The 121,896-nt window shown below is 35.4% G+C and overlaps 1 protein-coding gene across 1 annotated transcript; it reads left to right on the top strand.

Moving 5' to 3' along the window:
• Positions 1 to 11,308: 11,308 nt before the first annotated feature.
• LOC136041299 (barH-like 2 homeobox protein) lies at positions 11,309 to 79,159 on the top strand. The gene is made up of 4 exons (XM_065725950.1): positions 11,309 to 11,821; positions 35,246 to 35,431; positions 62,966 to 63,206; positions 78,541 to 79,159. Exons 1-4 carry the CDS (start codon positions 11,722 to 11,724, stop codon positions 78,761 to 78,763), a joined length of 750 nt encoding a protein of 249 aa, XP_065582022.1. The 5' UTR covers positions 11,309 to 11,721; the 3' UTR covers positions 78,764 to 79,159.
• Positions 79,160 to 121,896: the final 42,737 nt, after the last annotated feature.

Genomic DNA, 121,896 nt, shown 5'->3' with positions numbered 1-121,896 from the left:
TACTTTTTAAAACAGTAAAAACTTTAGCGTAATGAGCAGGGTGTTGAAGAGGGTACAGCCCCTCTCATTTACGGAGTAATTTCTGTCCGTTTTATGTTTTAATGTCGCTCCTTACTTTCAGTTAAAAAAACTTGTTTTTTTTTTAATTTCTGACCGTTATTGAATCAATGCATGTTTTGATTTCGGCTCTCCGCAGAGGAATAATTAAAACGAAATTTGCGTTTTTTTTTGGCTAAATGGCTTTCCCATAGTTTTGATCGAATGATTTTGAGAAAAAAGGAGGGGGAGGAGACCCAGTTGCCCTCCAATTTCTTGGGTACTTAAAAAGGCAACTAGAACTTTCAGTTTTTTACGAACGTTTTCAATAGTAAAAGCTATACGTAACTTACATATTTATTTTTTATTGTTTTTTTTAAATAACGCTAGAAAATGCTGCGCCCCTTTCATGGAAATCTTCTTCCCCCGTGTCAAATTCCTCCATGGAAAGTTTCTCCCGCATAACCCCCTCTTCTTAACCCCTCCTCCCAACCAAAAAATCACCCTGGAAACGTCTGTACATTTCCCAATAACCATTACTACATGCAAACACTGGTCAAAGTTTGTAACTTGCAGCCCCTCTCATGGGGATTATGGGGGAGTAAGTCGTACCCAAAGACATAGTTATAAGGTTTTTCGACTGTGCTGAATAAAACGGCTATCTCAGAATTTTGATCCGACCACTTTGTGACAAAAATGAGCGTGGGAGGGGGCCTATGTGCCCTCCAATTTTTTTGTCACTTAAAAAGGGCACTAAAACTTTTTATTTCCGTTTGAATGAGCCCTCTCGCAAAATTATAGGACCACTGATACGGTCATCCCTGGGAAAAAAAATAAATAAACACGCATCCGTGATTTATCTTCTGGCAAAAAAAAAACAAAAAAATTCACATTTTTGTAGGTAGGAGCTTAGAACTTGTATAGTTGGGTTCTCTGATATGCTAAATCTGATGGTGTGATTTTCGATAAGATTCTATGACTTTTAGGGGGTGTTTTCCCCTATTTTCTAAAATAGTGCAAACTTTCTCAGGCTCGTAACTTTTGAAGGGTAAGACTAAACTTGAAGAAACTTATATTTTTAAAATCAGCATTCAAATGTTATTTTTTGATGTAAATCAAAAATCCGTTTTTTAGAGAGCTGGTTACTATTGAGCCGGGTCGCTCCTTACTACAGTTCGTTACCACAAACTGTTTGATGCCTCAATTTCTCTAATTTTTCCGAATTAACACCCCCTACAACTCCCCCAGAGAGAGTGGATTCAGTCTGGTTAGGTCAATCACGTATCTAGGACTTGTGCTTATTCTCCCACCAAGTTTCATCCTGATCTCTCCACTCTAAGCGTTATCCAAGATTTCCACCCCCCAGCCTTCCCCAATGACACTGGATCCGGTCTGAATTTAGAATAAGAGGTCTGAATTACGCGATCCTTCTAAATATGAAATTTTATTAACATCCGATCTCTCCTTCGTAAGTTAAGAATACCTTATTTTTTCCAATTTTTCAAAATTAACCATCTCCCCAACTCCCCCAAGAGAGCAAGTCCGTTCTAGTTATGTCAATTATGTATCTAGGACATGTTCTTATTTTTCTCACCAAGTTTCATCCCGATCCCTCCCCTCTAAGCATTTTCCAAGATTTTGGGTTCCCCCCTCCAGCTCCCCCAATGTCATCGGATTTGGTTGGGATTTGAAATAAGAGCTCTGAGACACGATATACCTCTAAATATCAAATTTCACTATGACCCTATCACATGTTCATAGGTTAAAAATACCACAATTTTTCTCCAACTCCCCCAACGAGAAAAGATTCAGTCTGAATGTGTCAATCACGTATCTAGGGCGTGTGCTTATTCTTCCCACGTATTTTTCCCATCAAGTTTCATCCCGATCCCTACACTCTAAGCGTCTTCCAAGATTTTTGGTTCTCCCTCCAACTCCCCCCATTGTCACCAGATCCGGTCGGAACTTAAAACTAAAGCTCTGAGACAGAATATCATTATAAATATCAGATTTCATTAAGATCCGATCGCCCGTTCGTAAGTTAAAAATACGTCATTTTTTTCTAGTTTTTCCAAATTAACCGTCCAAAATTTCCTGAGTTACTCCACTTGTCATTTATTTTAGTGGGCTAAAAATAAATTATTAATAATCCTATATAGGAAACTAACTGTCCCTTGGCTTGAATTTATTTTAAACTAATAATAATGAATTCTGTCGTCCCTTTATGTAAAAAAATACACAGGAAAAGCCTACGGCTTTTTATTATTGGTATAGTAAAAGAAGATGCTCAAGAAGTCAGGAAGTTAATTTACATTCAAAAGATCATTTTATTATCTGAGCTTTTTGTCATTATGTGCTGTTGTTTGTTCTTCACTAGGTTTTCAGCTATATCCGATGAAACAAGCATAGGCCCCATTTATAATGAACAGTATCGGTCCTTTTTATAATTAAGTCTTTTTCAATATTGTCTCAAAATATATATTTTTTCATAGTGTACATTTGTGGCTCAGTCAGCAGAAGATAGGTCTAGTGATCCTAAGGTTTTGAGTTCGAACCTCACGCAGGGCAACTTTTTCTCTTAATTATGAATGGATGATGCTGGTTTCTAGGAAAGTAAGTTTTTAATTACAAACTTTTAGTCTCCTTAGTAACATTCAGCTTTTGTAGGCTTTGCTGTACGCCCTTTACTTAATTTTTTATGTAACTCAGTCAGTAGAAGGTAGGTCTAGTGATCCTAAGATGTCGAGTTCGAACCTCACCCAGGGCAAATTCTTCTGTTGATTATAAATAGATGTTGCTGGTTTCTAGGAAAGTAAGTTTTTAATTACAAACTATTAGTCTCGTAGTAACATCAGCTATTGTAGGCTTTGCTATACGTCCTTTAATTTATTTTTACGTAACTTATATTTCATGAGTGTCTGATGGTACAATTGAAAGCTTACCCACTTCAATTCCAAAAACACATTCGAAATCGAATAAAACCAGGCTTCAATTCCATGGCAGGTAGAACTTTTAATGCATTAAATTTAAAGTATATCTTATAGAGGAGGTTCAGGTCCTCTGAGCTTGAGTTCACTCTTTACTAAATAGCAGTTTTTTTCAATAGAAAACAGCAGTTTTTTAAATAAAAGCTTTTAAATTTAATTAAATTTCGTTTTTTAGTTAAGAATGCCACTAGAACGTTTAATCTCCGTTCTAATGAACCGTCTCGCAATATTTTAGGACCACTGGGTTGATACGATCACCCCTGGAAAAAAAACAAAAAACACGCAAATGGGATCTTTCTTCTGCCAAAAAAATCACATTTCTAAAGATAGGAGCTTGAAACCTCAACAGTGAGTTTCTCTGATACGCTGAGTTAGATAGTGTGCTTTGCATTTTGATGAGTGCCACTTGCCAGCAATGAAAAATCATAATATTGAAATTGTAATATAACATTGCTATCTAGTTATGACGAAAGTAAAACAGTTCAAAATAGGGATGCAACCTTTTTATTGACAGTGAACGGATATAAAATTTAACTGGATAATTCGGACACATATACAGTGTTCATCATCAGCAGTAAAAGTTCGAAGTTATATATATCTAGTTATGAAATGACAAGTTTCCGTTGTTCAAATAAAAACAATGGTTACTTGTTTGCTTATAAATTTATTTTTAGAGTAAAAGCTTAAAAAAACCCTTAGGTATGATAATATGCACCAGAAGGGTATTATTAGGATGACACAATGTGCCAATCTGACCCTCAATTGCTAGGAGTCATCACAAGAAACACTAATGGGGATTTTTTCATCAAGTTTAAACGAATATACGAATATTTTTGCATAAACATGCCCGCAATATGTCATATATTTGATAGGGCTTACTAGAGGGTGGGTCAGCCATTGAGTGTCATAGGCTGGGAATTGAGAAAAAATAATAGCAAGAAAAATGAATATGAAAAAATAAAGAATTAACTCACATTTTTGTGCCCCCATTTTCCTATATTTTGAGCAAACTTAGATCATTCTATAAGAAATATCTCAAATACTAAGATCTAAATGCTATCATCCAAAATGCTAAGATCATATCACTAAGAAGTGAAGAATCTTCTTGTATGGGTTTATGATAGCCTTCTAAAGCATGACTTAGCAAGCAGATATACTCCAAATATAATCAAACTCTAGTAACCGATTTTCTGCTCTGCATGTCAGTTATTGCAATCATATAGGAACACGCAATACGTTTAACCATTCTAGTATGCGGAATATGGGAGTTCTTCGCGTATAGAATTGGTTATTTCGTAGAGTCTATAACCTGAATCACAATATTAAAAACAGATTCCTTGTCCAGCTGTCTAGGGCGCATTCCATTGAATGGAAATGGTCCTTTCAAATTGCAATGGGGACAAATATCATTTGAATATAAAGGTTACCTGAGAAAATGAAATCCCGAAGAAAAACGGTTTTGAAAAAAGAAACCCCAATGAAAATGACCCGTTAATTCGAAAAAAATTAGAAAAATTGAAGTATTTTTAACTTACGAACGGTTGATCAGATCTTAATGAAATTTGATGTTTGGAAGGTTATCGTGCCTCAGAGCTGTTATTTTAAATCCCGACCGGATCTGTTGACATTGGGGGGGGGGATTTGAGAGGGGGAAACCTAAAATCCTGGAAAACACTTAGAGTGGAGGGATCGGGATGAAACTTGGTGGGAAAAATAACTAAATTTCCTAGATACATGATTGATATAACCGGAACGGATCCGCTCTCTTTGGGGTAGTTGGGGGGAGGGGGTAATTCTGAAAAATTAGAAAAAAATGATGTATTTTTAACTTACGAACGGGTGATCGGATCTTAAAGAAATTTGATATTTAGAAGCATATCGTGACTCTTTTCCTTTTTTTAGTTTTCTTTCTTTTTTAATTTTTTATTAGTTTTTAGTTTTTATTGTTTTTAGTTTTTTTTGTAGTTTTTACCTTTTTAGTATTTTTTTTAGTTTTTTTTTTAGTTTTTTTTTAGTTTTTAGTTTTTTACCTTTTTTTAGTTTTTTTTTTAGTTTTTTTAGTTTTTTTAGTTTTTTTGTAGTTTTTATGCTAAAGCCAAGGTTCGAACCTAGAACCTCTCAGACCTAGAACCTGGAACATAACGCGTTACCAACTCAGCTACTTCGGGCTTGAATACATTCGTTTTTGAATTTGTATATGATGAAATAATTTTTTGTTTTTAGTTTTTCTTTCTTTTTTAGTTTTTTTGGAACCTGGAACCTCTCGGAACTACAACCTGAAACATAACGCTCTACCAAATCAGCTACATCGGCTTGAATACTTTGGTTTTTGAATTGGTATATGATGAAATAATTCAGACGTCATATGCGGACTTATAATGACGTCACTCGACAGACAGACAGACAGACAGCGCTTCGCGCCACCCCAACACCTAGTTGGTGGGGGCGCTTCGAGAAAAAGACTAAAAAAGCTAAAAAAGGTAAAAACCAAAAAAAAAATTAAAAAGAAAAAAACGAAAAACTTATTTCATCATATACCAATTCAAAAACGAATGTATATACAGACCGGGACACCGGGAGGCAAATGACGACCGGGACACCGGGACAAAGGGAATAAAAATGACGACCAGGACACTCAGAGAGAAATTACAGACTGGAACATTTTTTTTGGCTAAATCTCGTAGTTTTGATTCAATGATTTTGAGAAAAAAGGAGCGGGGAGTAGGCCTAGTTGCCCTCCGATTTTTTGGTTACTTGAAAAGGCAACTAGAACTTCCAATTTTTTACTAATGTTTTTATTAGTAAAAGATATACGTAACTTATAAATTAGCTTACGTAACGATTTTTTGTATTCTCATGTTTTTTTTACATATATGAGGGAGTTCAGCCCCTCGTCAGTACCTCACTCTTTACACTAAAACTTAAATTTTATCACAATTCATTATGAATGACCCCTGAATCACAAAAGCCGTAGAATAAATAGTTGAAATTACTAAAAATACTTTAGCGTAAGGAACGAGGTATTAGGAGGAGGTGAGCCCCTCATATGCGTAATAATTTCTGTTCGTTTTAAGTTTTAATGCTGCTCCTTACTTCGAAAAACTTTTTCATAGACATAGTTATAAGGTTTTCCGACTACGGTGAATAGAATGGTTATCTCAGAATTTTGATCCGTTGACTTTGGGAAAATAATTAGCGTGGGAGGGGGCCTAGGTGCCCTCCAATTTTTTGGTCACTTAAAAAGGGCACTAGAAATTTTCATTTCCATTAGAATGAGCCCATCGCAACATTCTAGGACCACTGGGTCGATACGATCACCCCTGGGAAAAACAAAAACAAATAAACACGCATCCGTGATCTTCCTTCTGGCAAAAATTACAAAATCCACATTTTAGTAGATAGGAGCTTTAAACTTCTACAATAGGATTCTCTGATACCCTGTATCTGATGGTGTTATTTTCGTTAAGATTCTATGACTTTTAGAGGGTGTTCCCCCCTATTTTTTAAAATAAGGCAAATTTTCTCAGGCTCGTAACTTTTGATGGGTTGGACTAAACTTAATAAAACTTATATATTTAAAATCAATATTAAAATGCGATTCTTTTGATGTAGCTATTGGTATCAAAATTTTATTTTTTAGAGTGTTGGTTACTAATGAGCCGGGTCGCTCCTTACTACAGTTCGTTACCACGAACTGTTTGATACTATTTGTCTCTCCCTAAATATTGCCAGGTTAAGTTACTGATATCCAGTTTTCAAGGGGTTCTCTCAGTAGACCCAATGATCGGTATGTCAGTTCAGAATATTTTATTTACTCCATCAGTGAGGTCTGATTTTAATCCATTGATTGCTTGTTATATCGTTTAAAATACCCTAACTGAGTCGGCGCAAGATCGTCACTCATTTGGTATTTTCAAAAGAAATTTTGAGAAATTTTTTAGTGTTTTGGCAAATAAACATTAAGACAAATTAATCTGATACCAAATCAATTAAATTGTAACTCTTGCCATGGATTCTAACTTCATTCTTTTTGTCATCAATTTGCACATGTTCATTTTCAGCGAGATATGTCATGAGTCTTTTACTTTGCTCACAATACGAATGAGTCTACAACACTTGATGTAGTTTAAGATAATGCTCCTTGTTGTTTTGGCGTTTTCAGAGTTACAGGATTTTCAGATATTGGAGATTGATCAATGACACTTACTTTGATCCTCACTGTGTCTTTGCATACAGTACTCCTTTGGACCAGCAAACACAGCATGGGATATCAAAAAGTATGCTAAGGGATGCCTTCACACTTTGTAAAGTAAAATTTTGATATTAATGTTTATAGAAACTGCGTGGAAAAAAACTTATTTCCAAGAGTGAAGGTCAGGGTGACTCGCAATTTTGACCATATTGGACAAAGTTTATGTATGCGCGGACAGTGTGAAGGTATTATTACCACACGGTCATTACCTAACTTCATATCGAGACGTTTGTGTAGATTACAGACGACGTCTTTTTATGGAGAAAGCTCAATAGCTGGTGGAAGGAGGGTCCGATCAGTCTCCAGCTCAGCAATGTGTGTTTTTAACCGTTTTTATGAGTAGTGTTTTTTAGTGTTTTTTACATGCTTTTTATTTATTTACATATTTTTTTGTGCCAAGCGGAATCATTGTTTTAAAAGAGTTCTTAATATTATAACTGTCGTCACCTCTAAGCCGCCGTGGTTGGCACCTACCAGTCGTCAATCTGGCCACTGCGTCCTCTGGAAGGATCTGGCCCTCCGGTGGGACCCTTTTTAAGTGTTTTTAATGTCCCTGTAAGTATATTCAAGTACTTATTTCATTTTGCTGATTAGTGATTTTCTTCTTTGGATTAATAAGAGACGAACTTCAAAGAATCAAGCAGCTAACTAAGTCCGATATACGCAATGTAATGATCATATTTTAATATAACCTTTACGTAATCCATTTAGTATAGGCTAGAATTCGTTTTTATAATAACCACAGTAAACCCCTTTTAAGACAAAAACAGGAAGGGGAGGGGGGGTGTATAGACACACAAAACTTACCACAAAATATTTTTTCTTTTCATCATATCTCGCTATTTTTGTTATGTTATGGTATCTGGAACAATCTTCTTGGGGATATTATATTTGCAAATCCCTCTGTTGACTATCCTAAAAACACTACTGTTTTTCTCATTGATTTTTACTAGATAGTTTGAAATTACAAACAGGAAAAAGGGTATGGCTTTTTCTTAATTAAAAAATAATAAAATAATAAAATCGACTGAGCTAAAAAAATAAAGGAAACTGTTACTAAAGAATGCCAATTTGGGTGAGTGCTCCCAAGCCCCAGAAGGGCAAGGGCCCCAAGACAGAGCTATATAATCTTACCCGTTCGGTCCGAATAATAACTAAGAAGAATAAAATGTAATTAAAAAATCATTATCGGTACAAAAAACGTAATAACAAAATAGAAATTCTTATTTTTTAAAAGAAAAATGAAATAAAATGGGCAGGATTAAATCACACGTATTAAAACTAGAACTGTGTGTTAAACTAACAGTCACGCAGTATCCTGCTGTGAGACGCCCCAGTTTGCCCTTTGTGTCACCCTATATAGTGTTCTTAACTGCCTAATACCCCATACGAGTACTTAGATAGGAAAAATGACAAAATTGGGCCAGGATAGCACTGTCACTTCCCGGCTAAAGGACATTAAGACAGAGATTCGCACCGCCGGTTCGGACCTTAACGGTCAAGTGCTACATTCTTTACGTTATCCATTTTTTGGATATATTATCTGAAAATCACTCTTGAACCAAAACCCTAGTTCAAGAACTCTAACAAATATTGACTTCGAATTGAACAAAATTAAGAAAATGATTATATTAAATAAAACTAGAGTCAAAACTAAAACATGTTTTTGAAGCTAAGCAAAGAGTCATATTAAACTTTAGACGAGAAGAAATGAATTTCTATATTAATACAAAATAAAAAAGACCAGAAATTAGTGGCCAAAAACAATGAAGCCCAAAACAAATTTAAGTTAAATAAATAATCCCTTCAAACAAAAGGTAGTAAGAATTGGTAGAGACAAATAATTGAACCCTAAGACTAGTAAAATTTGCAATGAGCGCTGAGGTCAAATTTATATCTAACAAAAATTACTACAAGCGAGAGTTCGACTCCTCCTCACTCCCTAAAACTAAACCATTTAAAGTCATGTGCATGTAAAATTTAAACCTTCTAAAATCACCGTGTCATTGGGACGTTCCTGAAAGCAAGATATATCTTCAGCTTTATTTTCAGGATTATATCATTGAAAAATATAAAATACTGTTTAAAAAAAATGTTGAATCTTGATGTGCAGATATTTCTTTGAACCAATATTATTTATATATTAAAAATTCAGTTCGTTCTAATTAGTTTTTCCAGTTTTCTTGATTATTTTAGCGATTTTAATTCTCAATTTCTGTTGATGTTAAACCCCACTATTAAAAACATGTTACTATTATTATTTTTATTTAATTATTTAGTATCCATGCTTACTATATAATAGTATAATACATGGAGGAACACGTTGGAAAACACACAAAAATACAAATACAGATCAAAAACATTTACCAAGTGACACATAGGAAATAAAAATGATAAACAAATTTAATATCAAAAGGAGAAAAAGAAACAAAAAAAACATAAAAAGATGGAGAAAGAGAAAAGAAAAAAAAACAAAATACACGCAACTGAAAGAATCTAGAATATAGCGGTGATGCAGAGAAATAGGGACGCTAGCTATGTTTGAGAGTTTTCTGTGCAGTAACTCAAGTTTTACTGTCATATCAGGAAATTTTCAGGAAAAAGCAAGAGCTTTTCTAATAAGAATCGAGTTTTTTGTCAAAGGTGGATAAAGAAACTATTTACAAAATCACTAATCTAGATTCATTTCATTTTTTTATTCTTAAAGAAGGAGAAATAATTTTTTATAAAAGTGAATGGCGCGACAGACTTTAGAAGTTTTCGGGTTAGGCAGAGGGGTAGGTAGCCAAACTTCTGTTTTTTGTCATTTTTATCAGTATGGATTTTGATTTAAGCATTAATTTGATTTTTACGCCTTTTTGGGTTTAACTTTTCATCTATATCAGTACCTGTTACATATAAATTTAAAAAGATTACCTATTTGGTTTTGGTGTTTTTATTTTTCCCAAACTATTTCATTTTTTCCAGACACATAGATTTACCTCATCTTTTGTATCTAATCTGTCGAGTTATCATCCAATTCACTTTAACTGTAAAATCGGATTCTAGCCCTTTAGTTGCCCTTTAGTTATGATGTTCCTGTGCTTCTACTCGGCGGAAAATTTGCTTCTATTTTTCTGATGTGGTGATGTGTATTTTTTATAATGTGGTGATGTGGTAAAAATTTGTTTTTTGATGTGATGGTGTGGTGATGTGCAGTTTTTCTGATTTGGTGATGTGGGTAAAAAAAATTTCTGATGTGGTAAAAATTTGTTTTTATGTGGTGATGTGTATTTTTTCTGATGTGGTTATGTGGTAAAAATTTGTTTTCCGATGTGGGTATGTGGTGATGTGTATTTTTTCTGATGTGGCGAAAATATACGGAATTTATTGGAATTTTAACGTGGAATACAATTCCTGACTTGAACCGAGAATAGAGACACCGACATACTCCCGCCTTTTACCCAAGCCAATTTAATCAAACACTTGGAAAACTATAGGTTCTACCACTCCCTTAGTTTTATGACTATCTACCTTGGTTCTACTGCCCCAGCAATGATGCATGGATGGATAATAGATAGACATATCTATTAATAAATGAACTAACCTCCTTTTTATACAATCCTAATAAGGGGGAATTAATGCCAGGTTTGCTTCTCACTCAATTGGACTATCTGTCTTGGCTTTTTCTACAATTAGCCATTACTTGATTCCCACAACTATTCCATTTTAATTCAAACCCGTTTAGCTCCTTCAAATAATTGATAAGAAATTCGGTTTGTGCATAGATTTTTTTTTTTAATATTGAGAAGTTTATCTTTGTTTTCCTTATAATTTGTTTCGTCAATTGAGGCCAGCCTAGATTTTGAGCAATTATAATAAATTCTCATGAATCGCTAAATTCCTTTATAACTGTATGTTTCACCCTTTCTCACTTTAATTTACTGTTTATGACTTAGGCTTTAAACAGTATGTGTATCTTTGTCCTCTTTTATAGGCCTTGCAGACTTTGAGGAGACTCATGCCTTGTATCCATTGAATTTTGTTTGTCTATTTAGAAAATGTCTTATTTATGCAGTTCCTATTACGGGTACAGATTCAAATTTAGACGTAACATACTACTATGATAAGCCATCAATCCGTTTTGGATTTGTTTTCCATGGAAATTATGCCATGTAATTTAGCAATCACGATTGTCTCCTTTCAGTCAAATTGATTGTTTAAACCAAACCACATTTTCCCGTTCCTATTTCTCCTTTACGAGCAGGTATATATTTTTTCAAACTACATTAGTTATAAATGAAAATTTTAAATGGGAAACGCTATTTGGTTATCTGTTTCTAAATTTGACATGCTCGCTATATCATAGCGACCAATAGAGATTTCACTTCTCAAATGGGCGGTTCCTAGGTATATTCTAACTATTATCCCTGTTTATCTTTTCAGACTGAACTGATAGATGAAAATATGGAAGAACAAAGAAACAAATCATTCATGATCAAGGATATCCTTTCCGATATTCTGGACACACAAGGAACAAGAAACGGAGCTAAAGACCAAGACCAAGGTAAAATTCTTGATTTTACCGTCTCTACGCACACATGTGGATGAAGGTGGGGGGGGGGATTAACCGAAAGAGAATAAGTGATGTAGGCTAACGAGAAGATTGATCAATTGTAAAGCCTCACTTACCTTGGCAATATTATTATTAAAGCGGTTGGGTGTCGTAAAATGGTTGAAAATAGAATAGCCAATGCCCAGGGCATTTCTTCGCTTTGTAAAAAAGCTTGGAAGAATAGGAGTATAAACGTGCTACTCTAGACTAGGATATTGGAAGGTACAATGATGACAGTGGACAAGTATGTTTCTGAAGTGTGGACACTCCCAAAAACGGAGGAGAACCTACTGGATGTTTCAAGAGATATTGACAACGGATTTTTTGGTTACTCGACTGATTGATCGTGTCCCAAGCAGTTAGCAGTATGAAAAATCTCGTTCAATCCCGACTTATGGGGCTGTAACAATAGAAATTCTGAAATGACTACGACACGTTCAGCCGATGAAGGATAACAACTTGTTAAAGATCGTTCTTGTGGCAAACCATGTAGGGCCAAACAAAAAGCAAATGGCTCCCTAAAGTGAGAGGATTTATGTCTTAAGAAATGAGTTAAAGTGAGTTGGTCGCTTGGGGTGGAGGTAGCTTGATGTCTTAAGGAAAGAGTTAAAGAAAATTGGAACTTCTTGAGAGGAAGTAAAAAGGGAGGCTTTGTCTGAATAGGAATGATGGAGCGTGCGTAGTTGTGTAGGTTCCGAGCAGCTTGGTGCCGCAGTGAGTTGTTGTTTGTAGTAGTAACAGTATATCTCTCCTGACAATCTTCTCAATCTTTTTCTCTTAACTCTACATTTTAAAACAGTAAAAACTTTAGCGTAAAGAGCGGGGCGTTGAGAACGAAAAGCCCCTTTCATATACGGAGTAATTTCTGTTCGTTTTAAGTTTTAATGTCGCTCCTTACTTTCATTTAAAAAACTTGTTTTTTTTATTTAATTTCTGAACGTTTTTGAATCAATGCATGTTTTGATTTTGGCTCTCCGCAGAGGAATAATTAAAACAAAATTTGTATATTTATTTTTTTTTTGGCTAAATGGCTTTCTCATAATTTTGATCGAATGATTTTGAGAAAAAAAGAGCGGGAGAGGAAGCCTAGTTGCCCTCCGAGTTTCGGTTAATTAAAAAGGCAACTAGAACTTTTATTTTTTTACGAATCTTTTTATAAGTAAAAGATATACGTAACTTATAAATTAGCTTACGTAAAGAACTTTTGTATTCTCATGTTTTTATTACATATATGAGGGGGTTCGCCCCCTCGTCAGTACCTCGCTCTTTACACTAAAGCTTAAATTTTGTCCCAATTCAGTAAGAATGACCCCTGAAGCACAAAAGCCGCAGAATAAATAGTTGAAATTACTAAAAATACTTTAGCGTAAAGAGCGAGGTATTAGAAGGAGGTGAGCCCCTCATATGGGTAATAATTTCTGTTCGTTTTAAGTTTTAATGCTGCTACTTACTTCCAGCTGAAAAAAAACTTTTTCATATTTATTTTTTCATTGTTTTTTTTTAAGTAATGCTAGTAAATCCTGCGCTCCCTTCATGGAAATTTTCTTCCCCCATGACAAATTCCTCGATGGAAAGATCCCCCAGCATATCCCCCTCTTCTCAACCCCTGCCTCCAACCAAAAAATCCTCCTGAAAACGCCTGTACACTTCCCAATAACCATTACTATATATAAGCACTGGTCGAAGTTTTGAACTTGTAACCCCTCCCACGGGGACTGTGGGGGAGTAAGTCGTCCCCAAAGACATAGTTATAAGGTTTTTTGACTACGCTGAATAAAATGGCTATCTCAGAATTTTGATTCGTTGACTTTGGTAAAATAATTAGCGTGGGAGGGGGCCTAGGTGCCCTCCAATTTTTTTGGTCACTTAAAAAGGGCACTAGAACTTTTCATTTCCGTTAGAGTGATCCCTCTCGCAACATTCTAGGACAACTGGGTCGATACGATCACCCCTGGGAAAAAAAACAAACAAACAAACAAATAAACACGCATCCGTGATCTGCCTTCTGGCAAAAAATATAAAATTCCACATTTTGTAGATAGGAGCTTGAAACTTCTACAGTAGGGTTCTCTGATACGCTGAATCTGATGGTGTGATTTTCCTTAAGGTTCTATGACGTTTAGGGGGTGTTTCCCCCTATTTTCTAAAATAACGCAAATTTTCTTAGGCTCGTAACTTTTGATGGGTAAGACTAAACTTGATGAAACTTATATATTTAAAATCAGCATTAAAATTCGATTCTTTTAATGTAAATATTGGTACCAAAATTCCACTTTTTAGAGTTTCGGTTACTATTGAGCCGGGTCGCTCCTTACTACAGTTCGTTACCACGAACTGTTTGAAAATATGATTCTTTGTATACAATTTTTGTCACTGAACTTTCTAAAATCCGTGAGTTAATCTGAGTAAAGAAACTACTTCGAAATATCGATATTGATACATAGAATATCAAAAGTAAAAATATCGATCAATCAAATTATAGCCCAACAATATTTATACTGGCTCAAGCTAAAATAACCAAGGTAGTTTCAAACAGTTCTTGGTAATGAACTGTAAGTAAGGAGGGACGCGGCTCAATAGTAAATGAAACTCTAAAACACGGAGTTTTGATACCCATAGATACATCAAATATAAAAAAAAAAAATTATACCGAAGAAATATCTCAGATGAGTGTAGCTTGTTTGTCTTTTTGTTATCCTCAGAGGTGATCGCAATGAACCATTGGTGCTAGATTATGAATGGTCCTAGAATATAGAATGGTCCTAGAATGGTTTTTTAGCTCTTTACTATAGTTCCGTGCTGTTTATACTTCAAATTTTGAGTTGACAAAAATGACGCAAATTGATTCAACTTCTTTTGCATTCATCATATTTTGTTATTATAATATTCAATTTAAAGAAGGTCTTTTTTAACCGAAAGTAAGGAGCAACATCAAAACTTAAAATAAACAAAAAATACCTTTATGAGGGTATTACCCCCTCCTCAATACCTAGCTCTTTACACTAAAGTTTTTTTTCTTTACTTTAAAAAAAGCTTTTTATTCTAATCAAACAGCCGTTGTATTTCGGGAGTCATTCTTAAAGATGTGTAACAAAATTCAAACTTTAGAGTGAGAGTAAAGTATTGAGGAGCTGGCCACCCCCTATTCTACGTAATAATTTTTGTTCATTTTAAGTTTTAATGTTGCTTTTTTACTTTCAGTGGATTTTTTCTTACATTTAATTCATATAAAAGTAAGGGAAGCAGCAAGCGACAGAGAACGTTACGACGAGTCCATCTCTTGTGTCTTATCGATATTCCTATTGACTTAATAATTTGGTTATGTTCCTCACTCAATCAGATTGGACAATAAATCCCCCCCCCCTGTATGTCACGCTGTTTTGAATATACTTTGATTGAGCGAGATGAAGATTGTCCCTGTTGTCGTGCCTTAAAAATTTCAACCAATTCTGACTTCAAAGTGATTGTTTTTTCTTTTATTTCCTTTTCAATTATACGTTTATTCTTCATTTATCTATTTCCTTTTTTCATGCGCCCTGGGGCAAATATATCTAAATCATTTTAAAAACCCGTGCTAGTAATTTATATTAAGCAGGGAACCTAAAACTGTTTACCACTGGTAATGTATGATTGGTGACATTGCCAGTTCACCATTTTTTTTTCTGTGTGTTATTTTATTTTTATTCTTCTCATTTTTTTCCTTTGCACTCTTTTTCTACGGTTTAGGCTGTATAGTTATGCAGAGGGGGATCTTCTCTGTTTTGTTCAATTTTTTGTTGAATAAATAGTTCCAAACTCTGAACTATGTGACTGTCAGTAAACACTTAAAATTATTACAGTGTATTTCGGATCAAGAGTTATTTTTAGATACTTTGAAAGTAATTTTAACTTCGCTTGACTAATAGCCACGTATACAAAGGTGGAGCTAGAACATCCTAGGAGAGGGGCAATTTGACAAGGGCACCTATAATTGCCCTAATTGACAATTTTACTTTAAAGAGAAAAAAAGCAAATAAGGGCACCAGAAAATTATTGAAAGGGGACACAGTCTCCCCGGCTCCCTGGATCCGCCCCTGCATGTTAATACCCATCTTTAGGTTTTTCTGTAGCTATGCTATCTTATGTAATTATCGTGTATTTATTGCTTCTTACATTTCAGAAAATAGTACGGGTTGTCTAATTATCTAAACCTCGTTAGGAACTTCCTTATCACTCCACAAGCTTTGAGCAGCATCATCCTTCATGATGTATTTCTTCTTAAGTACAAATGTAGCTTAAGTTCTGTTCTCAACTAAGTAATTATAATGACAAATTCTTGGACTACTTTAAAAAAATCTATCTGTTCAGGCAAATATTCCTATTCACTTCCGATTAAAATCCGCCCAGTGCTAACCCTAGTGCCCAGTTATAGGCTTAGGCTACATGTTAACCTCGATTTCCACCAAAAGCTTGCTGATTGATTGTCGAAGGTTGGCTCCTAAGGCTAAATAATACTAATTATAAATTAAACTAATTAACCTAAACGTATAGGCCCTGGCTATATGTTGAAATTACAGGGAGGAGACTAGGGTACGCTTAAAGTGGTGCTGACTCTGGAAATTACGCAATATTAGTTTTCAGAGTCTCTTGGAAATAATTAGGCCAAAACAATTCTTTGTTCTCCCCCCTTTTATATGACACGCAACATACTTAATTTGAAACCTATAACAATAATGAAACATAATGCCATATAAACTCTGGTGTTTATGTTCTATTATAAATTAGACTGTATAACTGATATAGCTAATGTGTGTTGAAAAATCACTTTATCTTTGCCGCCCATTTTTACTCCTACTTAACTGATTTCCCCTTCACTATTCATAACAGCGTGATTTGGTGGATATCAAATACTTCCAATTAGTGGTTGCAAACTGAAGCAATCATTGAGTCAAAAGAGGGAGACGCTTATAAACGGAACGAAAATGAGAGGGAAGACTATTCACCTTTTTGAATAATAAATAGATTGAAAAGTCCTAAAGATAACAAGAGATTGCGCCGTCTCAATAGCTATAATCTGTTGTTAGCACGTCGAAACAGAATTATTCAGTAAAAAAACTGGCCATAATTCACAAAAAAATATTCATTTGACGAGGAATCTAAAAATGAAAAATATTAAATGGCCTTTGCAAGTTGTTGGTTCAGTAGGAATATTGACGGACTTACAGTCTTTCATATTTCTAAACACAATAAAATCAAATGAAATAGCCTAATCATAAATATTGCAGAGGATGGGAGCTGACCCCGTAAAATTTTCCCCGCGGAAAATTCCCTTCGACAAATTCCCTACCCCCCGCAAAATTTCCCGTAGAAAACTCCTATCGTGGAAAATTACCCCAGGAAGATTCCCCAGATGGAAAGCTCCCCCTTCCCAGACACCTATTACCCGTACTAGATATATATATATATATGTTTCGAAAGTCTGATCGGTGTTGAGGGCAGAGGTATCTAAAAAGGGCAAGGGAGCCTAAGATCTAGTAACTTTGACTCCGGGAATAAAATTCCCCCTGAGCCCTTAGGGCAAGGATTATAAATTATATAATTTTACTCTTTATTAATTACTCTTACCCCCATCTCCTTACATAAACACCTACAGTCCCTGATTAATAGGACATCACTATATTATGAAGCAAATCAATTCAGATAAATAAAGCATTAAAATAAACACCAGAAACCTTATTGTGCAGTAGGATTGAAGGTTTTATCCTGTAGCACCCTTGTGGACATTGCATACATTTTTCAATGAAAAGGTTCTACTAGACAATTTGATCTCAGCTGAATTTTCCTAGGACAATTCCCCCGTAACATTCTCTTCATATGTGAAATTGTGCATTCAAAGAGAAAGAAAGACTCATAAAAAAAGATTATGTAGATGAATTAAGAGAAATCGTCTCCAGAAAATTTTCTCCCGACTGAAAATTATCCTTAAGGAAATCTCCCTCCCCCCTACGAAAACTCTCCCTCGAAAAATTTTTGTATGTTTCCCAATAACCAACACTATGTCTAAACAATGAACAATTTGTAAAACTTACATCCCTTTATCTCGGGGCTGTGGGGGGTCATATCGTCCCAAGAGGCATATTTATTGGGCTTTTCAATTATGATGAACTAGATGGCTATCTCAAAATCTCATTCGGATGTCTCCGAATGAAAAGCGGGCTAGTTACCCTCCACCCTGTTTGGTCACTTAAAAAGACGTTAAAACTTGTAATTTTTGTTGAAATGAGCCCTCTCCCGAGTTTATTTCATTTCTACCTCTCTCCTAAGTTTTATTTCATTTGTATACTTAGATTTCTGAGGACTCTTGGACTCTTGGATATAGAACCAAAGGTTCTCTAGGTTTGAGGAAATTTTACGGTCTTGGGCAAATTTCCTGTTGTTTTATGTGTTGCTGTTTTTATCCATGGTCATTGTTTGGCGAAAACGCAATTCCAAATACATGTAGATTAGAGCTTCAAACCTATACAGTATTGTTTTCTGATTGTTTTGAAACCAGCCGAACAATATAACACAAGCTTGTCTTTTCATTAGGATCACTTGCCTTTTTGAGGGTTCTTACCCCCTTTTTAAAATCAGGCAATGTTTTTTAGGCTCGTAACGTTCGATGTTTGACGTAAAATTTAATGAAGTCTATATAGTTGGAATAAAAAAAGGTATAAAAAAAAACCTTGTTTGAGAGTGTCGGTTACTACTGGTCCGAGTTTCTCCTTGCGAAGAGTTCAATATCAAGAACTGATTGATTCTACAGATTATATTTGACGTGGTAATAACAACAAGAAAATTTCTTTTGTCAGTGGTATCTGTCTCAGAAAGGTTGACTATGAGCCGACTCAAAAGCAAGTTCATCAACCTCTTTGCAGCCCAAGTTTACGCTTGTGATTCGTCAAGGTAGGATGAGGAGTCTTAAGATTTTTGCTTTCAGCTTCAAAGCCTTGTTTACACAATTTCAAATAAAAACTTTGTCATAGTCCTTAACAACTTCAATACTATCTTGGGAAATGACAACAACGGAAACGAAGATATCAGAGGAAAGTCCTTGGTGGTCCTTTGATGGAAGGACTGCCATCATGATTGATACGTCTTTTAATCTCATCCTAAAGAATCTCATCTCGTGAGAATCCGTACTCTAATTCAATGTTCTGTATAACCCCTGGTTCTTACTGCTGCGTCAACCCCGACCCGATTTTATTCTGGCGGAACAGACGTACGACGGAATCGGATGGAAGTTCACAAAGAAACGTAGACTTTTGCGTCGCTGCGACAAACTCTAGATCTATTCAAATCAGGTTCTCAAACTGAAGCAATGAGAGTGTTTAGCCAAATGAGAGTGTTAGCAGAAGGATGGGCCATCAGTCCCTGGAATTATCACCTATCAAATAAGTGGTCATCCAGAAAAACTTGTGGATTCCACTGGTTCTACAGAAGCAATGAGAGCATTAAGCCAACTTCAGAAAAAGGCTATTGTAGTTTATCTGTGCACAGCCCATGTGATTTGTCGTATGAATTGAAATTATTCAACGCATCTGATATTGCAGCAAAACGCGGATGGTTTTGCGTCGTTTGTCCCATGATTTGTTTCATTTGTTGCATGTCGCAGGATTTTGCGCAAAACCGCAGCAGCGGGAACCAGGATAGCTTGTAAGGTTTCTGGTCACACCACTTACAGCGTAGCATCCGTCTGACCTTCAGTTAGTGAAACCAAAGAATTTGTAATGCGCCCACGAGGGATCTGTACTAAACAGAACCAAGGTGTGAGATTTGTTCTATGGAACATAAATGGTAATTTCTTGAACAAAATATCAGTATTGGAACGTACGCTGATGAATAATGATTTAATGTGTATTCAGGAACATTTCCTTTCATGTCCTAGTCTTAGTTTATTGGATGTGAATAGAGACTTTCATACCTTTTCTGTTCCTGCAAAGCGTGTTCATTCCCGAAGTCGTACGTCTAGAAGCCTGGCAACTTTAGTTTCAACGAGTGTTCAATCAAGCTTGTTTAGTTCTTTTCTAGTAGTGAGGGTATGGTCTTGGGTAGTGATAAATGTGTACACTTTTCTAGCAGTGAGGGTATGGTCTTGCGTAGTGACAAACGTGTATTTGCCCAGTACCTGTAAAAATGTTGAATCGGAACGATTAGTTGCACAAGCTTATGAGAAACTGCATGTGTGTATTACAGAAGTTCAAAAACATCCATTGTGTTATTGTTGGGGACTTTAATGATAATATTAGTTTTTCTGAATAAGAAGTATCACTTCGTCCTTCTATTCTCTGTGGTATTTTTTTATTTTTTTTTTCTTTGATAAGCTTATTGTGCAGCCAAAAACTGAAAATTTCACATACATTCACACATCTTCTCATACATCAAATCTAGACCATGTGGTTACTTCGGTTGATATCCCAATTTCCGTAACTACTGTAATATCTAATTTTTTTCTAATTCTAAATCTAATTCTAAACCAAAATTCTAATTTTCGAAATGTATTTATAATGGATAAATAGTCGCTCATTTTTTGACTGAAAAGATAATATTTATTTTATTTTCAAACTTAAATACTCAATTCAATGGTCAATTATTAATAAATAGAACGTACCATCGAAATAAAATACAACTATTGATTGAAATAGCTCTGTTGGGAGAGTATATGACTGAAGATCTATAGATCCCTGGCTTCTTTAAGGTTTTCAGAAGCTCATTCGTCAGCAAAGTCCATATTCATCATGAGAACTGCTATAAATATCTTTTGAGGAAGCCGGTAAGTCTTGTTTATGTTGGGAAGGTATTAATAATAGAATACTAGTTGCTCCTTTTATGACTAAAAAATGCAGGGTATCAGTCATAATAGTATATGCCACCCCTGTAAAACCGACTGACGGAGATAGTAGCAACTCCAATGAATTTTACTTACTGCTACAAGAACAAATAGACAGTTACATGTATTTTTCATATTTTTAAAAATATGATATTTTCATTGATATTTTAATGCCCCAGTCGGTAAAAATAGGGATAGACGGTATCCAAGCCTAGGTAAATTTGATGTGGGGAAAGAAAACAATAATGGCTACAGACTAATACAATTTTGTATATACAACAATCTAGTTACATCTAACACAGTATTTGGTCGTAAAATGTTCCGAAAGTTAACATTGTGTTCACATGATGGTAAAACAGCTAACCTTACTGATGAAGATTACCGTCTAGTAGTGTCCAGGGTTAATTTAAAGCTAAAAAGTGGAAATTCCTTCCGGGAATGTTGGTAGACTTCAGGATAAAAATTTGGGAATTTGATTTCCAGGAACAGTTGGAGACCAGCCTGGAAAGTTTAAAATTTGACAGTGTAGAATATGGATAGAATAGTACTAGAAAAATAGCTTGTGAAGTCGTTGATGCTCTTTTAGGTTATGTAGTTAGGAATATTACTGAAAATTACCTAGGTATGATATAGAGGAGGAGGGCCTTGCACAAGAATTATTTAACTTACAGATCATATGAAAGTAAGAGAAATGTAATGAAATTGGAGAAAGTATTAAAATTTGATTTAAGGTGGTGTGAAGTGGAGGCCAAATAGAATTACCAAAGATCTGAAAGATGCTTCCAGACGATGTAACAGTAGATTATTGTACTGGTATGTAATTAAATTGAGAGATAATAGTTAATCTAGAATTGTCCCATTTAAAGATAGAAATGAGGCTAAAATTAGTGATAAGGAAAGATTTTAAGAGTGAGGGGCAAAATATTTTGAAAGTGTCGTTAATCGTCATATAGGCACACGAAAAATATAGAAAAGAATGAAAAAGTTTGCGACACTGGATGCGAAGGAAGAAGTATTTTCATGAGGAAAAATTAATGATAATGCTAAAAGATTTTTAAGTAGTGAGGCCATGGCTGTGGCTAGTGTGGTAAGTTAGTGTCTTAAATATGGTGGTTAGGAAGCAAGAGATAAGTTACAGAAGATTATGAGTATAAATTTCTGAAAAGGGGGAGTACATAGATAAATTAGGAAAACTCTTTAAATCTATTTATATGAAAGGTGATAAGAGTGAGTGTATTAATTCGTTAGTTAGGAATATTAGTGAAAATGCCTTAATTTGGATATAGAGAAAGAGGGCCTTGTACAAGTATTATTTGACTTACATATCGAGTGAAAGAACGGGCAATGTAAAGAAAGTAGAGAAAGTATTAAAATTTTGTTTAAGTGGGTATAAAGTGGAGCCAGATAGAATTGCCGAACATCTGGAAGATGCATCCAGACGGCATAATAGTTGAATACTGTGCTCGTATGTTATTAAATTGAGAGAGTAGTCAATCGGACTTGTCCCATATAAAGGTATGAAGTAGGCCACAATTAGTGATAAGGAAAGAGTTAAAGAGAGAGGGCCAAAACATTTAGAAAATTTGCTTATTTGTCATAGCTATATACAGAAAAAAATGAAAAAGCTTGTGAAGGAAGAACTATCTTCATGAGGAAAAATTGATGACAATACTAAAAGGATTTTAAAAAGAATGATGTCATAGCTGTGGATAGTGTGGTATGTGAGTGTCTTATGTTGGTTAGGATATTAGAGATAAGTTACTGAAAAGTATCCCCCACCCCCGTAGAAAGTTACTCTTGCAAACATTCCCCATAGAGAATTCCTCCGGTGGAAAATTCCCCCTCCTGATGAGAAATCCTACCTGTGGAGTGTTCCCAACCCAACCAAGAAAACCCCCCAACAAAAAATATCTGTATACTAGCAGTTGGGGTGGCACTTCGCGCCACCCCCAGGCCCCCTCCGCGCACGTAAGTCGTTACGTGCCATATTAGTTACGCGCCATTGTAGTTGTGTCCCTGTGTCCCACCTGCGAATATATATATATATATATATATATATATATATATATATATATATATATATATATATATATATATATATATATATATATATATATATATATATATATATATATATATATATATATATATATATATATATATATATATATATATATATATATATATATATATATATATATATATATATATATATATATATATATATATATATATATATATATATATATATATATATATATATATATATATATATATATATATATATATATATATATATATATATATATATATATATATATATATATATATATATATATATATATATATATATATATATATATATATATATATATATATATATATATATATATATATATATATATATATATATATATATATATATATATATATATATATATATATATATATATATATATATATATATATATATATATATATATATATATATATATGTATATATATATATATATATGTATATATATATATATATATATATATATATATATATACATATATATATATATATATATATATATATATATATATATATATATATATATATATATATATATATGTATATATATATATATATATATATATAATATATATATATATATATATATATATATATATATATATATATATATATATGTGTATATATATATATATATATATATATATATATATATATATATATATATATATATATATATATATATATAATATATATATATATATATATATATATATATATATATATATATATATATATATATATATATATATATATATATATATATATATATATATATATATATATATATATATATATATATATATATATATATATATATATATATATATATATATATATATTTAACTACGTAAAACTTGCGAATATATAACTTTCTTGGCTGTCCCATTGTCTGTGCATATAAATAGATTGTCAGGTTTACCGACTCTTGAACATGCAACATATAATTGTCCATGGGAAAAACAATCTGTATTCAGATCTATACCTCATTATTCTAATGATTGCCCTTGAGCTTTGTTGATGGTGATTGCTAATCGAACATTCCCTGTGTCCCCGTCGTCATTTATATATCCCCCTGTGCCCCCGGCGTCTCCATTGTTGTTGTTTCCCTGTGTCCCGGTCGTCATTTGTGTCTCGGTGTCCCATTCTGTAATTTCTCTTTGAGTGTCGTGGTCGTCATTTATATTCCCCGTGTCCCGGTGTCCCGGTCGTCATTTTTGTCCCGGTCGTCATTTGTGTTCCGGTGTCCCGGTCTGTAATTTCTCTTTGAGTATCCTGGTCGTCATTTATATTCCCGGTGTCCCGGTCGTCATTTGTGTCCCGATGTCCCGGTCTTTAATTTCGTCAGTCGACACACATGACGTCAGTCGACACACAAACATGACGTCAGTCGACAGACCCACAGACAAACAACTTATTTTTATATATATAGATGTTCCGGTGTCCCGGTCGTCATTTGTGTCCCGATGTCCCGGTCTGTAATTTCGTCAGTCGACACACTTGACGTCAGTCGACACACAAACATGAAGTCACTCGACACACACACACATAGACATCTTATTTTTATATATATAGATTTCCCAATAGCAAATACTATACGTAACCTATAGGCAAATTTCACAACTTACAACCCTTCCCCAAGGGGCTCTGAGGACTCATGTTATCTCTAAAGGCATAGCTATCGAACTTTTCAAGTATGCTGAATAAAATGGATGTGTCAAAATTTTGAATGAACGAATTTATGGGAAAAGGGTCTTAAAAGTGGGGCTAGTGACCCTTCAATCTTTTTGGTCACTCAACAAGAGCACTAGGGCTTTGAATTTTATGCCAGAATAAACCCTCTTTCAATATTCTAGAATCTTCTGTTCGATACGATCATTCCTGGGGAAAAAAAACAAAAAAAAATAAAACACACATCCGTAATCTTTCTACCGACAAAAATGCAAAATTCTATATTTTTGGATATAAGAGCTTGAAACTTCTACACTGAGGTTCCCTATTCTACAGTGGAGTTTTCTAAGCTTCTACAGTACGTTCATTTTGATGTTGTGATTTTCATTAAGATTCCTTGACTTTTTGTTGGTGTTTCCCTTCTTTTGTGGAAACCAAGCAGATTTTCTTAGGCTCGTAGCTTTTGACGGGCTACAGTAACTTAATGAATCTAATGAGTAACTTAATGAAATTCTTATGATATGTCTATTGACATTGTTTATTGAATTTTGTTTACTTTATCCAAATCGCTCCTTACTTTCAGTTCGTTACCACGAACTGTTTGACTATCAATTCATCATTACTGTAAGCCTACTTAACATCAACTGTTTATACTTCTTAGAGAGTACAAAATTCTGGTTTAAAACTCACCAAAAACGCGACTGCAAAATTTGCTCTTTACTTTGAAATTGAAACTGAGATAAATCAAACTCTAGTTACAACTTGATATTTTGAACATAGAGCATAGAGAGGTCCCTCTAATCCTTTGGATGCACTTCATTCGATTGTAATTGTTCTTGGCTTCTTACTAAAGTTTAACAAGATCATTGATCTTGTGCTATATATTGTAGGTTTCGAAACAAAATATTTTGAACGCAAATAATTAGTATGCTAAAATTATCTTGTTTTTCCAAAAAGACGACCAGAAAAAGTAATTCCACTGTTTTAAGTTGTAGATACACTCAGTACCAAGTAACTGTCTTGGGGGGTTGGGAGAAACTAGATACCGTCTAAGCACACTTCAGGCTAAAACCAGTTTTCCCCAAAAACTTCTTAGGTAAGTTACTAAATATAAAACAAAGTTTATTATACTCTCAACAGTTAGTTCATGCATGTTAAGTGATTTAAATTCTTGATCAAAAAATAAATACTAACAAAAAAAACTCAGTTAATTTCAGGCATGAAGATGTGAGTTATGCCCTTTATTTTTTTTCTTTTTTGTGCATCGAATTTCATGTTAATCATATTATTGTGTGTGTTTTCGATATTGTAAAAGTCATGGTTTCACTATAAATAAAAATAATACTCATAAGTTAATGTCCACAGACACATAAACAGATTTAACTGAAAAACATTTCTTAATCTACAGCTTAGACAAAAACTAGGAGGAGTAAATTATTTTGGCTCGTCTTTCTGTGTTCTATTTAAAGGATTAAAAAAAATTAGTAAGTTTTCTAAGAACACTCTCTTCATCTTATAGTAATTTTTCAGTTATTAGAGCTTCATTATTTTAGCACGAGCGGACGAATCCTGAAGAGCCCTCGTTTGACCATTGAAGCGTTAAACGAGTGTTTTTACGACGACTAGAAATTCTTTTTCTGCTTGCATTATTGTTCCCTATTCCCGTTAATAGAACCTCTATTATTTTTAAGAACGCTCTGGGGAAAACTTCAAACTAAGAGAATGGAAGTCAATATGAAAATGAAGTGGGATTCATTGCAATTTTGAGTTTTTTTTTTATTGACAAAAATGGTTATACTCAAAATGAGCGAACAATTTCCATCAATCGGCGACTGATCAAGCCATAAACCTACAAATTGATGTATTTGTTTTTTTCCCACGACCGCTTCATATCGCAATAGTGATTTTAGGATCTTTGAAGGAGTTTTTTCGATTGGAAACTAAAATTAATATTGCCATTTTTAAAATTCAAAAGTAATCAGTGGGCAAATAAGTCCCATAGCCCACTTTTACCGCCCTCTCTTCAGAGATATATGATTAAAACTTTGTGGTAGCCGTTTTCTTCAAAATGATCCAAGAGTAAAATAAATTTGCTTCTGATTATTGTATAACCCCTAGAGCCCCTGGGATAAGGACTGTGAGTTATGCAAGTCACCCATTGTTTCCATATAGGATTTGCTGCTAAAAAAGTTTGATCCTGAATCTCCAGAAAGGCTTAGATCATTAATTTTAACCTGTCAAGAATTGTCGGGGGGATACTGAACAAAATAAATACGCCCTATGTGTATGTTGATTCTCAAAAGAGCGCACCAGCAGTACTACAGGAACGACAGAGGGTATTCAGTTGAAACTTTCAGAGCATGTTGAAAATATTGAGTTAAATCAGAAGATGCTCTGTGCACCAAGGTCGTAAAAAAAATATCTGGAATATCTCAGGAATGACTATGGATATTAAGTTAAAATTTTCATGGGATGTGGAATGGGATAATCAATTATTATTTGTCAATATTCAAGGTTGTAAGATGATGGAGGTCAGAATAGCTGACGCTCTGTAGAAGCCTAAGGATTATTGAGGTTTTCAGATCATTTGATTAAAAGAAAAATTTTCCATAGCCATCCATCCTATGTTTGGTAATTTAAGTGTTATTCAAATTTTTGTAAAATTTTGTTCCAAATATGAATAACGAGCCAAAATCTTCAGTTTCAAGGAGAAACGACAAAAAAGCTTTATAAATATTCCTTTCCAAGCAAATGAAAAGAATGTATAAATTAAAAACAAACAGAAAGCAACTTAGAAAAAATCTCCCCCCAGAAAAAAATTCAAAGAAAAGTAAAGAGCTACATTAAACCAAGCAAATACAAAGATAAAGTCAATTAATAATTCAAGCCTGACGCGAGCATAACTCACTATCAGCAAATAAACGAAACTCAAAACGGACACAAATTACAACAAATAATCAAATCAAATTTAAATCAAACAGTAAATCAAACATTTCGTGGTAACAAGCCATGAGTAGGCTAAGGAGTGACCCGGCTCAATAGTAACCAAAACTCTAAAAAAAATTTTAATACCAATAGATATATCAAAATACTAGCTTATTATGCTGATTTCAAGTATATAAGTTTAGTTAAGTCTAGTTCTACCCATTAAAGGATACGAGGTCTCGAAAAATTTGATTGATTTTGGAAAAAAAGGAGGAAACACTCCCTAAAAGTCGAAGAGTTTTAATGAAAGTTACACCATCAAATTCAGTGCATTAAACAACCCTTCTGTAGAAGTTTCAAGCTCCTATCTACAAAAATGCAGAATTTTGCTTCTTTTTTGCCAAAAGAAAGATCACGGATACGTGTTATTTTTTTTTCCCCAGGGGGATCGTATCTACGTCTTAGAGAGGAGTGGTCCTAGAGCAGAGTGAGAGAGCCAATTCAAACTTAAATTAAAATTTATAGTGCCCTTTTTAAGTAACCATAAAGATCGGAGGGCAACTAGGCCCCCTCCCAAACCTCTTTTTTCCCAAAATCGTCCTGTCAATATTTTGAGATACCCATTTGGTTCAGCATAGTTGAAAGGACCCATAACTATGCATTTGAATATGATATTACCCCCCCCCCCATAGCCACAGTGAAAAGGTCTTTAAGTTACAAAATTTACCAATTTCCCGCATTGTATTTGTTATTGGGAAGTATGTATACATTTTCGGATGCGGGCACAAAGTTTCTCCTATTTTTTTCCGAGGGGGAATTTTCCATGGGGAGGGAAGTTTCCAGGGGATTCATTTGTCAGGGAAAATTACACACTGAGGGAATCTCCTTTTACATGTCTTGCTTTCTCTTTTCCGTTTCAATTTTACTTAGTAGTCCAGGGTAAATTTTCACAAATATTAAGTTGTCTAGAGTATATTTCCAAGAGGAGGGGATTTTTCCGTGTATTTTCAACTGAAAAGTTTTTCAACCTAAAGAAAACAGCAAAATTAAAACTAGAAACCAACAAAACTCCTGAAAGACAAGTTTCAGTTCATTAGAACAATAAGAAGCTTTTATAAAAGGACTAAAAAACTTTAACGTAAAGAGCAAAATTAAAAATCAAAACGAACAGAAATTTTTACGTATATAAAAGGGATCGCCCCCTCCTCAACACCTTGCTCTTTACCCTAAAGTTGAATTTTATCCCAATTCTTTAAGAACGACTCCTGAAACACAAGGGTTATTTAGAGCAATAAGAAGCTTTTTTACAAGGACTAAAAATCTTTAGCGTAAAGAGCAAGGTGTTGAAGAGGGGGCAATCCCCGTTTTATACGTATTAATTTCTGTTTGTTTTAAGTTTTAATGATGCTCCTTACTTTCAGTTGAAATAGCTTCTCTTTTTTTCAATTTTTTTTTATTTACCATAAAACAGGGGCTTGGCTAACACCCTTCCCGCCATCTTAAGACCAGAATATCAGCTTCGCTTTCTTGGAAACAAAATACATTTTAAACGCTTTCTGTTTGAAACGTTAACAAATTCAAAATTGGTGAGACTTACAATAATGAATATCAATACATGTTAAACTATCAATACACATTCATTTGCTGTTTTATTATTCAGTGATCTTGCTTATGATTTCGATTTTATTTATTTTTCTTTATATTATGATGAATATTGACACATAATTAAATTGAATATTGAATATTGAATATTGAAATAAAATTGTTATCGATAAAGCAAAAATGAAATTCGTGTTCGTCTTACGCTTGAATTATTATTTGACTTTATTTCTCTTTAACTTTGGCTTAGCTTCGAACTTTAGTTTTTTGAACAATGATTTTTTATTAATCTTCAAAAAAGTGAAATAATATCTTAATCATCAAAATTTTCAAAGGTTGGAAAGTCTTAGTCGGACATTTAAAATCCCCGTCTTGAATGTTCCCCCACATAGCTCTTTTGTTAAATTAAAATAAGCCCACGCTAGAGAAAGAAATAGACTAAAAACAAAAATTTAATTTTAAATTTGAATTAAGAAGAAATTTTTTTGTGTTTGTCTTAAGATTCAGTTTATAACGAAACTTTGTAGTTATTAAAGCAAGGTGGAAACTCTTTAAAAGTGGTGATGGGTTTAAATTAAAACTGTGTCATTGCACCCAATGGGTAGCTGAAGCTTCCAAAAAGAAAGAAAATAGCGGTTTAGGTTTTATTTCAAAAAGTGTGTAATATGCATCCTATATTCAATATATAGGATACTAATATAATATATTCAGATAATATGCATAATATGCAGTGCATTTATTTCAAAGTGTGCATCATAAGTTGTATGAAATCATGCAACTGAAGATGCAACTAAATAACATCTGAAGATGTTAGTTTAAATCGGAGATTTCCAAACTGTATTGATCAAGAAAACTCTTTTACAAAACGAATTGATGCCCCAAACCCCAACAGCCAAATTGCTAAAAATCTGCATTACGTTGGTATTTTAACTTATTGATACAAAATACTTACCAATTTAAAACTTTTAAATTATTTAATTGAATAAACTTTACCTTATTTTTTTACGAAAATTTAACAAAATGAATAAAGCCTGACTTATGTACAAATCAAGTGTAACTTAAAATTATTAATGAAAATTATGAAGGAACACTTAAGAAGGCCATTATTTATCAAAAAGGAAACAATATAATCGCAAAGCAACGATAAAAACAAGAATACCAGTGCAATGGATGACCATCTACCATCTTAGCAAAAACTTGATAATATTGGTCAGTGGCATCATTAAATTCCCAAGTTAGTTTATTTTCAAATGATTTTGTCAAAAGCGTTTGCAATCATATTGAAACTATTTTGATGATGTATAATGATTAAAAGCGATTTGGTATTTTTCAGTCGTGTTTTACAAAGTAGTAGTATGTGCTTCAATGTTATGTTGAAACCAGAACTTCAGATAATCTTCGTTCAAATTCTTTTTAATTGTTTCCTCTATGTTGATCAACTGTTCTTGCATTATCACATTGGTTTCTTCCATGACTGTAATATTGTGCGGATGTATTATCCATTAGTAAGTTTTATAAATTTAAGAGATCCTCAAACCTTTTGGTAAATTCTATGTTAAATATGCCCACTTTATAAGCATAGGATACAATAACATCGTCTTGAAGTGTTTCCAGTAATTTTGAGAAATTAAGTCGAGAATACTGCTGAATATATGATCTGTGAAACCAATTTCATAGTCACTAAGACAAATAATGGTTGACAGAATACATTGGGCTTATACAATTTTCGCTATATGTTTGCACAATTGGTAGGTGGGGGTAAGATTAGGTTAGGTTAAGTTAGGGCTAGGTCACTTTAAACCCCTCCTTTTTAATGTGTAAATATATAGCCCAAATTATATAATTATGTAAATAAATATTATACTTTCATCATGTTTTGGTATATTTTATTGTGATTAAACTAACTTCACTTCTTAAGTATGTTTGGTATAAAACATGAGTGCCAATAGTTCTTCTCAGCTTAAATTCTTTTATAAAGGATAAGTTTTCCCAAAAAGACGGATACTCTCAGCTTTGTTTTAATTAATATTGTTTAATTGGTTTAAAATTAACATAGTCGCCCGGCAACGCCAGATCAATATTGATAAATGTGCCAAAGATATCAATCAAGTAATAAATATATGTTTTATAATTGTTTAGATTCCTTCTATGAATTATTTACGTAATTTCTTTTCTCGTTACACGGTTTCACCTTTCTGCTCATTTTCTAATTGTTTTATTGTTTTTTTTTTCTCTTCTATTTTTGTTCTTTTTTGTTAGTAACACACCCTCGCAAGCAACGCTTTTGGTGTACTACCGATTGATTTTGTCTGTGTTATTTCTTTTGGTTAATAAGTTAATACTACTACTACTACTACTACTACTTCATATTGTGAAAACTCCAACAAAGATTGAAAAGCTGAAAATTTCACTAAGTCAAACCTTCTTGATTGCCAACAAACTCCGGTGTGCAAACACAAAGTCTATTATATTGTGGTTTTCCTTACACAGCCGAGCAAATTAGGGAGCTAAGACCACAATGAGAACCAACCATAAATATTGCAAAATCAGTCACAGTAAAAACAATGTTATTCGTAAAAAGTTTTGTTAGAAAAAGACTGATAAAAACATTTCAAAAAGTAGATTCTCCTTTGGTGTCATTCCCTAAACATTTAACAAAAAGTAGTTCTTCGCCCATATATTTCGCCCAGCTTTAATATAATGAATATCAACAAGCACATGAAAGATATTTACAATTGAACTGATTACCTTGCATGATATTTTCTACATTTATCGACTTGTTGAATTTATTTTATTTTAAACTAGCTGTTGGGGTGGCACTTCGCGCCACCCCAACACCTAGTTGGTGGGGGCGCTTCAGCCCCCCCCCCCAAGACCCCCCCCCCCCCGCGCGCGTAAGTCGTTACGCGCCATATTAGTTACGCGCCATTGTAGTTGTGTCCCTGTGTCTCACCTGTGAATATAGATAGATATATATATATATATATATATATGTTTTTAACTACGTAAAACTTGCGAATATACAACATTCTTCGCTGTCCCATTGTCTGTGCATATAAATAGATTGTCAGGTTTACTGACTCTTGATGGGAAAAACAATCCATATTCAGATATATACCTCATTATTCTAATGATTGCCCTTGAGCTTTGTTGATGGTGATTGTTAATCGAACATTCCCTGTGCCCCGTCGTCATTTATATATCCCCCTGTCCTCCCCGGCGTCCCCGTTGTAGTTGTGTCCCTGTGTCCCGGTCGTCATTTATATTCCCTGTGTCCCGGTCCTCATTTGTGTCCCGGTGTCCCAGTCTGTAATTTCTCTTTGAGTGTCCCGGTCGTCATTTATATTCCCTGTGTCCCGGTCGTCATTTGTGTCCCGGTGTCCCAGTCTGTAATTTCTCTTTGAGTGTCGCGGTCGTCATTTATATTCCCTGTGTCTCGGTGTCCCGGTCGTCATTTGTGTCCCGGTGTCCCGGTCTGTAATTTCATCAGTTGACAAACAACTTCATGACGACATACAGCTTAATCCTTATAATGACGTCAGTCGACAAACATGACGTCAGTTGACACAAAAACATGACGTCAGTCAACAGAGACACAAACAAACAACTTAAATATATATATATATATATATATATATATATATATATATAGATACGACAACTATTCTTCGTGCGAAAATGATAAGTTAGCACATGTAAAACATTTTGTACAGTACCTTAGAAATTCCTCCTAAGAACTTGAGTTAGTTAGTAAATTTTGAAATTTAGACATAGTCGGCTCTCAAAATAAATTCTCGCTAGTGTTGACCCCTAGAATGCTGATTTTGACTCCAAGAGGTCAGGTTCACCTACATTGCAAATTCCTGGCGTACATCCTGGACTGTGTTTTTTTTTTGGAGAAATATGTTTATCATTTCAGTTAGCGCTGTCTTCTTTTTTACACCAATAGCAGCACATCCAAGAATAACCTTTGGCTTTTTGTAACCGTGATTAAACAAAAAAAAATAAAAAATCTGGAAGCCATTTTCGTGGAAAAATGTTGGGATTTTGTTTTCCACGGTTTTTGCAGGACAATTTTTTTTTTTTTTTTTTAACTCAAACACCTATAAGAACTATTCCTAGACTAGAGACTGCCTCAAATGAAAATCTTAACTCAATCATGAGAGTGACAGTGCATTTCTTTTTTAGACTCCTAGTCAATTTCTTTGTTTATTTTTAGACATATGTTGACAACAGACTGCATTGCATTGGCCACATTTCAGCCAAATAACAATTCTTTTCCATTTGCGCTCCCAATTCCCCCTTTTTCTGCCATACTTTCCGAGTTCCGTATTTTGTGAAGTTAAGCTGTGCGAAAATATACCATTCGCTTTCCTATTCAATTTCCTTTTTAGTTATAACACTCAACAACATTATAGTCCCTATTTAGAGCCCTTGAAAAAGGCCCTCCTTAGCAAGGAACTTGTCAGTAAGATTGTCTTAAAAGCCACTGTTTAAAATAAGAGAGATATATTGTGCGTAGGCTAGGGGTACTGAATCTTAGTACTATGGCCAGGATCGGCCTGATATTAGGACTCAGATGGTGCCTGGTAGCATAAGTAAAACGAAACTAGTAAAACATGTAACTGGTGTAATTCCACTGATAATCGCGTTATTTAATTTATTTTTCGAACTTTCCAAAATACCGATTTTGCGTTTCCATTTTCCGTTTAAAAGCCCTAAGCAAAAACATAAAAATTTCACGACCTTGAAAACCATGAAAAATCATATTCTAGTATGTCAGGGTTACCCTCCTTAAGATTTTTTCTTGGGCCCGTGCTATGCTTAAGTATTGTGAAAAATGATTAAATAAAATTGTACCGTCAAAGGAGTAACAAACAAAAATTTTACATTAATTAGTGTCTTTTAGAAAATAAAACCTTCCAATTGAACCCTTGTAAAATCTATTTACAATGATTTTTATATCTATATATATAAAAATAAGTTGTCTGTGTGTCGAATGACGTCATGTTTGTGTGTCGACTGACGTCGTGTGTGTCGACTGACGAAATTACAGACCGGGACACCGGGACATAGGGAATATAAATGACGACCAGGACACTCAAAGAGAAAGCGACCGGGACACAAGGAATGTTCGATCAGCAATCACCATCAACAAAGCACCGGGACACAAATGACGACCGGGACACAGGGAATATAAATGACGACCAGGACACTCAAACAGAAATTACAGACCGGGACACCGGAACACAAATGAAGACCGGAACAAAAATGACGACCGGGACACCGGGACACAGGGAATATAAATGACGACCGCGACACTCAAAGAGAAACCGGGACATAGGGAATATAAATGACGACCGGGACACTCAAAGAGAAAGCGACCGGGACACAAATGACGACCGGGACACAGGGAATATAAATGACGACCAGGACACTCAAAAAGAAATTACAGACCGGGAAACCGGAAGACAAATGACGACCGGGACAAAAATTACGACCGGGACACCGGGACACAGGGAATATAAACGACGACCGCGACACTCAAAGAGAAATTACAGACTGGGACACCGGGACACAAATGACGACCGGGACACAGGGAAACGACAACAACGGGGACGCCGGGGGGCACAGGGAGATATATAAAAGACGACGGGGACACAGGGAATGTTCGATTAGCAATCACCATCAACAAAGCTCAAGGGCAATCATTAGAATAATGAGGTATAGATCTGAATACAGATTGTTTTTCCCATGGACAATTATATGTTGCATGTTCAAGAGTCGGTAAACCTGACAATCTATTTATATGCACAGACAATGGGAAAGCCAAGAATGTTGTATATTCGCAAGTTTTACGTATTTAAAAATATATATATATATATATCTATATTCACAGGTGGGACACAGGGACACAACTACAATGGCACGTAATTAATATGGAGCGTAACGACTTACGCACGCGGGGGTTCTGGGGGGGGGTTGCGATATATATATATATATATATATATATATATATTGATTAAGCCTAGAAGAGATAATCTTTATTGAACATGGTTTTGGTAAATTGTGTTATCCATTTTGGAACTTATTGGTTTAATTTAATTTTAAATTAAGAGCATAATTTGCTCATAACTGTTTTAAATGGAGGGTGGGATATCTCAAGGAGCATCACAAGCTTAAGAAGTAGCAGATTCTTCTGTAATTCAAAATGAATTGGAGTTTCAATATTATCTTACCTAATCGCTTATTTAAGGAACCTACAATCAAGGCGACTTCCAGTGTTTAGTAGCGGCTCAATTGCTACACGAAGTACCTCTGAAGCTTGAGAGAGGAAGATTCCAGAGTGGGAGGGAAGAAATAAAAACTCAGCAAAATGACAGGATAGAACAACAAATTAACAATGCTGTACATTTTCGTATTTCTTGTGGTAGTCCAGAAGGTATCAATTCAAATATTAGTTTCATTAGCTATTAGCAAGAATTTTCTAATATTGAATTCGTGGTATGTATTTACACATCAGTATTATACACCTGATCACTTGTACCATGGTCTTGATAAATGTTGCTTATGAGAAAAAAGTTCTAAGGTCAAACATGAAAAAATAACGTATAGATTGGTTTCAGTTAAGACTTTTACTGATTATAACATTTAATTTTTTTCGTTTGTTTTCTTGTTTTTACAGTAATAATTTTCTCCTTTTGTACCTATAATTTTGACGGTTATTTTTTTTATTATATTTGATATACTGTTCTCGCCAATGACAGATTTATTAACGTCTAGGTTACAACCTTCTTCTTTGTGTCACTTTTTTTATCTAGATGAATGTTTTTTTTTTCTTTCCTTTTTTGATCATGTAACCAAAAACGGTTTACATACGGTAAGGCCGTCACTGAATGAAAACACTTAAATATACAAGAAAATTATTTATCTAGGCCTCAAACTATAAAAGAACTGTGGGAATGGATAGCTCTGATGCTTTGTACCAAAATATCAGAGACTATCGATGCCACATTAAAATTATTCGCTTTGTCAACCAAATAATAAACAATTGTGTTTTCCCAGACGAAAAGATAAAAATAATAACCAGTTGGTCTCTCAAGCTTGATTTTCGTTTGAAACCGAGGAAGTAATGTCATTTATACAATTTAGGAAAAGAGGGCTGAGCAACCCCAAATCCTCAAAATATTGACTATTACAATTGAAAGTTTCTTACAAAGACCGTGGAAGAAAAGTCAGAGCTCAGCAATAAAGCGGCCAAAGTTTGCTTAGTTTAAATTAAGTTTTTTTATGCATGTTTAAAAACCTTGGTTACCATTGAAAAACCTAAAACTAAAGCTATTTACTAAAGTAAAAATTATTGAATTAATAAAATTGTCAAAAATAGGAGACTAAGATATGAAAAAAAATAAAAAAGATAGACCTGGTACTCATTGGAAGGGTGGGCCTCCTGGTTGTTACCTTGATTATTTTGGCTGAAATACTATATGGGCTATTGCGTTGAAGACCCATATCACTGAAATACCTTGCTTTTTTGTCAGTAAGTCTTTATATCTTTACGGGATTTAAGGCCTGCTTACACTCCAATGAAAAGATAAATTAGACCCTAGCCAGAGAAAATGTAACACAACAGATTAATTTAACCGTCGTAGTAACGAACGCAATCTTACGACGTGGTAAAAAGCGACGCGGATTAATAGTAGCCAAAACTCTAAAAAAGGAATTTCGGTATCAATAGATGTATAAAAATAATCGGCTTATTATATTGATTCCAAATCTATAAGATTCATCAAGCTTAAGCTTACCCGTAAAAGGCTAAGAGCCTGAGAAAATCTGCCTGATTTACAAAAAAAGGGGGAAACACTCCCTAATAGTAAAAAAAAACTCAATGAAAATTTACACCATCACATTCCAAGTATCACAGAAAGCCATTATAGAGGTTTCAAACTCCTATCTGCAAAAACGTGGATTTTTTTCAGAAGTAAGACTACGGAAGTGTGGTTGTTCGCTTTTTCCCTAGAGGTGATCGCAAATAACCAATGATCCTAGAGCATTAGGAGAGGGCTCATTTGAACAGAAATTAAAAGTTCCAGTAGCTTTTAGTAACTAAAAAGTTTGAGGGAAAATAACCCTCCTTCCACGCCAGATTTGTCCCCAAAATCATCCAACCCTAATTTTGATATAGCCCTTTTATTCAACATTGTTGAAAAGTCCCAAAACCATGCTTTTGAAGGTGAAGTGACCCCCCCCCAGCCCCTGGGGATAGGTCTTTAAGTTACAAAATTTGCCCATTATTTAATAATGGTATATCTTATTAGAAAGTATATAGACATTTTTTCGTTGGATGGGGATTTTGTGCTCGGAAGGGGGGGGGGTTGGTCTGTGAGGACTGTTTCTCGTGTGGATGGATAATTCTGGGAATGAATTTTATAGGGGAATTCCAAACTGGGGCATTTGTGTAAAGTTCTCTGCGAAATTATTTTTATTTGTCTTACTTTCCCTTTGTCTTCTCACTTTTGCGCGTGGAAAGTGTTCCGATAGAAATTTTCGATGTGTTTAGAATTTCGGGATATAATTTTCACGGAAGGGGGGATTTCCTGAATGATTGGGGGAAAATGTTAGAACCTAAATTCATTTTCAAGTGAAAGTGTGCTAAGGGGAATTTTTCAGGTTCAATCTTCTTCAAGGAATTTTACTGAGGGGGGTGGGGAATCCAGCGACGATGGAATTGTCCGTAAAGAATTTTACGGGGGATGTATTTTACCTGGAATAAACTTTCTACGAAGGAATTTTCAAAGAGAAGATTTTTTCCTAGAAGGTGAGAAAGATTTACTGGCAGTATTTGGAAACGATCAAAAATTCAATTCAATTAAAAGCAATCAGCAACATTAAAGCTCAGAACGAATATAAATTATTCCATCTACAATGAGAGAGAGAGAGAAAGAGAGAGAGAGAGAGATAGGTTTATTTAAACAACATCGTAGCTAACAGCTAATTCGCGTTGCTTCACTATGCTAAATAACAAACTAACAAAAAAAAAACACAAGAAAATATCACTCGGCTTGCGTGGCGGTTCGTGCGTAGAAGTAGCTCTACTGTGAACAGTGCTGACATCTAAGAAAAGGGACGGTAGCAGCATCTGGTGGCTTCATCAGAAGATTAAGTCACCAAGTTCGAAAAAGTAGATGGCGCCACCGTATACAGGGGTGAAGAAAGGTCAAATAAAGTATCTTTCCTGTACTTAATTTGCATATTGATGGCACAGAAAACTGTCAGGATAGTCACTGCTTTAACTGGTGACACCATTGACGAACCAGCACACATATATTGGGCACTATTGAGCTAAACTTGGTAGATAGGCTCTGCAGCTGTGCTAGCGCAACAGCGCCATCCACCAAAAAAAAAGAAAAAAAGGAGAGGCTGTCCTCTCCTTGATACCTTGCTCTTTACGGTAAAGTTTGACTGTTTGTCCCAATTTTCTAAGAGTCACTCCTGAAACAGAAGGATCGTTTAATTATTATGGGTTTTTTGTTATTTTTCTAAGTGCTTAGAAGTGTAGAGTGCTAAGAAAAATTAGGAAAAATAAAAAGAAGAATAAATTCTAAGAAGCTAAAAAAACAATATCCAATGTCATTGAATAGCCTACGAGAATGCGAACCTTTGAGCTGATTCTGGCATAGTATTGCACACAATTTGATTTCTCACAACAGGATTAGAGTTTGACCTTACAGAAGGAACAGAGGGAATTTGAACAGGAGTTTTTGTATTACGAAGATTATGATTATATTAGTTAAAAGTAAATTAAAAATTACCAAGGATCTGGATGATAGAGCCACAGAGCATAATTGTAAAATATTGAATTTCCATGATGAGAAATTCAGAAGAAATATTCATTCTGGACTTGTCCCATATAAACAGGGCACCAATGTGTGGGAAGGAAATTGTTAAAGAGAAATGGTTAGAATGTTTTGAAAATTCTCTAAGCCGTTATAAAGCTAGAGGAAGCGATAGAGAAGTAAGTTTGTGAGATTGTGGAAGTCAAGGAAGATGTGTTTTGTGAAGAGGTGTTAGAGAAACTACTAAAAGACTTGAAAAAGAATAGAACCTCAAATGCATATATAGTGGTGAATGAGAGTTTTTGAAATATGATGGTTACGAAACTAAAGCTTATTTTCTGAAGATTGTGAGTAGTACCCCATCAATCTATTTAAGCGTCCATTACACCCATTACTTAAAGTGACCAGTTCTCCCACCATTCCTACGACTATTTGCAGTTGCTAGTTCCTCGTAACTATCTAAGAACTTCTACGAGATTTAACATTTTCCTGGAAACAAAAAATTCTCGGTGAAACACTTCAATCGATATAAGCTGGCCTATAATGTTATCTCAATTTCCAGTAGATAAGGGAAATTCTTGTCTCGTTAGCCAAGTATGCTGTACAATAATTGAAGCGAGTTTTGAGTGATATGATGTCTACTAAACGAAGTTTTAAAATGGACTCTAATACAAAACTGGTAGAGATCTTTTTTTGTACTATAATAGCATCGAGCCGATTATCGATTATTGATAATTGACTATGACAACAACTGACCAGGCATCTTTATTGTAATGTAATGGCCGAAGGACAATCAATTTTTCATTACCGGGCTGACACATGAATTTGGGGCCCCAAACTCCCATCCGGGACATAATACCTCCCACCTAGGCCCTGAGTCCCCCTCCAGGAACCCAATGCCCCCCACCCCCAACTTTATGCCCCTAACCATTTTTTCTGTGTCTTAAAATCAGATTAAAATTCTTAGAAATATATTCTAGAAAGATCAATGTATTGTTTCTGTGACGCTGGCCAACTGATGTTAAGCTTCACAATATCATAACAAGACAATTGTACAATCGATTTTCTTAATTGGAGTTGTATTTTTGGCAAATACTACCAGTGAGTTGTTTTCAGGCACCTTTTTAAGTATCATTCCAAGAATAAGCAAACCGTTTTCCAAAAATTTCGAGAATTTCAAGAATGATACGTTGTTTGGCATTGCGTAGTCATTCATTTTGTCACTGAAACAATGCGATTTGGCCCATATCATGACCTCGGAGGATTTTTCGATATGTTTCCTAGAATTTCAAGAATGATACAGTATCTGCTATTGCGTAATCATTCGGGTTCTCGATGAAACAAAACAATGAATACAAGAGGGCCCATATCCTGATTTCTAAAAACTCAATGGCATATTCCCAAGAATTTAAGAATAATGCGTTATCTGGTTTTGTGTAGTTATTCAGGTTGTCAGTGAAACAATACAATACATCATGTGATAGCCTTTACATCTGGTTTTGCAGACATAGATACTGTGGCAGCCCAATTTCAGAATGATTCGTTTTCCGATATTACGTAATCGTTCTGGTTTTCCACAATTTCATGGCATTTTATGATAATTTCAAGAATGATGGGTTATCTAGTATTGCATAGTAATCATTCATGTTGAAACAGTGAAACAAGTGTCAGTGAAAAAATACTTTGATCCTGTAACACCCCTCATATCTACTCTTTTGGGGTCACAACTGAGTCAACAACATTTTTTAGCTTCTAAGCGGTTTTCCATTGATTTTATGAAATATACGTTTTTTTGAGGGGGGCTTGGAATCATTTATTATTTTTACTTAGAATTCTCGGGAACTTTGCTGGAATCCCCAAAATATTAATTTAGGAAGTCAGAATTTCTTTTTATGTTTCCGAGAATTTAAAGAATGATGCGTATTCTGGCATAGCGTAACTATTCATGTTTTCAGTGAAAAAACAACAACAATGTAGTCTCCAAAGTCCCCAAAAAATTCTGAGCCCAAAAAAATAATTTGAAGTACCGAAAAACAATAAATTTCGTAAGATCAGTGGCAAACTGTTTAGAATGTAAAAAGGTTGTTGATTCAATTGTTTTCTCAGAAGACCAGATGTGAAGGCTGTCACAGGATGTATTGTTTTGTGTCGCTGACAAAATAAATGATTCCGTAATGCCAGACAATGTATCATCCTGGAGATTCTCGGAAACTTGCCAAGAAATTTTCAGAAACCAGAATGTATACTCTTAGAATGATGTCAAAAAGGTGTTAGCAACTTCAATAGTACATCAGAGTATGGGCTGCAACAGTATCTGTGTCTCAAAGACCAAATGCGAGAGCTTTCACAGGATGTATTCTATTGTTTCACTGACAACCGGAATAACTGTGCAATGCCGGATAAAGCATCATTTTTGAAATTCTCAGAATACATCAAGACATTCTCAGCATCCCAAAAAATTTCAAGTCCAAAAACTATTTGTTCGGAAATAATTTGAAGTCCCAAGAAAATTTTACGTCCCAAAATATTTTCCAAAAATTTACACCCCAAAAATTGTGTTGAAAAAAAGTTAAAAAATTTCGAAGTTCAAATAGAAGAAAAAGCGCATTGAGGACTGAAAAAATTGGGAGCAGGGAGCTTTGGGGCCCTGGACAGGGACTTGGTGCTCTGGAAACGGACTCTGGGTCCAGATAGGGGCATTGGGTCTTGGACGGGAGTGTGGGGACCCAAAATCATGCGCAAGTGCGTAATGGTAAACCAATCTGCTCAGGGCCATTACACTATCAAAATGATATCTGGCCGAATGTAGCCATAATCAATTATCAATAACCAATAATCAATATACGGTTCGATACCTTTATAGTACAAAAATTATCTCTATCACTTGTATGTTACAATCCATAACAAAGCTTCGTTTATTAGATATTTGTGTCTGCAAACACACTTCAATTGTCGTATAAAATACTTGGGAAACGAAAAAAGAATTGTTCTTATCAACCTGGAATTACGATAATACCATGGCTGTGTTTGTAGCCATTGAAGAGTTTCAACAAAAGAACTTGGTATGCATCCATAAATGTTGTTATCTCAAAAGACCAGATTTCAAGGCTGTCTCAGAACATATTGAGTTGTTCCACAACAACACGAATTATTATTCTTGAAATTCTCGGATATATGCCAAGAAATTCTCAGAAATCGTGATGTGGGCCCACTTGTATTCATTGTATTGTTTCACCGACAACATGAATGATCATGTAATATCAGATATCGCATTATTCTTAAAATTCTCGAAGTTCTCGGAAATCGGTTTGCTTATTCTTTGAATGTTGCTAAAAAAAAACAAGTGCCCAGAAACATCTCACTGGGAGCAATTACCAAAAATTCAAATCCCATTAGAAAATCGACTGCGTAATTGACTTGTTATCATATTGTGACGCTTAATATCAGTTGGCTTGCGTCCCAGAAACAAAACATTGATGTTCCTAGAATGTATTTCTAAGAACTTTAATGTGATTTTAAGGCATGGAAGAAAAGTGCTTAGGAGCATAAGTCTGGGGGACAGTGGGGCCATGGAAGGGGACTGGGACCTTGTTGGGGGGCATTAGGTCCTGGATCAAAATGTGGGGACGCAAACTCATGTACAACCCCGGTAATGGAAAACTAGTTTTCAGGGTCATTACATTACAATAACGATACCTTGTTGGCTCTAATCATAATCAATTATCAATAAGCAATAATCGATTCGATACCATTATAGTACAATAAAAATGTCTACCTTCTGTATATTGGAATCCATATCAAAACTTAATTTATTAGACATCATGTCAATTCAAACTCACTTCAATTATTGCACAAAATATCTGGCAAACGAAATAAAAATTTCTCTTATTAACTGGAAATTAAGATAACACTGTGGGCCTGCTTGTTTTAATTGAAGAGTTTCACCGAGAATACATTTTTTCCGTAAAAATGTTAAATCTTGTAGAACTTTTTAGCTGGATACGAGAGACTAGCAGCTCCAAATAGTTGCAGGAATTGTGTGAGTGATGACCACTTAAAGCAATGGGGTTACTGGCAGCGTAAAGTAATGAAAGTATTGTTGTGAATATAATTTTTGAAATAAAAAGTAGTAAACAGCGATTCTATGAGAACTTTAATTACAAGAAAGCGGATTAGAGTTAGTGTTGTATATATAGAGGCACTAGTTTGGTTTGCCTTGACTCTCAGATTTGCAGTTACGAAGTTTCCGAAAATCAAAACGTTTTTAGTTACAAATCTCATTGAATAGGAACAGGCGTTTAATTCTGCCGACAAAAGAGCTTTAGTGAAGGTCTTTTTCTTGTATAGTGTACCAGTAAAAAGCATTAAAGTAACTAGTGCTAGAGGACGAGAGCTATATGTCTGTGCTTGAGATGTGAAACAAGGTTAGCAAGTAGTTTGAGATTGTATCAAAACATTAGTACACGCTATGTAGTATGGATCGGTTTTATGGACTTTGTTCTCAGGAAAACGACAAAAACTTTTGGACACCATAGAAACCAATGGGTAACACTCTCCTAGGCTCGATTATACAGAGACTTTGAGAGTCTTGGATGAAAATCGTAGCAAGTAAGTGAAATTTTCGGAATTTATGAGAGTTAAAAGGGTTGAAAAATAATTTTGGAAAGTAATGTTAAGAAGTCCAATTTATTTGGAATAGGGATTAATGAAGGTAATGTTGAGTACGAGAAGATCTATCAAGTTCATGGTTCCACTTACCAAGATAGTATTATAAATGAAGATTGAATGGTTCCCAACTGATACCTTCCTCCCTGGAAATTCCCTTAAAAAATGGCAGTTCAAAACATTCCTCTATGGGCAGTTTAACACAAAATATTTCGAAGTCTTCACGTAAAATTCTCCCCCCGAAAAATCCTCCCTACCGTGGACAGTTTTCACAAAAAAAAATCCCCCCAAGTGTTTTATTTTTAGTTACTATTTAAAGGAATAGTAAGAAAAAAAAGAATAAAGAAAAGAAAGAAAATTGAAATGTTCTACCTAAATTCCCAAATAATGATAGAATAAATGCTGCAGAATATATAATACTATTAATTTTTATATTTTGGTTTCATTAAATTCGTCTTTTTTTGTGTTTTTGGTGTGGGGGTTAATTTCTCATAGTGTGGTAAGGTAACAAAATTTTGCAAAGTTATTTGAAATGATGAGCCCCTGTTCTATTCAAATCTGTTTGTTTCTGACTTGGAGTTCAACTCCACGCTACTCAAATTAAAAAAAAATCCCTTAAAGTTACTTCAGGTGGTAATTCTTCAAGGTACATCTAGTAAACGTATTGTCGATAACAAAGGGCGAATAGGGACCATATACTACGAATGTCTGTGCCAGAACAAGCCATTGGAAGCAACTACTCGCCCTTTTTAGTACCAGCCAGTATCTTAGTGCACTTCCAACAAAGGGTGTCCCTCCAACAGTTATCCCTAATTTTATATTCCTGGGTTATTTTCTTTTCCCTTTATCTAACCCTGATATTATACTCGTATTTCATCCCCCTTTTCAAAACATGAAATAATAATTAGAAGAAATAGTAATACAAAAATAAAATCTATTTTACCTACATTTTGAAATATAAGTAGATTATTCCAGAAAAAATTTCTTTGTCCGTCCTTCTTTTCATTATTCTTAGTGTCAATTACTTTTGTCATGATTTAGCTGTCAATTTTACATGTGAGGGAAATTTTCTGGGATGGTAATTGTCAGCAACTTAAATTTTTAGGAAGGAATTTTTCACGAGGGAAAATTATGGAGGTAACTATCACTGAAGAGAGAGAAATATTCACAGGACCTTTTTGATAACTTTTCAAGTGGTGGAGGGAGGTGGAATTAGCCGAGAATTGTCATACATTTTAATTTTCTCTATGTAGTGCAAACATTTATCTCAAATTTATTTATAATAATAAATAGATTATTATTATAAACGTAATAATAAAGCGTTGGCTTAAGTCAGTAGTGATGCTTCCATGGATTCTGGTAGACAGATAGAGGTTCTGATGATGTAACTAAGGAGGATTTCTGCTCTGCTTTGTCCAGATGCCTTGCAACAGTACTCCCCCCCCCATGATATAACTGTTCTCCTTGGCGACTTTAATGTGACAGTGCGCGATGATATGGGTTTATGGCGTGACACAGTTGGTCCTGTATCCCCCGACCCACTTAACGACAGTGGGCTCCGCTTACTTGAACTGTGCCAATCTCACGACCTTTACATTGCAAACACCTACTTCCAACGCAAAACTATTCATAAGTACACGTGGTATAGTAATGACGTTCGTACAAAGAAGATGATTGACTACGTCATTATTTCCAAACGTTGGAGATCATTGGTGAAGATTTGCAGAACTTACAGATCAGAAAAGGTTGGAAACTCAGACCATAGGCTTGTGTGCGCCGATCTTCGGCTTCGCCTCCATGCACAACGATCGAAAAGAAAACCCGTCGCTGCAGATATTGGGAAACTAAAGGAACCAGATACTCGCCAGAAGTACAGTATTGAGATATCGAATAGCTTCGAGGCCCTTGGCTCATTTGATAGCAGCGAAGATCTCTGGAAGCATTTTAAATTGCAGACCAGTGAAGCAGCACAACTAGTGTTTGGCAAGAGGAGTTATCCAAAGAAATCGTGGCTAACTAATGAAACACTGCAAGTCATAGAGCAAAAACGGAAGGCAAGACTTCTTGGGGATATGACCACATATCGGAGGATCAATGGAGTTCGGAACAGACTCATTTACCGGGATAGAAACCAGTTTGTTGCAAGGAAAGCCGATGAAATTGAGCTAGCTGCAAAAAAGAAAGACATGGGCACCCTATTCGAGCATCTCCGAAACCTCACTGAAAATAAAACTCCCACCTTGGGTCCTGTCCTGTCCAGGGATGGTGCACTTCTCTCTGACGAAGGTTCTTGTCTTGAGCGGTGGAAGGACCATTTCTGTTCGCTCCTCAACAATACTAGTCCGGCTGCGCCTCCTAATGATAGTCCCAGCCAACCATGCAGTCAAAGACCTGGAACAGATGTTCCTCCAGATGAGTCTTTCAGCCCCTCAGAAATTCGACATGCAGTAAAAAGACTCAAGAATAATAAAGCTGCCGGTATCTGTGGCTTAAACTCAGAGCTGCTAATATATGGAGGTCCTGCAATACTCCTGTTTCTACACACCCTGTTCTCTACAATCTGGCAAACAGAGATAATTCCCGAGGATTGGCGGAAGGGTGTCATCATCCCCTTATGAAAGAAAAGGCTCGAGAAGTGACTGCTCCAACCGCCGGGGTATAACCCTACTGTCAGTCCCTGGCAAACTGTTTTCAATGGTTCTGCTGGATCGATGTCGGAACATCGTTCGAAAAATCTGGCGACCGGAGCCAGCTGGTTTTATGTCGGATCATTCAACCATCGAACAGATTTTCACGATTCAACAAATAGTAGATAAGACCACAGAGTTCCGACAGAAAGCATTTATTGCCTTGGTTGACTCCCATGCTGCATTTGACTCAGTCGATCGAAAAGCTCTTTGGCGGATTCTAGAGTTGACTGGCCTACCTGAGAAATATTGCAGACTTCTCAAGGCGCTGCACCAGGGGACGGAGAGCTGTGTACAAGTAAATGGTTGGCGCAGCCCGTTCTTTCAAATCACGACAGGGGTGTGCCAAGATGTGCAGTGGTCCCAGAGCAATTCAATTTTATCTTAGATTACGTTATGACAAAAACCACTTGACGTCTCAGCTATGGGCTCAAATTCAGAGATCATACCATCACAGATGTCGATTTGGCCAATGACTTGGCCATTCTGGCGGACTCCGTGGAGCAGCTGCTGGAAGCACTCCGAATTCTGCAAGAAGAGGCTGCCAAAGAAGGACTGCATATAAACTGGAACAAAACTAAAATTATGGCCATAGACCCGTCTTCTCCTGCTGTTAACTCTCCAATTAGCCTGGACAGCACCACTAGCATCGAGGTTGTTAAAGACTTCGCCTACCTGGGCTCCGTAATTTCTTCAAATGGCTCACTTCTCCCCGAGCTGCAGGCAAGATTATCTAAAGCGTCTTCTGTCATGGGTAGACGGAATCGTCACCTCTGGCGAAAACCAAATATCAGTCGCACAACAAAACTGCGGATCTTCAACGCTCTAGTTGGCTCTGTGATGCTTTACTTGAGCTGAGACATAGAAAGCATCAGCTGCTACCCTCAAGAAAATACATGTATTTCATGCAAAAAGCCTGAGGAGGATTGAGGGCCTACGATGGTCCGTCTTCGTCAGCAATGAAAAGCTTCTGCAGCTCACAAAGCAGTCTTGGTTTTCGACTCAAGCAGCAGAGCGAACCTTACGATGGTTTGGGCATCTGCTTCGAATGCCGCCACATCTACCCGCAAAGATGATCTATGACTTCGACCCTATCAAAGTTGGTTGGAAGCGACCTCACGGCTGACCGAAGAAGCGTTGGTCCGACAGCCTGTCTGAATTCTTTGCGATGGCAAACATCAGACAGGGCGAAGAGCAAATACTCGCCTTTGACTGAAGTTGGTGGAGGAGGCAGACGTCACTTTCTACGCCGAACAGTGCCCGGCAGGAGACTTGAGTCAAGTAAGTCAAGTCAAGTCGTTTGCTTTGAAGGGTTTTAAGAGCCAATGGGCCTTACATCAATGTTCTTCTTATTCAGCATAATAAAATACTCTTTTCACAATCTAAAATCATAAGTTGGATTTACCCAACTGCAGACGGGTTGCTTTAGTGAAAAACCTCTGATAATAAACAAAACCTCACCTCCGTAAGTTTTAAGACTCTTTATAACATTAGAGTACCTTTAACGCTAGGAGGGGGACAAGTTACTGCCATTTATGTAGTAATTTCCGATCTTAAATTTACAGCTCGTAGTGTGGGATCTATGGTTGTGAAAGGTCACTCTATGGGTCTTTGTATGATGTGCATTGTGATCATTAGCCCTGTAGTTGGTAGTAGGGTCTCAATCAATCTGAAGGGTCACTCTGGGGGTCAATACATGGAATAATTTCAATTCATTAAGCCTTTATTTGGCAGTATAGTACTAATAGTTCTGAACTCTCGCTCTTAATTATAAGCAAGTCCAACCCTTCAGATATTTTCAGACAAATATTCTATTCTTGCCCAGCCTAAAGTAATTTTTTTCTCAGGATGAAATCAAGAGCTTTTCAATGAGCTAATAGGCTCTCATCATTTCCTAGGGTCACATACCTCCATTACCACCTACACTATATATTGAGGAAATAGATACGGTTATCCTGTCGCTGCCATCATAATTTTGCAACAGGCTATGTTGCAAAAATATGTTGGTGATTATAGTAGAGGGTGAGCCTTATTAGCGTAATTTGCCCCAACTTTGATAAGATACTCTGTAGTGAGGGAGCCCAGCCTCGATTTACAATGCTCAGACAATCTGCTAGAACAAGTGCCATCTAGCTATGTCGAGAGGGTACTAGAAGAAGCAGTGCTACCCGCCACTTACAGAGATAATGATATGTTGGAACCAAGACAAAGTGATGCCAGCTCAACACCTTGTTTTACCAGAGGTGTTTTAGCAAACTAGGCTTTGCCCAATATTTTTATCTTTAGACCTGTATTTGGAAACCCATTCAACATTCTTACAAGTGGTAGTATCCATACAGATCTAGCAGATTTAGCACACTACTATGTCAAAAAAATTTTTGCACTTCCTGAACAACAGATTCAGGAGGCGGGTGAGCGGGATAGCATTAACGTATCCTTCATTCACAAAATGTTTTATTAAATGAAAATATTTAGATGTATATGTAGCAAAATTAAAATTATGGCTTCTTTACAAACCTGCCGCAGAGCCTGATGCAATTGGATCTTTCTACCCTATCCCCCATATTATTCAGGTTTTAAGTCATGGCATGAAAAAAACTTCACGCTACTATTGTCCAATGTGTCTATCAAGATTCGATACAGAGTTAAAATTGAAACTTCACTTGAGGCACAGCTAGCGTTATGAATACCAGTCTGTGGAGACGATTTTGGACCTCAATGCCATCTTGCAGTTCAAAATTTCCAGAATTTGCTGTAGGCGATTCATCAAACTCGAATTGGGTTAAAAAAAAGTGAAGCCATTTCAGTGTCTCATGCCCAAACACAAAGAGACTCTAGTAATACCTTGCACTTGGTAGAAGTATTTGAGACATTGAGTGGGTAAGATTGTGTAAACTACAATCGTTCCACTTATTGAAGCAGCCAATTGGTTTATTTCACGGCTGCATTACATAAATTATCCATATCACCTAAGGACGGGTTGGGAATTAAAAATAAAGACATGTCTTGTGTTTGTAAGCGGAAAACGGATAATCAGGAAATGTAAGTCCTAAACCATGACCACTTAAACAGTCCTGTTTTCTTGGGGGGGAGTAACTTTTTTGGACTTGTACAAAAATCATGTAATTTAAACGATAAACAGCAAGACTTTCTACCAGTTCAAATGCAGAATTAGAACTGATATTTGAAACTTATATTATCACCGTTGGCACGTTTTCAGAAACGTTAAGTTGTCGATGGCACATGGGTAAATGAGTCTACTTCATAGAACATCATACCCAAATTTTCTGAGAAGCTGCAGCTTTTAGAATTGAAAAGGAAAATGATTGACACTAATAGTATGTACTGGAATACAATCCGTTATTAAGATTTCTATTTTTTCCCCAAATATAGGCCAGCGGTCTCAAGGTCAAAAGGATTCATAGAGTTCTCCAGTTTTGACACAAGCCATATATGAAGAGGTTTATTGAAACATTTGTTAGTAAACCATCTGAGGCAAAACTAAGGTCAAAAAGAAATCTTTCAGCTTATTTTAAATTCAGCCTTCAGTAATATGTGCGAGAGTGTTCATAATAGGAGACTGTGCCAGAATAATTGCAGATCCAGATTTCACATTGTTCATGATCATATGCTTAAATATAGTTTGAAATCAGGCTTTGTCCAGTCTTGATTCAGGATTTGTTGTGTGAACACATTATTTCTGGATAATAACCTCTCAGTAAAGTAAGGCTTCTATCTGGATGATTTTCCCTAGAGACACTTATAATCTGATTGTTTATGTAACTGCTATTGACGTTAAATCTCCCGGGATTTTGTGACTTAATAAGTACAGAGTTGTGAAGAAAAAGATTCAATTAGCAGTATCTATTAGTGAAAGTTCTAATTGTAACAACCGGCTTGGATACGGACTTAGATAAGATAAGACTAAATTTTTGCCTGTGATAATTGTGTGTGATTTTATGCATTCGAGAAAGGATTATTCAAACGGACATTGTGTAATCGCTCTGGAATAATGGTGAGCGAAAAACTGGTTTATTTGCCAGTTTTGAACTTTTTGCAGTTTAGCCGAGATAATGGTGTTGATGATGATCTTATTATTTGGCACGCCTTGGAATTCTTTGATGCAGCTGCTGTTTCGGCTGCAAAGTCTTTTTGGAACAAAAAGCTGGACAAAACTTTTTGTCCTGTTTTGAACTTTCTACAGAGATAAATTATTAACAAGGCAGATATGGATGCTTTTGTGAAATTAGCAGAGTAATTTTTCGGAAAAGATGCGTTTAAAGAGACTATTAAAATCTGTCGTGATATTTTCAAAGCTGATATTCTTGAGAGGCGTCGGGGCTCACATCCGAGCGCGGCTTCTATGACCGACTTTTACGAATTCCTATCCGACCGTATCTCGAAAGATAATCCTGTCCCACGATTTGCAATCATGGGCCCGTCAGATGTTCAGTTTTCCCGAGCAAACCAAGTACTATTGTGGCATCAAGATTAAATCACTGTGTTCCAATGTTAAATTTCCTTGGAGAAAAACCAGAGTCTGTTAGCTCGGACAAGGATGAACAAAAACGTTTGTGGTGATTCATTCCTAAGCCAGAAAATGCTACAGTTCCTGTTATTTTTAGTAACTTACCTGCTAGTATGCAATCTTCTAACCCTGCTAAGCATTGTGAGTTTATTTCAAATTTAGGGTGCCTTGACAAAATCGACCATGTTGAGCAGCGGAGAGATAAATTTCTGGTATTTATGAAAGATAAAGATTCTGCCTCATCTGTGGCAAGTGCCCTACCACTCGGTTCACGCATCAGTGCTAAGGTCGTAAAGAAGGAATATCTAGGAATTATACGAATTGACAAGGGCTTTCACGAATCAAATATTACAGGACTAGTAAACTCTGTTACACATGCAAAGCGCTTTTGAGGCAGTTCAGTTGTGCAATTATCCTTTAAGTGTCAAACAGACCTCAATATTGCTCTAAAGCATGGCATCAAAATTGATTATTCGCTTTTCCGGGTGTCAACTTCACTGAATCGACCCAAGCAGTGCTTTACATGCCAAGGATTTGATCACTTTGCACGAGAATGTAAGAATGAACCTAAATGCAGTAAATGTGCCGGGTCCCATGCTAATAGCCACGATAATGCATGTTCAGCCTCCACCTTGAAATATGCAAATTATGATGAAAATCACAGAAGCAATAGTTTCTCCTGCACCGTATTGAAGAGTCGTATGCCTGTCCCTGCGTCGAGCACTCTAGCTTGTGTATGATAACTCCCCTCCCTCTCCAGGTATGGACCACTGCACTGAACCTGATTGTGTAAACCTGTATTTTCAAAACATAAATGGAGCAAGAGATAAGTTAATAATTTTAGCCGAAATATTCAAGTCATTCAATGTAGTGTGTGTAGTTGAGCATCAGTTAAGTGGCGTTAATAGTAGTTAGTTGGAAATTTCTTGTGACCACGAATTCTTCATCTGTTCTGCAAAAATCACAGGTGGTCGTCCCTCTGGCGGCATTACGATTGGAATAAAAAAGATCCTGAAGGGTATTTTACTTGAAACCAATGATACTTTTGTTGCAGTTGATCTAGGCCGTGCTGTTATTCCTGCAGTTTATTTGCCTACTAATTATAGAAACGAACAATCTAACGAACGTTTGGCTCAATCATGTGCAAGAGTCTCAAAAATTTCTCATAAAATACGAGCGTCTGGGGAAGCCATTTTACTCTCTGGTGATTTTAACACTGACCTCACTATTCCTAGTTTACCGTGGTCCCCGATATTATTATCATCAATTTCGAAAGATCTATCAGTGGCAGCGAATAGCAAAAATTTCACTTATGTTCATAACTCAGGTAGCGTGGCAAATTTGGACTTCATAGTTTCAGATCTTGAATGTCTAAAGAATTCTCTTATTTAAAGTATCTGAGGAAATTTTGATCAGTGATCATTCTCATCTTGAAGCGTCTGTTGTTTTAAATGTGTTTTGCCATAGGTGTTGTAGTAAATAGCGATTTCAAAAGTAGCTTTGGAATAAAATAGACGTAAACTTATATCAGTGCGTATTAGATGATATTCTTAGTAGAATTAGAATTCCTTTTCACCCCCTGTCACAGTCTCAAAAATTTCATTCGTTGGAATTGGATATTCATTATTCTGAAATAGTTCATGCAAAGAAAGTTGCAGCTTTCGTTGCAGTTCTTGGTATTAGAGGCATAAATATACACAAAAAGGGATTGTCTGTAACTCCAGGGTTGCATAAAGCAAAACAGAAACATCGGCTATGATATTGTATTTGGGATCAATGTGATCGACCGAGAAATGTCCCCCTTTTCCGGATTGTTAAATCAACAAAAAAATATATAAAGTTAGTGGCAACTTGGAAGAAACAACAAGTAAAATATATATCAACCAAGATTGGGAATAATCCAAAGGTACTTTTTAATGACTTTAATAAATTAACACAGTCATCAACTGATTTGTCAGACCAAATCTCGTTAGATCAATGGTATGTACGCTTTACCTCAATCTTTTTATCCATTTTACCATCAACTGAATTAAGTTATCGTGAATTGCTGCATAAGCATTTTTCTCAGCTCAACCTATACAAAAACATAGTTTATTTTACTCCATCTTCAATTTTGAATCAAATTAGATCACTAAAATGTGGGAAGGCTCCAGGTCCAGACAATTTATTACCAGAGCGCCTTATGTATGGTACTTCAAATTTACTAAAGTATCTTACGCTATTATTTCAAATAATAATAAACCATCATTTTGTCCCTTCTATGATGGGTGAAGGTAAAGTATTTTGTATACGCAATAAGTGCGAGGATCCTTCACAAATTTCATCATATAGACCTATAACACTTTGTTCTGTTATTAGTAAATTATTTGAAAAAAACTTTGTTCTGTTATTAGTAAATTATTTGAAAAAAACATTACTTCCAAATATCACAACAAAGTGTATTATGGGTGATCAACAGTTGGATTCTCGAAGTGATGTAGGGATTGAAAATACACACCGAATTATTCTAGAGATATTGGAACACCATCATAAGATCAAAAGACAATTATTTGTGTGTGGAGTCGATATTTCAAAAGCGTTTGATAGTATGTTGCATAACCACGCTTTTTTGTCACTGTTGCGTAGTAGGGTGAACCCGTTTATAGGCCAATGTTTGGCAGGCAGGTATGGTAATTCATCTGTGAGAAACTCTTCGGGAGGGAAACTTTCAGAACGAATTTATTTACATCGTGGATTTAAACAAGGGTCAGTTCTTAGCCCCTTTATATTTAACAGCGCAATTAGATCAGCCACACGGTTCGTACCCCCATATATGATTAAAGGTATCAACAATAGCCACTTATCGTATGCGGATGATATTTTGTTTTTCCCATGATTAGCAAAAACCTTATCAGTTGTCTTCATTCCATTTAAGAAACCACATGAACACAGAAATTGTACGTGCCCAAGCTTGTAGAAAGAAAGGAGAAGTTTCTAAAAGAAAACGACTTGTTAAACCGGGTTGTAGTTTCTTTTCTGTATTACTGCCGATGATCAAGGGATTTGTAAATAATATTCTCTAAATTTATGAACTCTACAAGTTGACGCCAATTGAATTCACCCTTTAATCAAACGAATACTTGAAGATAATCTTGAGAAATTTATTAACAATAAGAAAATTGCTGACGATGAATAATTAATTTTGTTTCAAAATGTTCTTTGACTTGAATACAAGCACACATCCTACAGTGAAAGACTGCTGATATAAAGTAAATAAAGCAAATGTCATGGATCAATCTCAAAATTCAGAAAGTTCTGAAACGCTGAAAGCGTCAAAACGAGAAGAAGATTTAATTAAAATTTCATCAAGTGTTGTAGACTTAATGCCTCATTTTTATTGTGAACAAAATAAAATGCTTCTAACATATCCCGTTGAAAATGAACATATACAAATTAATGTCAAAAAGAGTGAGCTTATAATCCACGGCAAGAGTTACAATTGAATTGATTTGGTATCAGATTTAATAGCAAATCCTAAAAGACTTGAATCATTTGATAGTCATTTGTATAAATTTTTAAAGTCATCAAACTTTCCAAATAGTCTTATTGGGAATATACACGTTTTAAATGATTAGGTGAATATGGGGAAATGTATCTTTTTTGGAGAGCCCACGAAGTGGGGGGACGATTTAAAAGATATCAAACGAAAGTGTCTTTCCACAAAAGTTAGTATGCAAAAGGGTAGCGGACGCTTCACACCGCGCTTTAGTTTGAGATTGCTCAAGTTTGGAAACATGTTTATGAAAATATTGGCGAAATAAGAAGTTCAAGTTTCCCGACATACTTACCCAAGTCGTTGGAGTTGAAAAGAAGTTGGTGACAGCGTCACCATAGAATGAGCCCAGCTGCACTCCTCATCGAAATCATTGAATTTGTAAAATTCTTTATCGAAACACTAAAGCGTTTTTCCCATGGCAAATATTACAAGTAGATCTTTTTACTTTAGACGAGTCTCGAAGACGTCAAAACAAGCTCTACGAGAATATTTTGCTTGTAATCAGTGTTTTCAGGCGCTATGCATATGCCTTTCCATTGCTTTCAAAGACTGGTAATAACATTGCTAAGGCCCTTGAAGCTGCTTATAGAAAAATTCAAACAGATTTGGGAAGTGAATTTGTTAATTCATATGTAAAAAAGATTTAATTTAAATGTAATGCAATACTTTATCATAGTCATGGTCCGATAAAAGTTGCATTGATTGAACGTTTGACTGAACAATTTGACATTTAATCTGGGAATATTTTACATTGAAAAATGCTGCTTCTTCGATAAAATCATTTTGATTTATAATCAATGTCCCCATTGATCGTTGCCCAGTCATAGTCCTCTTGAAGTTCACCAGGATAACAATAAACTTGACATTTTGTCTTAAACAATATTCTAATGAAAGATTGTGAAGAAAAAGTTTAATGCGGGTCATAGAGTTTGAACCAATCGAACAAGTAATATTTTCGAAAATAGAAATTACCTGGGTCGACAGTGATTTTAAAGCGTCAAAAGTCTTAGACACTAAGCCTGCAATGTGCCATCTAAGTGATATAAAAGATGAAAAGATTCTTGGCGATTTTTACGATTATGAATTGTGAAAAGTTACAAACGCTAGAATGTTTCAAATTGAAAGATATTAAAGACTTGTAATTGTAAGGGTAAGATACAGTTGCTTGTCCTCTGGCTAGGATGCAAGTCTGATTTTAATTCTTGAATTGCTACTGAAGAAGTTCACAGTCCCTAATGATTTTTATGTTAAATATATTTCTAATGTTTCTGATCCCCTCTGTGATGATTTGAATAAAACAAGAGATTTTTGGACAAAACTGTCCCCCGTCATCAAATTTGAGGGGAGGTATGAATTTGCTATTTTAGATTGTATTCTTAAAAATACATATGATATCCTGAGATAGGATCTTACAAATGATCTAAGAATTGGCTTCTCATGACTTCTCTGACGGGGGCTCGGTGGCAAATTTTGACTCTGGTGATTATCCCTTAAATATTATACCCTATGAGGAATACAAAAATATGCATGAGTTATGTCGAGTTGTCAAAAAAATTGTGAGTCAAAAAAGATTAGCTTCATGTTCAACTATTCAACAGAACAAATGAGATATTACATTGCCAATCCATTTGACAAGGAGAAGATTTTCCTCAATGAGGATTCACCTAAGGTTTTCGGTTTTAAAGATCATATTATTAAAACAAAAAATCAATAACGAGGATTATTTTATCTTAGCAGACTGTGCACCCGGCTTCTCATTTGACATTTGTATATTTCTTTATGTGTCCTTTGTCGAGCTATTAAGAGTTGGTAATAGCAATGTGCCTATTCTTTGTATTTCAGAACGAAAAACCAGTCACAAGCACATTCATCCCTACAATATAAAGCATCTTCAGTGAATTCCAGTTAATATTTCATATTGGGAGCTCAATCACTTAACATTTAGAAGTGAATTGGGCGATCATTAAGCAAAAATAAAAGGTTTAACTATGATTACATATTATTTTCAAGTCTCTCAGTGAGATTGCTAAAAGAAAAAATACTTTGGTTTGTCCTGATGTTGATTGCAATGTTGGTACTCCTGGACCACAAAAATTGGGTCATGGAACGGACTGGTACAGGGGTCTTTCGTCAGTTTCTGGTTACGGTCTCAGCAGTTAGTTTACTAACTTGTTTCACTCTACATTATCCCTGGCTAAAAATACATATTGGAGTGGTTTCCCCGATTTTAAATCCTCTACAGTAGATGATTGGGGCTCTGGGAAGGATTTTAAAGATAGTGTGTCACAAAATCTCAGGTCTTGTGCTTTATCCCTCGGCGAGTAACTGAAATCACGACAAAGCGGGACAGGTTTAAAAAGGATTATAAAGACCTTATCAGTCTCAAATCTGGCCAGAAGTGTAAAACATCACTCTTGTCAAAGAAGAAAAAGAAAATTAAGAATAAAAATGGATATATCGAAAAATTATTTCTTTTCCTAGAAATTGCATACCTACCGCATAAGAAATCTCATCCTTCTGTCAACTCCTCTTTAAATCTTTAATATACGGAAAATATTGATGTGAGTGTAAAATCTGGTTACTATGAACAATTTTATCCGCAACAATCGTTCTCTGAAATAGATCAGTCTCAAATTTGTACCAGTGAAAACTATTTCACAAATTTGACTTCCACATTTATAGATTTACATGTGATTATAAAAAAATCTAATAATGGAAAACCGAGTGCAGCCAAAGGGGCTATCCTATGAAAATTGTGTACTACAAAATTTGTTTAGACTATTCATTGTCTATAAAAATGGAACATTGGTGAGCACTAGCAACAATCTTTGAAACTATGCAAGCTACATACAATTTATTTTGATGACTCCATTGTCAAATAAGTTCGTGAGAGGTCGGCTACTACATATGAATATAATCCGGACACTGTCACTACCAATATACTTGCACTTGTGACTACTAAATATTTACACTTGACTGGGGAAACACATCATGAGATATTTAATATTCCTCAATGGTCGCCTGTCAATGTTAAGATTGACATAAAGCTACAACTTTGTACGGCCAATTTTATCTTGTGAAAAGTAGTTGACACTGCGCATGATGCAACAGTCTCTCTCAGCTCGGCAACACGTTGTGTATGAAAACAACGGGTTATCCTTTCTGTCGCTTTAGCAGTTGAGAAATTCAGACCTAGTGGCATTAATATTAATTTATTCGTTCCTGCTACAATCACCAATCAACGACATACTTCTACGGGTACACTTACCTACACTGTTTCTTCATTTATCAATCGTAAAATTGCTTCAAAGCTTACTTTGTCTTTTGTAAAAAGTTCCGTTTCCGTTGGATCTTTGGCCAATTCTCCTTTTAAATTTAAAAATTTTGGGCTCTTATCTCGTGTATGTAAAGTAAATGGAATTTCATTCTACAATTTATCCTCTGATACATCCCACAGGACCTTATATGAATTCACAATATAATCCCTAGGTAGAAATTCACAATTATTTGAAAACGGTATAACCGAAGAAATGTTTGCAAAAACTTCTGGTATTAAGGTATCGGATGTGGCCATTACTCAAGATGTGACTCTTCTCTGAACTGGTACAGTAGGTTTAGAGTGTATCTTTGCAAAAACATTTGAGAAAAGCGTAGCCTGAATCCCACTAAATCAATTTGAAACCTATAAGGAAACTACACCTAATAGCAGTGTTCTATTAGACTTGGCACCATGGACACAAATCAAAAAATCCTGTATTCAATTTGGATCCCTGCATGTCCAAATACAAATCTTATTGCATACCCCCGGATTTCCTTGAGCATATTCAAAGTTTGAACAATACACTCATAATTGTTAATCAAGTTCGTTTTTTTGTGATCAATATACTTCCATTTATAAACAAAAATAAACCGAAGGGCTCGAAGGTCCGTTATTTGGGAAAAAACAAAAAACCAAATATAAATAACTATTAAATACAGTTCACACTTAAAAGTATATTTATATTCTACTAACCAACCCTCACCCGACTACACTGGTCTCCACAACCCCTACTTAAAAAAAAATATTAAAAAAATAAAAAAAAATATACATCGAGGAACCAACGCTCACACCGCCCATTTTTAAATAACTTAAATCAATCTAAATAATTGATTAATTTAATTAAATCTCCATAATTAAACAATATAAATAACTGATCAATATTATGATTTAAATAAGTTTTGTTATCAAAAATTTCTTGAACTGTTTCTAGAAGAAGCCTATGGTAAAGGATCGTCGAACCCCAACAGGAATGAAGTTCCAGGCACGCCCGACAGCAACAATCAGACAAAAGTCCGAGTGCACTGCAGAGGTGGATGGCACGAGCATATCATCCTGGCTCATAGTTTCATAAGGACTGACAATTCTAATATGTTCAAATAGCACAGACAAACTTGATGTAAGGTCTCCACAGAAATATTGAAATGCAATGAAAGAGAGGTGTAATTCAATAATATCTGTAATCTTCAGAAGTTCAACAGAAATATGGGTGGTAGACTTCAGGACATTTGGTGATTTCAGTTAGAGATTATGTAAAGGTGTAAGTAAATACGGAAATGCAGACATCCAAACTGATGAGCCGCAAAAAAATAAGGGTGTATAAGAGAGAATTATATTGGAGGAATGATAAAGAAAAGAAAAACTCGCTTCAGCTTCCAAATAATTCCAAGGCATCGAAAAGCCTTTAATCTCATCGACTCAATATGCCACTTGAAAGATAAGTTTTCATCCAGAAGCACCCCAAGGAATCGAACAAACCAGTCTGCTGGACTGGATACGGATCCCTCAGATGTTTGAATATCTGTCACTGTAGGGCTGCTTTTGCCTATGCGGGAGAATACAAGAAGAAACAATTTTTACTTTCAAAGCTAATAATTTTGCATTTAAACAATGATATATGTTTTCTGGCATCAATTGTATTTTGAGGATATGGGATGATTTATCAGGTACTGCAGTCCCCAGGGTGCTGTCGTCGGCTAATGCAAAGACTTCTTCATGTTAACCTAGCGTAGCCAAGGCTCCAATCTCAGAATCTCCTTTCTGGCACTATTGACAACAGAAATTAAATCGTGGGTTGTTAAATAGTCGATAATAGTAGCCCATCAACAGTAGAGATGGGATAGCGACTACGCATCTTTAAAACAGTGAAGACCATTGAATTTTTGGGTCCTCTTGGCCTACCGTATGCTTTTTACACATCTCACATTAAAAATTTTCTTCAGCAAAGTGGAAAATCTATCATTCGGAAGCGGTGGCAAGATTTATCAACCAAAATCTATGGTTTTTAAGCATTGTTACATTTTATTCTTCGATGTAAAGGATATACTTACAGTTATTTGCTCAGTATAACAATCCTCGATTGAATGACTTTCTAGTTGAAAATACTCTTCCTACCTGTATAATGCAAATTTAAGGGCCCTAAGAGTGAAACACTTTAAAATGTTTTTGAATTCGCTTATTAATAAAACTTCTATGTAAAAGATATGTGTCCTTTAGATTTTTTCTTCCACGTATGTGTAACCATCCTTAATGATAAGTAGTGGCAGCTCGTAAGGATTCAAGTTGTATTCATCTTGGCATGCAAAATCAGGGTCACATTCTGTACACTACAATGTTACTTTATGTATATTTTATTTCTTTGTAAAGTCAATAATACTATTTTGATTCGTATTATAAAATTCACATCTATCAATTTGCTTATTTGATGCAGCGTCGCGCACAAAATTCTTACATGAAAAATATGTTGAAATAACAACCAAAGAAGAGCCAGTAGGTATATTATCATAGTAGCCGGTATATTCACAGCGATGTCGTAAAAACCGGATTCTCTTATTATTCCAGCAATTGAAGCGTAGACCAAAGTCTTCCTACTAAAACAATTCATAAACACAACGATACCAGTCTCATAGTAAAAAATTGAAATCACCCATAGGGTTCTTTGCAATCATACCAGGGTAAGTATTCTCCCATTGATTGTATTTATCATAGTGACAATGGGAGCATATGAAACCTCTAGTGTGTGAGTCACAAGAATTTTCAAGATAGGAATTACAGTCTTTAATTTGCACCGCATATCTTTTATGCGATTTTCATGGATTACAATATAAAAAAGATAAAAGGATAAAGATCCTCCAGAGCCATTGCTGGCGCATAGGGCGTCGAATTGACGTTTCAGTTGCTGAGTTTTTTTTACAGGGACAAGTAGCAGGCTTGTCGCCCAACCTTGCTGCGGCGGGGATCGAACCCTGGGCCCCATATTCCCAAGGAAGAACATCAATCCACTGGGATTTCAATATATACACTGTTTATTATAGTCATCAACAATAGTACAATTCTAACAGGATGACCCGCTGTTCAATGTGTACAAACCTAATAGACATTTGTAAAGCATTTTCAATGTTTACTGGTTCGCTTAAAAGAAACTGACTCATGATCGATAAAACGAATGTAATTTAGGAGGAGCAGTAATCGAGTGACGTCACAAAACTTGTTTAGTCAGGGTTTTCCGACTTATTTCTTGTTATTTTTTAAAATTACTGTCTATGTAGTGGTTAAAAGTAGTACCACAATATCAATTTTTATTTGTTTTAATTCATTTATAAATAAATTGAGTAAATGCATCTGGACCACGATGTAAAAGTTCCATGCAATAGTTCAATGACGGAGACTTATTTCTGATTATGTTGTTTACCATTCTTTGAGTAAAAATTTTCCTTTCAAGCGATAACCCTAGAAAATCATCATCTAGAATCAAACATTTTTCCAAAGTCACTAGATTCCGTATTATTTTTTGGTTCTTCAGTCCAGTCATTTTTAACCGGGACACTCTCATTATCGATTATAGACTAACAATGATTCTTGCTTGCTATTCACAAACTTACTCTTTTTTATTGATCTATTTATATCATTGTCTACAATATAATTCACTAATGTATTTACTCCGTCTCGTAGTCTTTGTATGTATGCATTATGTTCACCTTTGCTTCAAAGCACGACTGTTCTTCCAACTTGAATTTGCTAAGTGATATTACATATCGCGCAAAAATCTCGTCCCTGTCTAGGGTTAGCGGGCAACTCCTTTTAATTTCTACTGCAACTTTAGGCACTCTCGGTTTCATTTCTCCATTACTAGTGCCTTCAGTATCCAATTGAGTAAAAACATCCATTACTAACGAATAATAGCCCTGATGTTGACACACTGAATTCTTTTTCAATACTGAAGAAATCAAACAACTTATGTGTCACTGACCCTTAAAACCATTTTTGCCGGACACTACCTGGAACCAAAACAAGTCACACACGATTGTATCACCCTCACCTGTAAATATTGAACCAGGATCATTTTTTACAATCAGGACTTTCTGCTTGACTGACAGACTCAAAGTAACAACTATTACAGTCCTATTACGTAACAACAAAAAGTAGACAACAACTATTACATAAAAACTAAATAAATCCTGATTTGGTAGGCCAGTGAAGGTTTTTTCCTGGCTCTTGTAGGTTTTTAAGTAAAACATACATGATTCCTTTAGAAAAACATTCCCTATGACGCAACGTACAGGTGGACTATACCGTTAGAGGCCCGCTGTAGTATTACGCAAGATCCAGGTTTGCGTAATAATGTCTTGAGGGGATAGCAAGTTCAGGTCTACCCTCTATCTATCTGCCAGAAATCATGCAGGCATCACTACTCAAGTCAAATCAAGCTGAGGCCTATCGGGCTTCTATTGATTAGGCAATTGTCCTCAGTGACATTGATGTAGTGAAAGTTTTTTGAACTATTTGATTGCATTCCCATAGATTGTCATAAAAAAGCAAGAAACAAGAACTTAATCAAGATGATTGAAGGTTGGTACTTTATATATTTTTCCTAGGGGTTTTCCAGTTTTATATTGCTATCATTTTGGACAACCACTTGCTTAAAGTTTATAACCGTTTTGAGTTGATAATCCATAAATTCATTTGATTTTTGGTAGTCCATAACATCACAAAAAGACACACACAAGATAGATAGAAAAAATCCCAATATTTTCGACTGTATTTTTATCCATTATTAGTCAAAGTAGGATATAAGCTATTTTATTCCAGGTTGCAGAAAATGTCCACATACGACAAAGAATTGTTTTTCTTTTTACCAAGCAGATCAAACGGTTTCTTATATCCTGGAGCTTTGTAGAACTAAAAATATTAAATCAAAATAAGCGAAAAATACTAATTAAAATGTACTTTACTCCTTTTCCCTTTATAAATCCAGAACTACTTACTGAAGAATGAAACATGAAGTTACAGATATAGTTTAGGTGGTAGTTTTTTTCGTAGTTTGCCAAGTATATTCTTTTTTTTTCTTATTATTAAGGGGAATGTGAAACCTCCAGAAATTTTTGTTCTGGAGGAGGGTAAACGCACCTTAAATTTCTTGTTTAGGGGATGGGTAAAGTAGATTTTTCTCTAGTTCATAAAATGTGTTTTTTTTTTGCTTTCTTTTAAAATGTGTTTTTCAGCTTTTTGGCAGTGCAATTGTCACTAGTATGGGCCTGGATAATAGTTTTCATCACTTTTGGTGGAAACTAAAGTTTCTCCACTTTTATAAATTTGACCAAAAGCTATCTACGCTATCACAAAGCTCTTATAACAAATGAAAACTAGAGTTTTTGAAGAAAAATAATTTGATCGAATAAATTCCTACAGAGAGTCCGAATGACGAGAAATTGGTTCATCGCTGGTCTCCATTACAAAAAAGTAACAAATTGGCTTATGATACAAATCGAAAGCCTAGACGGCGAAGGACAGCTTTCACACATTCTCAACTTACTTTTCTGGAAAGGCGCTTCAGAGAACAAAAGTACCTATCTGTCGCCGATAGAAGCGATGTTGCAGACGTTTTAAATCTTTCGGAGACACAGGTGAAGACATGGTATCAAAATAGAAGGTTAGTCCTTGAACTATTATACTTGAGCTCTCCTTGAGCCAAGTTTGAACAAAGTATACAAAATTTTATATAATACGCCTAGCATAAAATATTACATGAGAATGACCATACTTAGATCTAAAAATATGGATTGAAAATCTTTATGGAAAAGGCTTCATCAAGGTTTGACATGTTCAAATTTTTAAATATGTTTTTATTGTTTGTCATTTCATTTCAAGTGTTCAACCACAACCTTTGTATGGTTTTATATACTTTGAATTATTACAAATATTTTTATACCATGAAATTTGTTTCTGTATTTAATCTTAAATTAGATCTCATTTTTCCCGATGTTTACTCAGCTGTGAAGAAAATATTCCCCTCGTCAAGTAACTTTTGTTTAATTCATGCTTGAGATATCTTTGTTTAGCTGCTAATTCTGTTAATGTTTTAGTTGTCGATCATATTCTGGACTTAATGAAACCATTAAGTAATATTTTCACATTAAATCGTGATTTTTTACGCTATATTGAAAATATCAACGGTAATAATTGAATATGGGCTGTCTATATTAAATAATCCATGATTTAGTATATGGCTGAGCTAACTTTCGTTTTACTGATATTGTGAGTAATGTATACAAAGTTTACTGAAACTATCGGACAAATAGCTAGTTGTCCAACGAACTAATGATCTTTAAAGAACTGATAATCGTTTTTCCCTTTTGTTAGACAGAAAATGTTGCTCTTCTTTATTCAAGTTCTGTTTGGTTTTGTTGCACTGCTTTAAGGCTTAGAAATACATTGCATAAATTACAGCCAACCCTTATTTGCAGTGAAACGCAGTACAGTAGGAAACAGTATTCAAGCCTGAATTGCACGAACTCAGCAAATATACGCTTGGAAATATATCTTTATATTACGTACAATTTATCATTGACTGCGATTTCTACTTACCTCAGACCTTGGACCATAGATTGTCCTGAGCCATCATTGGCTCATAAGGCGTCGACAAAGCTTCTCCATTCCTCATGTTTCTTTGCGGCTGCAGTGATTTCTACCCATTTTGGAGTGAGTGAAATATCGAGTTTTAACTAGTTAAGATCATTTTAACTTGGCACGGATAAGACCATCCTGTGGTATTATTGCTGTTTGAACCAGGAGGTTGCGTGAAAGAAAAAATTAAGGGATCTCTCGTACCTTAGTCGATTTCTTTGAAGAAATGTTGCGAGACAAAAACAAATATTTCAAAGGTTATAAGAGAATGGGGGAACTAGAGCATGACATAAATCAACGTGCTACTTCACTGGGAAAGCAACCTCCAAACGTGCCACCCATTTTAATGCACCGGATGGTGTAGGTCACAGACGGTTCAACCCACCTGCATGTAATGAGGTATCCATAGTTCTTACAATTGATTTTAACCATTGTTTTCTGTGAAAACTAATGGTTGTAAAACAGCGTGGCAAAAATGTATTCAATTTAAAAAATATCAACCATTTTGTGGAGCCCTTTACCTACCTATTTTTCTATCCAGCTAAAACGTCAGAATGGACTGTGGATATGCCACTTTAAACACCCTGTGTCGTCCACATTTACGTGGCTTTAATTAGTGGAATACCGTATCGCTTTCCGACCTGAACCTTTCTCTGGATATGTTGAGGTTGTCGCGAAAATCCTTTCTCTGGAAGTTCTAACGCCCAACCCTCGTCATATAGGTTTTGGGGGATGAATTTTCTAACAATAAATTGTTGAAATATATTCCAGTTGAACATCATCGCATTCCTGTGTGTGTAATTGAACTAGAAAACAATTTTAAGCGACAACTCGTAGATGTTACACGGTTTTTAACGACTTAGCCGCGAAACAGGACACTTATTTCTTGTTGTTGGTGACATGACTTGACTTTATTGAATAAAAAACAGAAATAACATCCCCACTCCAGGAACTGATCAGTGATCCGTAGGTTCTAGAGAATAGGGCCTAAATGTTTGTGCGACATTTTTGTCATTGACAAAGCCTAATAAAACTAAGAAGAAAATATGTCAAACACAAAAACAAGGTGAGGCAAAAAGAGAGGCAAATAAGAACAAAGCAACACAGGAACAATGGAGCAAAGGGACAAACTCCGGAAATGAAAATACAGGAAATAACATGTCACTCCTTAATGCCTCAGGAATTTGACCAAAGTCGTTCATTTGATTTTCTAGACGTTTCCAAAAGATGTACATACAAGCGAAAACATAGTCACGCGTTTTGATCAAATGAAAGTGAAGTTTACGAACAATTTGAAGATTTTTTTAGTAAAATTTTGGGATTTAATATCACATATGTACATTTGAAGCAGAAATGTGAAATGTCAAGAAAGTGGTTGAAAAAGCCTTATCGACGCTACCTTGTTCCCAAACATTGCTCGTTGATACTCTGCCTGTTTATTTTTGCCTCCTTTGTCATACAGATAGAAAAAAAACTTCCTTCATTTTTATTACATAAAAAAAAAACTAGTTTTTTTTAACTGAAAGTAAGGACCGACATTAAAACTTAAAACGAACAGAAATTACTCCGTATATGAAATGGGTTTTCCCCTCCGCAATCCCTCGCTCTTTACACTAAAGTTTTTAATTATTTTAAAAATCAGAATTGTGGCAAAGAGTCAAACTTTAGCGTAAAGAGTGAGGGATTGCGGAGGGGACAACCCATTTCATATATTGAGTAATTTCTGTTCGTTTTAAGTTGTATTGTCGGTCCTTACTTTCAGTTAAAAAAAACTAGTTTTTTTATGTAATTTCTGAACGTGTTTGAATTAATACATGTTTAATTTTGGCTCTCCACACATAAATTATTAAAATGAAATTTGCATATTAATTCCCTTTTTGGCTAAATGGCTTTCTCTTAGTTTTGATCAGACGATTTTGAAAAATAATAGGTGGGGAAAGCCTAGTTGCGCTGCAATTTTTCGGTTACATAAAAAGGCAACTATAAATTTTAATTTTAAACGAATGTTTTTATTAGTAAAAAATATACGTAACTTAAGAGTTAGCTTACGTAACAAACTTTTATATTCTTAAACTTTTATTATGCATATGAGGGGGTTTGTACCCTCGTTAATACCTCGCTCTTTACACTAAACCGTAAGTTATGTCCCAATTCTTTAAGAATGACCCCTGAATCCGAAAGGCCGTAGAATAAATAGTTGAAATTACTAAAAATACAATAGCATAAAGAGTGAGGTATTTATCTCCTCCTAAATACCTCGCTCTTTATGCTAAAGTATTTTCAGAACCCACATATGCGTAATAATCTTTGTTCGTTTTAATGCTACTCCTTACTTCCAATTGAAAAAACTTTTCCACGTTTATTTTTTCATTTTTTTTTGCAGTAATTTTAGAAAACCCAGCGCCCTTTTCATTGAATTTCTGTTCCCCCATGACATATTTCTCCAAGGAAAGATCCTCCCACATAGCTCCCTCCCGTCAACCCCACGCCCAAAACCAAAAAAAAATCCCCTGAAAACGCTGTACATTTCCCAATAACCATTATTATATGTAAACACTGGCCGTAGTTTGTAACTTGCAGCCCCTCCCCCAGGGACTGTGGGGGAGTAAGTCATTCCCAAGGACATAGTTATTATGGTTTTTGACTATGCGGAACAGAACGGCTATCTCAAAATTTTGATCCGTTGATTTTGGAAAAAAATGAGCGTGGGAGGGGTCTAGGTACCCTCCAATTTTTTTGGTCACTTAAAAAGGGCACTAGAACTTTTCATTTCTGTTAGAATGAGCCCTCTCGAAACATTCTAGGACCACTTGGTCGATACGATGACCCCTGGGAAAAAAACAAACAAACAAATAAACACGCACCCGTGATTTGTCTTCTGGCAAAAAATACGAAATTCCACATTTGATACGCTGAATCTGATGGTGTGATTTTTGTTAAGTTTCTATGACTTTTAGGGGTTGTGTTCCCCTATTTTTTAAAATAAGGCAAATATTTTCAGGTTCGTAACTTTTGATGGGTAAGACTAAACTTGATTAAACTTATATATTTAAAATCAGCATTTTTTACAGTTTTGGTTGCTATGGAGCCGGGTCGCTCCTCAGTTCGTTACCACGAACTGTTTGATTTTAGAAACTAATGCTTCAAATCTTCCATGAGATGGATCAATCATGAAATTTTTGCTGTGTTTGCAATGTAGACATTGAGTATATGGAATCATGTAATCAATATGTACACATTCTTTTTCTTTTCTTTTTTTATAGGCCAGGTGCTTCGTATCGAAGGAGTTGTTGTATTAACTTTAGAAAGAGTTTATTTGCTTGGAAATTGGAAGGGCCATTCCTCTTTAAATAGTCGAAAGTGATTTGGGGGCAAATAACACCCTTCCCATGCCCACCATTTCCCCAAACACATCTAATCAAAAATTTGATTAGCCATTTTGTTCAACATAGTTGAAAGGTCATTATAAGCTATGCCCTGGGGGCATATAAGGTTTACACAGAAATGATGATAGTATAAACTTTGGAGGGTGCTAATCGGACTGGTAATCAGAATTTCTACTACTCTTTTAAGATTCGGAGTGATTCAAGGGTGTATAACCACCCCCCCCCCTACAACTGAAATTTTCCCAAAATGTAAGTTAAACAGTCCAAAATAAGGCCTTCGGGTTGGACAGAATCCCCCGAAGTCTGGGGGTAGGGGTTGTAAGTTATACCCCAAGGGTTTATAAGCTTTTTATGGAAGGAGTACACGGGTGAAATTTAGAAGTGGCTCATATGATTTTAAAAATATAGCTCTATTTCCCTATTAAAAGTCAAACATGATGGAGAGCAACTAGTCCCCCTCCCTGACATCCTTTTTTCCCAAAAATCATTCAATTGAAATTGTGAGAATCCATTTTGTTACCAATAGTCCAAGTAATCATATAACTATGTCTTTAGGGTGGACATAATGCCCCATAGCCCATGGAAAAAGGTTGTAAGTTATGGCCAAGACATATAAGGTTTTTATTATGGAACAGATAGTTGCATAAACTTTGGATCAAATGGATCTCATTTGATTGAAAACTGGAACTATTAGCGCCCTTTTTTAAGCGTCGAAAGTGAATAGAGGTGCGTCTCAGAGAGCTATTTTGTAGGTATGCATGTTTGAACTTTACTTTCCAAGAAGACGAAGGATATTCAGGTGACCCTTCCAGAGAATTTTGAGGGGAGTTTTGAACTAAACCAAAGCACGTTGTGTTTATGCGGATTGTCCAAAGGGTACAACACAGGAATAACTGAGTATATTAATTTGAAAAATCGAGGAAATGACAAGGGAGATGATCAAAAAGCCAATATCTGCATGCTATCAATACAACTATCACCACTACTACTACCTTACTACTCTATTTTCAGTATTAAGGAGAAATTTGAACAAAATCAAAAGACGCTATGTGAATGTACTTTTTCAATACGTGTTCGTATTATTGAGTATTGTTTTTATTATTGAGGTTTTAGATCCAATGACTGCGAACTCAAAGTCAAAAGTCTTTAAGTATCTGGTTTTTTGCTAGGGGTCACCTGACAACCAGTTTGTTCTCGAGTCACAGCTCACGCAGTTTGAGGCAATAAGGGTGCAGCTATGAAATCTACTAGGAAGAGTGTGAAGGGAGTATTTGAGGATTTTATTCATCAATCGAATATTTATATAGAACTTTGCAAAGAGAAGCTAAGAATTCAAATTCCAATTTCTGGGCAACAAACTAAAGCGGGATCGTCGGCTATTATTGCTTGCATTTCCGCAACAGAACAGGAAATCCAAAGTGTGATGGAAAATCTTGCTAAAATAATAGACGAGAAGCTGGATGAAAAACTAGTGGCTACTTCTGCTGGTAGGCAGTCTCTATCCAGTGACACTTTGAATATCATAAAAGCTCAGAGTTCAACAATCGTCTCTGAGGTTTATTCAGCATTGATTGTTGAGTTTGAACCAAAATTCCTAGCCCTCAGTAACGAGCTAAAATTTCTAAGAAATCAAATAATATTTCTTGAGGAGAGAGTTAAGAATGCAGAGCAGAAACTAGATATGTATGATCAGGACTTAAGGCTAGACAGTCTTCTTTTCAACGGTATCAAACAGCCTCCAAGTAGTGACTTAAAGTCTGTAATCGGAGGTGTGATTCGCAATAAAATGGAAATAGCTGGAGTATGTGATGGTGATATTGTGAAAGTGAGAAGATTTAAACTAAATAGTTCTACAACTCGTCAAGATGCCGTAGCTCCGGTCCTAGTCAAATTCAGGTGGAAACAAATTGCCATTCAAATTCAGGTGGAAAATTTTTAAGCTTAAGTCGAAGCTGGTGTGCAGTGGTGTATTTGTATCAGGTTAAATAAAAAAAAACAAGTTTTTTTAACTGAAAATAAGGAGCGACATTAAAACTTAAAACGAACAGAAATTACTTCGTATACGAAAGGGGCTGCTTCCTCATCAACGCCCCGCTCTTTACGCTAAAGTTTGATTATTTCTCTCAACTCTTCTTTTTAAAACAGTAAAAAACTTTAGCGTAAAGAGCGGGGCGTTGATGAGGAAGCAGCCCCTTTCGTATACGAAGTAATTTCTGTTCGTTTTAAGTTTTAATGTCGTTCCTTACTTTCAGTTAAAAAAAACTTGTTTTTTTTATTTAATTTCTGAGCGTTTTTGAATCAATGCATGTTTGATTTTGGCTCTCCGCACATAAATTATTAAAACGAAATTTGCATATTTTTTTTTGGCTAAATGGCTTTCTCATAATTTTGATCGAATGATTTTGAGAAAAAAAGAGCGGGGGAGGAAGCTTAGTTGCCCTCAGATTTTCGGTTAATTGAAAAGGCAACTAGAACTTTTAATTTTTTACGAATCTTTTTATTAGTAAAAGATATACGTAACTTATAAATTAGCTTACGTAAAGAACTTTTGTATTCTCATGTTTTTATTACATATATGAGGGGGTTTGCCCCCTCGTCAGTACCTTGCTCTTTACACTAAAGCTTAAAATTTGTCCCAATTCATTAAGAATGACCCTTGAATCACAAAAGCCGTAGAGTAAATAGTTGAAATTACGAAAAAATACTTTAGTGTAAAGAGCGAGGTATTAGGAGGAGGTGAGCCCCTTATATGGGTAATAATTTCTGTTCGTTTTAAGTTTTAATGCTGCTCCTTACTTAAAGCTGAAAAAGTTTTTTCCTATTGCTTTTTTCATTGTTTTTTTTAAGTAATGCTAGTAAATCCTGCGCGCCCTTCATGGAAATTTCTTCCCCTATGACAAATTCCTCGATGGAAAGTTCCCCCAGCATATCCCCCTCTTCTCAACCCCTCCCCCGACCAAAAAATCCTCCTGAAAACGCCTGTACTCTTCCCAATAACCATTGCTATATGTAAGCACAGGTCAAAGTTTGTAACTTGTAGCCCCTCCAACGGGGACTCTGGGGGAGTAAGTCGTCCCCAAAGACATAGTTATAAGGTTTTTTGACTACGTTGAATAAAATGGCTATATCTCAGAATTTTGATCCTTTGACTTTGGGAAAAAAATTAGCGTGGGAGGGGCCTAGGCGCCCTCCAATTTTTTTTGGTCACTTAAAAATGGCACTAGAACTTTCTATTTCCATTAGAATGAGCCCTCTCGCAGCATTCTAGGACAGCTGGGTCGATACGATCACCCCTGGGGAAAAGAAAAAACAACAAAAAAACAAAAAAAAAACAAATAAACACACATCCGTGATCTGCCTTCTGGCAAAAAATACAATATTCCACATTTTTGTAGATAGGAGCTTGAACTTCTAAAGTAGGGTTCTCTGATACGCTGAAGCTGATGGTGTGATTTTCGTTAAGATTCTATGGGGTGTTTCCTCCTATTTTCTAAAATAGCGCAAATTTTCTCAGGCTCGTAACTTTTGATGGGTAAGACTAAACTTGATGAAACTTATATATTTAAAATCAGCATTAAAATGCGATTCTTTTGATCTAGCTATTGGTATCAAAATTCTTTTTTTTAGAGTTTTGGTTACTATTGAGCCGGGTCGCTCCTTACTACAGTTCGTTACCACGAACTGTTTGAAAACTTAACAAAGCAGAGATGGGACATTCTGAACCTAGCATGTGAAAAATACGGTAATAAACAAGTGTGGTCTGATCAAGGTCGAGTTTATATGCGCCTTTCGAGTGATGCTTTTCCCCACCACCTATGGTCGTTGAAAGATGTCGCTTAGATTGTGTTTTTTTATTTTTTATTTGTAATTTTTTATGTATTATTATTTTTTTTTATTATTTTTTTTCAAATAGAATCAGTACAGTTTATATTGTTCTTATTTCTTGATAACTAGTTATTGCCGTTCCACCAGAAGGATCGGTTGGATGAATTAGAAAATAATGCTTTAGATGTTAATGGTATTGAGCCTTTGATCTTTTGGAATTTATGTCCATCACCAGAGGATCCGGTATGTTGCGCGCTTTTCACTATGTCTCATGCTTTTGGATACTATTTGGCAAGTAATTTAAAAGCAAATAATTTTTTTAATTAATTTTTTAATCTGTCTGATAGACTGAAACGGTTTGAGAGATACTCTACTGAGTTGAGTAAAAAATTAAATTCAATAAATATAGGTGATTATCCAGCCCATGGCCCTCTTGTTGATAATTTACCCCAGAATAGGTATCTTTTACCTGAAGAAATTATTCCTGTTAATAATGGCCTTTTTAGACTTGCGAGTTGGAATTGTTGTGGGGTGCTTTCTAGCCTAGATTTTTTATCTACGTTCCTCCCTGGTAATGGGATAGGAGTCATGGGGCTTTGTGAGACTTTTTTGAATGCAAATACCCTGAGTGCGGCAAATATTCAAGGATACCAAATACTTCAGAAAAATAAATTGAATAATCAGAAAGGATGACTTGCTTCTTACATCCATACTTCTTTGCATTTTGAAGAAATCAAAGATTTTGACTCTCTGTATGAGGAAATGATGTTCGAATTTCTGGTTATCGAAGTAACCATAGCATCTGAGAAGGTTCTTTTATGCATGTTCTACCGCCATCCTAGTTGTAGCACCAAGAAATATTTGGATAAATTTGAAGAATTTGCTAAGATGGTCAGTTCCAAGAAAAGAAAAATCATTCTCATGGGACACTTTAATATTGACACTTCTTCAGTAAGTCACGACTCAAGTACTTCTGTGTCTTCGAGTACTCTGGCTACAGACTTCCTTACTAAATCATTGGCTGCTGGCTTTGTTCCATCCGTCTGGATTCCAACTCGGGTTACCAATCAAAATGCATCTATTATTGATAATCAACTAGTAAATTTCCCTGTTGGGTTGTGTGACGTAATGCTTACGGATGTATCTGATCATTTTATTCTTATGAGCGAGTTTCTCCGGTATTCCGGTGAAAATGGTCATGCCAAGTTACTTTATACTGACTGGTCGCAATGCTTGGAGTCAGATGACGTTGAATTTGTATTCAGGTCGTTTACTGAAACATTTCAGAATGCTTTAAATGAAACTTGCCCTCTTATGAAGAAAAGGTGTAAAAAGTACCAGGTGCCCGTAATGTCATGGATAACAAGAGGCTTGCATAAGAGTACTGAGGAAAAAAATCGACTTTCAACTGAATACATAAATTCTCCCACATCAAATAATGAAACTATATTCAAATCTTATAAAAACCATCTCACAAGACTGATAAGATGAGTGAAGAAGATTCATTTTGAGATACTATTTCTCGAAGCTGAAGGATCTCCAAAAAAGACCTGGATAATAGCTAACGAGTGTCTTAACAAAAGCAAAAGTCAAGGGCCGCTTGAATCAATGAATGTATCGGATGGATCAACAGTGAACGGTAAGCAAAAGGTAGCCGAGGAAATCAACCAGTGCTTTGCTAGGATTGAAGAGGCCACCGTAAACAGTAATTTGAATGACTGCTTGGATGTGGAATCTGGATTTCGCGACTTTCTACCATATCCCATCAATTATTCCATATTTCTCTCTCCCGTAACTGAAGTGGAACTTAAGAATCTGGTAAAAATCATGAAGAACGGACATTCTGAAGGAACTGATTGTTCATCTACTTATCTACTGAAACAAACCATTGAATGACAAAAACACTGACACAAAAACAATAGGTTAATACTACTGCTGCTAGTAGTACTGCCTATACTCAATTCTATTACTTGTAATATCAATGCTGCTGCTGTGATGCTACTACGCCTAAGGGTATGAAGATGAAATTTTCAAGAAATTTTGAGGGGGATGATGAACTGAACCAGAACAAGCCCTCTGTATATAGGTTGTCAAAACGTTGTAACAGCAATATCTTAGGAACAGTTTGGTGTGTGAAGTTCAAAATAACAGGCTTTTTGCAAGGGATGTTGAACTAACAAAAAGAACATATTTGCATCCTGATGCTACTGCTTCTACTTATACTACTGCTACTGCTATTATTATTGCTACTTCTATTACTACTACTGCAACTAAAGGTTTGGCTGCTACAATTAATTCTACAGCTACTACTACTGCTGCTATTATGACTAGGGATATTATGGTGAAAAAGTTGGGATATGTAGAAACTTTATGGAACTAAATCGAAACGCGCTATGCCCACGCAAGCGGAGGCATTAGAAATACTTCAGAAACGGTTAGTGACATGTATTAACCTGAAAATTTCAGCGTGTGCTGAACGAGATATTGAAGAAACCATAGGCGCTATGCGCATAATGCTACTAGTGTCACTACAACTATTGCTACTGTGCAAGCTAAGGGTATTAAAGTAAAGCTTTTAAGGAATATTTAGGCGGATGTTGAACTAAATAAAAAAGACTATGATCATGTGGACTTACAAAAAGATAACAAAGCAATATCTGACGAACAACTTATATCATTAATTTTGACCTTTAATGGTAAATTGTGGTGGATTTTGAACTAGTCAGAAGCCACTATATGTATATTTTTAATGCTACCACAACAGTTAATGCAGCTAATGAGAACTTTTAGGGAAGTTTTAGGAGTTTCAATTAAAAGAACAAGAGCTAAGAGCTCATATGGCACTTGTGACGAGGCGAGAAGAGCTAAGAGCCAAGAGATCATATGGTATGAGCTCTTACAAAGTTCTATGAGTCAATAGATTGATTTAAAAAGAAAAATAAGAGGCGTAATGCCAGTCAAGATTTAAAATAAGAGCTCTGAGTCACAAAAACCTTCTAAATATCAAAATTCATTAAGATCCGATCACCCACTCGTAAGTTATAAATACCTAATTTTTTCTAATTTTTCCTCTCCCTTTTGCCCCCCAGATGGTCGAATCTGGGAAAACGACTTTATCAAGTCAAATTGTGCAGCTCCCTGACACACCTACCAATTTTCATTGCCCTAGCACGTCCAGAAGCACCGAACTCGCCAAATCACTGAACCCCTCCCCTCAACTCCCCCAAAGAGAGCGAATCCAGTACGATTCTGTCAATCACGTATCAAGGACATTTGTTTATTCTATCCACCAAGCTTCATCCCGATTCCTCCACTCCAAGTGTTTTTCCAAGATTTCCCCCTCCAACTCCCCCCAATGTCAAAAGATCTGGTCGGGATTTGAAATAAGAGCTCTGAGACATGAATTCCCTCTAAAAATCAAATTTCATTACGATCCGATCATCTATTCGTAAGCTAAAAATACCCTAATTTTCATGTTTTCCAAGAATTCCGGTTTCACCCTCCAACTCCCCTGAATGTCACAGGATCTGGTCAGAATTTGAAATTAGAACTTTAAAGCACAAGATCCTTCTAAATATCAAATTTCATTAAGATCTGGTCACCCTTTCGTAAGTTACAAATACCTCTATTTTCAAAATTACACCCCCCCCCCCATTCCACCAAAGAGAGCAGATCCAGTCCAGTTATGTCAGTCACGTATCTTAGACAGGTTCTTATTCTTCCCATCCAGTTTCATCCTGATCTCACCGCTTTAAGTATTTTCTAAGATTTCCGGTCCCCCCAACTGCCGCCCCCCCCCAATTACGCTTGATCCGGTTGAGATTTAAAATAAAATATCTGAGTTACGAGGTCCTTCTAAATATGAAGTTTCATGAAGATCCGATCACTCCTTCGTAAGTTAAAAATACGTCATTTTTTCTTATTTTTCAGAACTATCCCCCCCCCCAATTGAGCGTATCCGTTCCAATTATGTAAATCACGTATGCAAGACTTCTGCTCATTTTTCCAACCAATTTTCATCCCAATCCCTCCAATCTAAGCGTTTTCCATCATTTTAGGTTTCCCCACCCCAAACATCCCCCAATGTCACCAGATCCGGTCAGGATTTAAAATAAGAGCTTTGAGACACGATATCCTTCTAAATATCAAATTTCATGGAGATCCAATCACCCGTTCGTAAGTTAAAATTACCTCATTTTTTCTAGTTTTTCAGAATTAACCCCCCCCCCCCAACTACCACAAAGAGAGCGGATCCGTTCTGGTTATGTCAATCATTTATCTAGGACTCATGTTTTTTTCCCACCAAGTTTCATCCCGATCCCTCCACTCTAAGTGTTTTCCAAGTTTTAGGTTTCTCCCTTCCAACTCACCGCCCCCGTCACCAGATCCGGTCGGGATTTAAAATAAGAGCTTTAAGACACGATATCCTTCTAAACATCAAATTTCATTGAGATCTGATCACCCGTTTGTAAATTGAAAATACCTCATTTTTTCTAATTTTTAAGAATTACTCCCACCCCCCCCCCCAACTACCCCAAAGAGAGCGAATCAGTTCTGATTCGCTTATTTTTCCCATCAAGTTTCATCCCGATCCCTCCACTCTAAGTGTTTTCCAAGATTTTAGGTTTCCCCCCTCCAACTCCCCCCAATATCATCAGATCCGGTCGGGATTTAAAATAAGAGCTCTGAGATTATTTCATTCCAAACATCAAATTTCATTAAGATCCAATCACCCGCTCATAAGTTAAAAATACTTCATTTTTTCTATTTTTCCGAATTAACTGGCCCCCCACTCCCCCCAGATGTTCAAATCGGGAAAACGACTATTTCTAATTTAATCTGGTCCGGTCCCTGATACGCTTGCCAAATTTCATCGTCCTAGCTTACCTGGAAGTGCCTAATGTAGCAAAACCGGGACTATAGGTTTCCCCCGTCCAACTCCCCCCAATGTCATCAGATCCGGTCGGGATTTAAAATAAGAGCTCTGAGACACAATATCATTCCAAACATCAAATTTCATTAAGATCCAATCACCCGCTCATAAGTTAAAAATACTTCATTTTTTCTATTATTTCCGAATTAACCGGCCCTCCACTCCCCCCCAGATGGTCAAATCGGGAAAACGACTATTTCTAATTTAATCTGGTCCGGTCCCTGATACGCTTGCCAAATTTCATCGTCCTAGCTTACCTGGAAGTGCCTAAAGTAGCAAAACCGGGACCGACAGACAGACCGACAGACAGACAGACCGACAGAATTGGCGATTGCTATATGTCACTTGGTTAATACCAAGTGCCTTAAAAAACTGTACGCATTCAGGTTTTCAAAAGGGTATATAAGCAAAAGCATAGGCAGCATCACTCTATAATAGCTAGAAATATCATTGAAACTTTTAAAGATGCTATTTCAATTAAAAATTAAAAGTTCTGGTGCCTTTTTTAGGAATAACAAGAGACTGGAGGGCAAGCAGCTTTTTTCAAAGCCCATTCATTTTCCAAACGCATCCAGTCAAAATTTTGATACAGCCATTTTGTTCAGTATAGTAAAATAGTCCAGAAACTATGTCTTTAGGGATATTAGGCATGTCAACCTCCCACATTTAAGAAATTGGTCCATTACGCTTTAAAACTAAATGTTGCTTTTAAATAATTCAAAAGGCATTGTTGTTATGGGTGCCAGAAAGACACCTATTTATAGTAATTTCTGTTCGTTTTGAGTTTCTTTTATTTATTGGTAGTGATTTGAGGTAGTTTAACGCTTGGAAGATTATTTGACTTAATTTTGCTCATTCTTAGGATAATGGAGCCCTTTACTTTTCTGTGAAAAACTTCATTTGTGGAGAAAGTTTTTAATTAGTAATATGAAAGGATAGACTCGATTTGCACGCTTTAAATTTTTTTGAAACATTTGAAATCTAAAAACTAGAATTATTAGCCAAAAAAATAATTTGTTGTGTTTAAAGTAAACCCCTTGCCCTTTTATAAATGCATTCTTCCCTAAAGAAAAGATGAATTTTAGATCCGCTCCAGCAATTGGGATTTGACATATTGATAAGTGACTTTCAGCTGAAAAATTTAACCATAGTCTTGAAATTCAATGATCAATATTATGTAGAGCTGTTAGAGAATGGGACAAAATTCACTGGTTGAAAACGATTACTACTACTACCCATCCATTCTCAAATGTCGCTTAAGGGTTACAAATGTGTTTATGTAGATTTAAAATCTAGACAATGTAAATTTAAATGTTACTTTATACTGTTTTGAAGAGTTCTTCAAAAGAACTCTTTAAAAATTAAGTCTTCATAATTTTAATCAGCTTGTGCGGTAAAAACAGATACAATGTTTTTGTTTTTGAATAAAATGTAGAAGAATATTTTTTCTTAGTCGTAAATACAACCTCTCTTTCAAACAGTAAGTGTAACAAGTATATTTTTTCCAAATCTCGTCCCTTGAATTTGTTATTAGAATAAAATCTGTCCATCAATAAATGAGCAAGATGTGATGGAAAAGTCTGAATAAGACGAAGCTTGAAGGAACAAAACCTAACATGTGAAAAGACAAAATTACACTCGGTGAAGATGGGATTATGGTTTAAATGGTTTTGTGGCTGTAGAAACGACTTGAATGGTGCAATTTCTTATCAAGACTTTTAGCTCTTTTATGTTGTCTTCTTCCTTTTCGAAAATGAGCCAAATTTTCTAACGCCTGTAACTTTTGATGGGCATCTTTGATCACAATGAATTTTACATATTAAGTATCACCATGAGAATCTTTTTTTTTATGCACGAGTATTTATAATTCTTTGGAGTTTTAGTAATTACTAGGCCGAGTTGCTTCTTACTTATAGTCACTACTGTTTGATGAATTAAAGAAGGTAAGCTGTGTAACAGTAATTTTCTCAAGTGTTGGCTATCCCTGAAAAGGTCTTTTTTCATAAATGCCTCTTGACATCTTTAGATACCTCTTACAACCTTCAAAACATTATTATATAATTTAATTCTAATGACCGTTATGTTGAATACAGTTAGCTTCCATTACCTATTGCTGCTTTAATTCCTTTGATTAGAATCAAGCAAACAGTTTGTATAGAATAAGAACTTTCTACCAATTAAAAAACTCGTTTAAATTCAGTTTTATTCTTTTATAGAACAAAATGGAAACGTCAGAATCAAATGAAGCTTGAAGGGAGTCCAAATACCATTTCAAAAGACGAAATATCACATGGCGAAAGTGTAGCTCATTCATTCTACCACAACTGGTATTTATCACAGCTAGAAATGAGGAAAGCCGCCAGCTTTACAGCTACTTCTTACGTTACCTCTCAATCTGTACTTCAGAGCCTGGCTTTTGTGACTGGTTGTCAACCTTAAACAATTACTAAACTAAGCTTGTCTCAGAGTCTAGCATAATAACTGAAGTGCTTATGTGTGCCAAAATGAGAGGAAGGTGGAAAGCACCAATATACGAATGCCAAGCGCAAAAGATGTCCCAGTGGCCAAATGAACTCAAAGTTTAATATATTTGCGTGACTTACAAAAACGACGTTTAAATGACGTACAAAAAGCATGACTTTAACAGTTACTATATTAAGCTTAATTCTAAATTAGAACATTTTCAAACATACTTATATCTAAGTGCATGTCCCTGGTACGCTCAGTTAGCTTAATATCCTAATACACAAATTTATTGAAATATAGGAATAATAAAAAGTATGAAGGTTGTACTGTGGTTCAACTTTATTCCATTTCATCTGTTTTTTTATTGTAAATAAACCTGATGAGTTTGTCTTGGTTTTCTTTTTAAACGAATAGAATAAAATTGATAGTAATTCCGGTTCCCTTTTAAGCAAACAAATCGAGAAAAAAGTTTAGTTGGCGCAAAATCCAAATTTTGGCTCTTACTTGTTGACAGGTCATTGACTAGTATTTTGGACTGAGATTGCCCCGTGACGGTACCCATGGTGAGGTAGAGGAGGGAGTGTTATAATAAAGATAGGACAAAATTGCTTACCACTTGCTAGTATATTCCAGTCAGCAAGTTTGAGCAGTTTTTCTACTTTGTCCAAACAACTTACTATGAAAATATTTGTAGTACCTAAATAGGGCATTTAAGAGCTAATCAAATGACGTGCTTAATTCAATCCTATCTTATATTTTAACTGTTCATATAAACATAAGAAATAGGGTTTTACAAGATTTCAGAGGGGTCATCCCTACTCCTCTCCCTAATTTAAGCTACTGCATAAGAATTATCAGAGTTTTTTGTATCTACAGCAGTGCTGTCTCCAATCATGCCTCCAATAGGTTACTTGAGATGCCTTTAGAGTTTGGTAAGGCTGACCGCCTTCGTATTATAGTTATTGATTCACGGGTATAACTACAGCCTAATTATAGTACGATCAGTATTAGCTAATTATTAGTCATGCATGATCCATGCTTGGGAGCGTTGATCCTAGGTATTCCTGTCTAGGTGAAGGTGTTTTTAATCAGATGAAGCGTTGATCCTAGGCATTCCTGTCTAGGCTTTTGATCAGGTGAAGGTGTTTTCAATCAGATGAAGCGTTGATCCTAGGCATTCCTGTTTAGGTTTTTAATCAGGTGAAGGTGCACAGTCGGGCCCCCTGATAAAACGACTAATTTCTGACTACATATAAATTATTGTGTTCTAAAGATGCAGAGGCAATACCCCGTAGAAGTAACATATAAACAATTTATTACTTACTCTAGCGCCTGGTTTCCTTGGTCAGTACCTTTGCAACCTTTACTGTAAGGGTCCCTAACCTTTATCTTAAATCTAATGCAAGGGCCAAAAATAGAAAGTGCTAGGAGACATGCCAATAGCTCTTAAAGATATTGAAAGTTAAGTATCCTTAAAGATATTGAAGACGGATTTATAAAGATTACGAGGATTAACAATTATTCGATTTTTTTTTTTAAGTTCAGGTTCCGTTTGGCATCTAGCGGCCAGGCTCTCAAATGAGAAGGGGTACCAACATTCAAAGACACATTATAAAAATACTATGGTTGAAGCAAATTCGAGCCTAAGGGTAGCCAATAGCTCTTACCTAGCCGTTAAAGATACTGAAGACGGATTTATAAAAATCACGAATATTAACAATTATTCGATTTTTTTCTGAAGTTCAGGTTCCTTTTGGCATCTAGCGGCCAGGCTCTCAAATGAGGAGGGGGCACCCACAGTCAAAGACACATTATAAAATTACTATGGTTGAAGCAAATTCATGCCCAAAAGTAGCGAAATCTGAAGTATCTTAACCCAAAAACCCACTACATGGGTTTTTAGTCACTTGTCCCGCGAAACTGAAAAATTTAGTAGCCCAATTGGCGGTAAATATCCAACTTGGCACCGCATATTTATAAATACCTAAAAAGCAACTGAAACACAAAGAATCAACTTTATATTTTCTTAACGTATCTGCTTTTCGTTTCAGCGTTACTAACAAAAATAGAAAAGTACAAAAATAATAAAAACAAAGAACAAAAAAAAAACAAAAACAACAAGTTAATCTATAATACGCAGAAGGGTGAAACCGTGTACCGAGAAAAAAACTTACATAGATAATACATATATAATAAAACATGTCATGTCATGATCATGTCATGATCCCGAAGCGAAAAAAAAAGCCTGGCATTAGATCACTAAATCTTAAATATATAGTAATGTTAAATATCAAAATACATGCACTAACGCCTTCTTTTAACATTAGTGTTATATTAAATGATAATTTTTTTTCTCTTTTGTGTCATCATAAGGACTGCAGTTTTAATAGACACTTTTAATCTCCACGATACCAAGGGTAAATTATTTGGGTAAGAAATTTTTAGTCAGTTTTTCTTTAACCAAATTATCTTTATTCTCGCAATTTAGTATTGATTTTAAATCTAATTTCATGAAATCTGCAATTCTGGATGATGATGGTCAATTAATCCTTTCTGTCACTAAACTTGTCATGGATTCCTCCTTTGTCTGTCTAAATTTACGCATAAAATTTAATTTTGAAAAGTTTAACGAGCTTAATATGAATATGCTTATGGTATTTTAGAGACATCTAGGAAATATGGCTAAAAACTATTATAATAGATGGCCATGTCGGAGGAATTAATTTACGGTCCAACAATCGTCCAGATATTTTATTTTTATTCTAAACAAAACTGAATAAGCCATATGCTGGTCTCGCAATGTACAAGGAAAGATAGAAGAACCTCTAAAAATATGACAGAAGTGAGAAATATGAGATTTGAGAAATAATACCATAAATAAATATAAACATTTTATAAGCGGCCAGATGGAGTGATTTTTTTTCCCCATATATTTCAAGCCTTTTATGCTTAATTTAGTATTTTGTCTGTTGCTAAGCATCTATTTTTCAAATATATAAATTTAATACCGGGACTGCTTTTAATCATTTTGTGAAGACTCTACACGTAAGTTTGAACCCCCCCCCCCCCCCCCCCGTGTGCACAAGCAATTCTTGAAAAATTTTCAGAGTTGAGTCTTTATTTTATAATGATTTTTACCTGACTTAAAGGTTTTATGAATCTACCCCTACCCCTAAAAATGAGGTTCTTCTAGAAATTGATTTTCGCATGCATTCCTATTATATGTCTATTTATTCTTAGGCGTAATAACACAAGCTGTATTTTTCCTCATATTTAATTATCTGCTGACAATATATGTGTACTTTATGACTTCATGTTTCAAATTGTTTATTAAGTTTGACCTTAAGTTCAAAACATGAAGGACAAATCCCTTTAAAAAAAGCTAGAACTTTTCAAGGATTGAGACCAGGTGTCTACCTCCATGGACATTTGGCAAGAGGGATTGGGAGGATAAGAATTTTCTTTGGGACCGCATTCAAGTTAAGGGAATTTTCTGACCAAAACTGTATATTTTGATAATTCTAAGTCGTCAGGGTAAACCATGGGTCTTGGAAGAATATTTTAGAAAAATATTCTTCCCTCCCGCTTTGAAAGATTAAACAGTATACACTATGATGTTCTATGATTCTTTCCAGAGACACCAGCCCACAAAAATTTAGGAAGAGGGTAAATATGCCCTCTTGAAAAATAGCAAATACAATTTTTCAACTGACAACAAAACATAATGACTTCGTTTAATTATACAAGCAATACTTGGATTAAGTGAGTTTTGATTATCAATCTTATTGGACTTCCATTTTCTTCCATTCTTTCACCTTTGACATAGATTCATCAGCTATGTCCTGCAATGCATCCGGGACAAACTCTAGCCCATTCATGAACAATGAAACTGCGCTGGAGTACAGTCAGTTTCGCAGGAGGCTCTTAATGAGCTTCAGCAGAGAGAACTGTCTCTCTGCTGAGGAACTGAAGTGAGGCAGACACATTAATAATTCCATGATACTGGGGGGTTTTAAGAACAAAAAACTTCCACCGCCGTCCTTAAAATCCATAAAAAGAACCAAAACCTCACGGGTTCTTGCACGGTGTTTTTTTTTTTTTTTTTTTTTTTTTTTTTTTTATTCAATTATCAACATGCGGAAGCATTTTCCACTCGGTGCTAAGCAAATCTTCTTCAAAATTTAAAGTCACAGAAAGTCTACTGTGCATCAAAGCAATAGAGGGAAAATAAGGGTAATTTTTATGTAAAAATTTTTTGCTAATGTTTTTTTAATCCAAATTATCAGTCTTCTCACAATTTGGTAGTGTTTTCAAATTTAATTCTACAAAATTCTGCAATTCTGGATGGTCAACTGCTTCTTTTAACCACAAAACTCATAATGGATTTCTCCCTTGTCTGCTTAAGTTTACAAGCAAAATTTTATTTTGTAAATTTTACGACCTTGTTATGAATATTCTTTTCATATTTCAGGGGTATCTAGGAAATGCGGCTAAGAGTTATCAAAATAGATGGCCATATCAAAGGAATCAATTTATGGTCTAATAATCGCCTAAATATATATATATTTTTTTAATAGGTATTTCCTATCAAAATAGATGGCCATGTCAAAAGATTCAATTTATGGTCTAATAGTCACCTTATATATATCCTATTTTAATAAAAACGGAGTAAGCCACAAGCACGTCTCGTTACATATTAAGAAAGAAAGAAGAACCTCTAGAGATATAACAGAAGTGAGAAATATGAAACCTAGAAATAATGTCATTCTAGAAATATAGAAAATAATGCAAATTTTGACAGAAATTACTCCGTATATGAGAGGGGCTGTTCCTCCTCAACGCCCCGCTCTTTACGCTAAAGTTTTCTAATGTTTTAAAATGTAAAGTTAAGAGAAAGAGTCTAACTTTAGCGTAAGGAGTGGGGTGTTGAGGAGGAAAAGGCCCTTTCATATACGGAGTAATTTCTGTTCGTTTTAAGTTTTAATATCGCTCCTTACTTTCAGTTAAAAAAAAAACTTGTTTTTTTGTTTAATTACAATAAAGATTGGTGTCCGTCGGTAAAAGAACGAAACATTTTTAATAACATTATCACCCAATCAATCGACAAAAGGAACAGCAAGTCGGTAAAATCCATTACCCCCCCCCCCCCTCTCAATCTTTTTGGCTATTAATAGCTCTGCCAGCGGAACTGAAGCACAGTATTTACAACAGAACTATACACAATCTCTTAATTTCTTAGACCAATGTTAAGACAAAACTTCTCAAAGTGTGCAATTACAATCGGTTGTGTTTTTTTTTCTTACACTGGGTAAATCAATAAAATTTTGGAAAGAGTTCAATGGAATGTGAACAAAAAAATAGATTATTCCCCAGTAGGACACAGAAGAAATATAATAATGTCTCCGCACATTTATCCCAGCCCCCCAGGTCGGTTTGATTGCCGAAAGTTGCCTAGTCACGTTTACTGAGCCTTTAAAGGTTTAAACAGCAAATAGAACACATGTGTCAAGCTTACCGTCCAGGATGTAGGCTAATATATAGCTAATATACAGGCTAATATATATATATATATATATATATATATATATATATATATATATATATATATATATATATATATATATATATATATATATATATATATATATATATTATCAAACGATTTGACATACTGGAATCAATTTGACTGACTTTCTGTTGCAGGATATGGGGAAGTATCAGAGAAAAACTGAGAGGGAATTACACAATGAAGACGCTCTGAGAAACGCTTCATTCGATGTTCTTCATGGCAGCAAGCTGCAGCCTGTAGCCAAAGCTACAGGATTTCTAAGAAGAACAATTGGAAGGGCGTTTGAAAGACTGAAGAAGTTGGAAAATCTCAATTCCGTAAATTTCAAGAAGGAGTACGACTTTAAAAGTGTGTTCTCTGAAGAGGAAGAACGGCAGCTCTGGGATTATTTAACAACAGCCTGTGCCATGCATCACAGCCCAGCAAGGAGTATATGCTGTAAGCTAGCATATGAACTTGCAGTTACCAAAGCACAACGGTACCTGCGAGCTGAACCAAAGGAATGGCAGCTAGAAGAGAATAGGCTCTTTCCATTATGGTCAGAAGTAACCTTACTTGTCACTCAGCCGAGGCAACGAGCTTGAGACAATCTACCGCTACACGCTACACGCTACACGCTAAAGTGGGAGAGTTTTTGATAATCTGCAAAAACTCATAGAGAAAAATTGCTACCAATCACATAAAATTTACAACGTGGACGAGTCAGGAATAACAACGGTTCACAAGTCACCGAAGAATGTGGCACCAAGAGGGCTGAAACAAGTAGGACAGATCATGTCTGGTGAAAGAGGAATTCTGGTTACGGCGGTAGGCTGTGCATATGCAATAGGTTAAGCTAAACCACCCTTTTTTCGTTCCCCGAGTGAGGTGGCTAGATGGTTTCTTGAACGGTTCCCCTTCTGGTAGTGATGGTCGTGCCCAGCAATCAGGATGGATGACGTAAATATTTCCAGATGTTCTCCAATATTTCGCCAAGCATTCCAACTGCGGACCTAAAGAGAGAACCCTACTTATCCTTGACAACTACGAATCACATATTGCACTGGAGGTTGTCAATTTTTGTAAAGAGAAGAAAATCAACGTCCTCACGTTGCCATAGCACTGTGGCCACAAGATGTAGCCTCTTGACATCTCCGTGTTTGGTACTTTTAAGTGGTATTACAACGATGCGTGTAACAAGTTTATGCTCCAAAACCCTAACAGACGAATCTTGATCCATGGCATCGGTGCTGCGTTTCCGAAAGCCCTATAATTTGAGAAAATCGTCAGCGGGCTTAAAAAAAGTGGGATCTGTCTCTTCAACGGGGATGTCTCCGGTGACCATGAGTTTTATCTTCCTACGTGTCGGACAGTCTGGAACCCCAAAAAAGTGCGGAAGTCCCCTCTTCTACTAGTTCAGACGAAGCTGAAGGAGGTCCCCCCAACCTGTCACCTGACAAACCATTAACAATCAACATTTCCCCGAAGGCTGTCACCCCAGAAGTCGTCAGACCGTTTCCGAAAGCTGTATAAAGGTTAGAAAAACCTTGAGGACGCAAAAAGCTCTGTTTTGCAATGCTCATTGACACGGCAGAAAAAGAGCGCTTTGAAGCTGAACGTCAAATAAAAGAAGCCAAGCAGTCAAAGAAGAAAAGTCAACGTGGATGGAAATTAACAGCAAAAATAAATATCACGGCTGACTTGGATGAGGAGGAAGACATCGTGCTTAGCGATAAAAGCAGCAACAAGAGCCTTCACATCGGAAATACTGAGGAGGATGGTGAGACTTTTTAAGACCAGAAAGAATTAATGAGGGCATTTTTGTTCTTGTCAGTGTAGTTGGCAAGAAGATAACGCAATATTTTGCTGAAAGGGTCTTCGTGAAACACGAGACTTAAGATGAGATTGAACTGCTCTCTTGAAAGAATATTTTTCTCTCTTACAAATTTCAAGAGACGACTGAAAAGGGAAGGGTCAGTCTTGAGGACGCTCTGATGAAACTGCCAAAGCCATTTTTATGGTTTCAGTGTGTTATAAAGAGCCAATGCGAACATTTTACTTGAGTGATACATTATAATTTTATTTATATATTTTTACTTGATATGTTTATACAAAATATATAGTCGAAGATGATTAAGAAAATGACAGTCCATCTTGCCCCCTCCGGTGGTCCGTCTTGCCAGCCCCTTGGGATAATACGGATCTTTTGACCTTTTCTTCTAAGATCTGCGTTTTCTCAGAAACCCTTTTGAGTCTATGGTCACTTTGATATAAACTAAATAATTACTTCCCATAAATCCCATAACACGACCGTCAACTATAACTGGCAGAGTGAGAACCCACTAATGCACAAATCTAAACCATTCATATTAAAGAAATACAAGAGAGGAAACTTGAATACCTTCCGAAAAACTTCTGATGACATACTTTGCTCAAAACGTGAGTACTTTTGAGTCGTTTGGTCGGCTAATCCTAGAACTGATTCCATAAATTGCGACAGCTTTCCTTTGAATAAATAGGAGATAAAGATAAAGCTTAAAAATTCTGCCAATCAAAATAAAGGGAATAAAAGCTGTTGTTTTATTTGCCTCCAGCTGTTTGCTTTATTGTACCTGCAGCTATTGGCTTAGTTGTTTGCAGATATTTGCTTTATTGTACCGGGGGCTATTGACTTAGTTGTCCCTATATATTGTACTTGCAGCTGTTGGCTCTGCTGTCTGCAGCTTTTGCTTTATCGAACCTGCAGCTATAAGTATAGTTGCCCTTGTGTATTATTGTAATTGTAGCCTTTAGCTCAGTTGTTTGCAGCTGTTTCCTTTATTTTACCTGCAGCCATTAAAGTAGTTGTTCGTGAATATTGTACTTGCAGCTGTTCGCTTATTTGTCTGCAGCTTCTTGCTTTATTTTACCTACAGCTATTGGCATAGTTGTTTGCATTCATCAGCTTTGTTGTTTGCATTTGTTTCCTTTATTGTACCTGCAGCTATTGAAGTAGTTCTCCTGTATATTGTACTTGCAGCTGTTGGCTTAGTTGTCTGCAGTTGCCTACTTTATTGTACCTGCAGCTGTTGGCTTAGTTCTCTGTAGCTGTTTGCTTTATTGTACCTCTTATTATGATTGTGTATGTGATTTTGTATGTGATTGTGATTGTGTATGTGATTTCTTATGTGATTGTGCACGTGACTGTGCATGTGATTGTTCATGTGATTGTGTAAGTGAATGTGTATTTAATTGTGTATTTGACTGTGTATGTGACTGTGTATGTGTATGTGTATGTGTGTATGTGTATATGTATGTGTGTATGTGTATGTGTGTGTATGTGTGTGTGTCGGGGGGAAAGGGTTACGTAGGAGGATCTTTCCCTGGAGGAATATTTCACGGGGGAAAAGACACTAAAACATTAAAACTTAAAACGAACGGAAATTATTCCGTATATGAGGGTGTTCGCCCCCTCGTCAATATCTCGCTTTTGAAGCTAAAGTATTTTTAGTAATTTTAAAAGAGTTATTTATTCTAATTAAACGACTTTTGTGATTCAGGGGGTATTCTTAATTGGAACAAAATTTGAACTTTAGCGTAAAGAGTGAGGCAATGAAGAGAGGGCGAATCCGCTCGTATTACGTATGTGAGGTAGTTTCTTCCCCTTGTCAGTACCTCGGTCTTTAAGCTATTAAATAAAAAAAAAATTTTTTTACTGAAACTAAGGAGAAACATTAAACCTTAAAACGAAAAGAAATTACTCCGTATATGAAAGGGGATGTTCCCTCCTCAACGCCCCGCTCTTTACGCCAAAGTTTGACTCTATCTCTCAACTCTTCATTTTAAAACAGCAAAAATTTAGCGTAAAGAGCAGGGAGTTAAGGAGGGAACAACTCCTTTCATATACGGAGTATTTTCTGTTCGTTTTAGGTTTTAATGTCACTCCTTACTTTTGGTTAAATTTTTTTAATTTAATTTCTGAACGTTTTTGCATTAATGCATGCTTTGATTTTGGCTCTCATGAATAACTAAAACGAAACTTGCATATTCATTTATTTTTTGGCTAAATGGCTTTCTCATAGTTTTGATCGGACGGGAGAAAAACAGGAGCGAGAAAGGAGGCCTAGTTACCTTCCAATTTTTTTTCAAACAGTTCGTGGTAACGAACTGTAGTAAGGAGCGACCCGGCTCAATAGTAAACGAAACTCTAAAAAACGGAACTTCGATGCTAAGAGATATATCAAAAGAATCGTATTTTTATGCTGATTTTAAATATATAAGAATATATCGAATTTAGTCTTTGTCATCAAAAGTTACGAGCCTGAGAAAATTTGCCTTATTTTGGAAATAGGGGGTAACACCCCCTAAAAGTCATAGGATCTTAACGAAAATCACACCATCGCATTCAGCGTATCAGAGAGCCCTATAGAAAAAATTTCAAGGTCCAATCTACAAAAATGTGGAATTTCGTATTTTTTGCCATAAGACAATTTTTTTTTTCTTTTTTTTTCCAGGGGTCATCATATTGACCAAGTGGTCCTAAAGTGTTGCAAGAGGGCTCATTCTAACGGAAATGAAAAGTTATAGTGCCCTTTTTAAGTGACCAAAAAAATTGGAGGGCACCTAGGCCCCCTCCCACGCTCATTTTTCCCCAAAGTCAATTGATCAAAATTTTCAGATAGCTATTTTGTTCCGCATAGTCGAAAACCATAATAACTATTTCTTTGGGGATGACTTAACCCCCCCCCCCACAGTCCCTGGGGGAGGGGCTGCAAGTTACAAACTTTGACCAATGTTTACATACAGTAATGGTCACTGGGAAGTGTACCGACGTTATCAGGGGGATTTTTTTGGTTTGGGTGTGGGGTTCAGGGGAGGGGCTATATGGGAGGATATTTCCTTGGAGGAATATTTCATGGGGGAAGAGAAATTCAATGAAAAGGGCGCAGGATTTTCTAGCATTACTATTAAAAAAAAAAACAATGAAAATATAAACATGAAAAAGTTTTTTTCAATTGAAAGTAAGAAGAAGCATTAAAACGAACAGAGATTATTACGCATATGAGGGGTTCTAAAAATACTTTAGCATAAAGAGCGAGGTATTTAGAAGGAGATAAATACTTTGCTCTTTATGCTAAAAAAAAATTTAAGTAATTTCAACTATTTATTCTACGGCCTTTCTGATTCAGGGGTCATTCTTAAAGAATTGGGACAAAACAAGATTTAGTGTGCAGAGCAAGGTATTAACGAGGGGACCAAGCCCCTCATATATATAATCAAAAATATAATAAAATAAAAGTTTGTTATGGAAGTTAATTCTTAAGTTACGTATATTTTTTACTAATAAAAACGTTCGTTAAAAATTAAAAGATCTAGTTGCCTTTTTAAGCAACCAAAAAATTAGAGGGCAAATAGGCCTCCTTCCCCACCCATTATTTCTCAAAATCGTCTGATATAAACTAAGAGAAAGCCATTTAGCCAAAAAAAGAATTAATATGCAAATTTCATTTTAATAATTTATGTACGGAGAGCCAAAATCAGACATGCATTAATTCAAAAACTTTCAGAAATTAAATAAAAAAAAACAAGTTTTTTGAAATGAAAGTAAGGACCGACATTAAAACTTAAAACGAACAGAAATTACTCCGTATATGAAAGGGGCTTTTCCTCCTCGACACCCCGCTTCTTGCGCTAAAGTTTGATTTTTTCTCGCAACTCTACTTTTTAAAACAATAAAAAACTTTAGCGTAAAGAGCGGGGTGTCGAGGAGGAAAAGCCCCTTTCATATACGGAGTAATTTTTGTTCTTTTTAAGTTTTAATGTCGCTCCTTACTTTCATTTCAAAAAACTTGTTTTTTTATTTAATTGCTTAAAAAGGCAACTAGAACTTTAAATTTTTTACGAACGTTTTTCTTAGTAAAACTATACGTAACTTACGAATTAACTTACGTAACGGACTTCTATATTCAGATGTTTTTATTACGTATATAAGGGTTTTCGTCCCCTAGTCAATACCTCGCTCTTTACACTAAAACTTAAATTTTGCCCCAATTTCTTCAGAATGACTCCTGAATCATAAAGGCCGTAGAATAAATGGTTGAAATTCCCAAGAAATGCTTAGCATAAAGAGCAGGGTATTAGGAGGAGGTGAACCCCTCATATGCGTAATAATTTCTGTTCGTTTTAAGTTTTAATGCTGCTCCTTACATTCAGTTGAAAAAACTATTTCATATTTTTTTTTTATTGTTCTTTTTTAAAAATGCTAGAAAGTCCTGCTCCCCCTAAATGGGAATTCTCTTCCCCAATGACAAATTTTTCCATGTAAAGTTCCCCCCACATAGCCCCCTCTCCTCAAACCCTCCCCCCAACCAAAAAAAAATCCCCTGGAAACGTCTGTACACTTCCCAATAACCATACTATATGTAAACTCTGGTTGCAGTTTGTAACTTGCAGCCCCTCCCAGGGGACTATGGGAGAGTAATTCGTCCCTAAAGACATAGTTATTAGGTTTTTCGACTATATTGAACAAAGTTGCTATCTCAGTATTTTGTTCTGGTGACTTTGGAAAAAATGATCGTGGGAGGGGCCCTAGAAGCCCTCCAATTTTTTCGGTCACTTGAAAAGGGTACTAGAACTTTTAATTTCCGTTAAAATAAGCCCTCTTGAAACATTCTAAGACCACTGGGTTGATACGATCACCCACGAGAAAAAAAAACAAAAAAAAACAACAAACAAATAAACACTCGCCCGTGATCTGTCTTGTGGCAAATTATACAAAATTCTACATTTTTGTAGATAGGAGCTTGAAACCTCTACTATAGGGTTCTCTGATAGGCTGAATCTGATGGTGTGATTTTATTAAGATTCTATGACTTTAAGGGGTGTTTCCTCCTATTTTCTAAAATAAGGTAAATTTTCTCAGGCTCGTAACTTTTGATGGGTATAAATAAACTTGATGAAACTTGTGTATTGAAAATCACCACCAAAATACGATTCTTTTTATGTAACAATTGTTATCAAATTTCCGTTATTTAGAGTTTCGGTTACTATTGAGCCGGGTTACTCCTTACTACAGTTTGTTACCACAAACTGTTTATATACAAACTGTTATAAACAATAATTTGCTTGTGTTACTTTTTGGCCAATCTTAGCATTTAATATTATCTTTAGCAGCTTTTCAACTATCATTTAATCTGAAAATAAACCAAAGATATTGTATCTTTTCGGCTTGTGGTTGTTAGTAAGGAACAACATTAAAACTTAAAACAAACAGAAACTATTACGTATAAGAGGGGGTTGCCCCTACTTCACTTTTTACGCTAATATTCGACTTTTTGTTCCAATTATTTAAGAATTACTCCTGGAACACAAAGACCGTTTAATTACAATTAAATAAAAAAAACAAGTTTTTTAACTGCAAGGAAGGAGCAACATTAAAACTTAAAACGAGCAGAAATTATTCCGCACATGAAAGGGGTTGTCCCATTTTCAACGCCTCATTCATTACACCAAAGTTTGACTCTTTGTCAGAGTTCTACTTATTAAAACAACATAAAACTTTAGCGTAAAGAGCGAGGCGTTGAGGAGGGAACAACCCCTTTCACATACAGAATAATTTTCGTTCATTTTATGTTTTAATGTCGCTCCTTACCTGCAGTTAAAAGAACTTGCTTTTGTATTTAATTTCTGAACGTTTTTGAATTAATGTATGTTTTGATTTTGGCTCACCGCCCATAAATAATAAAACAAAGTTTGCATATTAATTTTTTTGGGGGCTAAATGGCTTTCTCATAGTTTTGATCGGACGATTCTGATAAAAAAAAGGCCTAGTTGCCCTCCCATTTTTGATTGCTTGAAAACGCAACTAGAACTCTTGATTTTTTTTTTACAGACGTTTTTATTAGTAGTAAATATACGTAACTTAAGAATTAACTTTCGAAACAAACTTCTATATTCGTATATTTTATTATGTAGATGAGAGGGTATGCCCCCTCGGCAATTCCTCGATCTTTACACTAAAGCTTAAATTCCGTCCCAATTCTTTAAGAATGGCTCCTGAATCACAAAGGCCGTAGAATAAATAGTTGAAATTACTAAAAATACTTTAGCGTAAAGACCAAAGTATTGTGGAAAAGACGAACCCCTTTATATAAGTAATATTTTCGGTTTGTTTTAAGTTTTAATGCTGATCCTTACTTCCAGTCGGAAAAAACTTTTTTATTTCATTCCTCATTGTTTCTTTTTAAATAATTCCATAAAATCCTGTGCCCCCTTCATGTAAATTCGATACCCACATGATAAATTCCTCCATGGAAAAATCCTCCCACGTAACCCCCTTCCCCTGACCAATCCCTCTAGGTGCCCTCCAATTTTTCGGTCACTTAAAAAGAGCACTAGAACTTTTAATTTTCGTTAAAATGAGCCCTCCCGCAACATTCTAGGACCACTGGGTCGATACGATCACAACTGGGAAAAAAACAACAACAAAAAAACAAAAAAGAACAAATAAACACGCATCCGTGATCTGTCTTCTGGCAAAAAATACAAAATTCCGCATTTTTATAGATTGGAGCTTGAAACTTCTACAGTTAGGTTCTCCGATACGTTGAATCTGATGGTGTGTTTTTTGTTAAGATTCTATGACTCTTAGAGGATGTTTCCCCCCTATTTTCTAAAACAAGGCACATTTTCTCAGGCACCTAACTTTTTATGTGTAAGATTAAACTTGACAAAACTTATATATTTAAAATCAGCATTAAGATTTAATTCTTTCGATGTAACTATTGGTATCAAATTCAGTTGTTTAGAGTTTTGGTTACTATCCGCCGGGTCGCAATCACGAACTGTTTGCTAATAAACTTTTTCAAATTCACAAACATTTTAGCGAAAAGGGCGAGGTACTGAAGAGGGGGCAACTCCCTCATATACGTGGTAAAAATCGAAAGAAGAATCTAACAAAATTGCAGTTCAAATAGTTCGTGATAACCCATTTTAAGTAAGGAGCGACCTGGCTCAATTGTAACCGAAACTCTCTAAAAAGCAGTTTTTTCTTAAGAATGAGATTGATACCAATAGACATATTGCATGAATTGAATTTTTATGATGATTTCAAATATATAAATGTCATTAAGTTTAGTATTACCCATCGAAGGTTACGAGCCTGAGAAAATTTCGCTGATTTAAAAAAAAAAGAGAGAAACACCCCCTAAAAGTACAGTGATCTTAATGAAAATCAAACCATCACATTCAGCGTATCAGACAGTTCCACTATGTAGGTTTCAAGCTAATATCTGCAAAAATGTGGAATTTTGTGTTTTTCGCTAAAAGTAAGATCACGGATGTGTGTTTATTTGTTTTTTTTTCTTCTTTTTTTCCCCAGGGGTGATTGTATCACCCCATTGAGCCTAAAATATCAGAAGAGGGCTCATTCGAAATGAAATTAAAAGGCCTAGTCCCTTTTTTAAGTGACCGAAAAAATTGGAGGACAACTAGGCCACCTCCTCTTCTTTTACGCTAAGTTTGACTCTTTCTCACAGCTCTATTTTTTCAAACAATAAAAACTTCAGCGTAGAGAGCAAGGCGTTGAGGAGGGTAAAGCCACTTTCATATACAGAATGATTTCTGTTTGTTCTAATTTTTAATGTCACTCCTTACTTTCAGTAGAAAAAACTTGTTTTTTTTTATTTAATAATTCTAATTAATTGGTAGAAAACTTAAACTAACCTATCACTATTGAACCTCGCATAAAATTGAAAAAGTTGAGTGTTCACGCTGACTAGATTCAAGAGGGAAAAGGTATTTTGACTGTCACCAGGGAATTCTGGGAGCAGTCGGCACACAGCAGGCTTATATATAAGGATTTTCATTACCACTTGTCTTATAAACACAGACAATTTGAGTCTTTTCTTGATGTCATGACGTCCAAATGGACCTGTCAATCAGTATTTTTTGCCTTAACCTCAGATTCAGCAACAAAAAACACAAAATCGTAAAAGGGCTAGAGCGTGAACTTTTGGCATTTGGAATCAGCACATATTTTTTAGTTGGATAGTGTAAAAATTATTTGTATAGCAGTCTTATTTAGGATTAACCCTTCTTTTTTACAATTTTCCTAGAGCCTCTTCTCCAGCCTCATTCTCTCTGTCTGTCAAAGATTTAAGCCCCAAACAATTCTTTTGACTTTAAATATTTAGTTTCATGTTCATCAGCAAAAAAAGAGCTTAGATATGACATATCTAAATGTGACATCACATTTGCTGGCAATTACTCAATCAACATTTTTTGCCTCACCCTCAAATTCAACCTAAAAAACCTAAATTCATGAAAAAACTAATCTGATCCGGAATAACCACATATTCTTTAGTCAGATTGTGAAAGTATCACTTGTATCGCAATTTGTTTCAGGTAAAACCACATCTTATATAGACAAAAAAACGCTTGGGCGTGGAAGCATCAAAGCTTTAAAACTGGCTGAAATAGTGGCAACCCTGAAAGCTTCAACTTAATCCCCTCAGTTGTACTTGAGATATTGCTGACACGTCTTATTGACAGCCAGCTTGCACATAGTGTCTTTCCATCAAGTTTTATAGCAACATAAACTTTCCCATAAAGTTTTTACTTTACACCCTATTCTAGTGCTAAGACATCCCGCCTGAATATCTTGACAAACTGGATGCACTTCAGCTATTTTGATATATTTTAGTAGCAGTAGTAGTAGAAGTACCAGCAAAAGTGGTGGCAATATTTAATGCCCTGAGAGTTTCAGCTAAATACCCAGAGCTGTTATTGTGATATAAGTAATACAACCCTTTGATAACCCACACGTATGCACGTTGTATATATGCACGCAGTAAATTTTGTTGGTTTGACAGGCCCTTCAAACATGCTCTGAAAGTTTCAACCTAATACTCCTCCTTAATAACTTAGGCCATAATACAAGCAGTCGAACCAGTGTACAAATAGTATCTTTTGGTTGGTTCAACATCCTCCTCAATATGCACTGAAAGCTTCAGCTTAATGCTCTAAGCTGTTCCGAGGGTAAAGTGTTTGTGCCTTTTTAATATCCTACATCCAAACAACTTTTTTCAATAGTTTACTTTCCTCTTATTTTCTGAAGGTTTCAACATAACAACCTTAGCCTCAGTACTACTGGTAGCAGTCGTCGTAGTAGTAATTATAGTTGTAGTAGTTGTAATAGTAATAGCAGCTATAGTAGTTGCAGTATAATGGTATCATTCCTAGTAGTGGTAGTAGTAGTATGCACATACAGCCTTTGGTGAATTGAATGCCCTCTTAGCATGCAATGAAAATTTCAACTTAATGATCTAAACTGTACCAGGATATTGCTATTACGCCTGTTTAATAGCCTACATCCACATGGCCTTATTTAATAGTTTACTTTCCTCTTATTTTCTGAAAGTTTCATCCCGATACCCTTGGCTTCAGCACTACTCTTAGTAGTCGTTGTAGTAGTAGTTATACTACATCTACAACAGCTGCTAATTCTTTTACAACTACAATAACTATAACTAAATAGCAGCTGTTACGCCTGTTTAATATCCTACATCCATACGACTTGCTTCAATAGTTTACTTTCCTCTTATTTTCTGAAAGTTTCACCGTAATTCCCTTGGCTCCAGTACTACTTGTAGCAGTTGTTGTAGTAGTAGTTATAGCTGTAGTAGCTGTAACAGTAATAGCAGTTGTAGTATTTGAAGTATAATGGTATCATTCCGAGTAGTAGTCGTATGCGCATAGAGTCTTTGCCAAGTTCAATGTCCCCCATAGCATACAATGAAAGCTTCAACTTAATGCTCTAAACTCTTCCAGGGATATATCTGTTACACCTTTTTAATAGCCTACATCCACGTGGTTTGTTTCAGTAATTTATTTTTCTCTTATTTTCTGAAAGTTTCATCGTAACGAACTTAGCCTCAGTATTACTTGTAGGCTAGTAGTCATCGTAGTAGTAGTTATAGTTGTAGTAGTTGTAAAAGTAATAGCAGCTGTAGCAGTTGTAGTATAATGAAATCCTAGTAGTGGTAGTAGCAGTAGTATTAACATAGGGTGTTTGGTGAATTCAATGTCCCCCTTAGCATATAATGAAAGCTTCATCTTAATGCCCCAAACTATTCCAGGGATATTGCTGTTACACCTGTTAAATACCCTACATTTACATAGCTTTTTTCAGCAGTTTACTTTCCTCTTATTTTCTGAAAGTTTCACTGTAATACCCTCGGCTTCTGTACTACTTTTAGAAGTCGTCATATTAGTAGTTATAGGTGCAGTAGATGTAAAAGTAATAGCAGTTCTAGTAGGTGCAGTATAATGGTATCATTCCTAGTAGGAATAGTAATAGTAGTAGTATGTACATAGAGCCTTTGGTGAATTCAATGTCCCCCTTAGTATGCAATGAAACCTTCAACTTAATGCTCTAAAGCATTCCAGGGATATAGCTGTTACGCCTGTTTCATAGCCTACATCCACATGGCTTGTTTCCATAGTTTACTTTCCTATTATTTGAAAGTTCCACCGTAATACCCTTGGCTTCAGCACTACCTTTAGTAGTCGTATAGTAGTAGTTATAGTTATAGTAGTTGTAAGAGAATTAGCAGCTGTAGTAGATGTAGTATGGTAGTATCATTCGTAGTAGTAGTAGCAGTAACTACATAGCGCATTTTGGTTAGTTTCATGCCCCCCTTAACATGCACTGAAAGTTTCAGCATAATATCCTAAACCATCCCTGGGCTATTGCTTATATACCCTTTTGACAACCTGCATGCACAGAGTGTTTCTTGATTTAGTTCTATATCCCCTAAGCACATTATGAAAGTTTCACCTTCCAAACCTAAGCCTTAGTAGCAGTAGTAGTCGTGGTATAAAGTAGTGACAGTAGAAGATGCAGTAGCAACAGTAGTTATAGAAGTATGCACATAGTGCCTTTTGGTTAGTTCAATATCTTTCTCAACATGCATTGAACTCAACTTGCTATAATTTAAAAATAGGCCGACTACGCCCGGGCCTAGGAGCGCAAAATGCCAGAAAACGAAATAAATTATCATCGAGTAATTTTTTTTCTTAACAAAACTGAATTGATGTGATTTATTGTCCAACTACCAGGTCCACTCCACCCCCCACACTGCCTATTCACAAAAAATTATTCTATAACAAAATAGGAATTCTTTGGTCACTTATAAGCTGTCAGATATTCCCAAAGAAGGGCAGTTGAGAGTTTGGTTATAGAATATCGCCCAACAATACTTCTTGGGTGTCAACTTTACGTGTGTTAACTGTTTTTGTATTCTTTTACCCTCTATGGCGGTTAAATTGTCAATATGTGTGTTTACTATGCATTTCTAAATAAATGGAACAATTTTTTCCGACTTGTTTCAAAACATTCTAATATATCATTCTTTGTTTAAGGGTTTGTAGCACATTTTACCCTATCTGGTAGAAGGTCCAGAAGGAAATTTTTTGCTGGAGTAGGGGGGGGGGGCTCAAAGAATTGATTCAATTATTTATACCTCACAACCTTACCCTTATATATGACTTGCAACGTAATATTGTTTCTCCCTTTACCATCTAAAAGTGTGATGGTCAAGAAAGGGGAGGGGGTGCTGAGATGAAGGAAAAGGGAGGGGGAGCTCAGAGATCCGTTTTCAGTACTAGCTAGAAGACAAATTCAAACTTTTGATTGTTCCTAAGTGAAGGGGTGTTTAGGGATAACATCGAAGTTTAATCTGTTTTATCGTATCTCATTTGGCTTTTCAAGACTAGAAGCTTCATTTGTCTCCAAAATACGTTATATTATCTTCCTTTACTCTCAAAAATAGTTGAGAAAGTGAGCCTTCAGTTTCGAAATTGTTTCGAATTTTGGACATCTATAAAAATCTTACTTTCACAAACAGCTGCATTCTATTCAAAAATGTTAATAGGGGCTTATTTATTAGCAATAGAAACGGCAGGTGGATTCACCTAAAATAGTTTCAGTTACTTGAATGAAAAGGCTAGTATTGATGCATTTCCGTTCCTTAAGAGTCACGGGTGACAAATTTGGCTGAGAATGGTCATTAGAAGCTGAGGCCCAGTAAAGTGGTCACAATAGGCAGATGGTCTGATAGCTGCTAATTAAATAGGACACACACAGGAGAAAGACTCAGTGAAGGCGATGCTACAACATAGTCAGTATTCAAATTTGGAAATGACGAATCAATGTATGAAAAATAACCATTTTGTTATTACTTTCTTATAACGGCCAAAGGTCTCCAGAAGCATACTAGCGCAAATTCAAGGCTTTGAGTGAAGTAGAGAGATATCACAGTTAAAAAGACCCAAAAAACAAACGGCACAGACAGCAAATGAGCTTTAGGAGGTTAATTCAACTGGTTTATTACACATTCAAAACCATATATTATCAGCTCTGCAGAAATATTGTTAAATTATAAGTTTACCGTCTCAATATATGTATTTTGAAATGTGCTATCCCCGTCATTTTTTCTTGACAATTTAGATTTAAAACAAATGATCCTAGGATCTCATAATTAATTCTTCTTGTGGCAACAAATACAACAGCTACCATCTACAGTACAAAAATAATATACAAAAATACTCATTTTTGTAAATTAGCACACCTTACTAATTGTTTTAGTTTAAAAACTGGAATTTATTTTGATTTATGTATAAAAGATAGTATTATGAAATGTGACGCAACAATGTAACATAATTAAATAAGTGTCTCACAATCATTGTCGTTGTTGGGTAATATACGGATGACGTGTTTTGATTCAGTTTATCTTCCCCCTAAAAATCCTCTGAAAGTTTTATGTTCATGCCCTTAGGTGGTTGTAATAGTAGTCACAGTAGTAGCATTAGTACTTAACTTGAATAATAAGTTATTGCTGTGACATTGTCAATGTAAATTATTATATATGTAAACAGGTAAAAACATTGATATCTACGGACCCGTATACATTGCCCAAAAGGCAACTGTTGCGCGTGGATTACTTACAGTGCTCGGCTTCATCTATTATACGTGGACTACTATATCTAACCGTGAGGTATCTGTCATCCCTGAGGCAGTTTTTGTGTTTAGCTGCATCCTTTCTATATTGATCATTATACAAGAACCAGATTTAGATTCACTTCCTCTTTTTCACCTGGGTAACATTATACCTTGGTCATGAGTCACTTGTATGCCCGGGGCACTTTGTGCGTTTTGCTGCATTTGTTATACCTTTGCCATTACACCCGATTCCTCAGCCCCCTGTTATACCTAGGCCTATTCTTTTGTATCTTGCTACATCTGTCCATATACCGGAACCATGAGCCACGAGTATGTCTGAGCCTGTTCCTTATTTTGCTGCATCTGTAATCTCTAAACTCTTAAATCTGAACAATGAAGCATGTGATATGCCTGGCTAGTTGTGTATTTTCATGCATCCATTATGCATGGGCTATGCCTAGGCCATGAGTCTTCCGTAATGCCTGGACCATTGTAGTGCCCTTTGCTGTGTCCATTATACCTAGACCATTATATTTGATCTAAGAGCTCTTTGCGCCTGAGCTATACAGACAAATAGGACGCAGATGTATTTATACATGGCTCCTCCTAGTATTTTTAAAGTGTGAAATGTCGTTTTCAGTTAGTCGACTTTGATTTCAGATTGAGTTTTTTTTTTATTCCTGTCTAATCAGTCAATCAATCAATATCTTTATTGCCCAAAAAACAACGCAAGGGTTCAATATGGAGTAGATAAGATGAGAAAAAAAACAAAACAAAGAACACACTCACAAAGAAATATATACTAGAAAGAGTAAATTCAAATATTTCTACTAACACAGCAGGATAAAGGCTGTTCGTCCTAGGAAGCTTAGAAAAATAGCGATCACGACGCTCCTCAGCCACGGTTAGTGGCTCAGTTAACCCGTAGGCTGACACTAGTCTTATGTTTCTAGCCGGATATAGGCAATTCAGCAGAGATAATTTAAGTTAAATGCCAACTAATTTCTTATTTTGGTACAGTCCTATGTGTGACTTTTTCTTTGCAATCAAGATTTAGACCCAACTTTTAAACTAGTGAGTTTATATTTCAGTATTTTGAACTCGAAACACAGAGGATCAAATTTTCCAATATATTTTCCAATTTATCATTTGGCTCTTCAGGTGGGAGACATGCTTCGGGAGTCTTTTTGAGGATATGCATATCAGGAGACGCATGCCAGTAAAAAATTGAGGAATTAACTTACAGAAATGGGGAGTTACTCCAAGAATTGAAAGAATCTTGAAATTTAAAGGGACTCGGGATTTAGTTCTCTTGGACATTCCAACATGGATCAGGCCTAGCATGGGTAGTCAGAGGTTTTGTTTTTTCATAATTTGTTTGGGGCCATATATATATATATATATATATATATATATATATATATATATAGATATATATATATATATGAAGAACATAAAGAATATATATATATATATATATAGAAAAAGATATATATTATGAGAAAGGGTTTCAAAGAAACTGGAACATATATAAGAAATAAATAAATGTGTAAAGAAATAATTTTATAGTAAAATATATGTATGCACAATATTCGGTGTTGCACACCGAATAATTCCGAATATTCGGTATGCACAATATTCGGATTGAAATAACATCCATTGTAACGGTCTAACAATTGGATAAATAATATATTATTTCTCTAAAGATCAAAAACAAAATATGCGTGGGAGTAGGTAAAATAGTCAAGGTTGTCGTACTGACGACACTGATCATGGTTGCCAGCTGAAAGACTTTTCATGCTAATATTGGTGTTCTTTTTCTAAAAATCAGAATTTTTCTTGCAAAAAGGTAGTTTTCCTTATTTTTTTCCTCATTAATTTTTATTAGATCTACAGTCTCTCAGGGAAGTATTTTCTCTAATTTAAATATATGCACCCAGTGTGGTTAAATGTCTTTCAGAAACTAAGACGACTTGTCAATTACAAACCTGAACTTAAGATTTTGGAAATATTCATTTTTTTTCAGTATATATACCTCCATAACAATGGATTTTCAAAGTATTGCGATTTCCTAAGTCATTATGTACACGTTTATTTAACTCAAAATGTCACATTATGCCGACATTAGTGTTATTCAAGAGAAAACATACTCAGTGGCTAGTTTTGGGCCTTTTTGGTAAGTTTTTGTATCATTTACAAGTACTACTTAAGCAAAGAATGAACAACATAGGAATTCTCTGGTCACTTATGAACTGTCAGATATCCCCCAAGAAGTTGAGAGTTCGGTTATAGAATATCGCCCAACGGTACTTCTAGGGGTGTCAACTTTGCGTGTGTTAACTGTTTTTGCATTCATTTACGCTGTATGGTGGTCAAATTGTCAATCTGTGTGTTTATTATGCATTTCTAAATAAATAGGACAATTTTTTTCAACTTGTTTCAAAACATTCTAGTATATCATTCTTTCTTTAAGGGTTTGTAGCACATATATAGTCCAAGACTCTTAGCTCAAAAAGGGTCGAACTCGGATAAAATTGCAATATAAAAAAAAATAGCATCGAAATGATAAGAAAAAATCTGTACAACGTACTAAAAGTCCCCATAAATCTGAGTGTGGCGAGCACCCGAAAAACAGGGGAAAAGGGAGAAATGCGGGGGAAAATGGGAAAAATGCCGAACATGCCCAGAAAATAGTTTAAAGTTGGTTTTCTGGGGTTTTCACATACGCTGATTACGAAATTGACATTTAAAATTCAGTATAGTAAAAGAGTATTATGGAAAACGGGGGAACAGGGGAAAGATGGGAAGAAAAGAGAAGAATACTGGGTAGGGGTAGAGAGCGGTTTGAAAGATATTTTCTAGGGTATTCCTATTTGGTGATTACGAAATTGAGCAATAAAATTATATAAAAAATCGATTAACATGAAACCAGGAAATGGGGGGAAAGGGCAAATATACAAGGTAGGGGTAGAAAGCATGTGGAAATGTGTTTTCTGAGGGGGTTTTATCTGCTGTTTATAAAATTGACATCTAAAAAAAAAGCTAGATAACAAATACAGGAGATATATAGAAGTTTGGCTACCCCATAGGTTCGGAAAAGGCAAAAAAAAAGACTCGAGAAAGAAATACGGAAAGATACTGAAAGTACATTATTCTGTATTCTTCACCGTTATCAACAAGTGCGTGGGTTCGTCAAAATAATCCTGTTCTAATTTGACATTCAGTAAGAGAAGCAAGTTAGACTAGTACTACGCATGTAAATATAGTTCCTGACGGAATTACATCTAGCGGATCCAATAGTCCCCAGTCTGCGTGGATGCTTACACTTGTTGCATGGTAGCAGGATAAGTCAAGGTATGATGAGGGTTTTTTGTTAAGTCAAGCATAATTTTGCGCATTGGCAATTCTTCTTTCATTACTAAGCCAAGTTTAATTCTTTATTTTCCCTGGGTGTCCGAATTCATGGTTATCAGTTGCGTTTTGTCAATATTAAGCAATAGCACCATCTAGTTTTTCAGCTTGTTTTCAGAGAAGGTCTTTCGAGATAGCGCGCCATTTCAAAGGTTCAGAATTCATTTAGAGAGTTATCATTTATAGGTATCTGTCCTATTTTTACCGAAACTAAGCTACTCTTCTCTTCCAGTGCAAGATGAGTGGCTCCAACGTACTCTGCATTCTTTGTCAGCAGGACATATCAAGCGTCGATGACACATCCGTTGTTCTGACTGCAAAAGAAGCACTATCGGTGAGTGCAGCAAGCAAAGACAGAGGCGACCAGATTGCTGCAGAACCAAGTCAGACTGTCCATAAGGCATGCCAAAAATATTATTGCCGCCAATGTACCATTTATTGTTTGAAACGGACAAGTGAAAAACCTATCCCTAACGAGACCCCGAGAAAACTGAAATTTCAAGATTTCTTTATCTTGCAGGTGTTGCATTTTTTGCAACTCTGAAGTGGGGTTCGAGAAGTTGATAAGAAAAGGGGCCGACGGTGAGTGCGTGAGAGCAGCCATGACAGAACTTAGACACTCAGTGGTGTGGGCATGCGAAAGTAAAGGCAAAGAAAATTGGGCGACGACTTTTCCCGGACGGATTAATTGCATTAAAGTAAAACAGTTCAAAATAGGGATGAAACCTTTTTATTGACAGTAAACAAATATAAAATTTAACTGGATATTTCGTATTCTTTCTGATTAATTCGTGTTCATTAATTGTATTCTTTCTGACCTCCATGCTGCAGATGCAGTTTACCATAAATCATGCTATGTGAGCTTTAGACAAACAGAAGTATGCCAAAACAGTACAAAGAGGAGAAAGAAAACGATTCTGCAAAGACGGGAAGATCAGCCGAAACAAAGAAACGAGAAGTTTTTGAAAAGTCTCTAGAGCACTTTAAAAGTATAGAAGAGCTGCAAGAAAAAGGGATTATCGTGTACGTTTGCGTGCGGAGAATTTCAGGATATCAATTGTTTGAACAGGAACAACAAGATTGTTGAAGACGAGGAGTTTGACTAATGATATCAATGCTGTGTTTCTCAAGTCAACTATAATACCTTAAAAAGTGGAGATTTTACCTATAGTTACTGAAGTTATTTTTCTTTAGTTTTTTATTCAACAATATTGCCTTCAAAAGTGTAAATTTTACCTATAATAGCTGAAGTTTTAAACTGTGATCACTGCCAAGTGCTTGTTTTCTTTATCTTTAGTAATTCAAACGGTTTTAAGAAATATCTGTTATTCAAGAAAGTAAAAGTTTGATAATTAAGTTAGCTATTTTGTCCATATTTCAACGTATCAGCCATCAGCAGCTGGCTCAGGAGTCAGGCTTCCCTCTCCTTTTTCCATTGTTTCCTCCAGTTTTGTTCGGTTTTCATGGTTCTATTTTTCTTTCCTTCATTTTAGGCGTCAGTTTCGTGATCAGCAGATAGGAAAACCCAAAAAAAACATGTTCAAACTTATTTTCACCCCTGACTTCAATTGTCCCTTTTCTTCTCTTCTTTCCCCCTTTGCACCCGTTATGGCGAGGCTCATGTTCTTTATTTCGTTTTAGATGTCAGTTTTGGGATCAGCAGACGGAAAGAACCCAGGATATAAATTTCTTTGACAATGAGTGTAAAGTTATGAACATTTATTTAGATGATTTACTAGAGGCAGTTAAAAGTTACTCTTCATCTGAGGAAAATCATGAATTATTGTTGAGATTTAAAAAAAAAAGATGAGAATATATAAGGTTGATAAAAAGTAAAAAGTGGCAGAACCTTTGAGAAGAACAGAGGGATCTTGAGCAAGTTTTTATTCAAGGTATACAAAAGATTTCTGGTCAAAAATGAAATCAAATGATAATAAAAGAAAGGCCCTATCATATATCCCAGCGGCCAATATTTGGTCAAGTTATTTAGAGAGTATAGAAGGAAAATGCATAGAATTAAGTAAGGAAAATCAGAGCGATTTTGTGTTGTTCTCTATGAGAAAAAAGGATTATGATTTGGTAAGAGAAGTTTCGTCAGAAGAAATTAGAAAGTTGTTAGGAATATGAAAGGAAGTTCTGGACCAGGAACAGATGGAATACGAGTAATTTTGTTAAAGAGGTCGCTTAGTGTGATAATACCTGTGTTAGTTTACATATTTAATAGAATTATTGGTGATGGAGCATGGCCTTCTACATGGAAGAAATCTATAATGGTACTGATATTTAAAGGGGGAAGTACTAGGGATCATGAGAGTTATAGGCTGATAGTATTAGCTCCTATACTTAGCAAAATCTCAGAGAAAATTTTGGATAGCCGGCTAAGTACTACCCAGGTTATAGTACTACGGATAGAGTGTTTATTCTAAGTGGATTAATTGAAAAGTGTCGATCCGGAAAAAATAAGTTATATGTTGTAGTTTTGGACTTGAAAAAAAGCGTTTGACAATGTTAATAGAGTTCTGCTTTAAAAAAAAAGCCTAGATGATGTAAGGCACCCTTTTTGTATCATTTGTTTGATTGTAAATATGGATTTTGAAACTATTGCAATAATAAGAATAAGTGGGTCTGGTCTTTCGAGGTCTTTTAAAGCTAAGAAAGGAGTAAAGCAGGGAAGCGCCTTGTCACCTAGACTTTTTGATCTTCTTACTAATGACATTGTTGAATTTCTTGGCAAAAAACATGGGCTCCAACAGTGAGATTAGGTAATAAAAACTTCTCAGTGCTGTTGTTTGTGGATGACATTGCTCTAGTGGTGATTTCGGCATATAATTTGTAGAAGCTCCTGGATTATCTTAAGATAAAGTGCCTGCAGGTAAATATTCAAAAATCAAAAGTGGTTATATTTAAAAAACGGAATGTTAAATGTGAAAGTAAATTTTGGCTTAAGGGGAGGAGATACAAATTGTGGATAAAATTAAGAATCTTGGATATACTTTTAAAGTAATTGAAGATGGAATTCACATATAAAGGAAACGTTAAACCGAGGAAGAGCAGCAATTTTTACAATTTTCTGGAATAATGTAATGGGAATAAAAATTGGTCGTTACATAAAAGGGTCTTTTTGTCGAGAATAATGCCCATTCTACATTACGGAGTAGAGATTCGGGAGCATGAGAGAGCGGCTCAACCAGATAGAATTCAATTACTGTACTTTAAGAGATTGTTTGGGATGCATAGAACAACTCATTCCCTGTTTTTAAATGGCGATCTAGGTATACGGCCATTAATAAATTACAGACTAATCTCAATGATTAAATTTTGGTTGAGAGTCGTTCAGTTATCGCGTGACAGGTTGCTTAAGGCAGCTTATGAAGATTTACTCTCGCAAGGCAAAAAGAGATCAATGCCAGTAAAAATAGAAGACATTTAAAACAAAACAGGGTTTTCCTTTGTTTAGAATAAAGGTAGAGGACCAATGGATACAAATACAAATTGGGAGAATTAAAGAAAGATAGTACTAGAGAATCAAATGATTCAAAAATGGAGTGAGGAGATAAGAAAATCAGAAACATTAAAGTCTTCTAAGGATGTTAAGGTGGTTTATGGGCAAGAGTTCAACTTTAAGCTGAATCTGCCAGCTAGTTATTTGACGTTGTGGATGCAGCTCAGGGCTGTGAATGCCAGCCAATTAGTGCAAGACTTATAAAATATTCTAAAGATTAATGCTCCAATGAACACAGAGATATACTTGCCCGCTTAACAGAGTTAAATAGGATTATTTAGTGCAGTACTTAAGCAGGTATCAGGGGCTCTCTACGATAAGGGAAGGGATATTTGGAAATAATGAGTTGATATTTCCAGGTGGCTTAAATAGTAAGTCGCCCAGTTTATTTGAGGAGTAACGAAGTATCTGGAAATTTTGTAAAAAAATAAATAAAATCTCAGTATAAAGTAAATTTAATGTTTTAATTATGTCTTTATCCGAGTGTTAAGTGTTCCTTTCAAGGACCTTTTTTCAAGTGTTGATTACTAGGTTTAGGTTAATGCAGCGTTTCATTTAAGCTTTTTAAGATGATCGCTGATCAAATTATATGTTATTTGTGTCTTTCGTTTATGTTACTGTACTGTGTTCATGGCTGTATATTTGGCTTTAAAATAAACTTATCTATTTATCAATCTATCTATTTGGTTAAAGTGGCAAGATTTCTTGCTTAAAAATTGGTATTATTTTATTTTTGCGTTTTTTTTCATCTTGTGAGCTAAATCATTTCATAAAATATGATTATAATCATCTAAGCAAGAAACGAAGCACAAATTTTTCAAAAATTTATTTATCGGACAAGGGAGAGTGGAGGTCTAGAAGTTTTTAGCAGGCACCTTCAACGAGCAGGGGCGGGAAACTAACAATCCTTGCATACAGGGGGTCTGATTGTACGAAAGCGATTCTCAAAATATTTCAGAATCAACTCCTTATTTTACAATGATTTTTACCAGTTTTCAGTGTTTGGTGAATCTGATGCTACGTCACCAAATGAGGTTTTTCTAGAAATACATTTTTGTGTGCGTGCCTATCACATATCTATCCATTCATAGCCATAATAACACATCCAAAATTTTTCCCCGTTTTTTATTATTTGCCAAAAATAAATATGTAGGCCGGCGTTTACAACCTCCCCCCTCGCCGAAAAATTGCCCTTCGTAAAATATCCCAACGGAAAATGCCCCCAGAAAATAACCCCCGGAAAATTGGAAAACCCTTCATTCGAAGAAAGGAAAAACGGAGTGATACGAAAAAAAAAGAAAAAAGAAGAAAAAAACACAGCAAACATATCTTAACTACTGGGTTAGTACCGACGACCAAGGATGGTTCAACGGTTCAACCGTTGGATGGGTTCAAAGGGATGGTTCAACTTCGTCAAAGGGGAATTATAAGCACGATTTTGCTTTTACATAGCTATAATGGCGTCAGCAATGATAAAAATTTTATCAAGATAAGAGTTGCTAGTCCAAGAGGGAGAAAGTAATTTTGCGAACCGGAATGAAACTGAACGAATTTTTGACTTGTAAGATTTTGTGAGCATTTTCCAAAACGGCCATATGTGCAGATAATGTGGTAGAGCGACAGAGTTGGAAAACTTTAAAAGAAAGTTTGAAGCCTAACTTATTCGTTACAAAATAAGCATATGATAACCCAAATTTAGGTTCAATGTGAGCAATTAATATTTGTCGCGTGTGCATTATCGAAGAACCAATCGGAAGACCGAGGTAGGTGATATGATCTACTGGCTCAATCCTAATATTTCCGAGAATAACTTCCCCAGATGCTTGCTTCCAGTGGAAATGCAACTTCGGGCTTTTCAGCCTTGAGCTGAACACTTAGTTTTGCATACTCAGATTGTAGCGTTGTGAAAATCTCGCTAATGCGGTGGATAGGGTGGCTAAAATTCAGAATGTCGTTTGGATAACATACGAGAGATGAATCAAGACCGGTAAAGATGCAAAATGTGGGAACAGCTGACTGTGCATCAAGAACTCCGTTATTGAAGAGTGAAGGGGAAGAAATAGCACCTCGACTGGTACCTTTTTTGACGTTGATAAAAATATGGGGGTTTAGAGCGTATAGATGAGAGCTGTCAGCTTTATATATATCGAAGGGATCTGATATATGAAGGGCTCACTCCACATTTTGCTTCAGGGAGTATCATACCGGCGTGGATGAGAGAATCGGACGCTTTACGAACATCGGGCCTGCCTAACACAAGAGTTTCACCTCATGCATCAGGATCGATCAATGTAAGCGTGACAACTGACAAAACGTGGGCACAATCAAGACGTGACTGGAATCCACATCGGTAAAATGGGACATAGCATTTCACGTTCAGATGATCAATGAACAGAAGTTCGAAAAGCTTAGAGACGGTAGTAGCCACCGTTATACGGTGAAAAGACAAATACTGAGTGGCCACTTTACCTTTCTTTGGAATTGGAGTGAGATCTCCAATTGAGAAAAAAGAAGGCAAAACTCCTTGAGTAACAATCATCTGCATCAAAAGAGCAATATGGTTTACCAACAGCACGGTTCCATGCACAATGTGAAGAGGTCTCACTTTATCGATGTCAGAAGATTTCTGACGTCTTAGGCATTGGATTACTCACAGCACAGAATCAACCAAAACAATAAAATAGTCGGTAGGACAACTAGACAAAAATTTATTAAGCTTATCTTCATATTCGAATTGTAGGGCGGCTTTTGGCGAGGAGGATTCAGCAGAGAAGTAGGAATTCCACTCAGAATTAGAAATATCTTTAGCAGATAGGCAGGCGCTAGGAGGATCTCTTGATACGTTTCTCCAAAAGGAAGGTTGGGACAGAGAAACTTGCTGGGACATTTCTTCAACTATCTGGTTTATGTGGATGGATAGTTCTCTTGCAAAAGCTCTTTTGGTACAAAGAGGAATTTCAGAAGCCCAGCCAGAGCGAGGACAGTAGCACTGAAGCCACCGAGGAGGGGATTTTTTCCACAGGGGGAATATTTTTCGAGGGTATTTTCCATGGGATGGCATTTTCCTGGGGGGGGAGTTGTTTTCAAGGAGAGTATTTTCAGGGGGTATTTTCCGCAGGGGCAAACGATGGGGGGATGCCTAGAACCAATAAATGCATAGTTCATGACTTCATGTTTCAAGTTCTGTTTCAAGCATTTCAATTTTATACTAAAATTCAAAGTATGAAGCAAAAATTCTTTTAACAAAAGCTAGAATTTTTCAAAGATTGAGACCGAATGTCTTCCTTCATAGACATTTCGCAGGGGAGATTGGGAGGATGAGAATTTTCTTGGAGACCACGTTCAAATTAAAGAAATTTTCTAACCCAAACCATATGTTTTGATAACTTTAAGTCATCTAGTTAAACCACGTGGTTTTTTGAAGAATATTTTAGAAAAATATTACTCCCTCCCCTCCCCCGTAGACAGATTAAACCGTATGCAATCATGACATTCTATGACTCCTTGCAGAGGCACCTACTCACGAAAGCTTAGGAGGAGGGTAAGAATTTTTTTGATTTTTCTTTTTTATGATTATACAAAAAAAAAATATAGAAGATAGTCATCTGTTGTAATTTCTTGACAAGAGAATACCTAAATAAAATGCAAAAAAGTAGAAACTGCCAGTCAATGTGCTTGCGTCGTTAATAAAAGACATAAGTCAATAAACTGATTTTTGGGTATATAGCACTCGAATATAATTTTGAATAACACAAAATGGACCCTTAAAAACAATAAAACAAACATTGTTATCCTTTTCTGTAAATACTAATCAAAAACCCGTTTAAAATATAATATTACTAATACTTAGATTTATCTAACGCTGTTTGAGTCGACTAGAATTTTTCATGAATTTTCCAGCCAATATTCTACGAAAACCTGATTGGTCCATATAGCTTCGGGAATTCCTCCCATCCCATTCGGGGACAATCCACTTCTTGACTCTAGATGGTTGACCAAAAAAAAACAACTTCGTATCCTATATTTTTTTTCTTATATTTTATGTCCTTAACAAGTTAGCTATAGTCCCAATAAGGACAAATTGCGTTGGAATTTTAGGTGTTGGGGGAGGAGCATATAGCGCTGACTTGACTTTACAGGTATTTCGATAGGATACTAAAAGTTGGTTGCCAAGCATTTTACTATTAATAACCAAGGGCATTAAAGGTTATACAGTTTTCGGAATAAAAGTTTGAAACAAAACTAAGAGAATATTAGCCCCAATCCGTAGAGCACATAACGTGTCCTAGGTATCCCGATCTTTCTTTCACTATAACCCTAGAAAGCAGGACAAAACCATATTTACTTTCCATTATTATTAATAGCTTCAATTTCTGTCCCACTCTAGCCAAGACTTAGTGAAAAGTTTTTTCCGCTAGGGGTTTTTAGCGCTAAATTCAAATCACTATCATCATGGTCTTTAACAAAATATGAATCGTGTTACTTTTCTTAGTCACAAAAGCCAATAGCTTCATATTTCACGCTGATCAAATCCCTTCAAAATCATAGTCCAGAAACAATTGATAATTCCGAATTGTGTAAGTGAGTTAATTATAAGAATGCTTGATTAAGCTAATCTGAAAGTTCATGGTAACGGACTGTAAGGAGTGACTCGGCTCAATATATATGTTAAATAAAAAAAAAACAAGTTTTTTTTAACTGCAAGTAAAGAGCGACATTAAAAATAAAAACGAATAGAAATTATTCCGTATATGATATGGGGTTGTCCCCTCCTCAACGCCCCGCTCTTTACGCCACAGCTTGATTCTTAGTTACAACTCTACTTTTTAAAACAATAAAAAACTTTAGCGTAAAGAGGGAGGCGTTGAGGAGGGGACAACCCCTTTTATATAGAATAATTTATGTTCCTTTAATTTTTAATGTTGCTCCTTACTTATAGTTAAAAAACTTGCTTTTGATTTAATTTCTAAACGTTTTTGAATTAATGCATGTTTTGATTTTGGCTCACCCCACATGAATAAATAAAACGAAATTTAAGTTGTTTTTTTTGTTTTTTGTTTTTTTGCTAAATGGCTTTCTCGTAGTTTTGATCAGACGATTTTGATAAAAAAAAGGGGGCTCTGGGAGGAGGCCTAGTTGCCCTCCAATTTTTGGTTACTTAAAAATATGACTAATTAATTTTACTTTTTACGAACGTTTTTGTTAGTAATAAATATACTCACCTTACGAATTAACTTATGTAACAAACTTCTATATTTTTGTATTTTTATTATGTATATGAGGGGGCTCACCCCCTCGTCAATAGCTTGCTCTTTACTTTAAAGCTTGAATTTTGTCTCAAATCTCTAAAAATGACCCCTGAATCACAAAGGCCGTAGTTTAAATAGTTGAAATTACTAAAAAATACATTAGCGTAAAAAGCAAGGTATTGTTGGGGAGACGAACCCCCTTATATAAGTAATAGTATATGTTCGTTTTAAATTTTAATTCTGCTCATTACTTCCAGTCGAAAAACAATTATTTTCTCATTGTTTTTTTTTTAATAATTTAGAAAATCCTGCGCCCCCTTCATGGAAATTCTCTTCCCTCGTGATAAATTCCTCCATGGAAAGATCCTCCCTCATAACACGCATCCGTGATTTGTCTTCGGGCAAAAATACAAAATTCCACATTTTTGTAGATATAAGCTGAATCTGATGGTGTGATTTTCGTTAAGATTCTATGACTTTTAGGGGGGTGTTTCCCCCTATTTTCTAAAATAAGGCATATTTTCTCAGGCTCGTAACTTATGATGGGTCAGACCAAATGGGATGAAACTTATATATTTCAAATCAACATTAAAAATGCGATTCTTTTGATGTAACTAGTGGTATCAAAATTCCATTTTTTAGAGTTCCGGTTATTATTCAGCCGGGTCGCTCCTTACTACAGTTCTTTACCACGAACTGTTTGATTACCGGGAAATCATAATTCGCTCACTGAAAATAATTTTTGATCTTTTTCGTAAGACAAGTTTAGTTTCATTTTAGTTTAGTCAAAAATCTTTGAAAATATTGATATACTTCAATAGAATTGTTCTATACTTTTGACAATTAAATTAGGTAATATTGTGGCTTTTAATGAGTTAAGCAGAGACATCCATCTTCAAAAAAAAATTTTTGAAGCACTTCCAAGTCTTCATGACGTCATTCATGTGAAAAATGTTTTCCAAAATTAAGACTCTAAACCAATTTTCCCTCAGGATCCTTTCTTACGCTGAAAAATAATAGTATGGAAATTTTTATATTTTTTTTTAGTTGCGTTTTCGAGAAAAAGCTTAAAGATAAATACACAAATACAGGTATTTGCTTGTTATACAGAACATCACCAAGAAGTGGAGTTAGGTTAATCCTAATGAAATATACCTAAATATGATGATACTATAACGTTTTATAAGTAAAATTATGGAAACTATGACAAAGATTTATGGATGTATTTTGTTTGTTTTAATCCTGTATTCTAAGATTCTCACATGTTTACTAAAGTTGAATAGTCATTGGTTCTAACAATCAATGTCGAGAGAAGATACTCATAAGCTGATGAACCCAATTCAAATTTGGGAATAATTTACTGTTCAAATTTAACAGGCCCCATACTTGTAGCTTCCTAGGCCTTAAATAAATCGAAAATTACATTTTTTCATCTGAAACAAGAATTAGAAATTGTATACAGTATACAAAAACTGATGGCGAAAATGAAAACAATCCATTCCCCCTACCCCCTTGAATGAGAAAACCAACAAGACGAAGTGAAGGCAATAGAATGCAAGTTATACACACTATATACTAGCAGTACACATTATTCTCAGTATTTTTTAAGGAAATTTTTATTTTTATTATCATGAGATACATGTGTCATTTGCATACCAAACTCGAAAATCTATGTGAATAGTTTTCCTATTTTGTACGTATTGCAATGACCAAATCCTTCTATGGTTGTTAACAAGAAAACAGATGCCATAATCAGCCAAACGACCAATGGGCCTCAGAAAATATAGTTTGTATTACCCAGTTATCTTTTCTATAGAGTGAGAAACCCCTGTTTTTATTTTATCTGAAAAATAAATGCGCATTGAAACCATTAAGACATTTTCATTAAAAAATTAAATGCGACAGCTATTTTTAAAAATAACTTAGAGACTATATTCATTCATTTGAAAAGGTGTGTGTTTATTTAGGATACATGATGTGAAAAATGTTTGTTTCACAATTTGAGCTTATGAGTCGTATTTCAGACGAAAGAGTTTATCTTAGTTAAAGAGTTTATTTAAGTTGGTAAAAAGTTTTTTGTTAGTTTATTTCGAAAGATATTACAAAATGATCTGCAAATATACAAATTTGCAAATGTATAGCCCAAATTTGTTTCTAAAGTAACGAAGAAACTAACAAAGAAAACGGTTTATTCTCAAGTTTTACGCATCGTAAATTTGAGTGAGTACCACAAGTACCTGCATTTTTCATGGATAGAGGGCCGGATTTCATGGTGTTATTTAAAAACGATCAGAAATTATAATAAGAAAAAACAGGTTTTTTTTCAACTTAAATTAATGAGCAGCATCAAAACGTAAAACGAACAGAAACTATTACGTATATGAAAGGAGTTGTCCCCTCAACGCCGTTTTAAGTTTTGATGTTGCCCAAACCGGTTTCTTCATTAGTTACCTTTGAAACAAATCTGGACTATAAATTTGTACATTAGAATATACAAATTTACACTATACAATTATAAGGTACAATTATTCTGCATATTATGAGCTAAGAATTGTTTTTTCTTATGTACAAATATGTAGATCAAATTACATATTTCCCATCTATTCTGTCACTTGTCTTGACTAGCGCTAAGCTGAAAGAGCTTAACGAAGAAACCGGTTTGTTCTCGAGTTTTACACAGCGTAAATTTGAGGGAGTGGCGTATAATACACAAGTAACAAAATTCCTCCCCCCCTATGGATAATAAAAATACAAAGCTCAAATTAAAGTCTCAAATCTGGAAAGTCTTATTTTCCACGCGGGGGGGGTATTTTCTGGGGGTATTAACTGGGGGTATTTTCCACAAGGGGGAGGGGTATTCTCCATGGGGTATGTTATCCGGGGAGTATTTTCCGACAGAGGGTATTTTCCAGGTGGCAAATGCCAGGGGGGATAAATGTCTAGAGGCCTCTGATTTACGGCTCTAGATATTGTGTTGTTTTTTTGGCTTCTCTGACTTGGTCTTTTCGAATTTAGTCTCTGAGCTAAACTATACCATAGAAATAATCTATTTTTAATGTTTACGATTTTTTCCAGGTTTTGATTGGAAAATTTTCCGCTGACCCATACTGTGACGGTCATTTAAAAAATTTTGATACAGAAAGTTATTAAATATGATCATTGAAATATGTCTTATCAAGTTAGGAATAAGAAACGAGTATTTGGTGTAGAAAGTTCTAAGTCGAAGTTACAAATTGATGATTATCAGCAGTTCACTACTCCTCCTAGAACAATTCATATCCCTACGAAGAATTCCAGTAAGTTTACGACGAAACAAAAAAAAAATGCATGGATACCACCTTCAACGCGAAAGGATGTAAGCCAATCAAGTCTACCAGAAATAGTTTGTCCCATGAGCAAAGAAGCAACACCAACTAGCGACTGGAAAACCTTACTACTTCGCTATATGAATAATATCGCCGAATGGCTTTTCGATGAATATTCCGCTAAAGTCATACTAATCTGTGAGAAGTTGTGTAAAGATGACTTTGAGGACACTATAGAAGTTATATGCACAAAAGGCATTGAATCATCGATGAAAATTCAAATGACCTGCATTGGCCTTCTCAAATCCATAAAAAATGATGCTAAGACAGCATAGCAGTTTGATGGATGCTTAGAAGCTGTATGCGGTAAATATTTCAGTCAAAGAGTAAACGACAAGTAACGCTCCATTCTATCAAACAGAAAATGAGTGAGGAGAAAACTACTGGAGATCTATATGAGTCTCAAGAAGTATAAATTAATATATTTGAGGAAAATATTTTCATATTTTACGGCAATATTCTAAAGGAGGACCTCATTTGCAATGAATTTGGCAGGAAAATTGCCAATCAACTTATTGATATGAAGCAAGATATCGCGATTCGAAAGACGTGTATATTCATTGAACATGTTGGAAAACAGTTCTCTAAGAACAATAAACAACTCATTTTTGCCATTCAAAAATACGGAAAAGACTCACAACTACCAATTCGAGATAAATTTAAAATAAAGGATCTGACTGATCTTGTTGAAAAAAAGTGGAACATCGATCTAAGCCAAGATGATATTATTGTTACATCAAAAGTCCCAAAACATTCGTCTATAGAAGAGCTGAAACTGGTGCAAATAAGAATGAAAATCCATTTATTTTGGAAAAGATTAGTAGCAGGACTCCATTATCTGCAACATCAGCCCTTGAGACAGAGCCCACCGAAAACAAAATTATAACCATAGGTGGTAGTTTAAAATCTGCTGAGAAGTATTTGGCTAAAAAGAAAAAAAAGCCAATCAGAGCTACAAGTCAAAAAAGATGTCCAGCAAAAGCTCAACAGATCAAACGTAGTTTGTTTCAAAAGTTGAAGAAACCTCCTTTGAAGGTGTGCCGTCTTCAATAATCACAAAACTCAATTCTGTTGCAAGTTTTAAGGAAAATACAGTTATTCTGGCAAAGACTAGCAGTACGGCATCATCATCGAAAACATATATAAATGAATGGAAAATTGTACTAAAGAGCTTTTTGAGCGATATTAGTAGCAGGACTCCATTATCTGCAACATCAGCCTTCGAGACAGAGCCCACCGAAAATACAGCCCTCTCTTCAAGTGATAAGCTATCAGCCCTTGAGACAGAGCCCACCGAAAACGAAATTGTAACCGTAAGTGGTAGTTTAAAACCTGTTAAAAAGAAACCTATAAAAAAAAGACCCAGTCAGAGCCAGATTCCTTCCGATAACCCCTTCAAACATCATCAAGGCCTGGCGAAAACCTCTGTTGACGCTCCAATTCAGATTCTCAAAGATTTTGAGGCTCTGCAAGAGCCAAAAGAGCCAAACTCTGTTTGAAACAAATCTTGTGTGAAAAATCTTGTTTATGGTAACTAGTTACTACTGCTGATTCTATTGCTGCCACTGCTATAGAATCAGCAGTAGTAACTAGTATAAGCTAGTTTTATAAATTTGAACATTTTATGTACTGAAATGTAAAAGAATAATTACGTATACATTTTTCTACAAGCCTTTGGCTTTGATATACGATTTTTGCTGGACATCTTTTTTGACTTGTAGCTCTGAATGGATCTTTTCTTTCTAGCCAAATGCTTCTCAACAGGTTTTATACTACCATCTACGGTTACAATTTTGTTTTCGGCGGGACCTGTCTCAAGGGCTGATAGCTTAACACTTGAAGAGGATTTAACTTGGTCATGAGAATTAATAGAGATGATATTGCAGTTAGACTCTTTCAAAATTCCTTTATCAAGACCAATAATTTTGTCTTAGTCCATGTCAAAAGAAATCATCCAACCATCTAAAGCCATATCTATAAGTCGCAATATATGATTTCGTGTGCTGAAAAGAAGGTTAGTATTTTCCAGGAAAATTTCCAGGTCGGTAATGATGTGTTTATTTTTCTCAGCAAAATTCTTCCCAGCAAATGTCAATAACTTGTAAGACCTAGCTATAGAAGAATCTTGTTTAGATTTAATCATTATTTCAATTACCTCCTTGCCGCTCGAAGCAGAAACAAGACCTTCTTTCAAAAGAATACCAAAAAATTTCGAATCATTCTTGTTTAACAATGGTTTTCGCTCCTCTCTAATCCTTACAGTGTGACATTTCTTGTTTAATGATTCTAGATAGGCTTCCAAGTCAAAATTTTTCACTTTGGTAGCTTGTTTCCGTAGAGATTTAAGCAGATTAGAAAATATATTGACATCTTCGCGACGACGCTTCTTGACTACTATGGTCCCTGCGTCGGCCCTGCAGTGCATTCCTGCAGCGTGATTCGATCTCTGGGTCCCGTATTACCAAGCTAAGGTCAAATCCACTACGTCACCACAGGACTCAAGATCTTCTTTCCCAAATTGTCATACAAGTTCAAAAATCTTGGTTGAAAAACGATCATAAGATGCACTAGCAATATTGCTCAAAAAGCTCTTTAGTACAATTTTCCATTCTTTTGCATATGTTTCCGATGATGATGCCGTACTGCTAGTCTTTGCCAAAATAACTGCATTTTCCTTAAAATTTTCAACAGAATTGACTTTTGTGATTATTGAAGACGGCACACCTTCACAGGAGGTTTCATCAACTTTTGAAGTAACTACGTTTGATCTGGGGAGCTTTGAATTACTGAACATCTTTTTTGACTTTTAGCTCTGAATGTCAGTTTTCTTTTTAGCCAAATGCTTCTCAACAGGTTTTAAACTACCACCTATGGTTATAGTTTTGTTTTCGGTCGGCTCTGTCTCAAGGGCTGATAGCTATCATTTGAAGAGAGGGCCGTACTTTCGATGGCTCTGTCTCAAGGGCTGATTTTGCAGATAATGGAGTCCTGCTACTAATCTTTTCCAAAATAAATGAATTTTCATTCTTAGTTGCACCAGTTTCAGCTTCTTCTATAGACGAATGTTTTGGGACTTTTGATGCAACAATAATATCATCTTGGCTTAGATCGATGTTCCGCTTTTTTTCAACAAGATCAGTCAGATCCATTATTTTAAATTTATCTCGAATTGGTAGTTGAGAGTCTTTTCCGTATTTTTGAATAGCAAATATGAGTTGTTTATTGTTCTTAGATAACTGTTTTCCAACATGTTCAATGAATATACACGCCTTTTGAATCGCGATATCTTGCTTCATATCAATAAGTTGATTGGCAATTTTCCTGCCAAATTCATTACAAATGAGGTCCTCCTTTGGAATATTGCCGTACAATATGAAAATATTTTCCTCAAATATATCAATTTATGCTTCAAAAGGCTCATATAGACCTCCAGTAGTTTTCTTCCCGCTCATTTTCTGTTTGATATAATGGAGCGTTACTTGTCTTTTACTCTTTTGACTGAAATATTTACCGTATACAGCTTCTAAGCATCCATCAAACTGATTTGCTGTCTTAGCATAATTTTTTATGGACTTGAGAAGGACAATGCAGGTCATTTGAATTTTGTTCAATGATTCAATGCCTTTTGTGCATATAACTTCTATAATGTCCTCAAAGTCATCTTTACACAACTTCTCACAGATTTCTATGACTTTAGTAGAATATTCATCGAAAAGCCATTCGGCGATATTATTCATACAGCGAAGTAGTAAGGTTTTCCAGTCACTAGTTGGCGCTGTTTCTTTGCTCGTGGGACAAACTGATTCTGGTGGACTTGATTGGCTTACATCCTTTCGCGTTGAAGGTGGTATCCATGCATTTTTTTTTTTTGTTTCGTCGTAAACTTACTGGAATTCTTCGTAGGGATATGAATTGTTCTAGGAGGAGTAGTGAACTGCTGATAATCATCAATTTGTAACTTCGACTTAGAACTTTCTACGCCAAATACTTGTTTCTTATTCCTAACTTGATAAGACATATTTTTATGATCATGTTTAATAACTTTCTGTATCAAAACTTTTTAAATGACCGTCACAGTATGGGTCAGCATCTTATATAGCAAAAATGACGTCATGTTCCCTACTGTTATGATGTCTTTAATTGAAAATGACGTCATAATACTTTAGCATGCACTAGTCCCACTTTTGTTGTAATTTCAACTGAAAATGACGTCACTCTCCTTGTACTACTTTTATGTTTTTACAATCTTAAATAGCGTCAAGTTAAATGTACTACCATTATGTTTTGATGTAATGTCACCTAACCTTATCTAGTATTATGTCAAACAACTTCAGATGATTCTTCAGAAGAAGTCACATGATTTGCTTAAGTTCAAGGCCCAAAAATTGAATTTTGTCACAGTTTTCTAAGCAGGTGCACACGGTAGGGGAAGGAGATTTTCAATTTTCTTGAACGTCTAGGAGGTTTCGAACTCATGGATGATACAGCAGTCGTCCGCAAGTAAAATTATGTAGGCTCCCTGTATAGGGGCATCAAAACACCAAACAATACAAGGGTGGGGGCAATAGCAATTTTTATTAATTTTGTAGTTTTGTTTGTTTAATGTACATGCGAAAAAAGGGTATGTTCTTTTTTTAAGTTTAAAGCAACTGGAGACCGACCAGCCGCAGGCAGTATTTTTCGGGGGGAGGGGGTGTAAACGCCGGCTCCAACTTATTTTGTGCTTTCTCTTTGACATGTCAATATTGTGTGTGGGGAAATTTTTCATAGGGATTTTTAAGAGTGGTTGGGCCTAGACAGGGATGTTAAACAGCTTACCTAATCTAGAAAACCCTTTTCAGAAATTTTCGCGTGACACATTGTTCAAGAAGCGATAGATTTTTATTTGAATGGTAATTTGCTACTGTTCCATAAAAGTGTAAAATTTCAAAAAAAAAGGGTAAATTGATATGACAGCTTCCAAGCCAAACAGCCTGAATATTTTCTCACAGCCTTAACAATAAGTTTAATTCGAAACCTTTGATCGATTTTTTCTTATTTTAAATTGTGTTTGATTCTATGATCTTTATAGATTGGAATTTCAAGTTTAGGGTATACAAGACAGATATTTTTAAATGCAAAATGCAAAAATAGATAGAACTAGGTACATTGGGTAAGCAATCCACGGACAATTTCATGAGAAGGGGGAATTCAGTGAGGTAGGGAGTGACGATGACTCTCTGTAATGTACCAGAACAGGGATCTGGGTTATTGAAGTGGTTATTCACCCCAGAATAATCCTCCTCACAAAAGTCCCGCTGCAGAATGCCACATGCCTATAAATTTGTAGGAAATGTTTGAAAGTCACGGAGGCACGCTCACGTATTTCAAGTGACCCCTTATATGAAAAAAAGACAGGCATATATGACCTTCTTGTTTTTAAAAATGTAAAAGTTTATTTAGTTGAAAGTAAACCACTTCATTAAAACTTAAAACGAGCACAAATTATTATGTATATAAGTGGAACTGACTTTTAAATTTCTTCCCATGACATTTTAAAACCAAGATTCATTTAAGAGACAAAGTTTTTACAGATGAAATTCAGGAGTACAGATGAAACTTTTTTGTTTGTAGTATACTTTTGCTACGATGCGGACTGCTCCTTCTGCCCTGGCTAATATTATCAAGATGACAATTTTAAGAAATGCTTAAGTTTTATGAAACTCCGTTTGCAGTGTTTTCATCAAACACTTCATGGTAATGAACTGTATTAGATAGGCTCAAAATTGCTGCTGAAGAAAAAACAAATCGAAAAAAATATTGTGACAGTATGGATTATTATACTTGTAAGCAGGTTTCAATAGTGAGTCAACCGTCTTTTTATTTTGAAATTTCGGGTGAAGTATGCTATGTAACATGAAAACAGTCATAAGTTAATGTGCACCTTGATGCAGTAGGGGAAATAAAACACTAGTTTAGAGAATCTCAGAAGGTTATCCATTACAGTGCCCCTACAAATTTCAAGTGACCGGTTAGTTATAGAGGAAAAGAGAAATAAAAAGAAGATTGGTTCGGGTATCAACATTCCCTTTATGTTTCCTCTATAAATAAATTACGATGAGGAATAGTCATAAAGATCCATGTTTGCTACTCAATATAAAAATTCTAGCAGAGTCCGAAAGGGCTTGTTCAATTAACTAGAATGGAAAAATAGATAAGGAGCTTGGATTACAGACGATTCGTGAAACAGGGGCCGAAAAGGACACAAAATTTATAAGAATTAGATCTTTGCTATTTAATGTGGGAAGAAAGGTTTTTAAATCATTTGCGCCACTTAGGGTGTAGTGTCTAACGATTGCGTTAAAAAAAGTAGACAATTTCAGAGAAAGTCGGATAGTGGATTTATCATATTATTAAATAAAAAAAAAACTAGTTTTTTTTAACTGAAAGTAAGGAGCGACATTAAAACATAAAACGAACAGAAATTACCCCATATATGAAAAGAGTTGTCACCTCCGCAATCCCTCGCTCTTTACGCTAAAGTTTTTATTTGTTCTAAAAAGTAGAATTGTGGCAAAGAGTCAAACTTTAGCGTAAAGAGCGAGGAATTGCGGAGGTGACAACCCATTTCATATACGGAGTAATTTCTGTTCGTTTTAAGTTTTAATGTCACTCCTTACTTTCAGTTAAAAAAACTAGTTTTTTTATTTAATTTCTGAACGTTTTTGAATTAATGCATTTATGATTTTGGCTCTCCACACATAAATTATTAAAATGAAATTTGTATATTAATTCTCTTTTGACTAAATGGCTTTTTCTTAGTTTTGATCAGACGCTTTTGAGAAATAAGGGTGGGGAAGAAGGCCTAGTTGCCCTCCAATTTTTTGTTACTTAAAAAGGCAACTAGAACTTCTATTTTTAACAACCGTATTTATTAGTAAAAGATATACGTAACTTAAGAATTAACTTACGTAACAAACTTTTATATTCTTTTTCTTTATATGTATATGAGTGGGTTTGTCCCCTCGTTAAAACCTCGCTCTTTACACTAAATCTTAATTTTTGTCCCAAT

This window comes from Artemia franciscana, chromosome 1, assembly GCF_032884065.1.
Source record: "Artemia franciscana chromosome 1, ASM3288406v1, whole genome shotgun sequence".
Classification (NCBI taxonomy): Eukaryota; Metazoa; Arthropoda; class Branchiopoda; order Anostraca; family Artemiidae; genus Artemia; species Artemia franciscana.
Note: the sequence above shows the minus strand (reverse complement) of the source record. Positions and strands in the feature narration are given on the sequence as shown.

Excerpts from the sequence above, each read along its gene's own strand:
- LOC136041299 (XM_065725950.1), top strand. The coding sequence starts at position 11,722 with ATGGAAGAACAAAGAAACAAATCATTCATGATCAAGGATATCCTTTCC. Across the intron at positions 11,822-35,245 it reads AGCTAAAGACCAAGACCAAG|GAACCTACAATCAAGGCGAC; the intron begins GTAAAATTCTTG and ends CGCTTATTTAAG. Across the intron at positions 63,207-78,540 it reads ACATGGTATCAAAATAGAAG|AACAAAATGGAAACGTCAGA; the intron begins GTTAGTCCTTGA and ends ATTCTTTTATAG.